We start from the raw sequence: 108039 nt of genomic DNA, 5'->3' as shown, positions 1-108039 counted from the left end.
CCACAGAGTTGTCAGACTAGTGTGATTTCTTTTTTTCTTTTACATTTATTTTCCAAGCAAATCAGCAGCTTGTTTATGACCAAACAATCAGAGAGATTTGCTTATGTGAAAAGTGGCAAAAATTACAGTTTGGCTCCCGGCCACACAAACATTCTGTAACAGTTTAGAAGAAGAGCATTTTCAAGGATTCATTAATATTTAACATTTTAATTACTGGGGCTGTAACTTTATAAATAATAACTAAACAAATATAAGACTATTGACCTTATTCCTCAATGAGGAGATAAATGTTAAATGGCTTGTACTTATTTAGAAAGTCATCAAGTCCAGAGGACCCCAAATGTGTGTGTCACATTTGTGAACCTATATGTTGAGCGGGCCTTCTGACCACCGGGCCTTCTGACCACCGGGCCTTCTGACCACCGGGCCTTCTGACCACCGGGCCTTCTGACCACCGGGCCTTCCAGCAGGCAAGGCAGCTGAAGTTTCATGCCTAAGGACACAACAACTGAGGGGGATGAAATGTGGGTTCAAACCAGCAACCCACTGATTGTGAGTAAGTGAAAGTTTTTCACAAAGTTCTGAAGTCTGGAGTAATAATAATTGAAGTGATTAATTGCAGGTAATCTTGTAAGGTGGAACCAAACATTGAGTTTTACTATTGTTTTCCACATGCAGTATTCTGAACATCACCATGCGCCTCATTTCCACTCAGCGCTGCAGCACAGTTCGCAGGCTGGTGTATTCAGATGAGCTTTTCTCCCCATTTGGACTCTCATTAGGCAGACAGGGTAAAACCCAAGGGCCTAACGTTGCGTCATACTAGTACAACAAGCATAACATGTCTTCTGCTTGCCATAACAGTGATGTTTTTCTGTACCTCAGTTCATGGGCTGTGTTGTGCTACTCCAGTAGCTCCTCCCTGACTGCACAGCACATTTATTCTATGGACCTAGAATGTTGCAGTACGGGTCAGTTGTATGGGCAGCTTTTACAATGGAGATGGACAAAACAGCGTACAGTACTGACTCGCTCCATACCGCTTAGTGGAAACTAGGTGTTAGCTTCTTTTTGCTGCTTGACACTTACACAATATTTTCAATGTTAGCAAAAATCACCAAAGCTCTAAATGAAAAATGAGTTCCACTATTAGCGAAAATGTGCCTATCACTGATATCACTGTCTACTCAGTGTACATATCTTCGAGTATATAAAAAAAATGACTGGATGTTTTAACTTGACTTTTATGTAGGTGTTGTTTCAGATGTCATTGTTTAAAACCAGTCAGGACAGAGTCATGCAGTGTGTCAAGGAAAATTGTTCATAGTTGCTTTGCACAGTGAAAGTTGGGGCATAAAGTCTAATTTCTATAATGGTGTTTATCAACTTGTTGGTACTCACCGATGATGCAAAAACAAGCACTCTGAAAACATTAATAACAGAGTCAAGAGTTTTATTGGCGTCTAATACTTACTGGACTGTGTTTTTACAATAGTTCCTCACATGGTCAGTGTCTTTAAAAGAGCAAATTGTAAAAAGTAGAAAGAAAAGACAATGGACCTAATTTTGACCATGAGCACTAACTGAATTCACTCAAATTGAATGTACAATTTACAGTGTTCAGTTCGATTAATCAAAGCAAATGTAAGTTTTATTGTTGTACGTTTTAATAAGTTAGTCAAGTCTCTCTTGATGTTCTCAAAAAATGAATTGCCTGAAGTTGACTTTCTGTTCATGTCACTGATATTGTAAGTCACTGTTGCTAATCTTACAGTTTCTTCCTAATTTTTCCTCCTATTTTCTTCACACAGGATACAGAATGAAACTTCAGTTTATCTGACACAATCTGAAGCCACGTTTTTCTGGCTAAAACAGAACAAAAATCCCTCCTTTGAACAGGAGAAGGCCAAGTAATGTGGTGCGTTCGGTTAACAAGACGAAGCGGGATGTAGACGAGTGATGCTACTCTAGTCTGTTGGGGCGGAGAAAGATCTGGGCCAAAATGTGAAGCTCTGGATTTACCAGATCAATTTCATACCTTCATCTATGGTCAGAAGCAATAGCTCATGAGCGAAAGAATGAGATCCAGCATTCAAACAATTTTTGCAGCTTGAGTATTTCTGCAATAACAATTCACTCAATCGTTTTATGTTCTAAAGATTCTGGTGACAGAATTCCTCCTGTTGCGACAGTGAAGGGATTCTTACGATTAGGACTGCTACTTATACAAAACACTTATAAACATAATGTATGTTATTTTTTATAGTTTTGAAATTTATCAATGGCTTTGCAAAGTGCAGATGCTTCATTCTCTCAATTCCAAATTCTTTTTGGCTACTCCATTGTTATAATTCTTTATGTCGCCAGACTGGATTAGCCATTAATCTACAGCAAACATGGGAAAATGTTGTTACTTGTTTATTTCTTGTTGAACTTTTGCCTTATAAGTTTTAAGTTTGGTAATCTAACCTCAACACTACGCATAGTAGGAAATAGTCATAGACCGTTGTGCATTTACAGAATGTCTGCAGCAACATTATGGACTTAAGCAGGTTGTGTTGGTGTGTTGACAAGTTCCTGCTAATCCCTGGATGCACACATAGAAGAAGCAAATCCTCTTCCCTGAAACCCCCGACCAGTGTCACATACTGCATGGTTTGCTTTTTCCGTGCTACCAAGTTCCTGGCAGTAGGAATGTGTGTGTGAGAGTTAATCAGTTGTGGGTGGATACGGTCCAATAGTTAGCATTAGTTTAGACATTTTAGGTTCAGGCTTTAGATTAAGCAACCATAAGATGGGTTTTAAAGGAGGGAAACGGTTTCTAAGCATATTATCAGGTGGATTTTTTTTTCTTTTCAAACAGAACAGAATACCAAAGTACAAAAACTGAGATACAAAGTTTGGGGGGAAAAAAACAAAACTATAACAACAGTGTTAATGTAGAAAGCATGAAATAAAAATAAACAAAACCTATGTAAATTGCCTGTTATATTCAATTGTTTAGGTTCTAATGCAACAACCAGGCACTTTAGCAAATAACAGAGCAAGATATTATCATTGAGTGTAAAACTTGACAATCTTGTTAAGTTGTGATAGATTAATAACCCAAATCCTGACTGGTTACTGATATAGAAAAAAAAAACTGCTAAAAAAATTATCACATAAAATTGGTGTAAGAATTTCCCACAAATAAATATAATTTGGGTAAACTTTCATCAATTGTTCTGGATAGAAAGTATGTCAAATTTCAATCAATTGACAAAATTAGTTCATGCCCAGAAAATGTTAGACGCTAGCTAGGTTTCTCTAATTTACCCAATGATTTAGTCTGATCTTGTTATGTTATTCATCTACAAATAACATTACTTAATTGTTTTACAGCAACAATGGGAGTTCTTTTGAAATGTGGTTGCCTTGAAGAGCCTGTGCTTTCTAAGTTTTCAGTCTGGAACTCTAACCCCGGCACCATGCGCACCAGGAAGCGGATACATAATGCAGAGCATTCACATCTGCAGCAACATTATGGACTAAAGTAGGTTGTGTTGTTGTGTTGATGAGTTCCTGCTAAACCCTGGATGCACACATAGAAGAAGCAAATCCTCTTCCCTGAAATCCCTGACCAGAGTCACATGAATGATCAGCTGTTTCTGTGTCTCCAGTTTCCTGGCAGCAGGAAGTGAGGATCCCCTCTATGAGAGCAGGCGCAGTAAAACCAAGACTTCAGCGCTTCTTTCCTAAACTCACCTGGTTTGTCCACCATGTTAAGAGAAACGAAACAATAAGGCCTGGGGTGTTTTCACACCTCATAATCCAGTTGAGGACCAAAGTTGCAACATTTGTTCCATTTTCAGCTGGTGAAGTTTGCTTTCACACTTCACTGTGCCAACCTTTTTAAAAACCTGTTCCAGTCCTCGCCTGTGGTGGAGCTGTACCAAGAGCGACTGAAGGAAATGGCACAAAAACCTCTGATTAAGACACTCAGTGCAACTTCCTTCTTCACACAATGTAAACAAAAATGAAGTATTGTCAGATTGTAGCAGTTGTAGGATTTCTCTTTTTTCTTTGGTAAAAGATAATGAGCCATTTCTCCCGCTAGCGCTGGATTCACACCTTTGTTTTGATTGTATTTGCCCAGAACGCCCTGCACTATAGACCACTTCCTGCTTTTGGAGCAGTACCTGGTCCACTTGGCGTCCACATATGTATTCGAACCACACAAGAGTTCACTTCAACTGATCTAAGACCTACAGTAGGTCTGTAGGCAGACCAGAGTTTGCTTTTTTTGGTCTGAATCAAACAAACTGGTCTGTCTGTCTAGGAAAAAGAAACTAAACAGGGTTGGTTTGAAGGCAACCTTAGTTTGTGGTAAGGTTGTAAAAAAAATAAATAAATAAATAAAAACAGACTTTCATATCAAGTTTACATGGTAACAAGTGATTTAGAGTTAAAACCCTCAGGCTGTCACTGTTTTGAATGTAGCCATTGACTGAGTCACTATAGCATGTAGTTCAAAACTCCAAAAAAATTACTTTAGATTAATCAAAGCTGCTCTTTGATTAAGAGGAGTACTTTGTTCGACGCTTGTAGAAACTCTATTGGGTAAATGGTTTCTGCCATGACTCAAAAACCTTCCAAATACCAACTTTTTTTAAATGCACAAAATAAAAATATGACTGGAGTCAGCATGCTCTCTCCTGCCGAGCCGCAATATGTAAGGGTATACTATATCGGGAAGGTTTCACCTCCACACAGACTGCTCGTTTGTGCAAACACACCACTTAGCAGAGAAGTGTTTGACCTTTTCTGAAGCACAGTCATTGCATTTAATCGCTGTATACTTGGAAAAAGAAATACCACTCATAATGTACATGGAAGTCCAGTGTCTTACTGAAGCTACATCAGCTTTGGAAGAGTACTTTGAGTTTTTACCAGAGGCCTGTAATGAAATCCTTCATTTGAGTGTGCAGACTTCAGTTTGGGTTCGTTCTGATTCTCAGAAGGACAACGGTGTTGCTTCTCAGACGTGGCCTGCCTCATCAACACGGCGGAGCTAAATGAAGCTGAGGAGCAGCTCATGTTACCTGCTGCAGGAGCCATCCAACAACATCAAGGCAGTGATGTGTCCAAATTAGCATTTATGAATTTGTATATATTGTCAAATATAGGATCTGAGAAAAGGGCTAGTTTGTGAGGCTGAAAATATGCTTAAATAATCATAACTATAACTATCTGAGAGGTGAGTACTTATATCGATATATTACTTGGTTTATAGAAGGGATCTGCAATCATTACCATCCAAAAAAAGAACATTTTGGCCTCTGATAAAAGTAAAACTGGTTGAGAGCTTTGATCTAATATTGATCTGACCTTTCGAAAAAAAAAAAAACTCACCTGTTTCATATTATTCATATTATTCTTCCAACAACCACCATTTTATTTCTATTTTGAAGTTTGGAAAGGAAGAAAAACATAAAGCATTTGCAAAAAAAGAGAGGATGGATGAAGTTTCTTTGGTGGAATGCTAGTATTTGTGGAAAACGATTTTAAAAAAATTACGGTTTCCAACCTGATGGCACAAAAAATAAATCCTAAAACGTGTTTTTAAAAAAATGCTCGGTTTCTTTAACATGCTTGGTTGCAGATCCCTGGCCTACATGAGAAGTTGAAGGTAGTCGGTCATTTCTGTTAATTCTTGGAATAATGACTCAATGAGATTTTAATAAACATAAATTTTAATTGTAATTAATGATGCTAAAAGTGTTAGCACTGCTAATAGCAGACACAGCTGAGTATTATCAGTCTGTAAAATGAGTTTCCTCAGTTAGGATCACAATAAAAATAAAGACATTTCATTGTTTCAGGATGAATAGAAACTCCATTGTTATATTTGTCCTCATCTGAGTTGTTTTCTGTGAGCTTTCTAAATGTTAGCAGTCGGTTATTTTACTTTCAAATGCCACAAGGGCAAACAATCACACCAGAATCTCCTCATTTCTGAGAGCACTTAGACTGAGTTAATAAACCAGAAAATATTCTCATTACTGTAGACACAGTTAGACAAAAATGGATAGACATGGAGATAATTCTCAATTCCTCCGCTCTGCTGCAAGACTTTTATATTTAACTAGAATTTACCAGATCAAACTCCTCTTACTAACCGTAGGACATCTGTAATGGTCAGCTTTAACATCTGAATACTTTGAAAAGTCTTTTTTCTCTTTCATTGCTCACATTTTTTAAAAAATTCAGTTAAAGTAAATGATCAGTTTGGAATAGAAAAGGCTGACCAGTGAAGTCAAAAAAAAGACCTGCTTCCACATTTTGCTAGTTCTTTTTGAACGTTTGCCTTACGTTTTCCTGTGTCACCATGTGGAATGACACAGGAAGAGCAGAACACCGGGGAAAGTCTAACTGCAGGGCAGGAGCGGCAGGAGAGCGAGAAGTTAATGTGCGACTCGAAGTGATTGAACTGTTGTTTGCAGCGAAAGAAAAATCAACTGGAGTGTAGATAATTTGCAGACCGACCGCAACTGAATGGCTGCTGCAGTAAACAATGAAGGAAAATCAGCAGCAGCAAGTCAGAGTGTTTACTAGTTTTTATTCTACCTCGTGTTTGTTTCCTCTGCTTTTGTTTTCGACATGAACAAATGCAACATGTAAAATGTTTTCCAGAAATCCTCTGCTGGAGAATTATCTATGTCCCTGTTAAAAAGAGTAAAAAGCATAAAAACCAAAAAAAAAAGTGGAGCTTTGCATTGCAGTTGCACAAAATTATTTGGAAAAACTGTTAAAATGTCAACCTCCCGTTTGATTGTACACACTGAGTAGACAACAAAAAAATCAATGTTAAGGAAATAATTTTCAAAATTAAACAGTGGCAGTCCCAACAATTCCTGCAAACTCGTTTTGTGATTTATATTTTACGTTTTTAAGTGGGTCAATCAAGGAACTAATCACTCAGTTTTGTCTGCATTAACTAAATAAAATATATTTGAAAGTATTTTCTGCCCATTGTAACTGAAGCATTTCAAAAATGTAACCAGAATTAGACATTTAATGTAGCTGTTCCCTAAAAAAGGTCATTCTAGATAGGAAGGAGAAAAACAGAGAGATTTCCACGGGAAAAAAAATTCTAGAAAAAAGTTGAAAATTTGAAAAAATAAACCTTTTCTGCAAGTCACATTTAATTTATTCAGCATTTTTATAGAGAAAACTGAACATAACATTTACCATATTATGTTATAAAATAGTAGGAAAAATACATAAGACTGCCTCTTTAAAATGTCTGAACTATCCAAATATGGTGTGGTTCCTGTTTTGCAGGAACATATCTAATGTTTCTAACACCTGGATATCTGGAAAACGTGAACCTGCAGGGAAAACAAAGACGTTCCGTAATACAGGATCAAAAGCCTTGCAAGCTCAGTCTGAAGCTTCTTCAGATATGAAGCATAATCCCTCCGTGCTTATTCTGCCTCTGCACACCCAGAGACAGAATAAACTGGAATGTGTGAAGGACAACACGCATTGTGCAGAGGTAATCTGCTGCTCACTTCAGACCTGAGTTGGGTCTGCTGGTCAGAGTTAAGGGTCTGACGGCATTCAGAGCTGCTTGTCAGGCTGCGAGCTGCGGTAGGACAACTAGCCTACCGGACTTTGAGGACAGCTGCGACATAAAAGGCAAGATAAGATAAGTTATCTCAGGATATTATTAATCCGTTCAGATGTTACAGATTTTCAGTGAGATTAAAGACAGACAAGTTCTAACTTTATTTAATTCTTTTGTACCCTGATGTTGCTACGTTTCCATGTAAGCATGGAGCTGACTTTTAAATGAGTAAAGTGAGACGGAGAGCAAAAGCAAACAAAAGCTGCTTAATTCAGCCAGTAAGAGCATGTTAGCAGTCTGCTGAAGATAGTAAGTCTGGTTAAATAGAAAATCTGGCAAGCGGATAGATAATACCAGAGAAAAGGCTTGAAATGAATTTCAAGTAAAACCAAAAGTTAACTAAAGTTGATCTGTTGAAAATAATTCTAATATATTTGGTCTAAATGTCTGATGTAGCAACAGGAAGATAGCAGGAAACATCAGATTTTTCCTTTATTCTGCCGGTCTTATTCTCCTTCATCTTTTATTTTGGACGAATTGGATTCGGCTTCACCAAACAGACCTCAGTCCTCTATGTGGTGAGAATTAGAATATGTCTAAGGGATTGTTTCGCCTGCAGTTCTGTGTGGAGGGGAACACACACTATGTGCTGGAGACTGGAAACGATGATGTCACAAAGACTCCAGTAGCAGGGTACGTTGGTCCAATCCAGTGTTCAGGTTTCACCATGGGAAGTAATGAAATAAACACCAAGCAACACACCTTTCATGTGATCTCATCTTCTTCTATGTTTATTAAAAGAGAAGGCTTGGTATCTGTCCTATTCATGCCACCATAGCAAATGGCATTAAAACAAATGTTTTACTTCCATCAGTGCAACAAAATGATTAAATTGATCTGTGTGTGGTTCAGTCAAAACCTGGGAGCTGAGATATGCATCATCAAAACTTCCTCTATGGGAAAAAAGTCCTGCATGATATGCAAAGTATCTTTCAGATTTGTCAGTGATTGGAGACTGATCTGACAATCCCACTGAGACGGAACCTCATATTTATATACACAATATAAAAAGTAATTTTTTCTCTGTCTCACTTTCTTGTTTTTGTTCAGTATTAGCATTACTAACATTTTTTATTTCCTAAACGCCAGATTCAAATGTTTTGTTTCTTTTTTTTTACTTTCAAATTAAGAAGCTAACATCCATTTCCTTAACGTTTCATATAATTGCACTAAAACAAAACATCAAGCTTTTCCCCCTGGCAGAACTGGTTCATCCGAGTTTGGTTTTTATTGCCAATTTGCTGAAACACAATCCAAACATGTTGACTTTGTTGTCCTTTATTCGTGTAAGCTACTGATTTGGTGAGTCAGTGCACCAGTCCCTCCTGCTGCAAACTCAATGTCCCGACTCATGTACTTCACAAATTCAGGATTTTAAGCTTGAACTTCTCAATGGTCATTATAGCCACACACTTTGATTTGAGTTCATCAGACCTCAAGATCTGCCTCCGAAAATTAAGGCCATTGTCTTCGAGTGTTTTTGTGATCTGTAATTTGACTTTTCATGTTAGTTTTACAGTAATTACTGCTACAGTGAATTACTGTAAAAGCAACATAAAGAATTTTTCTATTTGCACATTTTCTTCCACAAGTTTTTCCTTCAACTCCACTTTCCATTCTCAACAGCTATAGCTTCTTTAGCTATGACTGTTCAGTTTGCTGCGCAGCTGTCCTGTTGTTAGCTGCCCCCCATAATTGTATAACCAGTTCTGTGCTAAAGATAGTTTTACTGTAATTTATCACCAAATATTATAAATTATAATGATAATAATTTATAACAATTGGTATTATTGAAATTTTCCAAAAGTTGTCTTTTGGTTATAATTAACTGTAAGTCTTGATCATCAGAAATAAACACTTAAAATCACACTGCAGTTTGTCTATTAAATATATTCCACTTATTGAAATGAATTACATTTTCATAATATTTTTTGTTTTATTTGGTATGTGTCTGCACATGACATAATGATATTAATATAATTCTGTGGAGTGCAGTGATCGTCTCTTTTTATTGGAACACAGATCCAAGGAATGAACTTTTGCTCCAGGGCATAAACCAGACGGTGAATTTTAACATTGGCAGACACCATTGATGTGGCAAAGGATAAAATCTCAATCCTCTCCCCCCGTCTGGGAGCAAAACGACCAGAGGAGTTGTGATTGAGCGTGATGCGACACGCAGAATTCTCAGTAGATATCTTAGCTCTTACAGTCAGTGGAGCTTCAGGACCTTTGAATTTTTACAGTTTATCTCCAGGGTTCTGTTAAACTCCCCAAAGGAAGTCATTTTGTATATGTCACGTCATTGGCTTTTTGTTCAATCCAGGAAGGGTTTTAATATACGTCAGCAAATAAAGTGCTAAAGAATTAAACCTATATCTGGTAGTTCCTTATGTTTCTAACGTCACTCTCAGAAGATCTTACTGAATGACTGAAGGGAGGCAGAGGAAGGACACCATGAATACATTTTGACTTAGGCAAATATTACTATTTATTATTATTTCCACCTTTGACTAGAGGAAAGATTAGAGGTTAATATTTCCTTAGATTATGAATGAAAATCTGAAATGAGAGGGTTTTATCTTTTCTTTTTTACAAAATTGTTGAATAAAAAGGCTGAAAAATACAGGAGAATCAAAAGAATAAAGTGTCAAAGGTCTTCCAAAAATCTTAATAAGACAAATTATTTCTTAGGCTCTTATTGTATCGTTTCACAATGTCCTGCTGTAATAACTCATTAATACACATCCCTCATGCTCTATATGTCAAAAAATCAACTTGAAGGACCCGGATCCTACTCTGTGTTATTTCTCATGCACATCTATCATCATTTCCTCTCCAACCAAACACTCATTTTATTCACACCATTCATTTTCCATCTAGTTCACTTATGGGACTTGAATGCTTTGTCTTTCTAATTAGCAATAAGCAACGATGCCAGATAATGACGTTCAAGCGTGTGCTTATGAATGCTCCAAACTCGCACTTATGATGCCATTTTCCTCACCGTGATTTGCAACATGAAGCAGAGTAATTGCCCTCCTATTTTTTTCTTCTTAGCAACTATGCTAATTTCAACCACTAAGCAGCTGGGCTGTGTGTGCCTGGGCCGCTTTCGTGCTTTCAGATGGCGATGAAAGCAGATGGGGGGGAATGAATTATGATGTTCAGAAGACAGTTGTCACATTGTTCAAGTCTTTGGAATCGTGTAATATGAATACTTTCAATTATTCACGAAGAATATTCCCACCTTGATGATCTCCTGCTCTTCGTGCGGCCTCTGTCTGTCTGAATTCTTTTATGTGAAACCTTGTAAGGACAGCAGGCTTCACTGCAACACTGTATAAAAAAGCCTTCGTCACGTGAATCAAAGTGAAGACACAGAACGGTACCGACTGCGTTCTTTTGTCTCCATTTAAAATGTAATGTTGTATTTTGTTGGGACTGATCCTACTTCAGGTGAGAAGAAGCCATGAGAAGCAACAAATTACAGACGTGGAAAGGGAAAGAAATGGCTTTGTTCAGCATGGAGAACAAAACCCTGAAAACATCTTGTTTCTTTTGGTTCTTTCCCTTTTCAGGACACCAAAGGCTGCACAGCCGCACAGAAAACAAGAGAATCATTTCACTGAGGTCTCTATAGAGCCATGATGTATTTTGAAGCATAATAAAATCCACATGAAAAGCAAGATGTTATAAACACTGAATACTAAAATCGATATAAAACAAAGATCCTGCCACACCAGCAGGCTTTGGAAACTTGCAGAAAGGATTCTGATAAGAATAACTGAGTTTCCTGCATCAGTGAAGCACCATTAGAGATTAGCATGACAGACAAACAGTGTTTGTGAAGAGGTCGGCATTTGTCTTGCTTTCATGCCTCAACATCAGTCATCCACACATGGCTTAGAGTAGAAGTACACAAAGTTATATCCTAGATGATGCGGAAGTTATTTGATTTTAGGTTCCTCCTGCCTACTGCTCTGTGTGTGAGAGCATTAAATGACTGGCTCTGGTGTAAAACACTAGAATAGTCAGATTTAATAAAAAAAAAAAAGAAGTGATAAAAAGCCTTTTAATGTAACTACAAGCACTCAAGCCAGGCTGGAAATAAATCTTGCCCTGTTTATTTTTATTTCTGTTTTGCTAAACTGAGAACTAAAATAAGAGACCTAACTCTTTCTGTTGATTTTTTAAGAGCCCTGCTTTTCTGATCGTCCATCAAGAATGACCCAAAGAATCCAGACATCCATTATCTATACGTATTAAACAACCAATCACTCCAGGGTCTCCATCTGACATGTTTTTCGAATCACATTTAATCCTTCCTTACAGCGCTCTACCTCCTGAAACACAGAGAGCGGTGGTGGAGAGAGAAAGCAGCAGCATGTGTTGCACTATGCATAATCTGCAAACAACAAACATGCGCTGTCGGGATAACATTGCAGTAGAGTGCAGAAAAACACAGTGGAGGAAGCCCAGAAAATGCAACATTTTCAATACACCCACAGGAAATTTTATTAGATAGAATAACTTGATGTTAACCATCTATATGGATACACTGGCCCCCGTCTTTCAGTGTTTAACAATGACTGTGTTTGCAGTGAACATAAAATTGTGCAATAGGACATGTCCAAAATAAATGTACTTAATGGAAACACGGCCGTTTTGAAAAAACTTGTTTTTTCGCTAACCGACAACTCCACCTTAGGTTTGGGTTTTTTTTGGCCATATAACAATTGGTTTATGTCCCAGATCAATATTCTCATTTGTTCCACGAGCTATTAGGCTCCCAAATAAAAATGTAGTCATTGAAGGAATGCCTCGTTGGTCTGAGTCTACTTGTGATTTATTCTAAGCATTTATTCTTAGTGTTATTGTAGACTGGGTTACTGTAATGCCAAAGAAGTGTTTTTAGTACCCACCTAGCCAGTTCCACCTCCTTGTTGCTTGTAAAGATGTTATTTTTGTGATAACAAGACTCAAATGCCTTAAAAAATTATTTAATTTCTGAAGAGACAATGCTGCCCAAACCAAACATGACCCTCTTGTTAAATCATGAAATAACTGATTTATCACATTTTATGTTCAACATTTCATGTTTACCCCTTAACATTTGTTTTTTTTTGTATTTAATATTAACATTTTTATAATCTGAAACTTTTAAATGTGTCAAACAAAGAAAAACAGAAGAAATCTGTGAGCTGCCAAATACAGCATTGTATATAACCTGACAAATAAGATACCCTGTTACTTGTGTAAACCTCTCTATCACATTATTGTTATTGCACACACTCTAGAGATTCAGAACTACCTAGAAAGTTTGCCGGTTTGCCGGTGTTATGCTCCGGTTTGTTAACATGATGCAAAGCCACACAGCCCATTGCAGCCAGCTGCTGTCTCATTAGTGCCAAACCACGTTTGACAGACAGCTCAAGTGAAGGTCAACCAGGAGCTCCATGTCCAAGGGTGAAACTCGACTTGGCAGGAATAGCTCTCTAGTTGTCTGATGGGGTATTGTTTCATCATTTTTTTCTCATGTTCTGCCTACCAGGACTCTCCAATGTTTCATTTTCATCACACTTTGAATCCCTGCTGTTCAGATTTACTGCAGTGATGATGTGTTTCATTCGCTTTACAGCCTCTTTTGTTGTCCCCCTTCTTTTAACTTCAGCTTTGATTTACAGATCAGACCGAATGCACTTTGGAGCAATAAATCACCAACGGAATCCTGATGCTTTAGAAAACTCTTAGATGACAGAGCAACCCGTTTAAGTAGAGCTTAATGGTTTCAATTTTGTCGAAATGAAAAATTGCTATCGGGAGCCTTCATCAGAAAGTCACCGTGGTTTTTAAGTGAAATCTATTTGTATATATAGCACATTTGAGCAACAAGGCAGTTCAAAGTGCTTAAAAACATCATAAAAACATCAATCACCAATTGTGAAAACAAGCAATGAACTTTTCATTTTGTCCAATTCCACATTTCGAGAGCTTAGGTTACATATTTTGTCACAAATCTGTGCAATCGCCAGTCTGTTGCTCAGTCAGGACTTGATATGTTTCTTTTGTTCAAACATCAGTGTGCAAATATATTGACTTTTTTATTTAACAATCAGAAGGATAAATTAAGAAATGTATGCTTGAAAAGAGGATACTACACGAAACCACGAAAATAATTTTAGAATCTACATTAAAAAAAACTTCAGGTACTTTTAAAAGATTTGCCTGATGTGGCTCATAGACATATGCTAGAATTAGCTATGTGACAATGATCTCATGACTTACATGTACACGCATGATTCAAATAAACTGACTTTAGCAAACAATTGCATGTAAACTTGTTACCGTAAACCATACTAGCTTTTACACAATGATGAAACTAAGCAGGTTAGCTGTGATAACTTAGAACCTCAGTACAGTGCAGGGCGAGGCATGGAGAACAGCAAACGGCCCACTTGAAAGTTTTGTCCTCAACTTTTATTTTCCAGTATTCCCCCATTCTCCACTGCCAGTGGGACCAAAAGAGGGATCTCGCGTAAAAACCAATCTGTTATGAGGCTTTGTGGATAAACATAAATACTTTCATAAACAGAAAAATGTCCATTGTAAAAAGGAAACTGGTGCATAAATAGAATGGGGAAGGATGGACATGTTCTGTCTCTGACATACTTTAGTGCTCCTAACAATTTTCAGCAAAAGTAAAGAATGAGACCAGCGTCTGGAAACACTCATACCTCTGTGGCTCCACATAATCAGTTGGAAGTTTGAAGGATAATTTCTCAAGTGACTCTGAGTCAGACTGTGGGTGTTAAATACAGGTTACCTGAGGTACAAAGAGACCTGGCTTTACATTAATGCACCAAGTGACACAATATCACCAGAAACTTTTAGCTTTTGGAGTCAGCCTGAGGGTTATTTTATTAGTGATTTGCAGATATTGCTGTTGTTCTGCAGAGTCCACTAGACTCTAGTCTCTTTTGTACTATAGGGACAGTTAAGGTCAGTTATTTAGCCTTCCTTTGCCTAGAAAGTCCGGTTTGTTTGGGGAGATGTGAATGTGTAAGAAGGGACCGCTCCAAAAGCAGGAAGTGGACAACAGTGGAGGGCATTCTTGGTAAATACAATTAAAAAAAAACATGCGAGTCTAGCACTAGCAGGAGAAATGACTTGTGGTCTTTTAAAAACAAAAACAAGCTTATTCACATGTGATTTTAATTTAATTTCTTGTTTAACGGAAACGCTGCAATTGCGAAATTGTGTTTTTTTTTCGACATCAGCAGAATATCGACAAAGATTTGTGCTCTGGACTGAATTTTAGGTTCAACTTCCTTCTTCAACTTCTGTCCATACTCAAACAGTCCAAATCTTCGTTGTATGTCCCATTTAGTTCTTATTTTTCTACACTGGTCTAGAAGGGTTACAGAACACAAACTTAACTAATGAAACAAATATCCCAGCACTAAAGTGTCTGAACATGAAGTGCTGCTAGAACTTTTTTATGGGCATAAATTAGTATAATTAAACACATTATGAGATTTAAAGGTAAGTAGATTACTGAGTGATGCACTGATGTGTTAAGTATGGATTCTTCAATTTCGTCTCTGTTACTTCATATATTGCTGGATCTAAAAGTAAAATGATGGACTGAGAGAGTGGCTGGTACAAAAAGAAGTAGTGAAGATGAGTCAACCTGAACAAAGCCCTGAAAGAACAAAACAGGCATTAAAGTGACATGGGAGGCAGCAGAGGTATGTTCAAGATACTACCTGTCAAGATGATGCAAGCCTGAGAAACAAATGGAACAAAAGAAGATTCAAGGCAGATAGAAACTGGTTTACCTACTAACTAGATCATGAAACAGCACTACTAATGACTACCACTGTACAAGATCTGACATGGTTCACCTGGTTCTTTCTGTCACCTTTTCAATCAGCTGCAGGCTGTTTCCAGGTCTCCTAAACAGGGAGGATGCTGCAGGCCTCACGTTAGCGACATGGTGACAGCTTTCATTGAGCCTGGTTAGGACAGCAGGTCACATCTATCGCGTCATGCCTGACTTACTGACTGCATATTTGTGTAGCAAACAGTTTTTTTTCTGCTCTGAGAACTGGATTTGTCAGCAAAGCCTTTATTTAAAAAAAATGATAATGGAGAACCAATGTGGTGGGTCTTTTTTTCTGGTTTCAGTTCATTACTTCAAACAAGAAATTTGAGGTAGGGCTGAAGAAATACAAATGTGAGGCAGTATATCTCGAATGCTCAATTGGAAATAAGCCACAGACCCAATTATAAGAAAGTTCTAAAGCTCATGAATTATAATTCTCTAAGTCAGTTCGAAATAGAAAGACTTCCAGTCTTGCACTTTTTCAGTTGGTTTCTAATCGGTCTGTGATGAAGGAGGAGTCCAATTCTTCTTTACAGAGGCAAATCAGTTTTTTCCCCATATGGATTTCATGTTTGGGAGTTAGATCCTGGCGCCTCCATGTGCAAGACCTTCTGCTGGAGGTGCAGGCTTGAAGTGAGAAATGCCAGTCAGTGCAGAAAATGATGAAGTGTTATGTGGAATGTACTGGATTTTTGTTTACACTATGACCCAAAAAAAAGTTCAAGAAAACTCATTTCATCTGACAGAAAAAAACAAACAATTTTGCTAATTACAGCTTATTCTTCTCATCCAGGCTCAGTTCTATCAAACCTGTCAGATGAGCAACAACCAGATGTTACTACTGGCAGAAAACACAAAGAAGATGACAGGAAGTGATAGGGGAATAATGGCGCTGAATGTTTTTTTTTTATGACGTATTGGGTGAATAAACGTATTCTCGTGTGATTTTAATTGCAATCTTTATTTAATGTAAACACCCCAACTGCAAATTTGTGCTTTTTCGACACTAGTGGAATGTCAAAGTTTTGCACACATGTAGCCTATGTGTATGTTACTACATGTACTTACTCTGCCAGTCACCAGAACCAAATTATCCACGCTAAGAGTTAGTGCGTCCATGGATTTCAGGCTGCAAAGCTTTATGCACACTTTGTGCTCATTAAGTCGTGAACTATATCGTCGTATGAGATTGGAGGCAACATTCAGCATCTATGCACCACAAATCTGTAACAAACTTTCAGAAAATGCAAAACAGATGAAACACTGAGTTCCTTTAAATCGAGTCTAAAATCCATCTGTTTAGCGCTGCTTTTGATTAGCATTAAGTGGAATATTGATCAAAAAATATTTCATATATTTTTGCCTGATGAATTTGATGATGACATTCATTTATTGCTTGTTTCATTGGTTACTGCATTGTGTTTTTATAGTGTAAAGAACATGGAACTACCTTGTTGCTGAAATGTGCTATCCAAATAAACTTGACTACTTTTGACCACTGCTCCTGACCCTCTGCATCGCCATGGAAACCTCTTCCATGAAGCTCCTGCCGCACTGTTTCTGAGCCAATATGATGGCGACATGGAGTTTGGTGGAGTGTAGCCTTGAAGGTCCGTAACCTGCGGGCACTACGCACACCTCATCATCCACTGACCCCCCCTATGATGACACATGTGGCTCCACTTAGTGGCTGAGTCATTATTTCCACAAAACTGTTGCATATTTGGTAGGGAGAAAGTTTTACCACTGGACTTGTTTGACAGATGGCTTCATATCACTTCACCATGCTAGAATCCGATGAGCGATGGGTGACTTCCTGCAGGCGGAGTTTCAGAAAGAGCATGAGTTTTAAAGAGACAGAGGCCCAATTTCAAAATGTTGATATTTGGTGTATGAAGAATTTCTACGTTAATTCAGGTTAATGTTAGTTGCTTGACTATGCTAGAACTATTTGCCTGGAAACCACTGCACCTTTAATTATTATGCACAATGAACCCAACAAAGTCTAACATTATTATGTTTTTTTAATCAAATTTAATTGAACTTACAATTTGAGCTTAATCACACTCAGACATGAAAGTTTAAGCTAATTATCATGAAAATTCCCAATAAATTATACAACATTTTTTACCTTAAACATTTTTTTAAAATGCAGGCATCAAGTATTTAATCACAAAAAAAATTATTTTACATTCTGAGGTAGTGTTTACATTCTTTAAAATTTTCTGCTTAATAATTAACGGTTGGCTCAAACATATGCATTTAAAACATGACAGACAATGAAAAATCCTCTGATGTTGACAACATATTGTCTCTTTTTTTTTTTTTTTTTAAAACAGTCTCCTAATACTTGCCATGCTCTGTCCTGCTGCTGTAATACATCAAGAGAAAAAAAAAGTAATTCTCTGGTTTGAGAAGTTGAGTTTTAAAAGGTTTGTTCAAGCAGCAGCCAGTTTAAATGATCATTCAGCACAAGAGTCTGTGTTCTCTGACATTCCTGCGAGCCAGATAAGGACCTCATCATGGGGGGTGACAGAGTGAAAATATCACTTAGCCTGCAGGGTTGGTACACACACACAAACCAGCTCTGCAACTGGGCATTCGAGTATGAATGTATCTGGATTGAAGGGCAACTACCTGTGTGTGCGTGAGAAAGAAAGAGAGAGAGAGAACGGGACAGAGGGAGATCAAGAGAGTGTTGGTATATTTATTGCAGTGAACACAAAGCAGAGAAACCTAAGGTCTAATGCATCCCAGTGGAACATCACGCCTAAGTATCTATTTAGCTAAAACCTTTGCGTTATTACAATGCCGTTTAACCTTCCACATCTAAATAGCACATTACACTTTTGCAATACAAATACCGACCATCTCTAATTATAGTAAATCCAATAGATAATTAACTTATTAGGGAAGATGGGATGAAAATTGGATGGATGAACATGGGTGGCCTTTCCGGGGTTAGGGAGAGGTCCTCTCACAATGTGCTCCCCTTTAATCAGGTAGGGGCAGCCAACAGTCTGGAGCGTGCACAGAACTGCTGTGGTGAGATCGATGGAATTGGTCACCAGATAATTTGGAAAAGCAGTGGCCACACAGAGGCAGCCCAGCACCATGTGTGGTCCATAGTCCTCAACACGGTTGTCCTGGGTTCAAGTCCCAGTCCTGGGCAGTTTGGTGCAGGTCTCTGTCTTCTCTCTGCGCCCTTTTTTTCTGTCAAAATTACTTACTGTTCGTTAAAGCGGCAGTATGTAGCTTTTACAAAGTCAAGATTTTTTTTTCTTCCATATTTGTTAAAACTGTCACTATGTTGTGACATTGTAATGAGACAGATAATCTGGTAAAAGATCGATCTCCTACCATTGCCGTCTGAAGAAACTACACGACCAAAAACAACCAATCAGAGCCGGGAGGTGGGGCTTAGCGCTGTCAACCTTGTTTTGTGGGGGGATTTTTCTTAGGCCAGCCTGTAATACTCTATCATTTTCAGCTGTAATTTGCAGGAAGTAGTTAAAGTCTATGGCTTCTGTTAGCAGTATTTTGGAGCTTTTTACAATGTTCAAAACAAAAACAACATGATTTAAAGTGAATGACCATGAAAGGCAGAAATCACTGAGCTGGGAAAAGAAACTAGCCCTCCATGAAGTCGCTTGGTCTGAAAAGCTGAGTGCAACACCAACTGTTGGCACTTTCATCAGTTTACATTACATTGGCTGTACTCTCCTCCATTAACTCTCTTAACATTGTGAGTAGACAGCATGTTCATATAGTCTGAAGAACTGTGTGTGGGGTGACTGTTTTTGCCGACTCCACAGAGACACCAGATTAGAGCTGAAACTGCAAAAGGAAAACTGAGTTTAGACGAAACCTGAACAACGTCGACACAAGGCCGATGTGATCAGGGAGCCGAATCGCTGAGAACCAGTGTGTGACATACCAATTACACCCCGGTTCCTTATTATTCCAAAAGCATCATTTTCTGCCATTTTGTCAGAACTCCGAGGGCCACAGATCGACAGGCTCTCCTCCTGTGACGCTGGGGGGAAAAGTTCTGAACAATTAACTCCATCATAACAGACTTTCAGTGGGTATTCTTGCAGAATAATTGTGCCTTTGGCTTTACAGCTTTTCCATCCACAAACAGCAGCACATAAGCCACGCCGAAGGAATTTTGAGTCAGTTTAATTACAATTTTTTACCAAAAGCATGCACTGCAAAAACACAAAATCTTACAAAATCTTAGTGCTACTCCTCTTGAAATAAGACGGAACTGAAGTAAGAAAGCGTCGTAAGTATGGAGTCCGATGCTGTTGTTCGGTGGGGCGGCGGTGGGGGGGGCCAGTACTCTGATGTTGTTTTGTTACTCATTCTGCTGCAAGTTGGCTCAATTTTGACGCGCAAGACGTAACCCGTAAAATCCGGTTTAGGATTTTCAAAATAAAAGATCCGGAAGTAACCACATTATTTCTTGTGCGGCCCGGTACCAATTGGTACCGGTCCGCGGCCCGGTGGTTGGGGACCACTGACCTAGACCACAGTTTGGAAGGACTGATCTAAACCCCTGTGAGACTGTGTGACATGTCCAGGTGTTTGATGCAGTCTCTCATCAGACCAAGTTGTTGCCGTGTCATTCCAAGTCTTTCAGTCATTGGATGACAATCTGGTGAGACATGTCTGCAAGAGCTTTCTTTCACTTTCACCTGACTAGTTTTATTTTGTATTTTCCATATGAAGCCTAGGCGCAAATTCAAACTGGAAGACTCTTTTATCCCCACCGGGACCCGTTAATTGAAGTGACCTGCCCACAATCGTCGACCTATCAACGCTGGACCAAGCCACGTCACGTCCAATCATCGACCAAGTCCCAGCTGATAAGGACCTTCATTCATGGCGTCCTTCGCTCTCCAGCCGAGCTCAACCCACCACCACCCCTTCTCCTCCATTCGCCCGGTCCTGAGGCCCGCACACTTCTTCAACCTCCACCACCAGTGCCGGGCCCTGGGGGATGATGTTCCTAACAGCATCGGGGATGCTCATCTGAAGCCTATCGCTAACGCTGCGATAACCGTTATCCCCAGCCAGGGCCCGAGCGCCAAAGACTTTAAATTCTGTTTGTCAATAAACTCTTCTAATCGTCTTCTTATCTCCGTCTGAGTCTCTCCAGATTGAATTGAACTTATATTGATGTTCTTTGGTTTACAGATTTCTGGAAAGTTCTCCAGACATGGTCAATCTTCTGAGAAGAAGAAAAAGAGAGAGAGAGAAAAACCAACAGGATTGTTTCTGGGTATTTCATATGTGACCTGACCTTTCTGACTGCTCTCCCTCCTCCGCTGAACTGCAGCTAATGAGAGTGACAGCTCCCTCATTAAGACCGGTGGGAAAGCCATCCCTAAGCTCCTGTGTTGGCTCTAGAAACAACCTGCTCTGCAAGTTCCCAGAGTTTAGGTTTGTTTACGTCCTGTGTTGGTTTACCTACCACCGGTGACTGACCAGCAGCACGCTGTTAACACGCTTGACCAAACCCTCCACCCGCTGTCCGTCTGCTTCTCACATAAACGTCCTTCTAATATTCATCCCCCTTTTCTCGCTTCTTCTTCTGGGTCTCTTATCTTCATTTCTCTGAATTATTCCTCATTCAGTTTCCCGTTTATTTCATAACTTCTGTTAATACAAAGTATTATGCTAATATTTTCTAGCAATTTTTTTTTTTTTACAAGACAGACTCCACAGAGAAGGAGACATATGACAATGTATTAGGGTAATTGTAGATAGAAAAAAAAAGGACAGAATTTTTTTTTTTAGATTAATCTCCAAACAATTTTTGAGAAATTTTCCAGAAAAAAAAAATTCTGAGTTTGAAAAGTCAAAAAATTAGCTAGAAAAAAAAAATCTATAAATTTCCAAAAGTCAATTTCTGAGATTAATCTCGAAATGTCTGAGTTTGGAGATTTGAAAATTGTCAACATTTGAAATGCAAAACTTTTCAAATTTTCAACATTTGGAGCTCAGGAATTTTCTTGTTTTTGTTTTTTTTCTGTCTACAATTGTCCTAATGTGCCGCGGTAGAGAAGAGATGGGTTGTGCTTTCAAAGCAAATGAAGAGGAAATCAAAAACATGTCGCACAGCTGGCTTTACTCACCCTGTCGGCATGATGGAAAGTGTTTCGCCGTATTTGGTCTTTAGCAGCGCTCATGTGTCTTGCTGACTGTGTGTAATGGTTCTGGTGAAGCAGCAGTCGTCTCTACTTCGTTCTACATGGCACGCATTATAACCACTCACAGATAGAATGATCATGTCATGTTTAGGAGCAGCCGGCAGACAGGCAGGGAATAGTTCAGATTGTTCATTGGAAAACAAAATCGATCTGACAAGACAACAAGGAAGGCAGAAAACAGCAAATAATAAAAAATGTAGGAGAATAGGTTTGTAGATAAAAACAAACATGTTGAGAAAAATATTTGAAAAGTTCTGCTTAGTCCGTGATTTAAAAGTAGCAAGAGTCAGAGTGTCTTCTTTGTAAAGGACGTGGAATTACATATTCAGTAATAAAGAGGTAGCTGGGCACACGATTTTGTCAGGATCATTAAAAATAGACAAATCAAAACATGGTAAGACTTGGAGAGGCTTGAAAGTAGCATTTGTAAAATAACATATGTTTAATAAAAAAAAAAAAAATTATGCTTTAGTCAATATGTGGTGACAGTATAATATGAGGCAGAAAATCTGTGAAAAAAAAAAATCAAGCTCCTCCGCTTCCACCGTCCTCCTGGTTCTGATTTGTTCTTTCTGACTCAGCGGTATATTTCTGTAGGTAGCACTGGGAACACTGGGAGAAGCAGTGGCGGCACTAGGGGATGCGGTAGGACCCCTAAGAAATTATCAGATTGTCATTTTCATTTTCATCCACGTTACTATTATTTAATATGCAGTTGTTGTCATGTTTTACTCGCAAGAGACAACTAAATTAATTTTTACTACTGAGTCTCATCCTAAGCCTGACTACATCCGGCCTGTATTTTCAGCTTCTCACATTTTGCTTCGACTGCTGGTGATCTGTCAAATGCAACGGCCTTTGGAGTTTTCGGATTTGGGGGAAAAGGAACGGAGTCGTCGCTTCCTGGTCAGACTGATTGATTTCTGAAGTGTACCCTTCAAAAAAAACAAAAAAAAAAAAGTCGAGTGAATTGTTCGCTTGTGGCACGGTGGGTGCCCAAGGCAACAAAAGCACTCACTAATGCAAATGTATTTTTTAATTTGAAAATCTTTTTTTAATGATGCACGGCCAAGAGAGAAACAGTGGCTTTGCAGAGAGATGGAGGGCTGAGCAGAGATGTGTGGATTGTGGAGTGGGACGTTTTCGAGGACGGGGAGCAGATGGAAGAGAGCCTGGAGAGGTGGACCTGTGCTCTGAAAGAAAAAAAAACTTGACTAAAAATCAGTAAAGGCATGTCAGAGGAAATGTGTGGAGCACTGAAACTGCAAAGAGCGGAGTTATAGAGGAAGCACCATGAAGGACCTGTGGTCAACAACTAAAGGCAGTGAACAGCAGAGGTGCTGAGAGGAGATGAGTGTGAGGAGGAAGGTGTGACAAAAAGGATGCCTGGCTTATAGGACGTGCTTTGATGAGCGGGTAAAGATGGCGGCGCGAACAAAAAGACAGAAGATGGAGCTGAAGACTATCAGAGTGACATCAACATGGGCAGCACTAGAGACGATTTTATCCCAGGGACAGGCTGAGGCAAAGTTACACAGGCAAGGCTGATGCTTTAAACTTTAGCAAAGGAACCATTGTGGATATATCAGCACAGCTAAAAAAATAATAATAGTAATAATAATAATAATAATAATACAACAAAAATAATAGAACATTTTCAGTTTTTTTCAACCACATTTCAGAAAGTGAAACAATTTTTTTTTTTATAAATACATTTTTGTTGATTATGGCTTTCAGATAATAAATCCCAAAATTTTGCATCTCAAAATATTGTGAATGTTGCATCAGATCAATAAACAAATACATATTTTAAAAAAATTATAGGCATTCGATGTAGACAAGTCAGGGGCCGACGACACACAATCGCTCTGAGTGAATTGAGGGCAGGAATCGGTCAGTCAGTCAGCAATCAGCAGATAGCAGAGGCGGTTCTAGGCTCTCTGGGGCCCTGGGTGAACCGCCTTTCAAAATTGGGGTGTTTCCATTAAGCAAATTCATTTTTCGTAAACTCAATTTGAGCAATTCCATGGTTAGCGGGAACACAGACAATGACGATCGTGACAGCAACCTGGCATGTCTGCTGCAGGTGAGGGAACTATTTCTGACAACTTCTCACAAGCTCATCTCAAAAGATCCAGTCTATCCCTGGAAAAAAACAAAAAAACAAATCAGCTTTGTACAGGAATACAAGCGACAAACATAATTCATGGCGTCGCATGTTGGCTCTAATCTGTGCAGAGACAAGAAGCATGACTCAGTTTTCCAACAGATAAGCAGCAGGTTGAAATCTGCTTTAACAAGAACTTAGTCAGGTTTCCTTTAAAGGCCACTGAAGAACTGGAAGTGGCCCACATGCCACGTCATCTCTTTCCTGTGGAGACTTTAAATGGATCTCCAGATCAAATCAAAAGGAAGATGAATTGTTGTCTCTTGCGCTCTCCTGAAATGTGTTTATTCACAAAAACACATCACACATTGCAGCAGGTATTTACAGCGCATGCTTACACAGAAGCAGAGGAGTAACGCTTCTTTAGTTTTATTGAAACACACAAACACAAAAAACAGCCATTTTTAAACAACTCGTTGGAACACAAGGTGAAACTTTTCCAGCTAAATGTATTAAATATGAGTGCTTTCTGCTCTTCAGTCAGAAATGCTCCATCAGTCACATCCAGCCACCTGAGCAAACACTGAGACTCTATAGAAACACACAAAAACAATTCATTATGGCTCCTGATCCACAGCACAACCTCCCACTCAGAAAAACACGAGAACCTTTTTTATTATTATTATTATTTTCCAACTATGTGAAGGTTTGTCTGAGATCGCTGGGGGCTGCTGGGTTGATTGTTTACAGACAGCCATCTCTCCCTCTGCTTGCACAGTGACCCCATCTCTCCACACGGACATCATGGAACTTGCATTCTTGAGAGAAGAGAGCATTTTATCACTGACACTGGAATATAGACAGACATAGCTGATGACATGGGTGTGATGAATGAAAGTTGTTCATCATAAGTCCAATTTGCATGCTGCTTCCCGCCGCTGATTGTTGGTTTTGAGTTAAGGGTCATTGTCCTGGTGGAAGGTGAACTTGTGTCTTTTAAAACCTCCACTGTTCAGTTCCAACAATCTTAAGGACGTGTTGATTATTTGGATGACTCTTAAAATGGCCTTAAGAGATAATCCTGCGCAGCAGATCAGCTCCGTGTCAAAAAGACTCCTAGATGTGGAGCTAATTTCTTCTTGAGTTTATTTGCGGTTGTCAAACAGTTAACCACGATGCATTAACACCATCTACTGCTGAGGAGTGTGACTCAGAATCACAATATTGTTTAAACATGCGTAGAAAACTAATGGTTTAAAAAAAATTACATATGTGAATTTTCTCAGTTTCCACAGAGGATATTATTCACATTTATGTGCACTTTACCTCAATTTTAATACAGTCATGTTTTAACATATTGAACACAAGTGTTAGTGAGCTATTTTTTTATATTTTCAGATATTTTACTCCTCAAAAATGTGAATGTATGCACTGTAAAATAATTTGTATTGTTTACATGGACAAGTAATACATAAAATTCTTAATAGGTACTCCAATTAATTATTGATATACTACTAAGTATTTGAGTATTTAAAGTACTTAAATCAATATTGAATTAAAATTAGAATCGTGAGGTTCTTATCGATTCCCAGCCTTGCCGTTCATGATTTGGGACATTAACTGTGCTTCAGAGAAGGCCTTGGAAATTCATCTTAGAGATTCACCTTAGAAATTACATTAAACTTACTGTATCGCCTCATCTGTGATCTTGATCTCTGCTACTTTCCTGCAGCAGACAGGAATTACAGACAACGCTTCAGGCGCTCTCCACTGAATGCCCTGTGTAACATCTAAAAATGGGAGCAGGTTAAGTTGATTACAGAAGCCAGAACATGGAGCCTCCGGGTGTATAAAGGTTAACGGAGGGCTCAGTGGACCACTGCACCGATAAACACAGTCAGGCTCCCACTCCCAGCTATCTGGACGTATTATTGTTCAGCGCAGCATTAGCTGCAGTGTCAGGTCAGAATGTTTTGGTGGCTGTGATTTATTCTGTTCTGTAACAGCATCCTCAAAGTACCTCACACCTCTTCACTTTTCCCACATTTAGTCTCGTCACAGCCCCAATTCTACATGAACTAAATACATTTTCCTCCAGTTTCGATGCAAAATCTGTAAAGCCTATAACGTCAAGCAGATTCACAGCAGGAGCACTTAGAACTTTATAGCAAACTGACAAAAGCTTCATCTTTATTTCTGCAAATATATTATAAATCAAATTCAGAAAAGAAAACTACAATGTACTCACAGCTCTCAACACTCAATAGTATGTTTGACTTCAAAGATCAGTTTGTTGTATTTGATGGCATGAAAATAAATAAAAATGTAAATGATAACCTTAATAATGAAACCTGGTGTGAGATACACACTGATTCCAACATTGATTGAAACAGGTTCCTATTGAGGGAAAAGATGTCTGTGGAAAAGAACTTTACTTTTTTGTTAGTTTATATATATATATATATATATATATATATATATATATATATATATATATATATATATATATATATATATATATATGTGTGTGTGTGTGTGTGTGTATATATATATATATATAACTCTCTCTCTGTTTGCCTGCCCCGTTTGTACCTTTCCTCAAATATTGCTCAATACAACATATTAATCTGTGAAGATTAATATGTTCTTAATCTTGCATAGAATTTTTATCACTTCTATGCAACTATCAAAAGTTCAATTTCTGTTTTTTCCCCCCCATTTGATGCTGAAATATATTCAATATGTCTCCCAACAAGAAGCATCAATTGAGAGCAACTCGAAAGGACGTCGACGGTGTGAAGAATTTAAAGTAGCCGAGTAGAAAGACTGCGTTACAGAAACAAGGGGGAAGAGGTCAGAATCAGCAGGCAAAACAATTTGGGATTCGAGGTTACAAATGGAGCAGATGTCGGAGAAATTGCAAAAGACTTTGATATCTGAAATGCGAGATTGAAAATAAACAGCAGCCGAATAACAGGAGGCGGCGATCCAGACTTGTGCCCTCTATTTGAAGATTTAAAGCTTACACATTTAAAGCTGTCCTCAAGAAAAAAAGGCCAAACACGGAAATTAGAAGGTTAGCATGTAGCGTTGTAAGCACCCTGCAGCAGCTGCAAAGTGTTCTCACTTCACATCAACATGACCGACCTCCTAGTGTCCAATCGTCAGTGGTTCAGAAGTGAATAAAATCTGTTGATAAAAAAGAAACAGAAGTGATCTTTCCTTGCTGTCTGTGTGTGAACTTTCTTTGTGAATCAGATTCACAACTCTAGGTTCTAGAATCTTGTCATAACACAGACTTCACACATCTACGGATGTTTCGCTCTTAGACTGGACGCCCAAACAACAGCTGGACCTAAACATGCCACAACGTCGCCAAAGGTAATGAAAACGAGGATGTACAATGACGGGAAGGTGAGAATGAAGAGTGGGCAGCGTCTGTTTGACTGGCCACCCGCTGCAGGAAGCCTGGTGTGGTAGTGGAGTTTTCATCCAGCTTCCACAAAATGAGTCAGTAAAGATCAGCTTAGATCAAGCCTGTCCATACAGTCAGGAGCAGAGAGTGAACCTCCTCCACACCTAACAATGTTTCACTGCATGGTTCGTCTTAACTTCGGAGGGTTCCTGAATAATAGAGGTTGGACTTCCTTTGAATCAGTCAACGCTTATTCCCAACAGGATCACACAGAAATGAGAACATTCAGCCTGAAGATGCGTCACTACGGATCTGAGCTAAACCAGTCCTCAAGCTGCCGATTTTACTTGCATCATATTTGCGAGTAAATATGATGCAAATATGAGTTGAATGCTTGAGTTGCAAAGAGAAACTCAAGCATTTAAATTTTGTAGAAAGTGTATACTTCAATTGAGGTAAACCAATTATTAAGAGTATATTTCATTCAAGTCATGTAGTTTATGCTTTATTTGGTACTGTAGTCATCATTCCAGGCCCAGCAGGACCCAGGATGTGGCAGGAAAATCCCCACAAGAATCAGCTTTCATTGGACTTGACTAGAGATGCGCCGATCCGATATGAATATCTGCATCGGTCTTGAAAAACATTCTAGGATGGGCATCGTGACAATGTGCCCGAGCCATAGTCTAATTCTTTGCTTTGTGCTCTGAGCGACGTCATGCTTTATTATTGGTTTTCCTAATTGCACTTTCTGAACCGTTTGAATGAAGGTTTGGTGCAGTTCATTTTGTACATATGTGACCAACGTAGTCAACTTATTGTTTTTGTTTGTTTCAGTTTCTTTGTTATTTATTTTATCTTGGCTGTTAATACCAGCTTGATTTGGTAATGAACAATTAAAGTTGTGTTGTTTTTACATTTGTGATCAAATTTGTGAAGCTGTTGGTGTATGTAAGTGTGCTGTACTGGTGCAGAGTTGTCAAATATATTTATATTTGTAATTCAGCACATTTACGTCTGTGTTTAAAAAAAGAAACGTTTTAAGTCAGTTCAGCTGTTTTTCTCTATCGGATCAATCGATAGATGTAACCGAACTGAATTTTCTGTTGTTTCAACAACAATTTTACTCAAAAGGCCGCATTAGATATTACACCTTTGGTACGTTTGCAGACTGATTTACCGTACTTGGTTGAATTAAAGCACTTTGCCTCTGGAATAATTTTCAAAATTCATTAAAACTCCAACAAATTAAAACATTTAAAATACATTTGAACATTTTTTAAATGTTTGATTTAAAAATCGATCGTGGAAATTCACACAAATTTCCACGATCGTGGAATCTTGAAAAACTGGAGGTTCTGGACATTGAGTAATCAACTGATCTTGGCTGCGCTGTTTGATCTCTAGGATCACTTAGATTGTTTGTAATTGACTTGAAATCTGTCTGTATCATTGGACTGAAGTGATTGTTCTTTTTTCACATCTGCTGAGCTCATTATAGTCGGTGCAACACTGGTGGAAAACTTTGTTAAAAGGTTAAAAGAGGAGCCATGTTGTGAAGAGTTTCACAACAGGGAAACACTTCCAGAAAGAGCAAGAGTTTTTAAAGAGACAGAGGCCCAATTTCAAGGCATTAAATTAAAGTAATTAAAGTAAAATTTCATTTAAGTCATGTTTGGTATATACAGCATTTTTTAACAACTGAGGCTTACAGTTGTTAAAACCTGATTATAGCATTACTTGATTATGCTATAAAATGGCACTATGTTTCTTTAAAAATACATAATACTGCCTCTTTAAGACAAAGTATGTAATGAGTAGCAACTTTGATCATTTTCCTACACTTGAGAGATAAGCTCAGTACTTCCTCTGCTGTTTGTGAAAAAGTTCTCATCTCCTAAACGAGGTAGAACTTCCTCTCTACTGTCAGCAAATTCAAGCAGGACACACAACATCAAACTCAATTTGGCATTTTCATTTACGGGTTCTGCTTTGCCTCCTGCCTCCTCTCTTCACACACCGTCGTCATGGTGGGCCGTACTGTGTGATGTATAAGATGAGGCATAAAATTGTTTACTTTTTGGATCTATTCAGACTCACAGTTCAATTTAAAAGTTTCATTGTGGAGCAACTGCACGGAAATACGGCTCTGCGTGAGTTCTCACAGAGCTGCTCAGAGGTGGCAAGTAAAACTGAGAAAATCCTTTTTCTCAGTCAGCTCAGGTGACGCAGACAGCCAACAATGTGACGCACGTGCCAAATATCACCTCGTGCAAACCTATGCAACCCAGTTTCATAAACCAGTATCAGCCCCATCACAAACGTTTTATGGTTTAACTGGGACAAGGAGCACAGGAGAGAAGATGCAGGTAAACGACAATGACTTTATTGTAGCTGTAATCTTTTCTACTGAAGGAGAATATTAAACACACATTAAATACAATTAAATTCCAACAACATGTTTCAGTACTGTGACCGACTGATGGACTCCATCATGAGTTTGTAATCAGAGCCCCTCCCCCATTTAGAGTATAAATGAGATTGTAAAGACCGTGTAATACCCTTGTCTGTGTTTGTACCATGGCTTCAACAAATGAAGTGGGGTCAGGTTGCCTGCTTTTTGGAAAACATTGCAGCACTGAAATAGATTCTTCACGAGGCCGAGTCCAGGGGGATGGAGCGCTGAGTGAATGCTTGCAGGGTCCATTGTTTGATCGTCGTGCAACACCACGCTGTTGGATTCTCCTGAGAACAGCAAGAATGAGACGAGACTCGACTAATCATGTTCTACGTTATTAGATTGTGGCATAAACCAACTATGGTGCTCCGTTTCACTGACGGGTTTCAAAAAGTTTAAGAGCAGCCTGTGGTTTAAAACCCAGCCTGGCTGCTGTGTTCTTAAAATAAAGATGCATTTGAACTTTTTATGGTTTTTACCTCTATGAGTCTTTCACACACACCCTAAAACATCTGCTGGTGAACGCGATCCTTTAGTTTTTGAAGGCTACATCAGCCGATATTAAAGGAGGCAATATTGTGTCATTTCCTGGCACAAAGTGCAATTTTATAGCACAATCAACTATTTATGTTACCTTCAGTTGTTATAAAAAATACTGTACATATACATATAATTTGTCTTAAAAAAATTTGACTTCATTATTTAGCACCTTGAAATTGGGCCCATGTCTCTTTAAGAAATTCCTGCTCTTTCTGAAACTCCGCCTTCAGGAAGTCATCACAACATCCCTCCTCTATTAACCCTTTATCAATGTTTTTAATCTGAAAACCAACTTTCAACTAAAAAACAATATGTGTTAGACTTATTATAAGTCAGTTTAATAGGACCTGGAGCTACCTGGTGCAATCTATACATGCCACATTAGGATATCAGTAAACATAAACCATAACCATTGGTGGTGGTGACATCATCTTTCCCATAACACTGATCACACATGGCTACAATCACAGAAATGTCCCTCAGTCTTGAACACTGCTCAACCGTGAAATTGAATCCTGCCTTTGCTTAGCGGTTCACACAGAGAAGAGGAGAAGAGTAATAAGTCATATCGACTCAATACAAGATGAGATGATGCAACTGCCAAGCAGACAAGCACTGATCATCAGACCTTGGTCATGTTTTTATTTTAACACCATCTTTACATGGTGTTAACATAGTTTCTGATTTTGTTGTGTGCTATAAATCAGCAACCTAAGGTTTGAAAATTCAGTCCCCCCCCCCCCCCTACAAACATGGCAGATAACTTTAAACTAAAAAGTAAATGTGCTGATGTTGGTGAAAGAACATACTTGCTGCATTTCCATTACAAATGTGTGCAAAAGTTTAATATTCTGCTAATGTAAAAAAAAAAAAGTATTGTATTTTCAATGGGGGGATGAGCTTGGTGACTCATAATGGGCTGAATATTTGATCTATATGCAGTTTACAAAATGTTACCACACCTTTTGCAGCAGTGGTGCACATTTGCTGCCACATGTCTATTCTTCTGAATGTTTTGTCGCAGCCTGCCTTGTTTGGTGATCAAATGGTGTTTGCATTTAGTTACGTCTCTTTTTTTTCCTGTGGCTTTTGCTTTGTCATTGAAGACACACATTAATGTGATGAGGCCATGAGTGTGTATTCTTGGGGATCAGTATATTCTGATTTGTTTTAGAATATCGTTCATCTATGCTGCAATCAGAATTTTTAACTTGACTTGCATACCTGCAGTGCCCCCTCCTACAATATATATACATATATATATATATATATGTATATATATATATATATATATATATATATATATATATATATATATATATATATATATATATATATATATATATATATATATATATATATATATATATATATATATATTTTTTTTTTTTTTTTTTTTTTTTTTTTCTTCTGTTTTTTTACTCGGTGTGTGGCTTCTTGATTGCTTTTAGATAAACTTGATGTATGTGTACTTAAGACCTTCTGTGGAAACACACAGGAGCACTCTGTCCTGGGAATTCAATTTTCTCCTGTAGATTCATGTGGATTACACTAGAAACGGTTGGAGGGATGAATAAATACCATCTGGACCAAGACAGCGGCTCTACTGTCTGGGCTAACACATGAAACTCCTGCCTGTTTCAGTTTACTTTTTAAATCAATGAATGGACGAAGCAGCCCAGGTTTGAACTTTTCTGGATGGTTTCCAAACCAGCATGTACTAAACTGCAGCTGTAAATCCAGTTAAACTGGTTGACTTATAAGAGGAACCTTTCAAAATACTTAATGTCCTACTTGATGACTAGCTTGAATTGCTATAAATGTATGACTGAACTGGCAACATTTGTTCTGAATTGGTAGTATATAAATGAACTGTACCGAATTGAATTGATTACTTTGTGTATTCAGTTCAACTGCTTTGTTGGGGAAAATAACTCCAGTTCGACTGTTATGTCCTGTAAGCCAGCTGGTCATGTATCCCGACATTCAGTCTGAGGGAATAACCTTTCCAAACCGTTTCACCCATCATACAATAAAGAGCAAAATGAGTAAAGAAGAGCCATTTGTTGTTCCAGATGAGCTTTAAAAATAATCAACATGCCCCCAGTCTGCAGTCTTTGTTATTGTGAAGGAGGAGAGGATGTACTTTTACCTTCCCAAATAGACTTAGTTTTGCTGTGAGCCACACAGCTGTTTGTGACTGCAGTCAGGCCTCTGCTGTGTTTGCTCAGGCTCAGCTCTCTGTTGACCTTTCTGAAATAAAACCAGAGGTTATTAATCAGATGGTCTGATTAATAACTTGAAACTGACATTTTTCACTCCATCTGTTCTCTTTTCCTTAGTGCATACCGGATCATATAATGAATTATGAGATCATTTGGAGTTTAATATTCTCACGAATGAACAGTGTGAAACCTCCTTACATGTTGAACGTGTTTTATGTTGTTTGTGTCGAACAAGTTGCTTCAGGATACCTTGAATGGTTTGAAACCAGTTGTTATGGTAACTGGACTTTGATTTTCCATCACAGTCCTTTTCTTAGCTGAGCTATTCCGTGAATATGATATGATTTGATCTTTGCTCTTTATTATTCAATAAGGTTTGAAGCATAGAACATGTTGCACTGATTCTTAGTAAAACAAGAGGTTTCAGTCATCAGGAACTTCTTCTGGGTTTTCCTGAGCTAATGTTTAACCTCTAATATACTCCTGTTTTTGTTTTGGGTTTTTTTCTTTTCTTTTTCTTTTTTTTTTTTTTTTTGCATGGTCAACGTTTCATCATCAAAATAAGTTTGATATTAGACAAAGATAAATTACAAACCAAAAGCAGTTCACAAGTGTTTTCATGTGGTCACAAAACGGACCTGTATATGTTATAATGCACATTGAAGTGACTGTTGCTGCAGGTTGACGCAATGAAGAAAACTCTGATTCAAACATTTCATTTTGCAGAATGGAAGGTCAAATGTAGCTTCCTACTACAGTTCTAGTGTTGCAGTACTAGAACTGCAACACCAGAATAGTCAGTAGAAAATATGAAGTATTTTCTATTGACTCAAAATCCTTATGCAAAAGGAAGTCTTGATTATCTTCCAGCATGTTAAATGAACATCCTACACCTGAAAAGAGTGTTATTTAATCATTCCTTAATACTGACTCTATGGCAGAACAGAATTAATGTGTACACCTATTGTTGAAAATATACTTTTAGAGTTTTGTTTGGTTTTAAAAGGAGTTCAAGTATATGGATCCTGGGTCTAAGTGTAGATTAAATTAGGATTTTTTCCCCATATAAACACTTGGTAATAGATGAGCTAATTGTTTTTTGATATAACTTCCTGATATACTTTTCTCTGCTTTTTCCACTATCGGATCCAGTCTCAGAAGAGTGCAGCGTATCCAGATAAGAGTGGCGATGATAAAGTGACCTCTGCTGTTGAAGATGTGGTATTACAAGTGATTGCAAGTATTGCAAAGGGACTTCAAATGACTGTTGAATGGTGTTTTGACCGAGGACTTAATCACCCTTCCAACATTCTCTGTTGTTTGATTTTGGTATTTAAAGTGATTGTGAACATCCTTGCTGCAGACGTGAGCGAAATTCAATAGGAAAGAATCAATCCCCATTTACTCCCAATTAGAATTGATTTGAAAGAAAAGGTTTTATTTATTTATTTTTATTTTTTTTTTATTTTTTTTTTTTTTTTTGGACACACGGAAGTTTCTGTAACATATTTAATAGAGCTCAGTAATAGGTCCTGATTTTCTTGACTGAAAGAGGTTATTTTTAGACTCCAAAAAAAAAGCAAATTTTAAAGAAGTTCACTTTTGGAACAAATGCACACATATTTTAGCCTGGACATTTATGAACCGCTCTGAACTTGCTTCTTATGACTCAAAACCGAACGTGTAATAGCAGGATGTCTCTCTTTTATTATTATTATTATTATTATTATTATTATTATTATTATTATTATTATTATTATTATTATTATTTACTTAGCTTTGATTTATTATGTCTTTGCACTGGTTATCTATAGAATAGTTAAGGAATAATCGAGTTGTTAATGTTTGGTAGAGAACATCCTACCAGCACACAGGGCTTCGTCCAAAGCTGTCTGACCTTCACTTTTGCATATTCACCACTAGGTGGCAGGAAAGACTGGCGGTAAGGCATCGGTGAACATAGACTGTTGTTCTCAACCAAATAATCGCTTGTCTGAAGTTTGTCTTTCTAATATCGCTGTCAGAGTAGAGTTGGAAAAAGTAATTTTGTAAAATAATTTCATTTTATTAAGCAAATGTTCCAGCACAGGTCGCTTGTCTTTTTGCCTTGTAGTGCTGAGTGGATTAGCGTTGGGCTGCGGTGCAATTCATTTCAGAGCAAAAATACCGCTGTTGTAACTCGTATTAGAAATGTTTTTCTATAACATTTCTACGGTTAATCTAAAAATTTCTGAGTTTTAGCCAGCAAATTTTTGTTTCGTGCTTTGATGGAAACTTACTTTCCCTCATTTTCTATCTACAGTTGCCCTATTTTACACCGTCTTACGGCTATGAAAAATGAACCTTCGTTTTTTCTTATGACAGTGTAAAGAACCCAAATTATTGTTAACTTTTGGCTGTGCAACATCACAAATGGTACCCCATATGAAAGTGGCGAGCAGAAGTTTATATATATATATATAAGTTTATAGAAGTTTATATATATATACAGTACAGACCAAAAGTTTGGACACACCTTTTAATTCAATGAGTTTCCTTTATTTTCATGACTATTGATATTGTAGATTCACACTGAAGGCATCAAAACTATGAATAACACATGTGGAAATATGCACTAAACAAAAAAGAGTAAAACAACTGAAAATAGCCCTTATATTCTAGTTTCTTCAAAGTAGCAACCTGTTGCTGTGATTACTGCTTTGCACACACTCTGCATTTTCTTCATGAGCTTCAAGAGGTCGTCACCTGAAATGGTTTTCACTTCATAGGTCAACCTGCCCTGTCAGGTTAATAAGTGGGATTTATTGCCTTATAAATAGTCACGAAAATAAAGAAAACCCATTGAATTAGAAGGTGTGTCCAAGTACCAATCATGCAATCTCGAGTTCTTCAGCCACAACAGACTGAGTGGTATTTCCCTTTAAAAATAACCCGACGTAACATGACGCAGACGCTTCCGTCCAAAACCCCGTGCGCCTCTCCCGTCCTCTCTTCCTCGCGCCGTATCCATCCATCCTTCCTTCCTTTCTTCCATCCAGCTCACCTCCTGTATCGCCCCCTGGACCAGCCCCTCCCTCCCTCTTCCACCTCCCTCCGCCTCTGCTCGCCGGGAGATCAGCGCTCCATCGGGCGGAGCTCAAATCACAAGAACCGAGGACATGGGAGCGTGAAAAGCGGAAAAAATCCCGGATGAGACATAAGGAGCACAGGTAAGGTCTGGTTACTGCAGCCGTCAGAGCCACTGGTGGCTGCGACAGAGGTGTCGTTTTGCGGCGGAAGAGTGAAGACCGTGTTGTGCGTCAAGGACTAAAAGTGTTCTGAGCAGAAAACAATGAATGCATGGAGAGACTGTGCAGGGAGTGTGTAGATCTCGATGGTTAATTCAGCTCTGAGTCAGGCCCACGGTGTGTTTCCTGCTCTGTTTATGTTGCTGCAGCTGATGGAAGCTGCGCACTGCGCTCCTGCGCCGGCAGATGTTTTGCTCACGCTGTGCGCCTGATTCAGCTCAACTCCTTACAGCCTTTACGTGCACACTCACTGCACCAAAACTGGAATTCCAGCGATTTGTGCATCTAATTTCCTGTGGAACTATGAGCTATGGGACAGTGCGCCCAGGGCTCTGTGTAAGAGTCGTCCATGTTTGCTCGCAGTGGAGTCGTGACAGGTTGCATTGCGCTGCAGTTTGACCTTGCAGCATTTGTGTTTTGTTTTGTTTTTTGCTTCTTCTTTTTTTCTATGATTCTGCCCCAGCCTGATAAATGACAGGGATTTTTACTCTAAACATATTAAGGCGCGAAATAGTTTTCATTCTTTGGTGGTGAAAAGAATAACTATGTTTCTATGAGCAAGACTAAATCAAGGACTGCTTCTTAAATGTGCATGGAGTCAGCACAGACTCAACCACAGGGGTAAGTTAGGATGATTACTCTGCCAAGAATATGTCAATAATCTTTATGCAATATCAAATAATGCATGAGGAGTTTTATTTTTGTGTGTCTAGTTAAGCCCGTTTTATTATTTATTGGTTTGCTATTTTTGTTAGTTATTATTAGTTAAATATCGCTTGGTTTTAGCTTGGTTTTTATGAGTAATTTTAGAAGTTTTGAGTTTTTCACACTTGGACCTTGTTGAGTCCTGTACCTAAAAATAAACCAAAGTATTGTATTGTGATTACATTTACTGGGTAATGAATACGTAACAGAAGACATCATTTTATGACTCTTTTATTTCCTCCCATCTTTTGCTGTCACCCTTGTTTTGTTTTGTTTGTTTTAGCTAACTATAATAACCTTGGTTATAGCAAGTTTGAGTCTTGGGGTGCTTGTTTTTTTTTTTTTTGCTCAGCATTTCATCTAGTTTTCCTTCATCTCAGGGAATAACAATAACAATAACAGGGAATAACAAGATAAAGATCACAAACATACATAAAATGAAGCATTTAAAAAGTCCTGACCTCAACACTGCTGTGGAAAAGCTGACAATTGTGGTTGGTTCCAAGAAAAATAACAAAATGTTGTAGATTATGGTTATGGTTTTGGTTATGATATGTATTCATTTGTATCTGGCAAGTAAAAGAACAAAGGTTTTTAATGCTCTCTGAGTTTAAGGGTGTATTCACAACAGCCCAGTTTGATCCTCTTTAATCAAACAGTCGGTTTACCTAGAAAGTCGGTTTGTTTCAGGAGGAATGTGTAATCTAACTCTGATACGGACCAGAAAATGAAATCTGGTCCAGCTAAAAACTTAGGTCTTGGTGCACTTTGGTGCGGTTAGGCAGTTTGAATGCAGACCAAGACCCGCTCCAAAAGCAGGAAGTGGACGATAGCACAGGGCATTCTGGGTAAATGCAGTTGCATGAGTCTAGCACCGGAGGGAGAGATGGCTTGTGGATTTTTACTAAAGACAAAAGAGAAATCCTGTAACTGTGAAAATCTGATGCCACCCCCATTCTTGTTTATGTTTTGTGATGAATTAAGTTGTCAGTGTCTTCTACAGAGGTTTTTGTGTTGTGGTCCTTAGTGCAGCGCCGCCACAGGTGAGGAGGGGGAGCAGGTTTTTCAAGGGTTTGGTTTGTGCAAAAGCAAACCGTACCTGCTGAAAAGAAACAAATGTTGCAATTTTGGTCCCCATTCAAACCAAGTTTACTGGACTATCATATGTAAAAGCTTCCTAAAAGATGACTCTTGTCCTTTGTCCAGCCTGCCCTCCTGGTCAGCTGCAGACTCCCCCTCTTGTCCCGTCTTCCAGCGTTATTCGCCAGCCGCAGCTCTCCTTCTGCTCACGTTTCACACACGAGCGGAAAACTGACCATCTCCATGGTGACTTGGCACTCATTGTCACCACATAGTGTTTGGTAAGATGCACACATGGAGAGAAAACCTAATCGTTCCATATTTCTATTTAATAAATAAAAGCAAACAATCATAGTTAAGTAAAATATGTAATACTACAAAACGTTTTCACAGGATTTTCAGTTCTTCAGTCCTTGTAAATATCCTCAATGTACAATTGGTTGTGGTACAAATGACTCTATTTGACACTGTGTGCCACAGTCAGTTGGAGTTGTTTGCACTGTTTTTTAATTAGAGTTTGTGATACTAATCCCAAAGTCTAGGAACAGCATTTATTTGAAAGCAAAGAACAGCTGCAGCATATGGTTTAGAATCACAGGACACCCAACCCTGCACACTCACTGTAAGTTACTGGTCTCTTTAAACTGCACTAAGAATCATGTTTTTGGACTGTGGAATGAAGCCAGAGTCCCTGGAGAGAACCCAGTCATGCACTGAGAGAACATGCAATCTCCATGCAGAAAGACTCCAGAACACAGAACCTTCTTGCTGGAAGGCAACCGTGCTACCAGCTGCCCTTTGTGTAGGACAATGGTTCAAAACCTGCACGCATGTTTACCCGCAGAAATCGTACAGTTAACAAATTAGCAGTAAGTGCAAAGTGTATATTTTTTGGTGGGATTGCTGAAGTGTCAGCTGCTGGGAAATGTACACCTAAGGATCTTTTTTATTTCTTTACATTGGACAGTTTCCAATATCCATTATCAAGGTTTGCAAAATTTTTTCTTCTGTTTAAAGTTGAGAATGCCAAAACAATTCTGGACTGTTTATGTAAAGTAAACTTTTTTGAGCTTTACATCCAACATACCTGGACTGTTCCATTGATTTTTCCATGCGTGTTTGAGAAATCTTTTATACTCCACGGAAAACATTCAGCTGCGCAAAACGCCTGAGTAGACCTAGCTCCGCCTTCCAGACAAAGCTCCTCCTTGGAGCTGCAGTTTCCAACCTTCGCAGCTCCATTACAGAGCAGCCCTCCCCTAAGACTCCACAACTCAGCTCCTTCAGACTAGCCAGCAACAATTAGCAAACACCTTATAATAAGAACTGCTGAGCTTCTTATAGTAGTTACTTCTCAGAGAAATGCTAGTATAAATGTTGTGAAAGGGTTAACAGAGGAGCCACGTTGTGATGACTTCCTGAAGGCGGAGTTTCAGGAAGAGCAGGAGTTTTTAAAGAGACATAGGCCCAATTTCAAGGCATTAAATAACAAAGTCAAATTTCTGTTAAGTCATATTTGATACACCCCACGACCCCCCACCCCAACACACACACACACACACGCACACGCACACACACACACACACACACACACACACAGACAAGCACCCATGGCAGGGTGTCTGGGTGAGGACATATGCAGATTCCAAGAGCTGATAGCAGACCCGATCAGGAAGATATTCCGTTTTAAAACCAGAGATTGACCATCATTGTTATCGATTCTTTGTCGGTGACATAGAGTTTCCTTGCACAGCCGAACCGAAGAGTTCCTCCAGCCTTCCTCTCTTCCCTACCTTGGGGGTAAGGTCGGGAGGTGACTCAGATGCCGGCCTCTTAGCCAGCTGGGCGTCGGAGAGAGGGGAGCATCATCGCTGCTGTCCGTCTGTTCTTCCTCAGAGTCCGAGCTAGCTCCGCCTTCGGTTAGCATCTCCCCCCCCTCACTGGATGTTTCGGTCTGGGGGGGGGCTTCCTTCCCCTCCCCGCTTCCCGCCCTCTCCTCTCCTCCAATCAGAGGACCTGGCGGGAGATTTGAATTTTCCGACCCAGCTGCGTCCACTTGCTCATTAGCCGTTTCCGTTAGCGTCTCTTTTCCCTTTTTTCAGTTTATTTGCAAACGACTTTGGACAGTCTCTGAACAAATGATCCTGTCCACCACACAAATTACATTTCCGCCCGTTCGTACATTCATCAAAAGTGTGTCCCACTTCTCGACATTTACCACAGAAAACTTTTTCACAAGTTTCGGCCAGATGACCATGCTCGCCGCACTTCCGACACAGTTTGGGTTGGCCTTGATAGTGAATGTAGCCTCTGTTCTCCCCCAGGACTATCATTGAGGGGAGATGCTTCAGGCCCTGGAAGCCTTGGGGGTCTTCCCATTGTTTAATGGGGACCCGCCAAGCACAGTTCCAGATGCCGTCCACATCCCGCACCTTCATAGCCTGGCCTCTCACAGTGCAGTATCTACCCAGCCACATACAGATGTCTTCAGCACTGACAGTCTCATTGAACATCCTGACAATCACCGTTTTCAGGGAGTTGTCAGTCAGTTTCTCGACGTCAAATACTGAAAACTGGGTCTTAGCATTTTCAAACCGTGTCCAAAATTCCTTAAGAAGTGCGGCAGAGCAAAAACTTACATCATATCCCTTATTGAAAGGCAGGGTAAGGATACAATTCAGGTCATCTGGCCGAAACTTCAGCACCTGTTGAATAAGCTTCCTGGAAAAGTCCAATCTCGTGATTCTATTTTCTTCTTCTCTTTCCTTAAATAAAAATCGAACACTGTGGTGCCTCCGCATGCCGGCATGGCTAGCCGCCATGGTGGAGGCACCACCAGTTAAAGGTTTAAAACCTTTACTAAAACCAATAAATAGTTAAGAAACACCAATAAATACAAATAAAAGGTAAAAGATATTTTCCACTACTTAGTGGTCAATATCTCAACCGGGGACAAAATTTACTGAACCTCTAAATCAGTGGTAACAGCCAAGTCACAAAGACTACCGCTATCACCACCCAAAGGAGGGGACCGCTGTCTGAGCCAAAAGGCCGAGAAGGTGTAAAAACACAACAAAGCTACATAAACATTGTTGCGGCCCCTGGCCTCTTCAGGCTGTGGAGGCTCTTTGTTTTTTTTCTATTATGCAGGATCAGCTGTGCGGGCACAGCTTTCTGATTGGCTGCCTAGAGGCTGCAGGAGAGCAGCCACCCCATTGGATCAGCAAAGCCAATCAGACGTTGATGAGACCCACCTGCACCGTATAAAAGACGTCTGAGTTCATTCCTCCAGGGGGGGCAGCTAGCAGGAAGAGGTTAATAAAAACTTCACTTTAACACACGCAATACCAGAGAAAGGTCATTTAACATTTCTACCTTTGGAGTCCAGAGACGGATCGACTGACCTGAAGGATTTTAGCTAGCAGGTGCTTTTGTTCTGTAAATAAGGCCATTACCCTGGTAATTACCCTGGTAATTACCCTGGTAATTACCCTGGTAATAACCCTGGTAATAACCCTGGTAATTACCCTGGTAATTACCCTGGTAATGGCCTCAACGCATCTCACAGTTGCACAATTGTTCCTTAGACTTAGACTTAGACTGACTTTATTGTCATTTTCAATGCACAGGGTGTATACAGAACGAAATTTCGTTGCATACGGCTCAGGACAATGTTTGAGGTTCCAATGTTGTGAGGTTACTCCAGAATAAAATAAAATACACTATAAAATGTGAATATAAATCTAAATATAAAATATAAAGTGCAGGACTGACAGTAAAATAGAAGTTATTTAGCTCTGTACATGTGCAAGGTATAAAGTGGAGACCAGTTTTTGAGTGCAGTCCAGTTAAGAGTTCAGCAGTCTGATGGCAAGTGGGAAAAAGCTGTTTCGGAACCTGGTGGACCTGCACCGGATGCTGCAGAACCTCTTTCCAGAGGGCAGCAGGGAGAACAGTCCATGGTGGGGGTGTGAGGGGTCACTGATGATGTTTCGGCCTCAGGACACGCATCCTGCATCGATGGTTGACCTGACACTTCGCCCTTTTGCCTGAGCTGGGTGTGGAAGGTTGTTGCCGAAGCAGTTTCTCCTTGTGTGCCTTCTTCTCACTCACATGAGAGTTACCCAACTCTTTTGCAAGCTCAACCAGGAAGTCCACCCGTCTCTCCTGCACCCCAATGCATGCCTGATAAAGCACATGTGCATTCAGTGCTGCCATGTCAGTCATGTTTGCCAGGTTTGCTGACCAGCTGTCACATAGTGATGGAACCTTGGTCACCCCCCGCAAGATAATGACTGAAATAAATGCCATTAGTTCTTGTGAACTAAATAGGTGAAGCAGTCACCTATTTATCCTCCACAGCACAAAAGGCTGCATGCAAATTTGCATGTGCAAAGTCTCCCAGATTTATTTTGCTTACACTTTTTGCATGATTTTTTTGAGGTGGATCAACACAATTAATTTGGTTAGTTTATTTCTGAACTGTCATTTTAAACCCACTTAGCTTTATTTCAAAGAGAAACATTACTAATTTCTTTTAGAAAAACCTTTGCATATTTCTTGAAACAGATTGTATGTTTTGCAAACTCTATGTACATTTGGCAAAATGACCTGGATAATGCAGCACAACATCATGGATCAGCTGCAAAAGGTCACATCTCTCCAAAAACACTTCATGTATGCTTCAAAACTAAACTGAAGAGCATTACCTACAGGAGAGTCTACTGTAGAGCTGCCTCCATCATAGATCGCACCCACCCCCAACATGGACTATTCACACTGCTACCTTCTGGCCTGACGGTCAACGGCCACATTCACAATTGAAGAAGGGAGGCTAATTTGAGCCATCAGAGTCGTCAGTTTGGACTCAGGGTCTTTTGACCCTCTTTCGGGACGTCAGGGGAGAGGTCGAAAACCCTGGTAATACCAACTTTCAACAAGATTTATAAATCAATAGTTTTAGTTTTTATCTTTTACTTTTTCATGTTGTTTACATCGATTTATTATAAATTTTCTTTCACACTCTCTTTTTCCACAATACAAAAGAAAATTAACTTCAAAATGTATAGATATTGAAAAAAGTTCTATAGATTATCATATATGGCACGTGTGTCAAACTCAAGGCCCAAGGGCCAAATCTGGCCCGCCATAGCTTTTTATGTGGCCCTCTAGACTGCAAATCATAGCAATGGGCCCCTCCAGTTTTTACAAATAACCGCAAAATTCACACAAAAATCAACAGATCCCCACATGTTTTCTGAGTTTATCAACATGTTTTCTGAGTTTATCGACATGTTTTCTGAGTTTATCAACATTTTTTCTCAAAATTGACCATAAACATTTTGGATCAAGTGCCTGCTGTCTCAGCCTGACCTGATGTCAAGTTATAGTCCATGACCGATAGAGCGATTAATAAAAGATCACATTTAACATCATATGTTAGCGCAAATATTGTAAAAAATTCCTTACAGATATTTCTAACTTAGCGCCACAAAATCTGTGATGATTGCAGAAAAGCACAAAAACAATCCTGGATGAACTGATTAGTGTGAAAAGATGTTCAATATTATGTTATTTTAAGAAACACTTATTGATGCTGAAACACCTATATATTGATATTTTAACAATTTAATTGGTTTTCATCAATATGTTCTGGTGCAACAGGCCCTTTATGAACATTCAGGTTTTTGATCTGGCCCAAAACGGAAATGAGTTTGGATAAAAACCAGTGAATCATGGACTATTTTGAATATAAACAAGAATAAATAGTGAGATATTTGGTGGTGGAATGATGTCACACCGCCAGCAAAGGAAGATTCTGTGATGTCACTGGCGATGCAGTCTGTGATGTCATCAACTGCAGAATTGTGTGCGACACAATTCTGCATATTTTTCATTGCTTGCAATATCACTGACCAGTTCAGACGTGTGCAAAGCTCTTTCAGGTAGTTTACCAATCGACAACTTTAGTGATTGTATTGAGAAGAAATGTTTCACTTATTTCAGCAATACTGCAACAGGATGATGGGACCCCAGGCGAGAACGGGAGTCCAGCAAGACCCCCAAGGCAGCTTCGCCCCTGCACATCTGGATATCTTAGAAGAGGAAACCCACAGACTGGACTCCAGTCTGGAAATGGAGAGCGCCAGGATAGAAGACAACCAAGACATGGCCGACCTGGAGGCGGAGCTGGAAGAGATGGAACTCCGGCTAAAACAGCAGGAAGATCTCAGAGAGAGATTTATTAATGAGATCAAAGAGACAAAAAGAGAACTTGAGAGACTGGAGAGAGAAGAGAGGGAAGAGATGTCTAATGATCCAGCAGAACTTTACGCTGCAGACATTGACTCCACATTTTATAACGGTGTGAAAAACATGGAGAAGACCTTGCAGCAGGAGTTTGAGGATTTAAAGGTGGCCCACCTCCTCAGCCAGGAAGCATTTGTTGCTGGAATACAGGCTGAGAGAAAGAAAACTGAGGCTGTCCAAGAAGAACTGGACCAACTTAAGACTTCCTACAAGGAGCTGCAATGTAAATATGATGCAGACATTTCTCTGGTAAGGCAGGAGGTGAAACATGAGAAAGATGCAAACATAGAAAGAGAGAAAGAGAGCCTGAAGCAAGTCAACAAGCTGAAAGCTGAGAAGGAGGAGCTCTTTCGAAAAATGGCTAGAGAGATTATAATTCTGAGAAAGAGAGAGAAGCAGATGCTGAACGAACTGGATCAGGTTCACATTTCGCACGAGGAGCTAAAACGTAAGTTTGAAAGAGACAATATGGATTTACAGCAGGAGGTTGAGACATACAAGCAGCAGGTGGAGCAGGAGAGAAAAGCTCACCTGGAGCAAACAGAGGAGGACAAGAAGCTTATAGACAATATGAGAGCTGAGAAGGAGGAGCTCCTCCACAAAATGTCAGGAGAAATCGAGACATACCAGCAGCAGGTAGAGCAGGAGAGAAAAGCTCACCTGGAGAAAACAGAGGAGGGCAAGAAGCTTCTAGAGAAGCTGAGAGCTGAATATGCCATCCTCCAAGAAATCACAACAGAAGAGAAGAAAATCCTGCAAGACAAGGAAAGGAGTGCCAAGGCTGAGCTGGAGAATGTTAACAGTTTGTACATGGAGCTAAACAGTCGGTTTGAAACCGAAGTAACTGCATTAAAACATCAAGCAGAAAAATACCAGGAGGAGCTCATTGGTGTAAAAAATGATTTACAAAGAGTGAGAGACGATCTAGTGCTGGCCGACACTATGAGAGCCGAGGAAGAAAGTTTCCAACAACAACCAATCACAGTTTCCCAAGAGAAAGAAGAAAACTCACAGAACCAAGTTAAAGTATTAAATCAAGAGGTTTCTTCAGAGGAGGATCTCTCAGGAGAACCTTTACCAGGTTCTTCCACGGATCCAGAGTCCTCAGAAGAGACCGAGGTCGCTGGAGAAACCATCCTGGAGGATTTGGACAATCCAGATGGTAAAAAGAAAAAGTCTAAAATTTCATTTTGGAAGAAGGTACGAAACACTCTGGGATGGAAGAAGCCAAAAAAGAAACAAACAAGAGAAGACAATCAAGATCGTGTCTAAAGTTCTTGATTTTGATATTTAGAGAAGGAGAAAGACGTGCAGGAGACGAACCGAGGACTGGAATCAAACGCATGGAGGTTGTAGCCTCTGTGAACGGGGCGCCATGCCACGCTCCGTCAAGACCAAATTTAAAAAGGTTTTCCCCCATTGGCAAACTAGAAAATAGATCCCTTCCCAACCCAATTGGAAAAAACGTGGGCAGCACGGTGGTGCAGCGGTTAGCGCTGCGTCTTCACAGACACCATCTGTGTGGAGTTTGCATGGTCTCCCCGTGTTTGCGTGGGTTTTCTCCGGGTGCTCCGGTTCCCCCCACATCTCCTAAAACATGTCGGTCAGGTCAGTTGGTCACTGCAAATTGCCCCCAAAGATTTGAAGAAACCCCAAACACATGTGCAGCAGAGAGACTATATGGGCCACCTTCTGTCAAATTTTAATCGGAGTTTGATGGATGAGTGATTAATGACCCTAATTAAATAATTTTGATTTCCGGTCACATGATGCATTTGTAGCCATTTAGGTTAGCGTGTCTTTAATATCTTTTCTTTTTTCAAACTATTTATCCAACGATTTATTGTTCAGTGTTACCTCAGTTTAAATTCTACAGGCATAACCAAAATCATGAAACTATTTTATAAGTCTTAAGTGAAAATACAGTCTTGCCACTTCTTTTTGCAAACATGGTTGTTAATTATTTTTCAGCTCATCACATGACAGCAGATTTTTCTGACATCAGCAACATTCTGACCGAGCAGAACAGCAGCAGCGAGTTTCCCTCCATGAACGCTAACTTCACTGAAACGGCTCCACGAGCTGAAGACACTTTAAGGTTGGTCAAAACTTTAAAAAAATTTGGATCTCGTTAAAAATTCAATTCTACTCTGAAATGAATCAAACTCATGTGTAATGTTTTGTCTTAGTGTAATGTTTCACCTCTCTGCAAAGCTTTGAGTCACTAAGCTTTATTCTGTTATTTAAACCCTTGCTATTTGATCAGTTTGATTTTAGAAGGGGAACAATGACTTTTTAATATAACAGAAACATAAAATCTAGTCTTTTTACATCTTTAAGATGACTAGAACAAGACTCACTGTGTACACTAAGGGCGATGAGTTCAGCCAAAAGCAAAACATTCCCAAACAGACAGCCGCACCGAGGCAGAGCCTCTCTTTGGAGCTGCTCCAACCTTAACAAAAACCTCAACCTTAGCAAAATTGAATTCAATACACACTAAATTTCTCTGTAACTTTGTTCTTACCTGTGTGATTAGATGCAGTTTGTCCAACAGGTTCCATATTGACGTAAATTTCCTCCATCACTTCAGACTCTGTTGGCTTTAAACATTGACTATAAAATCCACAGCAGTAGTGGAACTAAGTGGAAAACTGTGGGAAAGAGATGAGATGTCTGGTGTTCAACAAAACAAAAGGTAAACGTATTTTAGAGATAATGATCAAATAAAGAAATTCATGAGCGCAGATTCAGTATCAGTTTCTTAAATATCTTACACAACATAAAATTCTTGAAGGTTTCAATAGTTTCATAAGTTCATATTTGCTGATTTGGTTCTGAATCACTGAATATTTATTTATCCTTTTTCTTTATTTTCCTTCAGCTTGGTTAATCCTACTCATAATAAACACATTACACTTTTCCATGGGTGAAAAAATAATTGAATCTTTCCATCTTTAAGATGACACAAAATTAAAAATAGTTTTAAATCACGGATATAAGGATGAAAAAATACATCCAGTGTTGTGATGTTCTTGCTTCATCTTGCTCCTGCGGATGGCTGTGTCCAAAAATATTTCCTAAAGGCCAATAAATTATTGGAGCAGATGCCCAACAGTTTTACAGGTCTCATTCTGTCCTGATAACTAGTCACAGCCTTGCTCTCGGTAAAAACAACTATCATCTTTGTATTTTGCTTTCTAAATCCTCTTTTAACCCTGTTTCTTGTCCAGTAGCAGAAACACTTACATTAAGAAACCACAGGTGTTGAACTGAAATCCTCCTTTAGTCCAGAAAATGTAAAATACCTGAATTGCATTATTACAAAACTTCTATAACCGTTGGATCGAATAATTATGGAATTGTACGTATTTATTCATATTTTAAAGATATGTACTTTTAGGACAGCCATCTAGTAAAAACAAGCTGCATGAGCTGGCTAGTACTGTCTAAACTCAGTCACCATATCTTCTAAAACAGCCATCAGGCAGATCAACAGTTTGACAAACAGTTTGCTTTGTGAAGCACCGCCTCACTGGGAGGGAATCAAAAGGCTAACATGCCAATCAGGTGCAAGTTGGGCGGGTTAAAGTAAGAGAAACCAGATACTGCATTCAGAGCACGATGAAGACCAGCGAGCAAAATATCAGAGTTCAGGAGATACAAGATAGAAAATTTGACTGAATCAAGACATTGCCCAGAAGTTCAGACTGGGAAGCTAACTGGCAAATTGCTAACTAAGTATGTGGAGCAGGAAAATAGGTCATATTTACTTTAATTTATGCAAACCAAATGCCTCAAAAAGATTCAATTACTGCAACATATAAAAGACAAGTGTAGTTACACCGTGTGATTTTGGCAAACAATATTCTTAAACTCATCCAAAATATTATTCTCCACAAAACTTATTTTATTTTCTGCTTACAGCAGCAGCAGCAATATATTTGCTACATAGATTAAAGATTCATGGTCTCATTATTTGACATGGTTGTTCTGTTCAAAACCTTTTGGTTTGTTTGAGCAGAAATGGTGTAGTGTCTGGACATGTTAAAATGTTCAACTTTTACCACCCTAAATCCTCATTACTTTCAAATAATTCACTTTTTATTTTATCTTAGATGGACTAAACTTAAATAGATTAACTTATAAAACATTTTTTATATATCCAAATGTTCCTGCCACTTGCTTAAGATGAGTACAAACAACAAGTCGATGATAATTAAGTGATGTTCGCTTGAACTTTTTTTAAGTCTAATGTTTTATTTTACAGTGAGGAAGGCCGAAGTCTAGCTTTAGCAGATGGCTGAAGGCGTCTGATCCGCTTCAATCTCAGTACCTGTTCGCTCTAAGGCAAAACTTTGGTAAGGTTAAATTTAGTCGGCTAACGAAAGTCAGACGGTTTATTCTCCAATGTGAGAAATCCCTTGAGGTTGTCAAGTTTCTTGTTTGATCAGATCTTGTTAGTCAGTATGATTACTAATTAACGGTTGATGCTTTTGTATCTAGATGCAATGTAATCATTCAATTCACAATTGAAGTTTTATTATGGGGATGCAGCAGATTAAATATTTCATAGTATATTTCACTGATTCCTTTCATACAGTCTAAACTCTCTGAAAAAAAAAGACCTTTCAGAGAAATATAATTTTGATTGCTTTGAGTATAATGATATTTTACTTAATCTGACTGATATGATCTTCTTTAGCGCATACTGATGTTTCGCATTGATCATTTATAAGCTTATCAATTACAAGAGGTGTTGTACTGTCTGTTAGTGAACATTAGTGAACAGCATCATTAGGACCAAGGAACAAAAGCTGCAGATCATTTTAAAGGTAACAAAACAATTCACCATTTTGTGAGCAACTCTTGGAGCATGGTTGTGTAGTGAGTATGTTTAATTTTTATTTTTAAGTAAAGTGTACCAATACAAACTTAGTCAATGTTATTATAAGTTATTATAAGCTAGCTGTCAGAAGATGTAAGTAAGTCTCGGTGAGAGGGAGTATTTAAGAAAAAACACAAATTCACTGATTGAATTTTTGGCTGATATCCAGCATATATTTAAATTTGTGCAACAAACACCAAAAGAAAAAAAATACTATATAAGAAACGGAATAGCTATTCAGTTTGATAAATATTTACACATTGAATAAATCAATATAAATCCAAGGGCACACATTAAAACATCAAATCTAAATAAATAATATGAAATATATTAGCTATTTTAATACAGACTGATGGTTCACATTGATCATTTAAAAGTTTTAATAATGAAAAATTTAAAGAATTAGAGGTGTATTATATTTTGTTAGTGAACACACTAAAGTGTGTAAGATAATGGGTGGAGGGAAAGCTGAAAGATACATATGAGCAACCTCACCGAGGCCTGTTTAGTCCCTGACAGATATTGTTCAGAAGTACGGGTACAAATGAGGAACTTTTACTAACATGTTTCACTCTAGCAAGTGTTACAGAAAAAAAATCTATAAGAGTTTAAAATTTAAGTGATGAAGGAAATCACAAACTCATAGTCAGCACTGACTAGTCGTGCTACCATAAAATAAAGCAGTAAAACAGTTAAAACTCTAGGCTTTCTGTAGAGGTATGTGTTCAGTCTTACGGGTGCGCACACACACACACACACCCACACACACGCACGCACACACACACACACACACACACACACACACATATATAGCCTTCTTATAACACCTGATGGTAATATAGTTATTTGATTGTGCTATAAAATGGAAAACACACAATACTGCCCATTTAAAGATTAGATTTGACTCGCCTTGTCTCTAGTAACACCAACACTCTCATTTGGAAAAGTGTTTCAGAAGCTCTGCTAACAGAACAGACAGCTCTATAAACCCACAGGCTCCTCCCTGTCAGCTTCTTGTAGAAGCAGAGAGTGGCAGAGAGTGGCACAAATGAATGCAGTTCAGTCTCCTCCCATTTCTAATGTGATCATAAACATTGATTTTCTGGTTTGTGATAATGCCCCTTTGCTCCTCCCGGCTGTGAGTAAAGCACTAGCCTGATTTTGTGGGTAGCAGCACTCAGGCATGATTTCTGTCAACGTAGCTTGACTCTCTACTGACAAACCCTTAGTGTATTAGATATTTCAGGCTCCTGACCTGAATAAACTCACATTGAGCACCAGATAAGCCTAATGAGGGCTAAGTCTTGCTTGTTGAGAAAAAAACTCTGCAGGGACTTTTGTCAAGCAACTAATATTAAGATTAAAACCTCTGATTAATGTGTCAGATACTTCCCAGATTGTGATTGGTTGAACTGCATCAGACTTATTATGTTAATTGGTGCTGTAGTGTGCTGTGGTGCTTGGCAAAACTTTAGCTGAGCTGGGAAAGATGCATTGCAGCAGGAGCAGCAGGACTGGCCTGATCTCTGTTTGCTTTAAAGGCCAAACGTCACATTTTAGGTTCCACAAGGAGTACTAATGTTAGAAACGGTTTTCAAACACTTTCTCATACAATCAGGGTTTTTTCACACATGATAGTCTGGTAGGCTTGGTTTAATTGGGGACCAAAATTACTACATTTGTGAAATGTTCAGCTGGTGCGGTTCACTTTCACACTACACTGTGTCAAACCAACCAATCCCTTCCAAAAACCTGTTTTCCAAATTTTAGCATTTGTAGGATTTCACTTTTGGGTTTGATAAAAGACCACAAGCCAATTCTGACACTATCACGAGACACGCACGTTTGTTTTGGTTGTATTTACCCAGAATGCCCTGTGCTACAGTCCTGCTTTTGGAGCGGTCTCTGATACGCTTAACGTTCATGTATGCATTCAAACCGTTCCAGAGTTCACATCAACCAAACCTTGACCTATATAGCTTTGTAGGCAGACCAGAGTTTGCTGTTTTGGTCTGCATCAGAGTTTGGTTGTGCATTCACACCTCCCCAACTGAACTGAACTTTCGATTAAACAGACTAGGCAGGACTAAGCTGGGTTGGTGTGAATGCACTCTAAGGGCTGCTCAGAGCATCTCCAAGTCTATGAAGAACTCAGTGGAAAGACTCCACTTTCCATGTCTACCTGTCTGGTTTAGTCTGTGTTTTCCTATAGAAGTGAAAGCACTCATTGCATATTACACTTTTACTGACATCTTGACATGTTCCAGCATGCAATGCTGAGCAAAAAAACAAGCTACGTTTCTTCTTACTTTGCTTCCAATAACTGGACTGTTAAACACCAAACTTACCTACCCAGAGTCTTGACTTCAATCTAATAGGTTTGGGATAAATGGGAAATATTTAACAGTATTTTTTTTTTTTTTTTATCAAACATGAAAGATCTGTCAGCAAATAGGTATCATCTGCTACAAGTTCCCAAAATGAGTAGCATCTTGCTGTTCTCCTAGCTAATTAGAAAAGCTGAACGTTGATCAGACTTCTTCAGGAATTTTCTGTCATCTATTTAACAAAACACAAAGTGTCACATGCAACAAAGAGTCATGTTACAACAGGACAGCTCACTGATGGAGAAACTCACCCTATCATCCTCCCTGAGCATCACACTGACCTCTGCAGAACATCACATAAACACAAACACACTCACAGCAATCATACAGTACACACATGTCCTGGGATGTTAGACAGAACACTCCCTGGCTCACCATGATCCTTCCCCAGTTTGTCTGGCCTGCACGCTGTCAGTCATGAGTCGACCACCGCAGTCTTCTCAGGCAGCTGAGCTCAGTTGTTGTTTTTCTGCATATACTTTGTGTTTTGTTGCCCTCTGAAAGTCAGGTGTCAGTATGTTTATGCACTGACGCTGCTATTAATCCTGCTGGGTGTTGTGAAGGTTACACAAGGCTTAGAAGGCAAGCACACGCTGCAGTGTTTCCTCTGCTGCAGAGACACTTAGCTTATCACACAATTCTTCATTCTGCATGCCGTCCTCTCTCCCTCGCTACACGTGCCATCTCTTCCCGCCGTCTCACTGGCTCTTGTCTCGCCTGGTCCCTCCCAGTGCTCTTCCTTCTTTCACAGGTTGTCTCGTTCTCGTAACCTGCTCGGTACTTCCGCTGCGTCAGCGCAGAAGCTGCTTGCGTGTCAGCATCTCTGAGGATGGGGACGTCGTTACATAACCAGCCTATCTTAGTAAATTCTGCATGATGATGCGCTCCTCTCCTGTTTGATGTGTTGTGTCAGCAGCTGCATATGGAGAACAGGCTTTCTTTAGAAGACTCATTTACTGTAGACAAGAGGTTAAAATAAAGCTGTTCACTGAGGTCAAATAGAAAATGTTGGAAAAAATCTGTCCTTTCTCTGTTGACCCTTTGCAACACCACACTTAATCACACGAGGCGCCGTAACAGACGTTGAAAGTCAGGGACGGGAGTATTGGACGTTGCGACAGAGATTGTTTTCACAAATTATATCTTCTCAAATAACCATGGCTACTTGTTCAAATCAAACTAACTTGCCTGTGGAAGTAGCGTACCTATCGGGGTCTTATAGACAGCACATTTTACAAAAAATAGGAAAAGCTAGCTGAGAAACTGAACAATATCGTCTTCTTTCCAACGTGTTTGTTAATTTGATCAAATCTGTCTGAATTCATGTTACATCATTTATGCCACTATGTCATCAACGGCGTTTCCCCTTATATCAGAACAGTTTTAAAAACATGCTAGTCTAGATTACCAGTTTTTTTCGTATATGTTAGGCTACATGATGGTGAGGCATTGCCACTTTGGTAAGAAATGTCTTAAATATGTAACTTCTCAATAATGCAATATTTTATTGCATCTTACTAATCTTACTTACTTATAAAGTATTTGGACATCAATCTTACTTACCTTGTCAAAAGTTTACACTGTAACACACCAAGGGCTGCCAGTGTTTACTATTGATGGTTGCTTTCCATTATTCATCATCAAAAGATTTCTGATAAAATGACCCGTTCAGTTTGCATCCTTGTCTGTTTGTGTAGCCAACCATGCAAAACTGGGAAATCAACTAAATAAAAGTGTAAAGGGTCAATATCCGTTTATCCTTGCAGAGTCATTGGGTGAGAGGTAGGATACACCCTGAACCCTATTGTCAGTCTATCACAGGAAAACACAGATACACATAAGGCAACAAAACACACATGCACACACTCACACTTAACGGCAATTGATGTCAAGCAATTAGCACTGCAGTTTCATTTTCGGACTGTGGGAGGCAATTGGAGTTCCCGAAGAGAACCCTGACATATGCAAGTGATTGCTGCAAGGGAGGAGTGCAAGTGCATTGCTATGTAATTCATTTAAGACATGGATAATGTATCCATGATAATTTTCCATGTTTCCCATACATTGGACTTTCCATGGACTGATGAATCTGTGAGGCCTGAGATCATAGTTCACCGCAATAAACTGTAGCGAAAAAGAAAAACAAAACATATAATTTATTCTCCATTTATATTTTAAAATATATACCAAAACATCAACTGCCAGACTGTTTGAGCCAACATTTCATGTGTGACAGCTATCCCACATGTTTGGAATAAGTTTTTTAACGTTTTGGTCGACGTCTTCATCTACAGAGTGGACATGCTTTGTGTATTGCTCCCAATTTTCAACTGGCATGTCGTTATTTACATTAAGCTGATGTAAAAGTGAAACATAAACCGATGCTAGAAGATTTAAAATAGACCTAGTTATTAATGGCAAATACATTACATGTCCTGGACTGAATGAAATATATGCCATGCAAGTTGATGAAAGGGGTATGAGTGAGATTCTTTGAGTGAATCACAATTGGCAGACAGCACAGCAGGAAATAGCTTGCAGTGACTCACATACACAAGCCTGGCTCTCAATGCCCAACCAAGTTGTGATACATTATTGATGACAATAATCTGCTTCCATGTGCTTTCCCCTTTCTCTGTCTCAGCCTGCAAGCTCACATATTGGATGCTGAAAGGATATTTCTGGCACGACTGTGGCAGAAATATGCAACATATTTGCACCATGTTTTTTTTAAAGTGCCATCAAGCGCCACTGTTACCTTGAGCTGCCTTTTCTCTTTATTTATAAAGTCACATCTGTGCTTAAATTGGCCTTGACCTACAGAAGCAAATGTCAGCTACCATTGCATTTTACCTGAGAAAAGACAGACTAATGTTGACTGGGTGGTTCACCCATAAGGCTGAGAGATGATTGGTTGATTAACTTTGATGTCTAGTCTGTGATGATCCATCTAATTGTCAAATTGAGTCAGCAACGCCAGCCTGCATGTTGAAGCGCCCAGACCTAAACACAGGAGCTGTCAATGAAGCAGCTGTTGACCTTTGTTGTTTCTTGATGGTTGTCTGTTCTTCCTTCAGCCTCTGAGTTCTTGGAATTAAGCTGAAAACAGGAGGCCGACAACAGACGACCCTTCAGGCCTAGCAAGAGGTTGTCTGACTCCATGTCTGCCCCTGCTCCAGCCAGTCGGAGGACGACGTCAGGCTCTCGCCGGTAAGAAGTAGACAGGACTTTCAGCGTTCTTCTATACGCGTGTTGTTCAGTTCAAGGTAGATATTGTTCAATGTTGAGGATTGGGGCTCATATTTAGACTTGCATATTTATATATCACACTTTCATTTTGACCACTGGAATAACACAGCTAAAACTGATCTGCCATCTGGGCATATCAGAGAGTCTATATGGCAGGTACCAGGTACCTACCATTAGCTTCACATTGACTTTAACATCAAGGGTGGATGAATGAAATTGTAGAACATGATCTAGGTTTGTTGACACTTATTGTTATGAAGGTCTATTTATGATCTTGAAATGCTGTAAAAGTGGCTGTCCCCTTTGGGATAAAGTATACATGGAACATATCACATTGGAGGACTTTGTACACCAATCTTGTGTGGGCAATAGTTCTTTGCACAAGCCTCTACAGACTCTGCCACTGTTGTTGAGCAGGTATGGACCAGTATCCTACTGGTAACACAATCAGTTAGCAGTCTCAAGAGTCACAGTTCACTTCTGAAACTTTTGCCATATGGTCCCCAGAGTTCAACTGAGATAAAATAGAAAGTTTCATAGTGACTGGAGTTTTCTTTGGCTGTACAAAATGTAGCAGAACTGTCCCTCCCCATCATGTACATTTTTCCTATGTTGTCTGAAAACATGAATTCAACTGTTTGGAAATGTTTCTGGGTGTAAAAAACACAAAGATTCAAGGCTTGGAAACTCAGTGAGTGTCACCTATTGCTCTAAATAAGACGATAGAGTTGCTTGCAAGCTAAGAGCTGGCTGATTAATTGTTTTAAAATCAACTAACCACATTAAATTATACATTTTTACCCAAATGTATCTGACTTCTTCAGTGTTAAGTGTGGCACCTAAGAAAAAGAATAAAAGAAAAACAAGTCCTCATAGTCTCTTTTGGAAACAAAAGCTATCATCCATCTGCAACAAAATGGTTTGAGGAAAACAATCAAGCGTAATTAACTTGACGTCTAGAATGTTTAGATGATATGACTTGATGGGTGTACGTTTTTTGTGGCAAAAGGAGGAACCAACATGGGTATGAGAAGACTTCTTGCCAAGGCACGTGTAGAAAATGCAGATTCAACACAGAAAACAGGAAAGGTATTTCATGAACTCAAGATATGTTAAAAAAAAAGAAATGTTAAACTTCATGTAAAACCTTTTACACTTGTGGTTTTCTAAACCAGATTATCAGCTGGAACTGCTCTTAAAGATTTCATTGCTTTTGTTTCATTCTGACATTTTTTATTTTTGGAGCGACTGGTGTTCATATGATGGAACACTTGGTCTCGTTCTTGGTCCAGCGAGGCCAAGGACTCGCTGGACGAACAATTTGTCCAGTCTGGCCTGGGAACGGCTTGGGGTTCCCCCAGAATGAGCATCTGGTTTGGATGGATGGATGGATGGATGGATGGATGGATGGATGGATGGATGGATGGATGGATGGATGGATGGATGGATGGATGGATGGATGGATGGATGGATGGATGGATGGATGGATTTCAAATTCCATATTGTATATCTTTACTTACTTCAGCGTATCATATAGTACATTTAACAGCTAAAAGAGATTCCTATTTCACAACACTTGAAGTCACATGTAGACCTTTAAACTCTTCTAATGGCTATTGCAGAATCTCAGTCAATGATCATCAGCACAGAGCCTCAAGATGACAAGGAAGCTTGAGAGCTACTAATTATCATAATTTCTTCCAACCACTGCTGCATTAATACTGAGGGAGAAATGAAGCGCTCTGAATACTTTCTGGATGCAGAAAGTGCATCCAGAACTTCTGAAAGTGCTTTTTCTACACTGTTAATTTAATACATCTTTATTAGTGGGATACTTATACCAACATTTCAGAGGCAGGCTTCATCTTGTGTCATGTCTCTGGTATCAAACAGTCTGCTGAGTCACTGCCCAGCAGGGTAAGTTAATGTTTGTGTGTAATTCCTTCAGGATATAGAAGAGTTTTGTGTGAGATGGAGATGAGCTGAAGTATCTGCATACCAAATGGATCCTAATGCAGTTGTGGTCAGACAATTTGTGGGTCAGCGGTGCATAAATATTAAAGCCAGTCCTGAACCCATCTGTCCATATTTCTTAATTCAGACAAGTTGTGAAATTATAGTGGCAATGTTTGTGGCAATTGCTTATTAAAAAATGCATAATTGAATTTTGCCTTTACAAAAATGTGTCACCTTTTTAGTGCCTAAGGGACGTATCATCCTAATATAGAAATGAAAACTCCTGGGATCCAGGGAGAGCGGTGTTATTATTTTCTAAAACCAGAGTTTGTGCCACACGGGCCAGAAAAGGCAAAGAAACAGGAACATGACTTACTGACTACATTGATTGTTGCACAAATTGAAATTGCTTTATTGGAAACACGGCAATTTCAAAACGTTTATTCTGCTAGGATAAACTGAAAGTTTTTGCACTAGGATGAGGTGGTTTATCGAAATAGGTGTATTTCACAAAACTGCTATGGAAACACTTTTTTGCATCACTCAAGTCACGTGATCAACAACTGGATGGTACTGCTGGCGAAAATGACAAAAAAACATAACAGGAAGTGGTAGGAGGATGATAGTTTGTTTTGGTTTTTTTCAGACAATGAGCAGCTGCCTCCACCAGGGCTCTCACAGCATCACACAGTTCATAAAAAGCTGTGTGTCATGAAAAGCATGTTGAATCAATAGCTCTTCTGTAAAATCTCAGACTACAATTTTCCCCAAAAATGCCGCATACTTAGCGACTCTTCTCTTAAGTAGGCGGGGCTTGTAGCTTCAACGCCTGAATAAGACGCCGACGTCTCCTCTGATTGGCTGATGATGAGCGCTGGCGCCATGACTGGACTGTGAATATATCTCATGTCATTGTTTACATCTGTCTTTGCCATGATTTTTAATGACTTATCGCATAAATAAGCTTATGACTTTAATTTCATTTATTTAATGAAAACACAGCAATTGTGAAATTTGACATTATCAGAATATAGACAAAGATTTGCGCACATTTGAAGTAGAAACACAGCTACTGTTAATTTAGTGCCTTTTCTCTGTGGAACTGTGCCTTTGTGTGGTCATGTTCTGACCTGTCCCCTTTATCCTAACAGACTACCTAGAGAACAACAAGTTGGCTCGCATCTTCCTTACTAAACCAAAGTTTTTAGAACCTTTCCACATATAACTTAATACAGCTGAACTTCATTAGTTAAGTCTAGGTTATTTGTTGTACATAAGCTCTATCATCACTTCCCTCTCTGACAGGTGTTATGATGTCTGCTTTTTACAATCATGGTAATGAGCAGCAGCCTCAGTGTGAAGCCATGGTGTCCTCCTCTCTCATCTCTCCTCTTCCTCAGATTCAACCCTCTGAAGGCGCTGCAGCCCAAACGCCGCTTGCAGCAAATACTGGTGTCCTCACCCGTGCCGGCGGCTTCCAAGCCGGCATCGGGATCAGGGACGAGTGCAGCCGCGGCCACTGCGCCGGTGGCCATTCCGGTGCCTGCGCCCCCTGCGTGAGACACCGTTGAATTGCAGTCTCAGCGAGCATGCACTGCGGCTGTAGCTGCAGCTCTGACGCTCTAGCCACTAAAACCAGAAATGGAAAACAAAGGCAAATTTTCTAAAACTTCATTCTGCTGCTCTTGTTGAGCTTTTGTTCGAGCAAATAGATGAGGTGGACCTGCTCATACCTTACACTCTGCTGGTAAACGTGAACATGGAGTTCATATTGGAGGACCGGTGTTCTTGTGAGATTGTGTTTAGTGGCTATAGTGGAAGCAGCTGTGCTAGGAAAGCATACTGTGATCATGAGTGATCACTGGTTCACCACTCACTGCTTAGTCTGTGGATACATTTGAGACACTGGCTTCACTTCAAATGGGAAAGATCTTATTGTTTCATTTTGTTGTTTTTCTTCTTGTATTTGATTTATCAAAAATACTGAAGCCTTTTAAACTTTATCTCCATCACGAGGCAATATCTTGGTACTCATGCTGACACCTAATGCTCACCTTCACCTGACTGACTTGTCATAGGCACCATCTGTAGATGAATAAAACAGACCAGAAACACTGATTCTCTGTGTATTCTGTCACTTCTTAGGCTCATCCCGTTTTTAGCTGCTCCTGTCTGCCTGGTTCACCTTTTGTTAATGTCTCGGCTTGTTTGTCATATATTGATTTTCAAAGATCTGTTGAGCTGTCAATATCTGAGCTCCTCCCTTGTTGTGTTGCACAGGACACGATGACACAACACGAGCAAAGCCAATATGTAGACATTTTGATGCGTTAGCATCAGATGTACTCTGCCCAAAGAGCTTGAAATTGTAAGCTAACAGTTAGCCACTTCTTCACAGTGAAACTGTCAGCTTTAAATCCATTTTACCACTCGTTCAAGTTGCCCATCTCTTTTGGGACTGGCAAACACCAAGTTACTTAATTTTGAGTTTCTTCTCCAAATTAAGGGTTTCAAATTTATCCCGTAGCAAGAAATCCAATTCATCCACCATTAATCTTGTATCTAGCTAGCTAGCTGTTTTCTAAGTGACCAGTCTCCACTGCAAGACCAGCAAAAATAATTTAAAGGAGTTAATATAAAAAACCTGTTAGATAGTCCATTTTCAAGCCTCAGTGTATTTGTGAGAAATTATTAAATATAATTGTAGTAAATATAATCCTATTGTTTTTGTTTAATCATCAAATTAGTAGTTTAAATTTATGTGGGTGTGACTTTATGAGAGCAATTGGAGGTTATTGAAAGGATTTTACTTTCATAACATTCTAAAATTGTACTTCAAAAATAATAGAGAAATAATCATTTTAAAATAAAGAGAAAAATACCTAAGTCATGGGTTCCCAAGCTTTTCAGTCTGTGACCAACCAAAAAATAGAACCAGAGTGCCAATAGTCTAATGACAACCCGGTGACGACCATAAAATATGTGTAATTATTTCACTCTGTACATAATTACATGCCTTTTAAATGCATTTATGTTTAAGAACTAAAACTGTATTATTTAATTTCATCATTTAAGAATTATATTTAACTATTTAATGGAATATTTTTGATACATTAATTTGTTTCATTGTACATTCACATTTGATATAGTTTTTTTTCTATTTTGGCCCTCGACACCCTGACCACTACTTTGGGAACCGCTGCCCTAAATGACAAAGGGAACCAAAGCAAAGACTGGAGCCGTGGTTTAGCTTGTAGTTACCGTGTCCTGTGTGTAAATCCCTCATGGCTGCTTTGAGTAGACCTGCTCCTCTCCTCTTCCACTTTTGGCGGTCGGTGACTGGGCAACAGTCATTAATAAAAAACCTATGTTTTTTCTTTAAAACCTCTCTATAATTATAGAACACAGAAATAGAAGTTGCCCATCACAGAGCATTCTTCCTTTTTCTCGCCTGGGACGGATGTGCTTTTACATAAAATGCTTTACTTTCTTAGCAGAATCCAGAACTTCTGAACATCAGCATATTTTTATGTAAAAGCTGGAGTTGTGGGCAAACAGCACGCAAAATTCTATTCCTCCATAATAACTGGATGTAGAAGAATGAAAAAGGTAGATCATTTTTTCCTCTGTGTTTAAGTAAATACAAAGGAAAAATAAAATGCTTTAAATTTGTTGGTCTGACAGAGAGTGCAAACAAGCGATGTCTACTGCAGGTTTGCTGCCGTGTTAAAAATTTCTACCAGGAATATGCAAATATTGCTATTCCTAATAATTTTTCAGCTGTCTTTCATCACCCTGAAGCAATTCCCTACTGCAGCATTCATTGGTTATGCTGTAGTTTGTCTTGTAGTTTCTGTGATAGGAGTGATAGAAAGGTCTTAGTGATCAGCTCTACTGTATTTTTTGAAGCAAAAGATTTTCTTTGTATTGAAATAAAATAAGTTGTCATCATTTCTGTATCAGTATTACCTAGCCTAGTGTTTATGACCTCTGCTGTTTAGAATCCTTTGTGTGGAAACCTATTTGGCATAAAGTGCTTCTGGATATCGAGGTTTTTATGAGCAAATGTTAATTTTGTCACAACACATCCCAGATGTCTCCGGCCATTCTTTTTCACACTTTTAGATTGTGTTTTAAGATCCACAGTATTAGTTTATGTTTTCTGTAGATACAACCCTAGAGCAACAGATTGTCCAGAGTGAGGGGCCCATCCTTTAATGCAGAGCCTTTTAGAAGGCAGCATCTCCTGGGTCAGTTCAGTGCAGCCATCACCTGAGAGCTTCTCCTGTCCCCTCAGGACAGGTGCAGTTTGCCTGCATGCAATCACACACATCGCGTCATGCAGGTGCGGTTTGCTGATCCACCTTCTGCGGTTTAACACCTTCCTGTTTCTGCCTGCTCAGGTTTGACTACTGCAGGTTCATAGAACTAGATTATGTCCCCATGGAGTCGGGTTACATGGTCTCAATGCGCCCCACTAAAGGCTACGCATCGACCAAGTCGCCCACTAAAGGATACACCTCCACAAAGTCTCCGGATCGCCGCTCGACAAACTCTCCCTCCACGCCACGTTCCCGGTCTGTTAAGAGTCCAAGACTTGATGTTTTTTGGTCGTCTTGAGCATGGGAATGTTTTTGGTGTTTCACGATGTCTTACAGTCGGAAACAAAAGCGGTCTTGTGCACTAACAAGTTAGCCTACTTTTGTGGTGTGCTACTTTGCTTGTCTTGTTTTTTTTATCACTGAGCCCATTCCCTTCTTGATAATAATATTATCTGTAGTGTGTGTCCATGTTCCTCATGCAGGCTTATTTTCTGTTGATATCCATTTAAATGTCTGAGTGTTGTGATCTGTCAGTGTGTATGCTGGAGTGGCATGCCAGTGACTATGAGTCAGTGCCTTGTATTTATGTCCATTTCTGTCTTTGTATGTGTAGTAGAACTGCTTATCAGTCCACTTGTGGTCTTTAGTTGTATGGTAAGAGGTGAAGAGTTGGTTCCTTCTTTCCAGGCGGCCTCCAGCTGCACCCAGTAATAGAGATCCCCAAGGCAATGCCTCCGTCAGCAGTGGCAGCAACTCAGGCTCGTGTAAAGGCAGTGACTGCAGCCCCACCAAAGGGTAAGGAGTTCTGAACAGTAAGAGTGATGCAGAGCGACATCATCCACCATTCTTATTAAGGCCATATTAAGATAAATATTAATATTTCACATTATTGTTTAACTATGGTGACATTGTAAAACCATAGTGAAGTTATTGTACAATAAAATTTAATAAATGTCCATAATTGGTTTTAACCATACATATGTTTGCATTGGATGTTCTTTTTTACCCAGCAGTCAATGATAATCTCATGCTGGAAACAGAAGTGGGAGGCAGTGCACCATCAATAATTTCCCTGTGTGAAACACAAACTAAGAAAAAAGCAGAAAGGAAAACAGTAACAGTTGTTACTGTTTTCATAGTGGCTGTCTGATGTCATTTAGGCACTAACTCTAGAAACACTTCATATTCTGGCTTCAGAATATGAAGTGTTTCTGTGCAAAATCTAATGCGAATGCGATAGTATTAACTGAAACCAGCATGATATTTTTGGAGCCTCCAAAATGAACAGCTTTTTTTCTAAATGAAGACACTAAAAGAATTGTCAGGTGTTGACTGCTTGTTACATTTAAACATTTTCCTTTAACTACAGGAATCCTGACATTTCTTTTAAAGTTGTGAAAAAAGACACAATCAGCTTAATCTTATGATTCTAGTCTGTTTTTTAGTATTGTAGTCAAGACGTAACCTGAGACCAAGTCAAGACCAAGACCAGCACCCCACTCTGCATCACACAATAAAATGTGAAACACTGTATTTGTTTAGTTCCCTCAATATGTTAACTAAATAAGGTGACGTCAGTTTTTGCAGCTTGGTGTTTCCATATTTTAGTGCCATAAAACGTATGTTATATACTGCACACAGGTAGATAAATTAATGTGTAGCTAATATTGACTAACTCATTTTTAAAACTTGCAGTAAATTCCAAGATTTTTGAGCTTTCATACAGAGCCTGTCTTTTAAAACAAGCCAATCAACCTATTTAAACAAAGATACTTTAAAAAAATACTTCAAAATACTCAACTTGTGGCAGATCACCTATATTTGGTTGTGCCTGGTGTGTCCCAGACGTCAGAAGTACACATCATGTACGGACAACCATGGCATTCGCCCTCCTCCCCCAGAGCAGTACCTCACACCTCTCCAGCAGAAGGAAGTGTGTATCCGACACCTGCGAGCCAAGCTCAAAGAGACCATTAACACCCTGCAAGACAGGTGAGATACTGAGACAGAATTACAAAAACCTGGATAGATGTTTAAAATGTCTTTCTCTATTCCACTTAGTTTTGATCATTCTGCCCTTCCTCTCATTTTTCAACCTTTTAGGGACACAGAGATTGATGCGCTGCGAACTAAGCTTTACCGAATGCAGGAAGACTGGGTTGAGGAGGAGTGTCACCGCGTGGAGGCTCAGTTAGCCCTGAAGGAGGCTCGTCAGGAAATTCAGCAGCTCAAACATGCAGTGGACACAGTTCGTACCCGACTTAGTGATGCCGGTGGGCTCAGTGGAGACGTAGGAGTTCAAAAGTACTTCCAGGACATCAATACTCAGAATCACAAATTGGAGAACCTTTTGCTTAACATGGAGATAGCACAAGCAGGACTAGCCAAGGAAGGAGAAGCCATACCAGGCTGCAGGACCCGTGCTGGGGGCTCAGCTCCGGCATCTGTTTCTGGAGAAAGCCCTGGAGTTGTACCTAAGTTGCCAGTGGGAGGGAGGGGGTCTTGTTCTTGCGATGGCTCTCCAGCTCGTTCTCTGACTCGGAGCTCCACCTACACCAAGCTGAGCGAACAGGCACTGGGAGACCGCAACTGCAATGACACAGACTTTCCTTGCCTCTCAGCTGATGGCACACAGGACAGTGGGTTTGTGTGCTGTGGAGAGAACAGCGTCCCCAGCCGGGCAGACCTCCTCCTGGAAGCTGCCTACCTCTCAGAGGAAACGGCATCTTTGTTGAACTCCTACACGCAGACCTTCTCCCACACTTTGCCTCATTCTGCCCCCCTCTCTCTGCCTCACACCTACTCCCATACCTTACCTCATTCTTTCCCTCACAACATGTCCCACTCCATGCCACACACGATGCCTCACTCCTCCACCTATGAGAAACTCTGCACAGGCGAGCGGCTGGCTCCATTTCGTTGCAGTTTGGGTGGAGTGAGCTGCATGAGCCACCCCTGCCTGTCCCACCACCACCTATACCTGCACCCCCTGAGGGAGGCAGGCATTCAGACTGAGAGCTGTCCCATCCCTGCAACAGTGGGGTATCCCTCTGATCTGGATACTATTGCAGAGCAACGTACATTTCGCTCTCAGGCCTGCAGCCCCACCTCCACCTGGATGTCTGATGAGGTGGAAGAGGATCTGGACTCCATCACCACCACCACTTCAGTGACAACAGCGACCGTGATGAGCACAGCCACTGAGCCAATTCCAGTTTCCAAAACACCACTGGCTCCACCTCTTCCACGATCCGCGACTGTGGCATTTTCCATGGAGAGTCCTTCGTATCAGGCAAATGACAAAGTTGAGGAAGAGGAAAAGCAAGAAAAAGAAAATAGAGAGAAGGCTGGAGAAAAGTTGGACAACACTAAAGTCAGACAATCAGGAGAGGCAGATCAAAACTCAGTGGAAGGGATTGAGGTATTGGATGAAGAGGCAGAACAAAGAAAAGTCTGTGATTTAGCAGGAAGAATGCAGGGTGAACTTAATTTTGCAGGATGCTGTGGAGAAAACAAGCAAGATGACCAGAGAGCAGAGGACAAGCAGCAAGAGGCCAGGATTGGAGAAATATCAACAGAGGAAAAGAGCCCTGTGATTACTTCAGAGTACACTGGACTGTCTCCGGGTGTACAAGAGCCTCAAACATCCCAACCTCCGAGGAGATCTATCTCCCGTGAAGAGATAGCTGGTGTCACAGTGGTGGAAGTTCATGACGAGGATGATGACGAAGATAAGACTAATGAACAAGAGGCCACAGGGATTGCTGTAGCAGAGGACGAAGACTCTGGGAAAATCCAAAAAAGCTACTGGAGTCGTCACTTCCTGATTGATCTGCTAGCGGTGGCCATCCCTGTGGTGCCAACGGTGGCGTGGCTGTGTCGTGGCCCGGTCCGTGGCGGCCAGCCTATGTATCACATCGGTTCACTGCTGAGAGGCTGCTGCACTGTTGCACTGCACTCGCTACGCAGGGGCGGTGGCCTGAGACATTACCCCGCAGGCGGGGGAGATCTTGGCGGCACACAAATATAGCAGAATGACATCTTCCTGGTCCTTTACTGTGGTGTCACTTCTCCTGTGTGGTCTGTAGTGTTAGACCATTGCTTAAAGTGCAAGAGCAAGAACTTCTTGTTCCTCTGCTTTGGATGGTAATAAAGAATGGGAATGTTAGGAACAAGAGTTGGGCATCAAAGAGGAAGACCTTTGACCGATCAACTCTACTCTGTTTGACCCTGCAACATATTGTAAAAGCAAGAAAGATAATTACTTTTTCTTGCTTGGTCTTTGCTGTCGTTACCAAAATATCCATGTACTGGCTTGTGCTAGCTGAATGAGCTGCTTGAAAGGAATGATCAATGCTTTGGTGTTGATTGTTTAATTTATTTTTGAATGTAGAGAAAATGTCCCTTGCCATGTCAGCTGTCAGTTATGACGTAATACGATGATCACATGTTGGTGAATGTGTACATAAATACTTTATATGTATGTATAGGTGTGTATATGTAAAATTAAATTAGAACAAACTAAGGTAACGGTTGTTGGCCAGTGGTAGTGGGAATAAATCCACTTTAATCCAAAGCTGCAGACACTTTTCACTGATAACTTCATTTGTCTGCTGTGGAGAAAAACATGGGAGACACAGAACTCAGGTATCTGCTAGGGGTAGAAACACAACCAATCCTGTCAGCTGGCCTTGCACAGTGGTGTGCTAAATAAACTTCAGTCAAAAGCAGTTTATTCTTACTGGCTTCCTCTCTTTAAACTGGCAGTGGAGATATTTACAATGAGAATTTTGTCTTTGATATGCAGGCTATCTGTACCCAGACTTAATGGAGAGGCCTGGCTATTACAGTTCAGATGTTTATAAATGGACTCTTTACTGTGTCCACTGAAAAGGTTTAAATCGGGTAGAACAGGAAGAAAACGCTTCACTTTTCTTGGACTTCCTGACAAGTCCAGATGAAGATCAAGGGTTGCTCAGAATTAAATGACTGACTTAGAAGTTAATGGCTCCCTCTACTGGCCAGAAGCAGAAGTGAATAAACTCAAAGATTTGACATTTATTCTTTAACGATAACTTTCTTCCCTTTCTAAAGGTTTGCTTAATGACATTAATAATGGTAAATTATAAAATTATTCAGTGGAAAGGGACTTGGATTTTGTTGTTCTTTTATGTTTTCCCAATGTTGTGCTAAGCTGAAATGTTTTCATTTTCAGGGGAGTAAAATATTCTAGATGAAAGGAGATATGACTACCTTTAGCTCCAGCAACAAACAAGACAAAACAACGACTGGGGGTAAACACATTTAGTGTAGAATTGGTCAGGCATTTCTTAAAATAGAAATTTAAATCATTAAGAGCACATGACAGTGAGGTCATGCACTACTTAATGATTGCAGAATAAAACAGAACACAGATTATCTGTGATCCTTACATGATACTCTCTTTCAATGGTCACTTTATAGTATGTAGGGACTTCAGCCACATTTGTCTGGATTTCCCATCTGTTAAATGATGGAAGATAATCAAGTGAATTTAGCTGTAATCCAGTTTCACTCTGGGTCCATGTTACACATACCTGTTGAAGTTAATCTGGCTCTGATAAGGTGCAGCAGTGCAACAAGTAGTCCAGACATTTCTTAGTTTCACAGGGACACATACCTAGCTGTGTAATTATTTAAACAAACATAAAAGAAGAAAGTTAGCCAAGTTGTAAACACTTCAAAAATACACCTCTGTACATAAAAACAGACCACTTTACAGTAGCTTCCACCGTCATGGTGGAAGTTCAAACAGAAGTAATCGTAACCTATGAACAATGTTAGTCGTTACTTTGGCTAACATTCAGTCATTTTTACAGTGAACAAACTGTGCAGTTTTTCCTGTTAGTTTTCTCTACATGTGGTAGGCTGCATCCTATTCCCTTGTTTGCCCTCTAGTTTATTTGTTGTGTTCTTTTCAATACAACCCTTCTTGTGCAGTATGCTTCTCGAGTCGACACTGATCTCCTTTCTCGCAGGTTGCTGGTTGTGTTTCTACCCTGAGATTGTTTTCGTTAGACTCACCTATTTATTTTCACTGTATCACTTGTGTGCAAAGTGTTCTTATATCGATTGTAATGATGCAGTTCGCCCAGGCCCCCTCCAAATGTCTACCCTGTCCACTAATTTTCTGCCATTACATAATTAGTTCATAGACAACACATTCAATGCTCGTTATATCCTTACACCTGCTCTGAATTGTCCTTTAGCTAAAGGTTAGCTAGGTTAGATAAAGATAGCTTGAATATCTTTGAAAGAACTCTAAATAAATCAAAGTTTTTTTGATGAGAATTCATGAATTGTTATAGAAAATTCAGTGTGTACATTTTGTACATTGAGAAATATATTGCTCTTAGATTATTCCTCCCTAATCTGTGCCTTTTTATTTGCCAATTTCACAACAGTGTCTGGGGAATGATGTGGGCCTGGAATATTTTCTATACACAGTTACCTATATAGCTGTTTAGTGTACCACTGGCAGTGAACTAACAGAGTCAAAACTCTTTAGTCATACAGTGAAATCATGATCAAACGTCTGTAGATTCTCACTATCTCAGTTTAACACCATCAGTAGATCTGAGTGAAGTGAGTTGTGCTCAGTCTGTGATCTGTGCTGTATATTTCTGCTAACCCTGATGATCTTGTGCTGTAGCTAGTCTTTAACTGTCAATATGTATTCTCAAGTCCATCCTACACAATTTAGTCCACTACAAAAACAAACTGTGTGTCTAAAATTGTTTTGTAAAGACATTCTACAAATCTGTTAGGTCAAACTTATTTACTTCTTTAAAATGTGTTGTTTGATTCCAGTTGCATTCAGCTGAATTTTATTTTCTGTATTTTGTTATCAGGCTGACGTTGATGTTTGCTGATGTCAAAATTCAACAAGCATGTAGCAGATTGATGGTTAAGTACCAGTAAGATAAAGCATTTTGTACTTAGCATTCAAGATACTGACAAAATACATTCTGAAAACTGCAAAAAAAATAACTACATTTAAGACTATATTTTATCACATCCACAAATTTCAATGTATTTTTATTTTTAGAATTGTATGTGACAGACCAACATAAAATGAAGCATAAATTTGAAATGGGGGGAAAAACAGCATAGTTTTGTGGTTTTTAATTTCTTTTAAACAATCTGTTTTGGTGAACCAAAACAAATTACTCTTTAGCTACTGTTTTGTACATCTGAAATCTATGCCCATTCTTGAGAAATAGCTCATTTTCAATAATAAAGAGTAGAAAGTGTCCAGACCAAATGTACTTTCAATCATCAAATATATCTGTATATATATCTGAATATACAGTACAGACCAAAAGTTTGGACACACCTTCTAATTCAATGGGTTTTCTTTATTTTCATGACTATTTTTAAGGCAAGAAATCCCACTTATTAACCTGACAGGGCAGGTTGACCTATGAAGTGAAAACCATTTCAGGTGACGACCTCTTGAAGCTCATCAAGAAAATGCAGAGTGTGTGCAAAGCAGTAATCACAGCAACAGGTTGCTACTTTGAAGAAACTAGAATATAAGGGCTATTTTCAGTTGTTTTACACTTTTTTGTTTAGTGCATATTTCCACATGTGTTATTCAAGTTTTGATGCCTTCAGTGTGAATCTACAATGTCAATAGTCATGAAAATAAAGGAAACTCATTGAATTAAAAGGTGCGTCCAAACTTTTGGTCTGTACTGTATATATACATATATAAACACATTAGCTCGCAGCACGCTATCAGTTACAAAATAACTACATAAAAAAACTAACAACATGCAGGCCCAAACTAATTTTTTGGAGATGAAAAGTTCCAACAAATATATGCCATATGACTCTAAGGGCTATAGAGACTGCAAAGAGCAAAATGACAGCAGTAATATTCACACTACACAGTGAATATTACTAAACTGTGTAGTAATATTCAGATAGACAGAACATTCATGAATGACTTCATAAAACGATATAGGCAAATACACGTATGATAAAAACATAAAATGGAAAGTAAGAAAATGACAAACTACTTCAAAGACAGAAATCACAGAGAGTGTGTTACAGAATGACTGTGACTGAATTCAGTCTATGCTGCTCGTCTTCCTCAGATGAAGGTTCTGCTGGCCTTTTTACTTCTCCTGTATTCTGGTTTAAATGTGTCTCCACTGAAAGTGAATCTAAATGTTTCTATTAGATGTCAGAGTCAAACACGGACGTAAGAATCCTCTGGAACCACCAACACATGAATAGACAATGTCCTTCTTTTTTAAGTTTTTACTGCTATATATTGCACTATTATTCACTTTATATGTTTTAAGGATTTACTTGAAGTAGACTGTACATGTATCTGTACCAACTGTTATTTCCTCACTGATTATTTTTGATGCGGTTTGAAGTCCATAAGGGTTGGTAGTGGTACACTTCTTAATGGATTAAAAATCAGATATTTAATGTTGATCATTTTGTATGATGAAACTGTAATTTATCATCCTTTAATCCTTAAAATGAGCTGCTCTTAACTAAAGTGAAACCTCCAATCTGATGGTTATTACTGTAATTTGACTGGTAAAGATATTACAACAATCTTGAGTTTATGTTCGGGGTAACCTGTCTATTGTTTTATAGAAGGTTCTAGAGAAAGAACGTGTCCTCTATTGTTTCTCTGTGTGTTGAACTTTAGATTTGATCCCTTGTCTGACTGTATGAAGGGACATTAGGAGGCAAAACCATGTTAAAAAAAAGCCATATGCTGTAGACTTTGTCAGGGTACAAGTGTGGGAATGTGAGAGCCAGCCTCTGCCTCTCTGCTGCAAAGTAATGTAAAAAAAAACACACAATACCAGAGTTATGTGAAGGAATCCTCCTGTATCTTGTAGTTTGCTTTTGGCAGTCAGCTTTCGCATTGTTACTAACCACAGGCTGCTGTGACTAACAGGGTAATAAAGCGAAGAAAGTTTGAAGGTGTCATCTGTAGAGCCTCAATGCAGTTTATTAGGAACATCCTGATGAAAGAGAACAAAGAAAAGTCCATTTATCGCAGTAATTCTATTTGAAGAGTTCAGACTTATATATTTTCATACTCATCACACAGACTGAAATGTTTACTTCTATTTATTCTGATGATTATGTCTTTCAGCTAATTAAAGCTTGCAGTTTAGGGTTTTTTTTTCTTTTTTTTTTTTTATCAGAAAATCTAATACAGAAATATGTTGGACCCCTGCCAAAGTTGAGTTTTTGCTTTTTTTTTAAAAAAAAATGTTTTGTGAAAACTTTGCCTATGTTTTGCCATGCTTTTTCATGGAGCGTATAAAAAATAAACAAAATACCTTTGGATAACGTAACTTGACACCCTATTGGCTGGATTTTGCAAAGTAGCTAATAAAGGAACACCATTCATTTTCGTCAGAGCTGATTGGCTGGACCTTCAAGTAACGGAGGAGCATTGATGTTAGCTTCTGCAAAAATGCTAAGAGGGCTTCCACTGTGCATATTAATGCTTATTTAGATGTATTTATTATTTGGCTATTAAAGTAAGCAGTTAGTTCTAAGTCATTTTACTGGAGGTCTAAACCTTTTGTTTCTGCGGATTTGAGCTACTCCAGGGCAGCTTCTGGAGGCCACTGCATAAATATCAACACTAACATGTCTGTGAGTTGTGTTTCTTGAAACACCAACTCCACTTTGTAATTTTTCCTCAAACTCTTTAACAGATTTGGCTTTACAATCCTGCTAAGGCTGCGTTTTTTCCTGTTTTTTTTTTTTCAACCAAATTTTGTTTTCTTCCAACCAACTTTCTAGTCACATGCAAACATTGCTACTAAACTTAGCTGTTGACAAGGCAACAGGCAGTCTGTTGTCTTGTTGACAAGGCAACAGGCAGTCTGTTGTCTTGTTGCCTAATCATAGGCAAATCATAGAGTTGCCTATGATTACAACTCTATCATAACATTTCTGTATTAAAGACCTTAGTAAGATGGTTTTATGCAATTTCTGGAGAAACTGACAGTTGGGTTTTCATCAGCTGTAAGCCATAGCCATCAACATTAACATAAATAAATGCTTGAAATATATCACCTCGTTACTAAGTGAATCCGTTTGATGTCAGAGTTTCCATTTTTGAAGTGAATTATTGAATTAAATTATTATTTGGAAGATATTCTCATTTATTGACATGCACATGTAGTTAAGTTCACAAGTTTCTGTTCAGTCAGGCTTGTTGTACAGGATTTCCCTGCTTTCTAAATAGAAATGATTTTGCAATATTGGCCTCTAAAGTCCACATCTTAAAGTACACATTTTATAGAGTTTTATTAATTGATTATGATATGTGAAGATCTCTAACTGATGTTCCCAGTTCTCATTGTTAACAGGTTCAACTTCTTTTTCTAACACATAGAATATAAATTTGGGTTTTGCATTATACAGCAGTTTCACCTGAGATCAATTAAAATTGACAAAATTGTCGCACATATCTCTTGAGGAAAATGTGTATTGCTTTCTTGAGAGTTGCCATCCAGTTGAAGGAGGTTATTTCAATTAATCAAAAGTGAGCAGGGGAAATTATTTGTTAGAAGCAAATATGTCAAAATGTTTGGGGTTGGGCAGGTTAAGCGACATCCAATCAAAAATGACCATACTGTGAAGGGTACCCAGATAAAAAAAATTTTTAACCTCAGATCCCTTCTTGGGGGCGCCACTGCTCACTTCCTGTAGGCGGCTCCTCACTTTGATGAACTCTGGTTCATCACAGTTGGACCAAGATAAAAAATAAAATGTCTTCTGCCATTTTAAAATAGTCTCAAAATGTTGCTGATGTAAGGCAGGTCTCATTAAGAATCTTTAAAGTACCATCATATTTCATGCATATTTATTTGCTGCAGAAGTAATACAGTGTAAGAAACTATGGAAAGCAACTTTTAGTGCCCCTGAAAATACTGGGCATCTGTAGAATGAGTTTGTGATTTGCTATAACATTTATGATAATTAAATTAATAGAAGTCAAGAACAATCTTAAAACTGTTTTGATGTCCATTTGGGTATGAAATAACTTTTTAAAAAAGAAGGCTAAAAGTTACTTTTACAGTAAGAAACACATCTTGCATCTCTGTTGAAAAAATCATTTAAAAAAATCTGAACTATCAAAACATTCTGAACTATCCCTTTTAAATAAAGCCTGAGCAGTGATGGATGGAACGAGCTGTAGGTTGGTGTGCAGGACCGATGAAGACTTTGAAAAACAAACATACAAAAGCATCAGGTGGCAGAGTATTAAATATCCTCACAGTCATGCAATATTAAATCACTTTCCTCAGTTTCCAGCGAATTTTCTGAGCTATGAAAATCTACTGATATTTTGCCCTTCAATGACTTCTGAGCAGAATCATATCTTATTAAAGTTCATGTCTTGTTCGTGCTCATTATTTAAATAAGCCTTTTGGTCATTTGGATATTTTGTACATCACTTATTTCAAATCATTTGCGCATGCCTTTTATGTACCTGAATGTTCAGTGCAGTAGCTATTGCATTTTAATCAAGTTGGGCAATAATTTATGATTAAATATTGAGATTATTAACAATGTTGAGCACATTAAATTCAGTTTTGTCAGTTTATATATTTATAGCGCCAATTCACAACAGATATCTCAATAACATTCACATGGCAAAACACTGAGATGATTTAGTGAAATTAAGATGGTTACAGTAATAAATTCAATTCTTATCATTAATTAACATAGAACATATTTTTTAAAATATTTTATCTTAGTGTTTTGAATTATGCAGGAACATGTGCTTCATTTTTCTTGTGAAGCTAGAAAAATGACTCGTGTGTGTGTATGGGTGTGAGCGCGTGTGTGTACGGGTGATCTTGTATTTGTTACATAGCAAGGACTTTTTTCTTACACCACAATGCGGGGACCAAAGTCTGGTCCCCAAGAGAAGTGTTGTTTGTGGGTTAGGTTTGGACTGACGTGTGAGCTGAGTTTAGGTTAGGCATGTAGTGGTTATGTTTAGGTTAAAGGTTAGACTGTAGAAACGAAAGGAAGTCAATGGAATGTCATTGTAAACACAATGTACTTGTGTGTCTGTTCCCCTCCCTAAGTAACCCTGATGTATCCTGAGGTCTAGTTCCTTAACATCAAGCCTGTTCAGGCGTCCATTACCCTGTACAGAATGAATATATATTTGAAGCTTATCTGAAATAACTATTTTAATGCAATAGGAGGGTGTGCAGTGAAAAAAAGATATAAAAACAAATGGGATCCACGTCCCTCCACACTGTATGAAGTCAAAAATAAACTCTTATGTTAAAAGAGCATGATGGAAGCATTCTTGTCGTCTTTGTTGTCGAACTGTGAATCAGTGAGGCAGAATCAGGGTGTGAACAGAAAAGACTTTATTCAGTTTTACAATATTATCTTGGTTACATTTGTATATAAACTTTTAGATTTTTGTAATATTTTTTACAGAATGACAGCATTTTTTTGTTTTATCAGACTGCATATGGAGAAAATTCAAAAGAGTACATGCATCCCGAAAATGAACAGCAATAAAAGGAGGAACATGTGGGAATTTACAAGTATAAGGTCGGCGTGTTCATCGGTCACCCGTTGTGAGACAAGATGCAGCAGAAGACAGCAGGAAGTCCTTTCTGAATGACCGAATCGGATTATTTTTTTTAAGAGTTGTCTGGTTAACACGAGGCACCACAAAGATTAAAAAAGGTGAAATGGATAATACAGGAGAAAAAAACCTCTTATAAGGTAATGAAAAGTGCACTTAGTGGGCGGGCCCGGCTCGGGGCCCCCAATGAAATAATATCAGCCATTTCCTCATGAAACACAAGACCATACAACGCTTTACCACCTCTTAACAGGCGACCATGATAATATTCAGATTATTATTTTATTTCCCTCATCCGATATAGTCAGTCCTCCAAACATTGTTTCTTTTCCCAACAGTTCCCCCTGGAACATGCAGTGTTTGTTGCAGCTGCACAGAGGCTGGAACTGTGTTGTTCTAGGTCGCCACCTCCTGGACAATATGGATAACTGCTGCGTTCAGACTTTGAATCGCAGAACAGCAAATTAATAATAATAATAATAACTAGAAAATTTCGGAAGAAATTTAGCCGGGGCCTGCCAAGGCGCGCCCGTCGGGCATGGGCCCGGCGTCGTCGCGCCACAAATCGGCGTCGACGCCAAAGGACGCCGCGACGTGATCAGTGGCACGCGGAGAACCGCAAGAACGTTAAGCGAGGCGGACGTGCACCGTTCGGTACGATTTAAAATGTTGTCAAGGCTTTTATTTTGGAAGTTTTGTTAACCTTCATTTCAAAGGGCCAAACTAATCCCATGCGTAATAGTCCTTGGGTTAAAATAGTTATATAATGCTCAAAACACAAGTAGCTGATGTAAAAATATTCAAGGCTTTTATTTTGAAATTTTCAGTATGCTTCATTTCAAAGGGCCAAACTAATACCACGTGTAACAGTGCTTTGGATGAAAAAGTCAAATAAAGCCAAAAAGAGCAATTACGTCATGTAAAATTATTCAAGGCTTTTATTTTGAAATTTTCAGAATGCTTCATTTCAAAGGGCCAAACTAATACCACGTGTAACAGTGCTTTGGATGAAAAAGTCAAATAAAGCCAAAAAGAGCAATTACCTGATGTAAAAATATTCAAGGCTTTTATTTTGAAATTATTATTATGCTCCATTTTAAAGTTCCAAACTAATCCCATGTGTAACAGTGCTTTGGATGAAAAAGTCATATAAAGCCAAAAACAGCAATTACCTGATGTAAAAATATTCAAGGCTTTTATTTTGAAATTTTCAGTATGCTTCATTTCAAAGTTCCAAAGTAATCCCATGTGTAACAGTGCTTTGGATGAAAACGTCAAATAAAGCCAAAAACAGCAATTACCTGATGTAAAAATATTCAAGGCTTTTATTTTGAAATTATTATTATGCTCCATTTTAAAGTTCCGAACTAATCCCATGTGTAACATTGCTTTGGATGAAAAAGTCATATACGGCCAAAAAGAGCAATTACTTCATGTAAAATATTCAAGGCTTTTATTTTGAAATTTTCAGTATGCTTCATTTTAAAGTTCTGAACTAATACCACGTGTAAGAGTGCTTTGGATGAAAAAGTCAAATAAAGCCAAAAAGAGCAATTACGTCATGTAAAAATATTCAAGGCTTTTATTTTGAAACTTTTGTTAAGCTTCATTTCAAAGGGCCAAACTAATACCACGTGTAACAGTGCTTTGGATGAAAAAGTCAAATAAAGCCAAAAAGAGCAATTACATGATGTAAAAATATTCAAGGCTTTAATTTTGAAATTTTTGTTAATATTCATTTCAAAGGGCCAAACTAATACCATGTGTAACAGTGCTTTGGATGAAAAAGTCAAATAAAGCCAAAAAGAGCAATTACGTCATGTAAAAATATTCAAGGCTTTTATTTTGAAATTTGCAGGATGCTTCATTTCAAAGGGCCAAACTAATCCCATGCGTAATAGTCCTTCGGTTAAAATAGTTATATAATGCTCAAAACACAAGTAGCTGATGTAAAAATATTCAAGGCTTTTATTTTGAAATTTTTGTTAAGCTTCATTTTAAAGGGCCAAACTAATACCATGTGTAACAGTGCTTTGGATGAAAAAGTCAAATAAAGCCAAAAAAGAGCAATTACGTCATGTAAAAATATTCAGGGCTTTTATTGTGAAATTTTCAATATGCTTAATTTTAAAGTGTAAAACTAATCCCATGTGTAACAGTTACTGAGTTAAATCAGTTATATACAGCCCAAAGCAGCAAGTAGTTGTAAAGGCCAGTTCTCAGTCCTGATCTGTTTCAACTGAGGATAGATAGAACTACAACGATGCGTATTCGTAGTCCTAACCAGCAGCCAATAGCCTCTTGAGTTCCGTTGCTATGGCAAATAATGGTCTCAGCAGGTGTGAGCTCTGAGCTGTGAGCTCTCAAACACACAAGTGTGTTTGAGCAAACACACTTTACTGAAAAAAAGCATTGGAAACAAATCCTTCTTGTTCGGGAACCGTAATACATATTCGAAAAGCGTTTTAAGCGTATGACAGTTCAATGTGTCTTCTGCGATAGTCCCGAGATTCATATCTGTACCTCACTCAGAGCATTTACAGTGATGAGAGAAAGAAATGTTGTGCCCAGATATGAACCGAGGTCGGCTGTCACTCTAATATGAGCAAAAATGAGAAACTTTGGGTCGCTTAGAGGCAAATTGTGGACAAACCATAACTGGTATCGACGAGCCGTCTTCACTTTCGAAGAGATCACAGACGTATCTACAAAATGAAATTTGAATGGCATTTCTAGGTGAATTTGTGACGACACAGCAAATCCTCAAAAATAGGGTATTTCTAGGATTTTTCCCATTGAGTTATAATGGGGTTTTTTTCGTAGTTTTTTGCGAATTATGTCGCCATGTTAATCCCGAATCCCACCAAAAGTAATAGCTGGAATGGCGTGAATTTTCTGCACGTTTTGATACCTCTTTTGTAGGTGTGCACGCAGCGGTATGAGCCGCATTAACGGTTACGGATGAAAAATAAAGAATAACTAGAAAATTTCGGAAGAAATTTAGCCGGGGCCTGCCAAGGCGCGCCCGTGGGGTTCGGGCCCGGCGTCGTCACGCCACAAATCGGCATCGACGCTAAAGAACGCCGCGACGTAATCAATGGCACGCGGAGAACCGCAAGAACGTTAAGCGAGGCGGACGTGCACCATTCAGTACGATTTAAAATTTTTGTCAAGGCTTTTATTTTGGAAGTTTTGTTAAACTTCATTTTAAAGTTCCGAACTAATCCCATGTGTAACAGTGCTTTGGATGAAAAAGTCATACAAAGCCAAAAACAGCAATTGCATGATGTAAAAATATTCAAGGCTTTTATTTTGAAATTTTCAGTATGCTCCATTTTAAAGTTCTGAACGAATCCCATGTGTAACAGTGCTTTGGATAAAAAAGTCACATAAAGCCAAAAAGCGCAATTACCTGATGTAAAAATATGCAAGGCTTTTATTTTGAAATTATTATTATGCTCCATTTTAAAGTTCCGAACTAATCCCATGTGTAACAGTGCTTTGGATGAAAAAGTCACATAAAGCCAAAAAGCGCAATTACCTGATGTAAAAATATTCAAGGCTTTTATTTTGAAATTTTCAGTATGCTTCATTTCAGAGGGCCAAACTATTCCATTGTGTAACAGTGCTTTGGATAAAAAAGTCACATAAAGCCAAAAAGCGCAATTACCTGATGTAAAAATATTCAAGGCTTTTATTTTGAAATTATTATTATGCTCCATTTTAAAGTTCCGAACTAATCCCATGTGTAACATTGCTTTGGATGAAAAAGTCATATACGGCCAATAAGAGCAATTACGTCATGTAAAATATTCAAGGCTTTTATTTTGAAATTATTATTATGCTCCATTTTAAAGTTCCAAACTAATCCCATGTGTAACATTGCTTTGGATGAAAAAGTCATATACGGCCAAAAAGAGCAATTACGTCATGTAAAATATTCAAGGCTTTTATTTTGAAATTTTCAGTATGCTTAATTTTAAAGTTCCAAACTAATCCCATGTGTAACAGTTACTGAGTTCAATCAGTTATATACAGCCCATAGCAGCAGGTAGTTCTAAAGGCCAGTTCTCAGTCCTGATCTGTTTCAACTGAGGATAGATAGAACTACAGCGATGCGTATCTGTAGTCCAAATCAGCAGCCAATAGCCTCTTGAGTTCCGTTGCTATGGTAAATAATGGTCTCAGCAGGTGTGAGCTCTGAGCGCTGAGCTCTCAAACACACAATTGTGTGTTTGAGCAAACACATTTTACTGACAAAAAAGCATTGGAAACAAATCCTTCTTGTTCGGGAACCGTAATACATATTCGAAAAGCGTTTGCAGCGTATGACAGTTCAATGTGTCTTCTGCGATAGTCCCGAGATTCATATCTGTACCTCACTCAGAACATTTACAGCGATGAGAGAAAGAAATGTTGTGCCCAGATCTGAAATTCTATTCAAATACATGGGAGAGAGCCTCAGACAGCCTCAGAAAATCCTGTCGCATGACTTTGCTCTGAAGCACCGTGACAGAAAACCGTACGGTCTAGATAAATTTCGAAAACATTTTACCGGAGCAGACAGGCGTATCAATGTCAGGACCGATTTTGATACTAATCGTGCGATATTTGTGGGCGTGATGGCGATTTCAAAAATGATTTGGGTTGAAAAAGTTGTCTTCATCTCTCACTCTAAGCAGCCAGAAACGCACTCTAACTTGAGCAAAAATGAGAAACTTTGGGTCGCTTAGAGGCAAATTGTGGACAAACCGTAACTGGTATCGACGAGCCGTCTTCACTTTCGAAGAGATCACAGACGTATCTACAAAATGAAATTTGAATGGCATTTCTAGGTGAATTTGTGACGACACAGCAAATCCTCAAAAATAGGGTATTTCTAGGATTTTTCCCATTGAGTTATAATGGGGTTTTTTTCGCAGTTTTTTGCGAATTATGTCGCCACGTTAAGCCCAAATCCCACCAAAAATAATAGCTCCAATGGCGTGAATTTTCTGCACGTTTTGATACCTCATTTGTAGGTGTGCACCCAGCGGTACGAGCCGCATTAACGGTTACGGAAGAAAAATAAAGAATTATAATAATATTAAAGAGACGCTTGTTGGGTGTAGAGTAATAGGTTCCTGCCATTGCTTTGCATGGCAGGCCCCAATAATAATAAAGAAACTTTTCTTGGGAGAATAGCAATAGGTTCCTGCCATTGCTTTGCATGGCAGGCCCCAATAATAACAAATGTTAACACTCACAATGTTTGACTAAAACCTGATCCTCATTGTTAAATGAGAGGAAGTAAAAACAAACCACTCCTACTGGCCCCCAGTATATGGCTGTACACTGAAATTAGATTAGTTTATTTTTGATTCGGAAAGCCCATGTGTTAATTCAGATTGGATTATTTACAGAAAAAAAAAAGGTGTGCAGAGACTACATCTTCTATCCGCATGGCTGCCGATCAACTTCTACAGCATTTAGGAAAGGATGAAGTGTCACCGACTTGGCTCCATACTGAGGAGGAAGATCTGGACTCATGATAGTTTGTGCATGTTTCTTTTTAAAAAGAAGAAAAAACAAACAAAACTTACTCTATAGTCCTAATCCTGAATAAAAAAAAAAAAAGAAAAACAGATGCGTACTACATATCAGACTACTAAGTTAACATACAGACAGTACTAATGATAAAATGTAGAAATACGAAGAGTAAAAAAGTTTTTTTTAAGAATATGTTACAGGTAATGAAGGAAAACGATTGTGATGTAAAGTTGAAGGCTTCTTGGTATGAAGACAGAAGAAAAAACGGTTAAAAATGACAAGAGGAACTATTCTGTAGACATGGTGACGGTTTTCAGCATGGCTGACGGTCCTCACACCTCAGGGACGGAGTGGTCCATGGAGGACCGCAGCAGGCCGGTGGACATCCTGGACGGGAAACAAATACAGTTTCCATCAGCTTGGAAATAATCGGGATGCAATCACATTTATTTCATTAATCCTAGTTCGCTGCAATAAATTAATTAATTAATAGCTTCCATCCATCCATCCATTTTCTTCCGCTTTATCCGGGTGATATCCATGATGATTCAAAATGAGCTCCATTATATTTTTTGAAGGGCAATTCTGCTTACAGAGACATTGTAATCCATTTTATTTATGATTTTAGTTGTGTCTCGTTTTTATTTAGGTTTTATTTATTGATTTTGGTTGTTTCATTTCATTTAGGATATTCAAAATATTTTACAATTCCAGTGTTGATAGTTCTTTGTGAAATTAAAGTTTATTTAAACGGTGGACTTGCATTATTAGCAATATATTACTTGAAGATTGTCTCAACAACATTATGGGGCAATTCATCATCCAGTAAAATTTGTTATTTTATTTATCAGAAATAAATGGTAGCTTCATTTTCAACATTGTTGCATATTACCGTTTCAGAGTAAAACATCACACAATTAAAAAATACTTGAAAAATATATATAGTATAAAGTTAAATGTTTACACTTTTTAGGAGATTCAGCTAAATAGAACCGATTAGGAATCTCGATCTTTTCTATAACATACTGCTTAAATGACCAATCAATAAATTAAAATTCGGGTTTTATGTAATTTTGTCCAAAAGTACGTTAGCATAAGAGTCATTCAACTATTATTGCAGAGTCTCAGTCTAACTATACGTTTAAAATACCAGAAACATTGACAGCACACTTTTGCCAGTGAGATAATAGAAAAAAAATTAACATCTTAAATTATAAATGAGCAGACAGATTAAAATGGAAGGATGGAGCTGGGCGTACCTCTTTATCATGTGCTCATAGATTAACTTGGGCATGACGGTGATGGTCATGGTGGTGGGGGAAGTGTTCAGAATGTCCTTAATCTGAGAGTCCTAGAAAATACAGAGACATGTCAGCAATTAACTGCCATTGGAAAAATATACAGGAGGTAAAATTAGCACTTACACGTACAAATATTCTAGAACATGTTCTAAAATATGTGGATGTGTGCAATACCAATGTCAAAACAGACTGCTAAGAAACATTTAGTTGTGATTACATTCAGTGCGAGTACATTAGTTTAACTCTGGCCATCTTAAATTGTTATTTTAATAAAACATGCAAAGTTGTGTTAATTTTAATCTTTTGACCTTAGTTATATAGTCACTGAATCTTCATTCTAAAATATCAGCATTTATTTCCTTTCAAACAAAGCAGTGTATGCAAGTGTTAGATTCTGTATCCTAAAGTACTACCTGTTAGCTAACGGGGTCATGACCCAAAACTGGTAACATTAGTTTAAGCAAAAAGATGTTGATCCTTTTTCAATTAAAACCTACCATTTGTAACATTACATTTGGCGAGTTTGCATCAGCTTGCAAAAATGCAATAAGCAATCTGGATTCAACTTTGGGTATATTATTTTAAATAGTGGATATACTGTAGGGGAAGCATGTTTACTGCATCATGGTTGTGTAAAAGGTGAAGGAAATGCAACTGAATCCAAATGCGACACGACAATAATTCCACCCAATCTTACTTTTCCTTTGTCACAACCGTAACAATCCCACCCTGTATTGAATTTTTACAGCATCTAAGAGAATTTTACAAAACTGTGACTGATGGGCACAAGAGCAGCCAGACCTTGAGTCCGATGACGTTCTGTCCGTTGATTTCACAGATGTAATGTTCGGTCAGCAGGCCGTTGCGAGCAGCAGAGCCGTCTTTGACCAGAGAGGTGATTTTTCCAGACTTGTAGATGAAGCCCACGTGTCCTGAGCTGTCTTTGTGCATGGTGATGGTGCGCTGAAAAGGTCTTAAAAACAGAAAATTCACAGCGGACAATCAGAGATTTACAATCAGCAATTTAAAAGGGTAAAGCTTCAGTTTTGATGTCCTGGACTTAAATTAAAATGTAGGATTACTAGATCATGTAACATCAAAAAATAAAGTAATGACCTCAGTCCTTTACAGTGACTAAGTGGGTGTTTCCTAATACTAACGAGCTAATTAGACAGAATTTCCTACAGTATAAAATAGAAATGACTGGAATTATAGTTTTATGTCATGTTTTATTCCCGGCCTCTTCATGTCAAATGGTCCTCACCTGTCCCTGACCACCATCTCGATGCGGGTCTCCGCCGCAGCTTTAAGAGCCTTGTGGGCCTTATCTGTGCTCCAGCCAGCGCAGTTCTGTCCGTTGATCTGAAGAACCTGATCCCCGAAGCGCAGCCCGGCCAGGGCGGCGGGGGAGTTGGCCTGGACCAGCTGGACGAACAGCCCCTGACAACCCAAACATTCAGTTAGTGAGTGGAGCAGAGGAAGAGAACGGCTCATTTTACAGTTTATACACGGACAATCAACCCCCAGTTCCCTCATTCCTCCTCCCCAAGTGGGTGCTCCGTTAATTTAAGACAGTTTTACAGCACATTGAAGTAAAAAAAAAGTTTCAGCATTGAGTTTTATGTAAATAACTTAAATAAGGCTGCAAAACTTTAATAAAGGTGTTGTATCCTTTCTGAGATTATACACAACCTGTCTCCATATACCATTTCAATGTTGATAGGAGGAATCAGACTTCCATGTAGTAGCAATGTATTTTCTGCCCACTATCAGGGTCATTTCCAAAAACGTCACCTTAAATTAGTTAAGGGCTTTCTCTACTTTCACAAAACTCCCCAACAAGCAGAGTTCTGGATTAACAGGTGACAAAACATGGATAATCTTAATTTATGGACTCTTACTTAAAATCAGGAAGACACAAAGTTTTGACAGTTTGTTCATCTATAGGTTAGTGAGAGAACCACATGCCTTATAGCATACTCTGTAGAACTAACATTTGGTCTACCGCCTAATTTTAGAATTAGTCTTTGACAAATTTTGGACCCTCTAACAGGAATGTCACATAGACGATCAGTTTGGGCAATGTAGTGATTATCACAATTTCTTCACACACAAAAGTCTCAGGCTTAATCAAAACATCATCCAACTCAACCGAGATATCTCTTATTTTCACACACAACCAAGTGCAGTGTAAGAAAGGGCCCACCTCTACAGCACATCAAAAGCACTTATGTAGAACAAGGTGTTAAAAATCAGTGTGTGCTAAATAATTTACGGGCAGCAACGGTTTTCAAGATGGTTGCTGACTCACGTTGTCGATGGCTCTCAGCCGGAGCCCGACCTTCCCATCCTGGTCCTTACAGAGGATGATCTCTCGAAGGCCGGGGCGGATCTCTGCCCTCCTGATGCCCATGTCTGTTCCCGTCACGGGGCGGACCATCGCCCCCAGGCCTGAGCTGGAAGGCAGCGCCACCTGCTGTGTTGGAGGAGCAAAGAAGAACAAGAAGGTTCAGAAAGAAGGAGAAGGAAGACGAAAGATTGTGATTTAAAAAGAGCTATTCACATCAACTTATTTTGGTAAATTTACATTACTAAAAAGAAAACTAAATAAAATACTGTTTTCCAACCTACAATTTACCAACAAAGGAATAGGATGACCATTTTCATAGACTCAGCAGTCTACAATATTGAGAGATATGTGCCATCTATACGTACACACACATTTATATTTAAATATACACACTTACATTACATACATATAGTTGAAACTAGATGATTACATACACTGAATTAAAAGGCACACATTTTAAAAGAGTTGTCCCTGATACTGACCAAATGCATGTAAAGTCTTGATTTTGAGGAAATGTACAAAATAACTTCTAAAAAATGTTTGACAAGTTTTCTGGCAAATAGAATTAAGTTTGGTAATTCTGACTAAGCTAAAACAAGAAAGGTTTGATCAGATTTAACTTCAAACAGTGAGAAGAAGTGTGTCTCACTGTTCAATGTATGTAAATATTTGGTTTCTACTGTACATGGGTACACAACACATATACATCTGAATACCAGTCTGAGCTTTTATAATCTCACATTTTAAGATTCTATTAAAGCTCATCAAAACAGCACATAATTTGAGATCATTCAATCATTCCACATTTTGACACTGATAAATATTTCATTTGTATGTGGGAGGATTGTGTTTCATCACCTCCTTCAGCAAGCAGAACAATTAAAAATGCTTTAGAAAGCTCACTTTTTCAGCTTTCAAAAAGAAGATGAAAAATGTGAAGCATCAAGACAAGAGTTTGAATCAAACAGCAGAAAAGCTGACAGGCTGGGGGCAGGAGCACGCTGCTGGAGGAGCGTGAAGGGATCACAGTCTCCCACTCAGCTTCAGGCCTGCAGTGAGTCACTCTGCAGACTGGATCTCCTGCTCCTGCTGGGTTGAAGCCAGAGCAGCAGCTTTCCGTGTTTCCAATCCAACCTGACCTCTTCTGGTTGTAAAAGGGCAGTATTATGTGTTTTCCAGGCACAGATCGCCATTTTAAAACTCAATCCAGTAACCACGTTGCCACCAGTTATAGAAAAGCGATGACAAATAAGACTTGAAAGAAATGTGACTTCGTAATTTAATGACTTGAAATTAGGCATCTGTTTCTTTAAGAAACTGCGGCTCTTTCTGAAACTCCACCCTCATAAAGTCAACGCAACATCGCTTTTCGGTTAACCCTTTAACAATGTTTTTACCAGCGTTTCACTGAGAAGTATTTTCTATAATGAGCTCAGCAGATGCACAGTTACACCAGGTGTTTGCTAATTGCTGCTGGCTAGTCTGAAGGAGCTGAGAGGAGGAGTCATGGAAACTCCAAATCTGCAGCTCTTAGGAGAAGCTTAGTCAACGAAGGCAGCTCCACATCCATCCAAGCATTTTGCACAGCTGAATGGTTGCCATGGCGACTAAAGGATTTTGCAAACATGCATGAAAGAATCAAGGCAGCATTTCAGGTGTGTTTTTAAAAGTCCATTTTACATAACACTTCCTATTTAAAACTAACTAACAAGTCTGATGATAATGATGATGCAAACAAACACTAAAATGCTTACATCGTCAGCCACAGGAACAAGAGCCAGGTTCCGCTGGACTTCATCGCTGTTGAGGGCCAGACCCATGTAATCTCCCAGCTCCTCCAGATTAGGGTACAAACCTGAAAAAAAGGAGATGCAAGATGAAAAAACAAAATGAGTGGGAGAAGACAGAAAAGATGGTCCGCCCTCTGTTGGGAAAAAAAAGCTTCCAGAAATCCAGTGAGGTCTTTGTTCAACTTTGAACACAGACACAATCAGCTCTTCACTCACAGGCATAAAAACACCTGATAGAATATCAGATGATGGCAGCCATGTTGTACAACAGCAGTGTTCAGTTACAGATTACTGGAATTAGCAGGTTTTTCCTGCTTGTGAAGACACGAACACATAACTGTATGTTCTACAGTTACTCATCTTCTTTGGTCTATAAACAAATGTATAAACAGAAACAAAGCAATTAGGTGATGCTAGTTATGATGGCCTGCCAAGTATAAACAAGGTCACAGGAGAAGAATCACCCTGACCAGCAGGATGGAGATTTAATAACAGGAAGTAGCTGAGGAGTTAAAGCGTGACTACTAGTGGTACTAAATAAGACACCAGTGAAATAATGAATAATAATGACCAGCAATAATGTTGATTGATGGGTTTCCAGTTTGGAAATAAAAAGATTGAAAGATTAGAGTCAGTCATAAATACAGAAATCTTGAAATTTGGCCTCATCGTTGACAGCGACGACTATAAAAAAATAAAATAAAAATATCTGTCATTGCCTATATTTTTCAGGCAACACAAAATTTTGAGGATCTTATCTTTTTATCTTCTTCAAATTCTTAATAATTACAATAGTTTTCCTCCAGAATGCTGCGTGTACCAAAAGACTGCAGCGGTAAGTCTGTGTCTGTGCCTCAAGTAAGCCAATGTGGTTCCAGACCTTCTGTCCTGGTTCTGTCCTAAAAATGTCAAACAAACATGGTGGATAGAGAATCTGATTACTCTCTAATCAGCTGTTATAGAACACATGGAAGGTTTTCAAAAGTACTAGTTTGACTGACTTCACTTGTAACAAGACATTTTTCTCCTGCTATGAGTGAAAAAAAATCAGCCAGTGGAACCAGAACGTCTTCATTAATATTAAAGAATCAATTATTTAAAACAAGCTCCTATATCTTGCTGAAAAGTTACTTGTAAGTTAGTTTTGTCTTAAGGCTGCCTTGGCAGTGTGAAAATGAATTTTGCAGAAGGACATATAATGTACATCCAATACACTAAGGATAGAGGCATTGAAGCATGCTGACATGTCAGATCAGAAACCAATACTTGATGAAAATCTTGCTTGAACAACAGCAGATCCGCTGACATGTTCAGGTTTAATGGGACAAATCTTTAAACCTATTAATTTTATATTAAAGTAATTTAAAATTAGCGTATGCATTTTACTACAATATTTAATGCAAGGAATATTTTTGTCAGTAATTCGACCCTGTTTCATCTCCTTCTCCTTCAACTAGACTCCAGTTTTCCTCTCGAGCTCGCTAAATGCCCGTGAGTCTCTCCTTCACCTCCCTTCGCCCTATCCCGGCACAACTGCCAGAGCCTGTCGCCATGGCGACTCGCAGCGAGCTCTGCTGAGGTGAAAACAAAAGAGGAAAAACCCACAGGACTTTGCATCCAAATAGAGAGAGGAGTCTCTGAAGGAGTGGGAGAATGGGATGCGGGGAAAAGGGAGAAGATTAGCAAAAATTCCACTGTCTCTAATCTCTGTCTATCTTCAGTCCATTTCAGATGATTTCAGAGCAATCATGTGTGCCACTGACAGAATTTCACACAAAATAAGGTTCTATCTGTCCTACCAGACAGACAGAAGCAAAGAAAAAAAGAGCAAGAAATAAAAACATTATAGAAAACTCTACGTAACTCGGAGTGGTTCTGTTTTAAACGCTTTAGCACTCGCAACACGGCGTGCGACTCACTGGATCCTGGCATCCCAGCAGTAACAGGCTGAGGCTGGTAGGTTCCCTCAGTGATGGCTGGCATGGGGGCGGTGCTCTGTGCAAACTGGGCCTGAGCCTAGAAAGCAATCAGACACAGCAGTCAAATGAAAGCTTAGTGAAGCAGATTCCATTCAGAACAACAGAAAAGGACAAAACAGAGACATGATGAAGGTCTGGGGAAAGATAAGGCAGGAATTATTATCCGCTCGTTTGGTTTCAACTATGCTAAACACAAATCTGAATCAGTATTCAGAATAAGTAACATGGAAGCTAAACAAATGAGGGCTGAGTGAAGACTAGAGAGGCACTCAAAAAATGTCTATTGACTAGAGTGTGATGATTTTAGCTTCAGCAGCCTTTACCAGTGATTGTTTTTTTAGAAACTCACATATGAAACTGCGACACACAACACACTTTGGTGTGGCTGTTGATACCAAGTGAAGAACATTCAAAGGGACTAATTTTTTTCAGAAACAGCGAGGTGTGCGTCAGAGTTACTGTATAAAAAAGGTGATTAACTGCGCTAAATTTTTTAACATGCTAATATTTATGTAATTAATTCTTTCAAATAAACACGTAAAGTTCCGGGACCTGGTTTTATTTTACAATTTGATTTTCTTTTGGTCACCAGTTTAGTAAATCTGACCGCTCAGAAAAACGTAAATGTTGCTCTTTTATCTTCTCAGATCCCAGCTTTTGCAGAGACATTGGATCTGGCTAAAACCTGATTTACCCAAGAATCTTATCTTTGCAACATTTTTCAGTCAAAAGAGCTGGGATCCAGTTAGCTTCTTTCAAACAGGCTGGTCTCCTTCACATACGCTCACGTAGAATTGGTTACTATAAACGACAAATAATGACTTAACATCTCGGTGAATCAACATGCTATAAACAGAGACATAGCAGCACATTTCTCTTACCTTGATGACCTTGTCGACCTTCAGGTCTTCCAGGGATGGATACAGAGACATTCTGAGAAGAAAAAAAAAAGAAAGAAACATCTGTGAGCAGCAAGGTTTTATCTTAACACCATGTTATCCATTAGCGTAGAACTTAAGCAACATTACTGAAACAACTGGATCAAACTACTCTGCAAAGCTGAAATGCATTACTGGAAGAGATTAGGTCAATAAAATATTAAGACTTCAGCTGTTAAAGCCAAACACAGGCAGTTTTAAAGAAGACCTTGCCACTTTAACAGACAACAAATAGACATTTTATCCAAAATAATCCAACTGAAGCCTTAATTGAAATAGCGTGAAGGAAGCAGGAAAGAAAGTGGACACAAAGGTACAAGCAGAGGGTTGTGTTTCTCCATTACAATACACTTTAAATTCCCTTATGGTCTCCTGAAAGCAGTTTAGCTCCAGCGTCATTAGCTTGGATCTAAACATGACAGCAGCCTGAAGCAGTTTGTGGAAATGAAAGGAAATCAGCTGACAGAGGTTGAGCAACGGCTCAGCCCAGCTGGGCGAGGCTCTCAGGAAGATAACGACAGATGCCGAACAGACGCGACACCAATTCTCTCAAATGACTTCATTACCCACAAACCTACTTCTGCTTCAGCAGATGAAAAGAACTGGAAAGGTCAAAGTCCACCTGTGGATTTATTGCAGTGGTAGTAGCTGTCGCTCTTTTATCTGACTGTCTCTTATCAAGGTTCTGGAAGGAATTTTTCCAAAGGCAAACATTTGTGTTTGGTTTTATTTGACCTGCACCAAACAAAACGTTACAGAAACACCACCTTGTCCAACAAAGGGGTGTGATTTATCACTGACATTAAGTTCCATCCAATCGTCCACAGATCATGGCTTCTCTTCTTTAGCCCACTGGGGTTGTCCAAATTGTCGGGATTCTTAGTTTTACTATTTTCTCTCGTTTGTTCAATGAGAATATCAAATTAAATACAGAAAACGTCAACGAGAACAAATTTTTCCACCATAATTTGGTGCACACATTGGCCCCTCATAGCAGTACATACCCACTTTTTGTACCACTGATTAACTACAGTTACTGTGTATAGTTCAGTGATACAAATCACTAGGGTGCACCGATTTATCGGTGCTGATTTATTTCATTTTGGAGGATTGGTGATCGGCCGAATCTTTTGCCAAAGAATATATATTACACTGTTACCATCAACTGAGGATCTGATCTCAAATTATGACCCTTGATCAAATCTGCTGTTAGATATTATTTATCAGAGACACACAAACACACTGCCTTACAGAAGACTACAGACGTTTTTTTAAAAAACATCCTTAAGGCAGGTATGAACTGATACACGGTTAGTATCAGCTCACCTTGCATCACCCTCAACATAGTCGGGTACAAAACTACCTAATTAGAAAATGAGCCTTTAATTTGTCTCCTCATCTTTCTCTAAAATGCTAAATGCAAAGGCTGTCAGAGGCTGCACAAAGATGGAAACAGAACGTGGCAGAGGAGCAAAATATGGAGAAACAAGGAGAAGTAGAACTTCCTGGATGTTGTTGTTAGGCTACAATCCATAAAGGTCATAACCCAAATTTAATACCTGTTCTCAACTGTTTTGTCATCAGCTAACCCTCTCTGTAGATCATCAGCTAGCAAATTTGCAAACTGCTAAAGAGGAGACTATTCTGTGTAATAACATGAACCCTATATCGAGCTACTTATTCAAATCCGTTTTTTTTGGTGCAACCGAAATAAAACGTAGCTGGCTGCTGCCTCTTTCATAAAAAAAATCTAAATATAGGAGGAAGAAATAAAAAGCACAATATTTCATCCAATAGTAATATTAAGGACAACTTTACAAGTCTTTCTAGCCGGTGTACAACGATAATATAATATATATATGTAATATATATATTATATTATCCAAAGATAATATAATACATATTTTAAACAATAATAGTTGTTTTGAGGCCCTTTTCAAGTAATGTAGTGGCAATGGCATAATAACGCAGGAACATAATCTCCAATGTCTATAAACTTTGAATTCTAATGAACAATAAACACCACAAGACATATTAAATATCCAAAATAAGTTAACAAAACAACACACAAAATTAATTATGAAGTCTCTGTAAACGAAACTGATCTAGTTGAGGCCAAAGCATCAAACTGAAAACTTTCATCATCCAATTTTTGTTAAAAAAAAAAAAAAAAAGAAGAAAGAGACAGAAGAAACAAAATCATGCAAATGGAAATTATGGAGCTTGTTTTAATTTATTATGCGTTTAATTGATTTATTGTGACTTACAGTACTTGTATCCCTCACACAGATCCACTGATTAATAATAAAGAGGTCAGTTGTTTTCATACCTATTGTTGTGGACTGTTCTTCTCTGAGTAATATTAATTTATCAAGCCTTTTCTATTATTCCACACTACAAAATGAGTAATAAAAGTATATGACCCATGTTAATATTGAACTGGCTCAATATTGGGATCAGCCAATAATCAAAACTACGATATTTGTATCATATCGGAAGTGAAAAAGTTGTATCGGGACATTTCTAAAAATGATTAAAAGAAAAAGTCCTTGTTATTAAATATGCTAAAAATATTCTTCAGGATGTAGATCAAAGTGCAGATGTGTCAATAGTTGCAGATCTAGGAGGTCAGTCCATTACACAACAATGTGTGTCGGTCACAAGACGTGTAGATAGATCACTTCCTCATTGCACAATAGAAAAACACCAATAGGTGTGACTGAATGATATCAAAACTACTAATACTAATAACAGTCGAAACGGCTTTGCTTCCCTCTGAATTACCAGAGAAAGCTAAAACACCACACCGAGTCTAAACAGACCCTTCCCACATAAATGCACCATCCCAAATACCAACTGTTCAATATTCCCACACTGTTGACTCATGTTTACATAACCACAGTCTATGGGCACAGAGAACTGCTCTGATACAGACATGTCAAATCTGCAAAGAGCCCCCAAAACAAGCAAATATGCCAGCCACAATCGCATCACTGAGACACCTCAGTCCTCCAGCTTTACTCCGGCCACTACTCTATTCTCTTCTTCGCACTCCTCACACACACAAGCCCATCATTGTGTTGGCGCACAAAGAAGGCCATTTTAAATATCTTCTGCTGTTTACTTTTCAGCGATGCGTTTGCTTGCTTTGTGTTCTTCTCTCGGACCGACCTGCGGACTCGACGTGAATGGGACTGGAGAGAAAATGGGAGTTTGAGCATCTCCTGATGACATAACCTTGTCCTAACAACGGCAGTGGAAGCTAGTCGTCGACATAATTTATTGCAAGATTTGTAAGATGAAACAGAAGCACATTAAGTCACAACTGGCAGTTATTTTATAGTTACAAGCAAAACTTTTCTTTTCTAGAAGTCAGACTCACTTCAAATATAACTCGTCACCAAAACTACATTTAATGGTTGGGCATTGTTCTCATTTATTTTTCAACTTCAGGACGGTTGATGCGTAACCGTGACAACAAGGTATTTTTTTCTATAACTGGAAGAAGCTAATTAGCATCTCAAAAGTAAAAATAATACCCAAATTACATCTCCCAAAACCCAGAAGAGTTGAAAAGGACCAAAGAGCATGGAGAGAGAGGGAGAAGCAGAAGAAAAGTAGGAGAGTTAGCAGAGCTGCTAACTACTGATGGTGTCTGTCGTGGAAAAAAACTATTTCCAAGCACTGTTCCGGTGAAATCACTCAATCCGGTTTATTCATATATTGTGCACAAAACAGAGAGCTTGTAGGACAATCAGTAATGAAGCAGGTCTGGATGAAAAGCTCTGCCAGGCAGAGACAACACATGAGTTTTATACAAAGGATAAAGGATCCTAAACACACTGGTTCCCATGCAACTATGAAAAACAACGTCCAACCTTGTACATGTAACCAAAATAGTTTAACTTGGTGGGAATATACAGGAACTTAGAATAAACATATAGCAATACAACTAGCAGGTGTGACCTTACTTTAATTTTTCCACTACAGGACATTTTACTGTATTGTTTCTGCTGCCTGGATGTTGAGCCTTTAGTATGTCATGTATAACGGTGACACTGTCAAACAGCAACAATGTCTTCAGTCAGAAGTTTCTTCAGATTTGTTGCGAGACTAAATGCTACGAGGATCACCATCCACAACAACTCTGAAGATATGGGAATGGTAGGAGTTACGACAACATTTAATTTCCCAACCACCCGTAGCCATACCAACCCTCCACACCATCGCAGTTGTTCAGGAAAGCTGGCAGAGTTCAGACTGACAGTAAAACACACAGAATACTGAATTGACTCATTCCATGAGTAATGAATAAGTATGAAAACTTGGCAGATTAAAAATCTAGATATTAGTAAGTTGTTTTTCAACACTTAGTTGTTGTGTTTACTAATGCTAGTTGCCTCTTGTGATGTCATTAGCCTAAATCTATGCAAAGCATAGTTAGCCTGGTCGTTTGTTATTTTCCATTACCGTTTTTTTTTTATCCTGTTGTGGAAATCTATACTTCACAAGCCAGATAGTTATGTATTCTCGTCTTTAGTATATTTCATCTTCCTCGTAGTCCAAGTAATGTGTAACGAGGTCAGAGAAATGAATGTAAACAGAAATACTCGGGGAAATAAGCAAACTCAGTCACTTTCCACTGCTTCTGTTCAACCCTAGTATGTGACAACCGCTATTAAAAGCAGGCGGAAGCTGGACAGCTAACTTCAGGGGGCCTGAACGAATTGGTTGGATCCAAGAATGTGGTGTTTTTGGCAGCTTATTCCGGTCTGGTGACATGGCTGGGAAAGCAAAAAGAGGAAGGGAGAGAGGGAGGTCGGAGGACTGATGGGAAAATATGAACTGACCCACACCCTGGACACTGTAACTGCTAATTATGTCTTTCATTACATCAAGAACAGGCAAATAACAAACCAAACTCACGGACATACAACAAGGCAGTCGCTGTATTTATTCCTATAGGTGACGTAAAAGAAAAGGGTTAGAAATGATAAATGCGGTGTAAGGTGATCTCGTCTAGATGTACAAATTAATAATCTAAACAATATTAGTCTAGGTTGTTTTCCAACCTAAACAACTTTATTAGGGAACTAAGGTTGCATTTGAGACACAAAACCTCGCCAGTCAACGTAAGCTAGCCTTACTGCATAATCATTAAAAATTAACAAGCCTGACTGGTTTTAAAAGACTTCTGTTAAAACCACTTCAAGACCAGGCAGGAAAAAAACCCCGATAAAAGTAAAAGCACCGTGTGTGAAAATCTGACGGCAGACAGAGCCGCGGAGCCGCGAAGCAGACCGTCTTTGTTCCGACATAAACAGCGAAGGAGGCGGAGGGGAGCTAGCCGAGACGGTGTTAGCTTGGTGGGGGGAAACGAAACCCATCACCGCTCAGAAAGGGTTCACCTCAACGCCGACAGAAACAACAGCCTCACCTGCTCAGTGTTTGTGTGGATATCAACTCGAACCAACAGGACTCCCAGAGAGTAAGTAGCGCTCTCCCTTTATTTTGCTGCCTCTTCGTCGCTGTCTGAAACCTGAAGGGGACTTCTGGAAAGTGATGTCACTGCTGGCTTCCTGCTCCGATCCACGTCAATCAGTGTTGACGCCTAAAGCCACGCCCCGTATCGGTCACATGAGCCATGACTCACCCTTAGCATTTTTTCTCCGCTTTTTATCGACATAAAGAATCTGGACAGTATATTATAAATAGCTTTGACTCCAATGACAAGGACGCTGCGGAAAAACATTTAATTTTTGCATCTTTTTTTAATGTATTTACGGGAATAATCAGTCTGGATTCTGTTCATATTAATTACTGTCTTGTTGGATCACATTTCTTTCAATAAAGATTTGGAAGAAAAAAAATCAGATCAGCTAACCAATAACATTTGTACTGGGAAATTGATAATAGGATACTCTATCAGCAAGCACACTTCTGCATTTTTATGGGATGATTTCTTGGAAATTGTGATATTGGTTGGAAAAATGTTTGCTACTTAGTAAATATATATATATATATATATATATATATATATATATATATATATATATATATAAAAGATTCCTGCAGTATGCCTAAATATTCTGCAATGACCCAGGGTAGACCCAGCTCTAAGGTAATCATCTGTCTTTTCTGGAACTGTCCTTAAACTGATCTTTTGATGTTATTTTGGAAAGACACAATACATACAGTATTTTATGACAGTATGTCTTCCTGTCCACTTCAGATTACTGTAATCAAGACCAATATTATTGCAATTCACCTTTACAGGCCTACAAGTTTTTATGTAAAAACAATATGTTCAAAAACAGGCAATTATTAAAATAAATACAAAAATAAAATCGTTGGAGGTCCTGAAGACCAAAACACTTTGTAATGAATTTTTATTATAACCTCAAATCTAGTTTTTGATTTTTAATATGTAGTACTACTTGTATTTTTGTATTCTCATTCCCAAAAGCAAATTAAATGTTGTCATAACAAATGTAATCCACATAATTGTCAAAAGGATAATTGTGGATGGTGAAGATGTAGACATAAAGCATCTCTGGTAGCAATCACTGTAGTTTAACGTCTGACTGAAGACTGCTGTTGCTATAATAGTCTTGTGACTGTCATGACATAACAGCTCAGCATCCGGCCAGCAGAGGCCACACTTCCTGTTTGACTCCATCAAGTGTTAGCAGGCGCTGATAGTTCACCTCATTTGCTTTTGCTCTTTAAATCTTTGTCTGTATGATTAGAACTCCGGGCTGAGAGATGCTGGTGTTGCTTATTATGATTGATTGAAGAAATGGTTTAAACTTCCTCCTTCTCTCTCTCTTCTCATTGGGATTTGGCGACACAGCTCAAGTATTATTATTTCAATTTTTGAGATTATAATCAGCTGCTTCCAGGCAGAAAAACAACCTTGTTGTTATGGTTATGCATTAAAAAAGTAAAAATAAAATAAAATAAAAAATGTATATAGTTGTTCAAACAAAATTGTGCAACACGTTTTCTACGATTATGCAATTTTATAGTGCATGGGGGAAAATTTCCACTTTGTCTTCAATTCATAATTCAGTGAAAAGTTTACTTGCTTATTTCATTATTAGGTCCGTCTCATTTCATACAGAATGGTCATATTTTAAAGTGTTATGTATGTTTGAAAAGATAATTGGATAACAAGTGAAAAACCACCGTAACCACTTCAGTTACTCTGGTTTATGTTTAATCATCAACCGTTTTCTTTTTCTTTCTTTGTGGAAAAATGAGAAATCAAGTAACAATGAAATGAACACTGCAGGCAGTCGGAGGGTATTTTATTTTATTTTAAATACATCATTGGTTTAGCCTGCACACAGTAACATCTCAGCACGTAAAACTACACAGTACAGACGGTCTGCCGCTTGCAGCACGGCAAGCACGTAACACGGACAGCCGTGGTCAGTGTCAGAGAGCCAGGCCAGCACAAGTCATTCATTTAGACTCCATTTAAAACTAGTTTAGGTAGAAAAAACACTCGGATGATGTTGGCTTTTTTTTTTTTTTCCTTCACGGCACACCTCCACTCCATCATCCGCTGGGACGGCGTGGCGCATTACTAACAGTAATTCTAAAAAGGACAGTTTCTGTATTTTCTCAGAGAGAGACACTTGGCATCAAAGAAAATGCATAATTCAAGTTATTACACAAAGTGTCAAGAGTTAAAATCCCTGCCCACCTTTTGTAAGTTTCAAGCATCTCAGACTAATTTCTGTTCCAATTATTCCTGTGCATTGCCACGGTCCTCCTTGTGCAGTGCTTAGGTATGGCTTTAAATGGGGTTTAAAGAGAAAGGAAGGATGCAAATGAATGCCATCAGATTTTTAGCATGCACACAGGGCAAGGTACTAACCATATTTAGCCACACGAGAAGTATCTAGAACTAAGCCTGGTTTAACATTCCCACCAATTACTCTTCCCACGCTTCTTTAACAGAAATAATAACGCAGGGTTTTTGTTTCTGCAGAAATCTCAGTTTTAAGTATGACCTTTTATTAGAACTCAGGCAAAATTAATACGATTCAAGCCTTTAAAATCCTAAATGTGTGCTCACTTTTTCTGTCTAATATAATATAATATAAAAAGCTGCAGAATTTTATAATACCAGAACACACTGGCTCATAAAAGCTGAACCTTGCTGCTTAGTGATTCAATGGCATATCATACACCCAATTCACTGTGTTTACACACAAACAGAACGCTAAGAAATAAAAACAAAACAAAACAAATACTTTCTTTAAAAAAAAGTAACAATTCAAGACTTTTAAAAAATGTAGGATCAAAAAGAAATATTTCAAAATGGAGGACAAGTGAAAAACAAAAAATAACAAAAACAGACAGTTTGATGAAAACACTGAATTGAAAGAATCATGCGCAGACTTTCCAAACTTCTCTTCGGGTCGCCCAGGTGCAAAGTTAACTGTGAGGATGACAAAAAGGAGAATTGTTTTTACAAAAAAATTTAAAATTGAAAACTGTACAACTATACAAAATAAAAAAAAATTAAATAAAAATATGGAACAAAATAAGTGATTGCATAAAATATTCACACCCATTTCAAGTGGCTGAGCTAATTCAACGGAGTCAGAGGGCGTTTGATTAGGGGACGTCTGTGCTACTGCGGCATGTTTAGCATTGAGGTGCTATTTGAATAGCTTTACTGATAAGCTAACTCCTTTTAGCACAACTTGAACACAGCCATAATTTTTGCATCATCCCATCAAATCATTATGGAGCCAAGATTAACCAGCAGTGGACCGAGTGAAGCGGCTTCGTCGTCCGCTGTTAGCGGATGTCGTTGTGCGTCAGATCGTACCAGAAACGGTGAATATAAAGGTTCTGGACAGAACTTTTGTATGTATAAAAAAACAATTAACTGAGTTGAAAATTTTAAAATCTATGTATGTAACTATCCATCCATTTTCTGTTCACCCATTGTCCCTAATGGGGTCGGTCGACCTGAGTGAAGTTGGCCCCCCCACCTTCTTCAAATTAGACAAAATTGGTGTCAATCAACTCGGCTACGTTTGTGCTGGTTTGTGCAGCAAAAATTTTTGTTTGTGCTGCTATCATTTTAAAGATATTAAGAAATGTTTTTAGAGGTCATCAAAGGTCAACCAGCCCCCCACCTTCTTCAAATCAGACGAAATGGGTGTCAATCAATTCGGCTACGTTTGTGCTGGTTTGTGCAGCAAAGATTTTTGTTTGTGCTGCTATCATTTTAAAGATATTAAGAAATGTTTTAGAGGTCATCAAAGGTCAACCAGCCCTCTTAATATCTTTAAAATGATAGCTGCACAAATGAAAGTCTTTGCTGCACAAACCAGCACAAATGTAGCCGAGTTGATTGACACCCATTTCGTCTGATTTGAAGAAGGTGGGGGGGCTGGTTGACCTTTTGACCTTTACCCTTTCCTTAATATCTTCAAAACCGATGCAGCACAAACAAAAATCTTTGCTGCACAAACCAGCACAAACGTAGCCGAGTTGATTGACACCCATTTCGTCTGATTTGAAGAAGGTGGGGGGCTGGTTGACCTTTGATGACCTCTAAAAACATTTCTTTATATCTTTAAAATGATAGCGGCACAAACGAAAATTTTTGCTGCACAAACCAGCACAAACGTAGCCGAGTTGATTGACACCAATTTTGTCTAATTTGAAGAAGGTGGGGGGGCCAACTTCACTCAGGTGGTCGGGAGGGGTGCTGGTGTCTATCTCCAGCTACGTTCTGGGTGAGAGGCGGGGTTCACCCTGGACAGGTCGCCAGTCTGTCGCAGGGCAACACAGAGACATACAGGACAAACAACCATGCACACACACACACTCACACCTAGGGAGAATTTAGAGAGACCAATTAACCTGACAGTCATGTTTTTGGACTGTGGGAGGAAGCCGGAGAGAACCCACGCATGCACAGGGAGAACATGCAAACTCCATGCAGAAAGACCCCGGCTGGGAATCGAACCCAGGACCTTCTTGCTGCAAGGCAACAGTGCTACCAACTGCACCACTGTGCAGCCTGTATGTAACTAATTAATAGAAATTTACGTGTCAAAGTCCTGAACCTAATCATACCATAAAATAGAATAAAATCCATCAGCCTCAGTGACAATGTTGCACTTTTTTGCAGTCTCAAAATGTACTATTTATTGTAGATGGATAAATGCACTGGTCCGGGGTATAATATAGGTGCTAATTTTATTTAACCATCTATGGTCCCCGACCCAGTACGTAAAGATTTTATAAGAGAAAGAAATACATAAAAACATAATCAAAACACTATATAAAACATAATTAAAACACCATCAGGTATATAATGCAAGAGCATACACACACAGCCTCTGTAGAGTCAACATCCATTCTCCCAATACTTCTAGTTCCAATTCGTAGAGTTTTGGCCGCTAACAGGATCAGAGTTGGCACCAGGGTTACAATAGTTTTGGGTTTTTCATTACACTTAACTTTTATTTCGTTGTGAATTTTTGCTTGTCTAAGTCAGTTAGTTTTAATTAGTTTTTAAAGTGTGTTTGCTAGGTTTCATTAGCTATCATTGGTTGAATATTGTTTAGTTTCAGTTTCAGTTTTTATTAGTTTTTTTTGCGCTTTGGTTAAATTTTAGGTGGAGGATTCAAAAAGGTCAAAGTATCGTATTGTGATTGTTTATACGTTGATTGCATGACAAATACGCAACAGAGGATATAATTTTTAAAAAATGTATTCAGTTATTATGGAACCACAAACTGAATGGTGTTTTCTCACAACTTTTGTTCTTGACATTTTGCAGACCAGCGTAGGTGCCACCAGGAGGAGTACGCAGTGACGTAATTTGCCGACGGCAGACGTAAACTGTTTGTGTGAGGGAACGGGAAAAACATACATTTCACATCAGATCAAAACGCCAGTAAATAGATTGAAAACACAAAAAAACGTAGGACGTAATACGCATAATTTCAGTATATTTTAGTTTTATGAATGCACGGTGTGCAGTTTTTCCCCATTAATTACCGTTTTTATTTATTTCATTTGACAAAAATGTCAAAATGCTTTGGCTGATCGCACCGAGATCAGAGCGGCATCATGCGTCGCTATCGGATGGTGGCTATCGCTACCATCTGACAGCTATTGCGTAAGTTGCTTCTGTAAACGACTTACGCAACAAACAGGCGCCGGCTCGCCTTCACTCCAAACTGAGCAGCTCCACGTCAAAGATGAGCGTGGCGTTGGGGGGGATGATGCCCGGGTGGCCCTTGTTTCCGTAAGCAAAGTCCGGCGAGCAGATCAGCTTGGCCCTCTGACCCACACTCATCTGGAGAGAGCAGGAGGAGGCACACAGAGAGGAGAGATAATGGGTTTGCAGAGCTGCTCATAATGCAATATCTCGCAGGAGACATGGCAGGGTGGGGGGGAGCATCTAGAATTGTTAATGATGTTTCACTTTTACTACATCAGTTCCACTGTTATTACTCTCAGCAGCTCACGCAGCAGCCGTCAACATCCCAGAGGGGAAAAAAAATTAAAAATCAAGCCTTTTTCAGTTAACAGAGAGTGTCGCTTATGAAATGTTTCTGACCAAACACTAATAACTTCACGTATTTCAAGAGATAAATGTTATCAACAGGAACAAAACACAACCTTTCATGGGATTCCTAGTGCAGTGCGTATAAAAAAAAACCCCAAAACATTCACCCACTTGGATATCTTATCCTTTTTTTCGGTTTGTTGCTTTTACAAATAAACCGTAATGAACTAAATTTGCCATGTTTTGAGAAGAAAATCCCTTTAATGTCAAAGTGGAAACAGATTTCTACAAAAATAATGACAATTAGATTCAAATATTTAGTGTTGAATAGGTAATTCTACATTCCCCAGAAGAAGGCTACTTGAGTTGTAGCTGCATCTGAGCCTATTCTCATCCAACTAATGAAATATTTCTTACATTGCTTTAAATTTTTATGATTTAGTAGAGCTCACAACAGCACTGACTCTGTACTAAGCCTATAATCAACTCCTTCTAGAAGTCATTTGCAATGAAAGAAAACTGATGAATTACGGAGAAGAATTTCATTAAAAAACAAAAAGGTCGGGGTGAATATTAAGAACAATTGTGTTTCAATTAGACGTAGAATTGTTGTCATTTGTCAATATTTTTTTAATCTAAAATTTATTTGCTAAACAGATAAAATAAGGGTTGGTTATGATTTCTTTTATGAGTTTGTCTACAGACTTATCTGAAATTCCTTGGAGATATGTTTTAGAAAACTAATTTTGAGAAAGATTCTGCTGTTTTGATTTTGAGAAAGAAAAAAAAATACATACTGCAGCTTTAAAGATTGGGTTTTTCCAAAGGCTTTCTGTTTCAGTCCATGTAGTTGTTTTCTAACGACTCCCAAAAGTAGTTTTCTTCTTGTCGAACAAACATGCTGTTTAATAATACTGTTATTAACACCCTTCAGCCTACCTGCCCCACTCCTTCCTCCCACCCTCGGATCACTTCCTGTTTGCCGAGCTTAAACCGGAAAGGCTTGTCCCTGTCGCGGGATGAGTCGAACTTCCGTCCATCCGTCAGGGAGCCTTTGGAAAAAGCAGACAGGAACAGAAATGTTAGACAGGCAGCTAGTTGCATGTTGTATTTATGTATTCCTTCAAAGAAATTGAGGTGTAATCAATTGAAAATTTCCAAGTCTAGTATTCTGATTAGCTAAAATATGACAATTTAATAATAGTAATATGATGCATAATACATATAGTAATACCATCTCAAGTCGTTCCAGCTAAGTGTTAGCGGTACACCACTTTTATTGCAGTTTTCTGGCCAATAACAGAACTTATTAAAACCTGATCTGTAGATTCCAGTTTTTTGAAGCGAAAAGTCGCTTTACTTCATTTCATTTCATTCTTAATTTCATTCACTCAATAATAAATACGAACCATTCACGTAACACCTAAAAGAAATCAAAAATGAAAAGAAGCAGAAAGAAGCATAAACCTAGATCTGGCCCCTACTCACATAGGAAAATTTGCTATTCAGCTCAGAAGACTATCACAAACATATTTCAAAAATTACACAGCAACACGTCAGCTGATTCATTACCATATTGCTGCGTCATAATAATTTTCAAATTTCTTTTAGAAGAGAAAGAGATTTATATTGTTTTATATCACTGTAAAGAGTGACCCATAAATTGACCCCTTTAATTGAAGTAAATCTTTCCATTGTCACCATTCTGACTCAAAAGTGTTTTGAAAATCTCAGTTCCCTTTAAGTTGTAGCTGCTTTCTCTTTTTACAATTATAATTCCATTGTCTGGCAAAGAAATTTTATGCGCTTTGTTATGCACAATTTAAAATATTGTACTCGTTTCAATAAGTTTAACTGTAAAAGCTATACAGCGGTGAAGTTGTAGAGAAGATCGGTGCAGAAGGTTCGCTTCACATTTAAGCTACGGCAGTTCGCATGTCACCCAAAATGAAGGAAACTGGGACAGATTTTCTGGTGCATTTTTAGTAAGCGTTGTTAACCACTGCAAACATTGCTTCAATCTTTGCACTACTTCTGCTTCGTGACCACACTGTGGTTATCAAAACTACTATTAGAGATAAAATACATTTTCCTTGATGGGTTGATGCCGTTATCTTTGCTTTTTGGCAGAAAAATAAATGAACTTTGTGCCTTCTGTGCAGCAACCACAGCCGTCTGTGGGTGGCGTCAGGAAAACCCATGCATCAACCTCCAAGGAAGCCGCCTTCCAAAAATAATTCACAGCCAGGCTTTTAGAGCCATTAGCACCAACAAGATGTGGGTGTGCATGGCGTGATGTGTCTGTGTGGGTGCAGCTTTGCTCATCTTATTGGGAGGGATGCAACCTTTAATCCAGCCAGCTGAGTGGGACTCCTCTCCGCTGCTGGACAGTCTGATAGCAGCCTAATGGAATTATCCAGAAGAGCCAAAAGGTTCGATCCAAGCATCATGAGGCTCTTCCCCCCCATTTCATCAGCCAACAGCACAATACACTGATAACCATAGCATCACACTGACTGTTTTCCTGCAGAAGGATCACTTCAAAGAGATCCTCACACTGCATGGGGAAAATAAAGGGCTGGCTTTTTAATAGAATATCCTGTTTCATGTAAAATGTCAGGGCTGCTTTGTATTCTGTCAGGAAAATGGATAAGAAAGGAAATCCTGCAGACTGGGTGATACTCCTTGGGAAAAAAAAGAAATAAGGAGAACATAAGCTGTCTTCTAAACAGAAATGCCTTGTGGTGAAAGACTAAAATTAGGCCTTACTGCAAGTTACATAATGTTGAAGCAAGCAGGCTAATGTTACCGTATCTGATTCCCCTCCAATCTGCTAGTCAACGTCCTGATATATGTACAGTCATACTGGAAAGCAAAAAAACATTCTAACAACCAGTTTGGGCACTTGGTCAGTGACTTTTAGGATATTTTCACGCCTGATAGTCCAGTTGATTCGGTTCGATTGAGAACCAAAATTGCGACATTTGTTATATTTCCAGCTGCTGCTGTTCTCTTTCACGCTCTGCACTGTCAAATGACCCAAACCCTTTGAAAACCCTTTTTTCCCCCCCTCGCTTATGGTGGCACTGCACCAAAAAGCTCCCAGAACTAGCTGCAGAGTGTTGCTGGGTAAAGGAGTGTCTGGGTTTCCCCACTGGACCTAATCTAAGATAAGTAGATCATAATCAGCTTTATTGGCCAAGACTGTGCCCACAAACAAGGAACCTGAATTCAATTCAGAGCATGTTGGATTACTGCAAATATGCCTAATTCTGATGTGGGCACTCTGACTGCTGTCAGACTGTTGTTTTTGCAAATGGAGCTCTGTAGCGCCAGCCTGGTAAAAGCCTCCAAGTTCTACTCTTTAGTTCGTACAAAGAGTCTGGACCCTTGATTATTGAGAAACAGTTGCTTGCTTGAGGCATGGACTCTGTTGACGCTTCAAACAACTGGAACTAATTTTAGCCAACCGCTAATGTTTGGCAGTGATGTATGAAATGTGTCAACTTGATCGTGAAGAAGCTACATTATAAAGCTTACTAGAAATCGCCTGTGCTATAAACTGCGATGAGAGAAGTGCCAGGCGGAGTGAGGTATCTATCAATAAGAGGGGCCGCAACATTTTTGCCAACAATACAATGTCCTAAATATTCATCATACTCCAACTTTAGTTGCTCAATTCATTCTGATAAATCAAACTCAATGTGAGAAGTTCCAGACGGAGCGCTTGAGGGAAATGAGAATCAAGGAAGATTGCGTAGCAAGGAAACGGCCAGGCTACTGTAGCAAAAATCTGTGTTGAAACAAAATAAAAGGTTAGCTGTATCTTACAGAGTTGATCCCTCAGCTGTGGTAGAGAATGCTGTAACCTGATTGATGGAGAAAATTGTTTTTCCATCAGTGAAGTCCATGTCTCAAAGAATACAAGCTGCCGCAATAAACAGAGGCGATGCAACAAACCTGGAATTTAAGAGAAAGAAAATCCAATGTTTACAGAAAGAAACGATGTGACTATGTTTACAACAAAGACATTTACCTTTCACTTTTGGAATGTTCTGCAAAACCAGGACTTTCATATTAGTTTTTTTGTTTGGTTTTTGATTAAAATTATCCTTATAATCAGAAATAAGAATAAAGGCACCAGCAGGGGGTGCTGTTCAGTTATATACTGAAGGGTGGCACTCGATATATCAGAATTAACTTGTTTAAACACCTCAAATTCAAATCAAGGATAAAAAATAAGAACTAACAACAGGTGAACACAGACCAGACTTTTTTGAAGCTACCGAAAACATAAATATGCTTTGTAATTATTATTACATTGTTGGATGCTGAACATTTGGTCTGTTTTTTTTTTTTTTTCAACAAAATGTAAGCACAGAAGAAAACAAACATGCATCTGTATCGACACTTCTTACTGGTTAGAACTATTTAAGGTGGTGCAGGGAATCAGATATGGCTGTATTTAATAATTCGTCAATAACCAATGAAGCTTGCATGCATTGCCTCGGGCTGCTACTAAACGTTAATGCTCCGTAACTGCAGAGCTGGGGAGAGAACCTAAAAATTGTACTCAGGCAAGAGTGGCACTAATTCAGTATATTTTTACTCAAGTAAAAAGTAAAAATGAACTGTCCTAGTAATTGCTCAATTAAGAGTAAAATGTATTCTATAAAAAGGTACGGAAGTACAGAGTAAATGATTAATTTTTAATTATAACATCTGATTATTTAAAAATGATGTCTGAGTTCCAGGCATAGCTGGAACATCTTTCCACATGATACCTGTTGACAGTCCATATGTTTGAATCCACACCTTCATAATCTGTAACTAACTGGAAATGGCCGAGGGGACTTGTTCATGGTTTTGCTGTGGCTAGTCACATTTGTTTCCATCTGCAAGATGATCACGGCTTCAGTGAACAGTTGTTTTCCTGCAAGACAATGACCTGGACCATCGAGCTAAAGCTACACAGAAATGGTTTGAAGACAACAAGATGGATGTTCTGGAGTGGCCCAGTCAAAGCCTAGACATCAATCCATCAGAGAAATTGTAGCTGGATCTGGAAAGGGCTTGAAGAGTTTTGCAAGGAACCGTGGAGTAGAATTGCAGTTTCTCTCTCTTTTTTTCCCCCAACGCGTCCTGTTTCAAAGTGTGGCACTCAGACAGCGATTCCCAACAGATTTACTTTCACAAGCAGTGAAAAACATCTTTAGCTATGATGCTCCACTTGAGCCTCTTCCTGAGTCTGTTGAATCATTGCCCAACAGGACAATTGCATCCTTCTGTGTGCCACACCCTTCTTCGGCTGACAGTCTTGTCCAATTTGTAGCCGGAAGCCATGCCTGTTCATGGCAACTTCTAACTGCTTGGAGAGAGAAAGAAGGATAGAGAGAATCAAGACAACACCCCAGAGGTCTGCAGAGGAAAAAAAAACAACAACAGAGAACCAAAAAAACCATAGCAACCAACAACATATGCTTATATATATTTTAAAAAATACAACATCACCGAAAAGAACACGGTTCTAGTTAATACAAGATGTATTTAGTGGCAACCACATCCCAAAAATAAATGTATCTGAAAACACCTGAATGAAAACAACTGTGTATGTGTGAGCATGTTTGTGTATATAAGGTTTCTCCATAAGAATGCTCACTAGCATGTGTGGAGAACAACAGACCCAACCGAGGCAGACATGAGGGAAATTGGAGCCCAGACATCCAAAGCACAGAGACCCGAGAGCACCACCACAGGGACAACTGCACCTCCCTTCCAGAAAGGAGCATTGAGTCCCAGAGGAACCCCCTGTAGCCACAATGCAGACGCCTAAGTGGCCTGCCCACAGTTTCCACCAACAACTGGATATGCTGTTGGCTGGATGTGCAGCATATCCAGCCATGGACACCAAGACACAAGCCCCAACAGCTAGGGTGCCCAGGTTGCGCCAAGCAGTCACTAGAAGTGAAATCTACACTGTTTGGATCCAAACATCCAACCCCAGACAGCGAAAATCACCAATGCACTGGCAGGCAGAGGCACCAGCCACCAGAAGGAAGTGTGACAGGGGTGGGAAGAAGGCACATAGATGATTCAGGAGAGGGAACATCCCAAGACCAAACCTGGCAGATAAACAGGCAGACACAGACACAATCACACATTCCCATCCTCGCACAGACATTCACACCCATTCACCCAATGTAAACACACACAGAAATGGATGCCATACACCCACTAGCACTCCCTATACACTTTATACTCCCAGGTCCAGGTAATGATACCCCCGAGGGGCAACTAGCACCCAAACTCAGGAGGTGCTTCTCTTCAGTCTAGGATGGAGCCAAGCAGACTGCCCGAGTTCCTGCAGTAGTGCAGTGGTCTAGAGGTAGGTACCGTCCAAAATACCCCGGTTCAGACAACGACCCCATCCAGATACAGTGGCAAAAAAGGTTCACAGTCCAAACGTGCCAGTCAACCAGATCAGCCCCAACAGAGGTCCAACTCTATGTGCCCCCACCCTCCACAGTCCTCTAACATGAATCCCCCCAATAGGCCACCCCCAACCAGTGTATACCCAACATTCCAATAGAGATATGATAAACCTCCCACTCTCAGGGCGAGAAGAGAAGTCCACCCCAAAAAGCAAATGAGAGCACAAGCACACGATGCGAACGCCTGCACACACCCCGGCCACTCCAAACACCTCAAAAGTCTGATGTGCAACTGAACTCTGATGCGGATCAACAAAGCAAACTTGTTTGCCTACAAACCTAGGTTTCGGTTCTGTTAAAGTGAACTCTGGTACGGTTGGAATGCATATATGAATGCAAGCGGACCGGAAACATGGGAAGCGAACTTTAGCACGAGGCATCCTGGATAAATGCAACCAAAACAAATGTGCATGTCTTGCGACTGTGGGAGAAATGGCTTGTGGTCTTTTATCAACGACAAAACAGGAAATACAACTGCTAAAATCAGACATCACTCCACTTTTGTTGTTTTTAATTTCATGGAGATGGAAGTTGCGCTCAGTTTCTTCTTCCAATGTTTTCTTGTCATTTTCTTTAGTGGATCTTGGTGCAGCCACCACAGGCGAGGCGAAGAAAAGGATCTTTGAAATAGTGCAGTGTGAAAGCTGCACCAGCCCAAAATGTAACAAAAGATGCAATTTTGGACCCCAATCAAACCGAGTTCCCCGGTGTAAAAACACCCTAGTCACCATATTTCTAAAGTTATATAACACAAGCAAAGGACAAGAAGCACGAAACTATTTACATTTTAAATAGCAACAATACCAATAATAGTAATAATAATAATAACAATTTTGACACTAGTCGGTACATTTTGAAATTTATGACTTTCCTTTTTTGCAAACCATAAAAACAATCCCTTTTATGCTACAATTGACAATCAATTTTATGCTTCATATCCGTGAGGAGGATGACCGGCTCCAGAGGGAAGGACTGGCTGAGGCGATGCTGATGAGGTTGGGAGGGAATCTGCTTTCATGTGCGTGTCTGCTGAAAAATATTAAATGAACAACAATACAAGCGGGGCTGCCATTATTCCAGCCTCCCAGACGATTCTAATCCGCTCAGCTCAACTGCCACTGACCCCCCACCACCACCCCGCCCCTTGACCCCGAAGAAACTCCAACAAAAGACGGAACCAGGCTGGAAATCAGACAGGATTTAAAGTCTGGCTGTCTGTCTAGCTTTCTGGGGAAATCCTGAGGCGGGATTCATCATACGCGCTGTTTATGAGTATTATTGTTGTATCCAGAGCAGACAGATGATGACCTGAATGCTTTTTTATTTTATTTTATTTCATTTTTTTACTGAAGCGCAGTGTGGAATCCAGAGCACCGATCATGACGCGCTTTGGGGGACTTTTTCCTGCAATATCTCGTAGGAAAACCAGTCCCAGGGACATGTGTGGCTGGAAGTCAAGCCGCAGCTGCTGTAGGTGTGAGGCAGGAACATGCCAGTTGTGCCTCGCAGCGTGTCTGTGGGTCCCGATCATTTCTGACCGCGGTGCTTCCAGGATAGAACTATTCTGAGCCAGGGTTTTATTTGGGGTGCAGAGACAGTTGCCCGCAGCAGTCACCCAGCTCGTCTCAGAGCAATCTCCAGAGAAGGGGGCAGAAAAAGGAACAAGTTTCATCTCCTTCCCCAACTCACCCACGTAATGCACCACACACGTCTGGCCTTTTTTGGGGAAGGTCCTTCCTGTGGAGGAAGCAGAGAGGCGCTCAGTTGGAACCGTGCAGAACAGGCGGTGATTTCTGCGTCCTGCAGCGGAATTAGACAGGAGGAGAGCGGACAGACGGGCTCTCCTACATTCCCTCTCCACCCCTCCTGTGCGGCGGCTCTTACCGTCTCCCGGCGTGACTGTCTCGATCTCGACTCCCATGTCAGCGGTGTGCGTCTTCCTGCTGCCCAAGGACCCGGTGCGCTCTTAGTGCAGCCCTTCAGCCTGCTTGGTCGCTCCTTTCCTGCTGGATCTCTCTCTCTCTCTCTCTCTCTCTCTCTCTCTCTCTCTCTCTCTCTCTCTCTCTCTCTCTCTCGCTGCAATCAACGTAAGGAGAGCTACAATGCATTCAACCACTTCCGCTTCGGACTTCAAAATAGTTGAAGCCTGGAAAAGTTTGGCATTTAATTTCACAATTTTAATGAAAAACACACAAAAAGAAAAGGATATGGAGGAAATATTCTTCAGCTGTTGTGTCATTCCTTTATATCCTTGCTTTCATCCTTTTCCCACCTCATTTCAAAGGCGCAATGAGGAGGGAGGTTTGTCATTTATATATATATATATATATATATATATATATATATATATATATATATATATATATATATATATATATATATATATATATATATATATATATATATATATATATATATATATATACTGAAATAATGATGTGATCCCTAAGAAGAAATTTAACACACATTTTGTATGTAAACAGCTTTGCTCTGCAGACAGATTGAGATCAATTTCCATACGCAAAATAGAAAAAAAATCATGTTCAGACAGTTTCTCATTTCTTGTCTAATCAAAAGTGTTCCCATGGTGTTTATGTACCCATTCTGGGTAAGAAATAGTATTTTGATGAACCAGCTCCAAGTTGTAGCAAGATAACCTCTTTTGTCTTTAACGAGAGGAAATGAATTCAGATTGAACTCCAGTGAAAGCGATTTATTCTGATTTTATTGATTCTGTCTTGCCTTTTAG

At 39.1% G+C, this 108039-nt stretch overlaps 3 protein-coding genes across 11 annotated transcripts; 1 reads left to right on the top strand and 2 right to left on the bottom strand.

Moving 5' to 3' along the window:
- The first annotated feature begins 35501 nt into the window (after positions 1-35501).
- LOC102238219 (syntaphilin) lies at positions 35502-67836 on the top strand. 8 transcript variants are annotated; one of them, XM_023332658.1, is made up of 10 exons: positions 35502-35729; positions 37719-37873; positions 45873-45999; positions 48172-48262; positions 54254-54386; positions 57782-57937; positions 60785-60958; positions 61391-61498; positions 62549-62695; positions 62807-67836. In XM_023332658.1, the coding sequence occupies exons 5-10, from the start codon at positions 54337-54339 to the stop codon at positions 64731-64733; spliced, it is 2562 nt and encodes an 853-aa protein (XP_023188426.1). In that variant the 5' UTR covers positions 35502-35729; positions 37719-37873; positions 45873-45999; positions 48172-48262; positions 54254-54336; the 3' UTR covers positions 64734-67836. The 8 variants fall into 8 exon arrangements, with proteins under 8 accessions (XP_023188426.1, XP_023188421.1, XP_023188432.1 ...); XM_023332653.1 differs by having other exon boundaries at positions 35502-36428; XM_023332664.1 differs by lacking the exon at positions 37719-37873.
- A 10844-nt stretch (positions 67837-78680) lies between these two features.
- On the bottom strand, positions 78681-92829 carry LOC102222452 (syntenin-1-like). 2 transcript variants are annotated; one of them, XM_023330515.1, is made up of 9 exons: positions 92683-92829; positions 87189-87240; positions 86248-86344; positions 84293-84393; positions 82500-82661; positions 81453-81628; positions 80990-81161; positions 80147-80238; positions 78681-79274 (listed from the first exon to the last, which is right to left on the bottom strand). In XM_023330515.1, the coding sequence occupies exons 2-9, from the start codon at positions 87237-87239 to the stop codon at positions 79220-79222; spliced, it is 906 nt and encodes a 301-aa protein (XP_023186283.1). In that variant the 5' UTR covers position 87240; positions 92683-92829; the 3' UTR covers positions 78681-79219. The 2 variants fall into 2 exon arrangements, with proteins under 2 accessions (XP_023186283.1, XP_005806272.1); XM_005806215.2 differs by having other exon boundaries at positions 82500-82664; positions 92683-92828.
- Positions 92830-94543: 1714 nt separating this feature from the next.
- LOC102222190 (peptidyl-prolyl cis-trans isomerase FKBP1A-like) lies at positions 94544-107337 on the bottom strand. The gene is made up of 5 exons (XM_005806214.3): positions 107175-107337; positions 106980-107027; positions 99739-99851; positions 98433-98586; positions 94544-95697 (listed from the first exon to the last, which is right to left on the bottom strand). The coding sequence occupies exons 1-4, from the start codon at positions 107209-107211 to the stop codon at positions 98458-98460; spliced, it is 327 nt and encodes a 108-aa protein (XP_005806271.1). The 5' UTR covers positions 107212-107337; the 3' UTR covers positions 94544-95697; positions 98433-98457.
- Between the last annotated feature and the right edge of the window lie 702 nt (positions 107338-108039).

Source organism: Xiphophorus maculatus, chromosome 1, assembly GCF_002775205.1.
Source record: "Xiphophorus maculatus strain JP 163 A chromosome 1, X_maculatus-5.0-male, whole genome shotgun sequence".
Taxonomy (NCBI): domain Eukaryota; kingdom Metazoa; phylum Chordata; class Actinopteri; order Cyprinodontiformes; family Poeciliidae; genus Xiphophorus; species Xiphophorus maculatus.
The sequence above is the reverse complement of the archived record's forward strand: the minus strand, read 5'-3'. Positions and strand labels throughout refer to the sequence as shown.

Bases quoted from the DNA above. Each gene is read 5' to 3' on its own strand.
- LOC102222452 (XM_005806215.2), bottom strand. From the start codon at position 87,239: ATGTCTCTGTATCCATCCCTGGAAGACCTGAAGGTCGACAAGGTCATC. The intron at 82,665-84,292 runs GTAAGCATTTTA...CCTCCAACACAG, and splicing joins TTGTTCCTGTGGCTGACGAT to CAGGTGGCGCTGCCTTCCAG. The intron at 81,162-81,452 runs GTGAGGACCATT...TCTGTTTTTAAG, and splicing joins GAGATGGTGGTCAGGGACAG to ACCTTTTCAGCGCACCATCA.
- LOC102238219 (XM_023332636.1), top strand. From the start codon at position 57,714: ATGGTAATGAGCAGCAGCCTCAGTGTGAAGCCATGGTGTCCTCCTCTC. The intron at 57,938-60,784 runs GTGAGACACCGT...CTGCCTGCTCAG, and splicing joins CCGGTGCCTGCGCCCCCTGC to GTTTGACTACTGCAGGTTCA. The intron at 60,959-61,390 runs GTCTGTTAAGAG...CCTTCTTTCCAG, and splicing joins CCCTCCACGCCACGTTCCCG to GCGGCCTCCAGCTGCACCCA.
- LOC102222190 (XM_005806214.3), bottom strand. From the start codon at position 107,211: ATGGGAGTCGAGATCGAGACAGTCACGCCGGGAGACG. The intron at 99,852-106,979 runs GTGAGTTGGGGA...CTTTTTCCAAAG, and splicing joins GTGTGTGGTGCATTACGTGG to GCTCCCTGACGGATGGACGG. The intron at 98,587-99,738 runs GTAGGCTGAAGG...TGCTCTCTCCAG, and splicing joins GGGAGGAAGGAGTGGGGCAG to ATGAGTGTGGGTCAGAGGGC.